At 37.0% G+C, this 144,179-nt stretch overlaps 1 protein-coding gene and 1 pseudogene across 2 annotated transcripts; one reads left to right on the top strand and one right to left on the bottom strand.

Annotated features, from left to right (window-relative positions):
* Positions 1-5,540, bottom strand: part of LOC140502406 (zinc finger CCCH domain-containing protein 15 pseudogene) — a 24,616-nt pseudogene extending 19,076 nt beyond the window's left edge.
* A 51,950-nt stretch (positions 5,541-57,490) lies between these two features.
* GALR1 (galanin receptor 1) lies at positions 57,491-143,712 on the top strand. 2 transcript variants are annotated; one of them, XM_072604060.1, is made up of 4 exons: positions 57,491-59,209; positions 74,023-74,088; positions 136,423-136,508; positions 142,467-143,712. In XM_072604060.1, exons 1-4 carry the CDS (start codon positions 58,523-58,525, stop codon positions 142,471-142,473), a joined length of 846 nt encoding a protein of 281 aa, XP_072460161.1. In that variant the 5' UTR covers positions 57,491-58,522; the 3' UTR covers positions 142,474-143,712. The 2 variants fall into 2 exon arrangements, with proteins under 2 accessions (XP_072460161.1, XP_072460160.1); XM_072604059.1 differs by lacking the exons at positions 136,423-136,508; positions 142,467-143,712 and adding an exon at positions 88,815-96,089 and having other exon boundaries at positions 57,492-59,209.
* Positions 143,713-144,179: the final 467 nt, after the last annotated feature.

Raw genomic sequence — 144,179 nt, 5'->3', positions numbered from 1 at the left:
GTTGCCAGAAGATGACTTGCAGACACAGCTGTTTGGAAGAGATTATATTTATAATAGATGACTTCATTGGGCAGAAGATTTTGTAAGTAATCAGTTTTTCCTTTGTTTTACCACAAATTTTTTATTTAGTTGCTGTGGTGGAATTGACTATCAGAATACAATTATCAACCTCAGTGTCAGTCTTCTTCCAAATGATTTCACCTATTGTGAGTGAGAAACTATAATAGAAAAATCAGAAGGGTGGTCATATTTTTCAATGGATCGCTGTTAGGTCCATGGGTTAAGTATCATCTTTAGTCAGATTATGTATCCATCCATGAGAAACAGCACGATACAGTAAAAGACAGATAGATTTGGAGTCATAGTATTAGGGTTCAAATCCTACCTCTTCCATTTTTTTTACATGTATGACCTTGGACCTAGCTCCCTAGGCCTTAGTTTCATCATCTATCAAGTGAAAGGGCAGGAATAGAGGACCTTTATGAATCTATCATCCTATATTCTGCCCTTGCCTCTTTTGGGAATTTCTGTCTCCTACTGCCAACTCTTTGCCAGAAATCTCTGCCTGGATGAACCATAAGCAAATCAACTCACTATATGCAAAATTAGATTCATTATATTTCTCTGAAAACATATCTGTGAAGAGGAGTTAAGGAAAATTAAAGCAATTCAGAAAAATGGACTCTTCTTGTAGATTTTCCTTTCTTAGAAGAGAGAACAGAGTGCCTCAGAGTGGATCTATGTGTTGGTGGGGGTGGAGGTGAGATGCATGAGGAACGGAGAGACAATCCCATGTGTGCGTGAATATTTTCTATACCTTCCTTGCCCATCTCAGGAACTAAGTATACTCAAAAAAGAGGAAATGATACATATATACAAAAAACATTTATAGCAGTTCTTTTTGTTGGGGGAAAACACTTGAAAACTAAGGGGGGAGGACCTCATCAACTGGGAAATGACTGAATAATTATGGTAGATAAGTAGAATGAAATACTATTGTATTATATAAGAAATAATGAAAAAAAGGATCAGAGAAAACTGGGAAGACTCAGATGAACAGCATGCTTTTTGGAGAAATAAAATCACCACATGGCTCATGGTTGAAAGAGCAGTGAAGGAGATGTGTGAGTTGGGGAAACAAGGGAACTGGACCTAGCCATATCATAAAATTGCCATGAGGTATTTGGAGTGTGAATGCCCAATCAGAAGAGGAGCGCCTGATTAGCCATCCCACCCAATCATTACCTTCTAGGGGAACTTTAGAGGCTATTTGTTTTCTTTAACCAATTTCTGCTTATGGGCTCTATTGACTCCAAGGTGTTGTTTTGCATTTTTGTCAAGCAAAATAAAAGCTATGTTACTTAATTGGCAAGAGTTTCAGATCACTTTCGGCTTCAGTTAATCCATCATTAACCTACTGGGTAAGTGGACTTGGCAGACATCCTCAGCAAGGAACCATTGTGTGGTCCTCCTGTTCCTCTCCTCAGCTTCGAGTGTGGAGCTCTCCACTACCTGCTCCCAAAGCTACATGTCACCAGTTCTTCTCTGGCCCCCTACTCCAATATTGTGTGCTGATTCCTATAACAGAGAGAGTGGGTGGGAAACAGCTACAAATCAAGATGATGTATTGTTCTTCTCTAAATGTCACCATTTTTGTTCATGGTATCACTATCCTTCCAGTCACCTTGGTTCACTGCTGTGAAGTTATCCATGTTCCTCTCCTTTCCCTCACCTTCAATATTCCATCAATTTACAAGTATATTCTAATTAAACTGACTTGCTAACTGCTCCTTATACAAGATAGTCCATATCTGTACCTTTGACCAAGGATTTCCCATGTCTGTAATGCACAACCTCCTTATTTCTGCCTCAGAAAATCCCTAACGTCTTCCAAAACGCAGCTCTTATCTGATGTCACTAGCTGTTTAGCATACTATCGAAATTGCTTTAATGATCTGTATCCATGTTGTGTGCTTTTAAGAAGACTATAAGCTCCCTGAGGGAAAGGACTGCCTTTTTTTTTTTTTTTTGTATCCCCGCACTTAGCGTAATACTTTGCACATAGGAAGGAACAAGAACTATTTATATAGAACCTATTATGTGCCAGGCTCTGGGCTAAGTACATTACAGATATCTCACTTGATTCTCACAACACTGCAAAGTAGGTGATAGTACGATCCCCGTTGTATAGTGCTTCACGTAGTTAACATAGTCCGTTTCACAGTAACATAAGAGCATCCAGACAAATGATGTCACTATTTGTATTATTTATTTCTATTTCTATACATATATTTTATTCTATTTTTATACATATTTTTATTTATATTTCATTTTCTACTTATATACATATATTTTACTTCTATTTATATATATTTTTATTTACTATAATATATTAATACATTGATTATGAATTATAATAACCACACTCAATAAAAAATTATTCTGATTGTTCTTTGTGACTGATTTCTTAAGTACTATGCCAGGAAAACATACGTACTGACAAGTTCTACCAAGGACACGCTGATAACAACAAAAATTTTACAGATACACGCATCATCATGGTGGTATGATAAATTTTTGTTGACTGAGAAAATACATGATGATAAAAAACTCCTATGAATTCAATAATATTTTAAATGAATTTGTATTTGATTAATTACAACTTATACATACATATATGTTTATATATGTACATATATTTGAAAAGTAGTGATGCATATATGTGAAATGGCATTTATTCAGTCTGTACTTGGTAGGTAGTTTATTACCCTGAGTCATTTAAAAAGATGGAATCCTTGCCCCAAATCCAAAGTCCCCTAGTAGGTGTTTGATCCTCCAGGTTGGAAAGCTCTGGTAGAGTGAAAAGTCCACTGAGAACTTGGAAGATTGGAGATCTGGGGTTTTATCATACTAATTAACTGTGTCTTCTTAGGCAAATCATTTACTTCTCTACCTCTATTTTCTCACTTGGAAGTGAGAGATTGGGCTGGAAGAATTCTAATGTCCTTTCCAGTTCCAATCTTCTATGAAATGACTGGAGTATTCACCAGAAATCAGCTTTCTTTCTAAGACATCATATTTTAATTCTTTGAAAAACTCTATAGCTCTCAACACATCTATTGGGCCGTTTGTTAACAATTGGGGATGGCTATTCAAGAGGCAGAAATATAACTGTGACTCTCAGTGGCCCCTTAAATAAAGGGTTTTCTGTAGTTATTAACTATAAAAACTGGGTTTCAGTCAGTGAATATGTGTTTGCCTTGATAGGCGTGAACCATAATAAATTAGATTAATAAAAATTTTATAAAAGAGAGTCCTGAAATTGGAGTAACCTGACCTGATCTTGGGCAAATAGTTTAATTTCTTTTAAAGATATTTCTTTAACAATTTCTTTGACAATTCTTTTTTTAATCTTGAACTTAGCCACCAAAAAAAGAGAATTTCTATGCACTCAACAGAATATAAAAACATTTCTATGTGAAATTACTTAAATCTCCTTTTCACATAATTTGCTTTTTCAGTATATATAATAAATTCTACATGAACTTTCAAAATTATCTTGGCCCTCTTTTTTGGCACCTGTATTGGGTAAGGTTTGTTACTTTCTAAGGTACTTAATCTTCTCATTCTTTCCTCAATACTTTTAATCCATTGAAAAACACTTCTTCATTTCTTTTAGGTATTCGTCTAGTTCTTATGAATTATCTCTTTACCTCCACCAGGATCTTTGAGGTTCAGAATGTTGAGTTTTGCGGGCCTTCTCTGGTATGTCAGGACATACCATTTAGAGACCTGATCTAATAACATTATAACATGATGCTGGTTAGCACCAAGGTAACTTGGTTAGCATGATGCCCACCACCTGACACACTTGATTGGGGTTTCTAAGGTCCTCACCAGGACTTTCCTATTACTTTGGGCCTTTCTCAGTGCAATCCTTTGTTATTACTATTTCCAGACATGGAATCATGCTAGCTACACAAATTCCTCTCTGGTTGTGTTGGCATTTCTCTAGCTGGAGAAGCCCATCTTTCTGTTACTTTTGAGCTTCTGGCTGACTTTTCTGTGCAATTCTTGTGTGGTAGATGACACTATATTTTCTCATAGATTTCTTGATCCTTCTTTGGTCTGATGCAAACCAGCATTTTGTTGGAGTAGATATGAAGGAAAAACTTGGTCTGCTTCATGTTCAGGAGCTGAGCCTCCGTTCCCTCATCTATTAAAAGAGAGTACTAATACCTGACCTGTTTCTCTCATGGGGTTGTTTGGAAGGCCGAATAATATAATAAGCGCAATTACTTTTCTAAGACACGTGTATTTAAATGCATATTTAAATGCAGCATATAGGTGGCATAGATAGATATGAAATAGAACCTGATCCACCTTTATGTAGAGTAGGAGAAGAGTGGTACAGGCATCAGTAGCAGCCTCAGTAGGGGATGGGACAAGAAGGACCCAAGAGCACCAAGGCTGGCAGTTTCCAATGTCTACCAAAGCTGGACCATCACCAACAGCAGGTAAACCCATTTGTCTAAGCAAAACAGTAAACAATTACAGAAGTTTCGCAAGTCAGAATATAACAAAGAATTTGCTGTTTTTCAGTTATTCAGTTGTGTCTAACTCTTTGTGAGCATGTGGATTTGTCAATACTGCCCACAGGGCTTTTTGTATTTGGCAAAGATACTGGAGTGGTTTGCCAATTTTTATAAGGCAAACAGGTTAAGTGACCCTTGTCCAGGGTCTTCCTAACTCTAGACCCAGTTCTTTATTCATTGAGTCATCTAGATGACTCCAAAAAACACACAAGAGAAAAGGAACTTTTCAATGAGGGTAGAGATAAGATCTCGGAAACTACCAAATGAACCATTTTACCAAGAGAAGTCTGCTTTTCAGACCTTCAGGCTGGAGGTGCTGAAAATTCAGGGACATAACAGGAGCTGACTCCCTGACGTATCTGAGGTACCAGGGCTTCAGTTTACTATTCACAAATTTCTTTTTGTCTTTCTCTGGTTCCTTTCCCTCTTTTGTTAAGATTATTTTTTTCACAAGATCTGTTTTCATGGGCATGGGTAACTGCTATATGAGGGTTGGAGTCAGGATGAACTTTGTGAAAATCTGGCCTGAGATACTTACTAGCTGTGTGACCCTGGATAAGTCACTTACTGTCTGTCTCCTTCAGGTTTCTCAACAGTAAAATGGGGATCATAATAGCACTTACTTCGCAGGATCATTGGAGGATCAAATGAGATATTTGTTAAGTCCTTGGTAAGGTGCTCAGTACATAGTTGTTTATCCTTCATTGTTAAAGCTGACCATTGATATTACAGGGTGATATCTTGACTTGTGTGTGAATTGGATTTAAGTGAGGAAGGATTGCACAAAGTCGTCAGTCTCACTCTCTCTTTCAGAATCAGAAATCCAGTGACAAAAGAAGAGTTGAGATTACTGGCAATGGTTTGGGATGCAGTGAATGAGTTTGGAGTCTTTGATGCTTGACCAAACTCTAAGCACTCCACAGCATCTTCTTCGGTCTCCTTCATGGTCATTGGAACAACTTATTCTCATCTGCCCTTTCCTTCATAATCTTGAGGTAGACATCCCCCTAACACACTGACAGGTTTGAGGACTGTCAGTTACCCTCAACTTGGTTTCACTTGTCTGTAGAGATGGTTTTATGCCGGTGTGACTGCTGGGCATGCTAGAGCTTCTTGGGGTCCTAGTTGATAGCTGGACCCTAAAGGTATAGGAGTAACCCTGAAAGGACTCAGTAAGCACTCACACCAGAGCTGCTAGTCTTCCTTGACCATCCCTTACACTTTATAAAAAGCACCTAATAAATACTTATTCCCCTCCTGGTGAGGAATTCTCTATACCAATATAGGGTGAATTACATATCCAGGAAAGACGTGAAACCAGGACTTTCTGATTCTGAAGTCATGTCTATCCACTGTTGTCATGAACGAAATACTATGCACAAATTATCTTTGCATTTGTGTAAACTCTGCTCCCTGGGTCTTTTTCTCTGCATACAACCTTTCCTGTTTCAAGGCTCATAGGACTGTGGCAATTAGAGGTAGAAGGATACTCAGACATCATTAAGTTTAATCTTATTTCTGAAGGCTTCTTTACACCATACTTCAGTAGTCCCTGACTTTGAGTCATATGAAGCACTTAAGACAATTGAATTCGACTTTGCAAGGTTCCCAGAGGCAAATAGGAGGTGTGACATACTTTGAAAAATTTCAGAATTTTGAAGTAAGGAAGGAGCTTGCTCAGGGCCATGTAGACAATAAAGTATCACACTCAGAATTACATGCCAGGCGTACTTTCTCCCTTATTTGCTCTACGAGTCAGCTCCATTAGCTACAAGTTGAGAACAGAGTATGGGTAAGAAATGTTTCAGTTTTTACATTTAAATTTTCCAAAGTACATCATTTTGCATGATGGCAATGTGAAAATCTTCACAAGGCACCCCAAATGGAATTGCATATTGCATGAAAATGAAATGACTAAGGCATTAATAAGACAATTCCTGTAAAGATGCTTTTAAAATGTAAATGAGGCAAAGAAATTATTTGTGAATTTTGTTCTTTTTTATGCCTGAAGAAAATAGGAACTTGGGAAAGCTATATATACAAGTTATAGTCTATAATTTGACTTTGAATAAGACTTTGAAATTGGTAATTTTGTAAAACCTGATTTAAAAAAATAATTTTCACATTCACATCATATTATTTTTAACTTAAGAATATTTGAGGGGCTCATTTTAAATAATTAAAAATATGATAACTCTGTATTGTGGACAAAATTATTTTTTAATATAACATTTTATTTTTCCCCAGTTACATATAAAGACAAATTTTAACATTTATTTTTTTTAAATTTTGAGATCCAAATTTTCTCTCCCCTTATATCATCTCCCTGCTCCCTGAGATGGTAAACAATCAGATACAGGTTGCACATGTTCAATCATGCAAGCCATATTGCCATATTAGTCATATGAAAAAAGACACACACCCAAAGGGAAAAAGAACCCAAAACAAATGCAGAAAGTAAAAAATAGCATGCTTTGATCTGTATTCAGATCGTCAATTCTTCCTCTAGAGATAGATGGCTTTCTTCATCATGAATACTTTGGAATTGTCTTGGCTCATTGTATTGCTGAGAATAGCTAAGTCATTCAAAGTTGGTCATCATAGTGTATAATATCCTTCTGGTTCTGCTAACTTCACTTTGCATTAGTTCAATTAAGTTTCTCCAGGTTTTTCTGAAGTTATCCTGCTCATCATTTCTTATAGCATGGTAATAGTCCATTGCCACTATATACCACAACTTGTTAAACCCTTCCCCTGTTGATGGGCATACCCTCAGTATCCAATTCTTTGTTACTACAAAAAAACTGCTATAAATATTTTTGTACAAATAGGTACTCTCTCCCCCCTCTTTTTTTGCAAACCCTTTTGGATATAGACCTACTAGTGGTATTGCTGGATGAAAAGATATAAACAGTTTTATAGCTTTTTGGGTATAATTCCAAATTGTTTTCCAGAGTGGTTGGATTAGTTCACAACTCCAACAACTATGCATTAATGTCTCAATTTCCCCACATCCCCTCCAACATTTATTATTTTCCTTTTCTGTTATATTAAACAATTTGATAGGGATGAAGTGGTACCCTAGAGTTGTTTTAATTTGCATTTCTCTAATTAATAGTGACTTAGAGCATTTTTTCATATGACTATAACAACTTGATCACACTCTTTTCTTTTTTTTTTGGTATTTAAATTTATTTATTTAAGTTTTCAGCATTCATTTCCACAAAATTTTGAGTTCCAAATTTTCTTCCCATTTCTCCCCTCCCCCCGCCACAAAACATCAAACATTCTAATTACCCCTATCACAAATCTGCCCTCCCTTCTAACATCCCTTCCTTCCCTTATCCCCATCTTCTCTTTTGTCCTGTAGGGCAAGTTAACTTTCTATACCCCATTGCCTTTATTTCTTATTTCCTAGTTGTATGCAAGAACAATACTCAACAGTTGCTCCTAAAACTTTGAGTTCCAACTTCTCTTCCTCCATCCCTCCCCATGCATCCGCACTGGGAAGACAAGCAATTCAATATAGGCCATATTTGTGTAGTTTTGCAAATGACTTCCATAATAGTCGTATTGTGTAAGACTAACTATATTTCCCTCCATCCTATCCTGCCCCCCCATTGCTTCTATTCTCTCTTTTGATCCTGTCCCTCCCCAAGAGTGTTGACTTCAAATTGCTCCCTCCTCCCGCTGCCCTCCCTTCCATCAGTCCCCCAACCCTGCTTATCTCCTTCTCTCCCACTTTCCTGTATTGTAAGATAGGTTTTCATACCAGAATGAGTGTGCATTTTATTCCTTCCTTGAGCTGAATGTGATGAGAGTAAGCTTCATGTTTTCTCTCTCACCTCCCCCCTTTTTCCCTCCACTGAAAAGTCTTTTACTTGCCTCTTTTAAGAGAGATAATTTGCCCCATTCCATTTCTCCTTTTCTCCTCCCAACATATTTCCCTCTCACCCCTTAATTTCATTTTTTAAAGATATGATCCCATCCTATTCAATTCATTTTGTGCTCTCTGTCTTTCTCTCTCCGTGTGTGCGTGTGTGTGTCTGAGTGTGTGTGTAATCCCACCAACTACCCAGATACTGAAAAGTTTCAAGAGTTACAAATATTGTCTTTCCATGTAGGAATGTAAACAGTTCAACTTTAGTAAGTCCCTTATGATTTCTCTTTGCTGTTTATCTTTTCATGCTTCTCTTGACTCTTGTGTTTGAAAGTCAAATTTTCTTTTCAGCTCTGGTCTATAAAGCATTCTTTTCCTCATTAGCTTTTTGAATTCATATATGTGTCTATAGGGAATTTGAAATACAAGATGTTTCAAAAGTCTTAGTTCTATTTTAAGCTATATTATATCTATCTATCTGTCTATCTATCTATCTATCTATCTATCTATCTATCTATCTATCTATCTATCTATCTATCTATAGATTTAATGTTATGATTCTACTGCAGAAAATCCCAATATAATTTCCTCTTAAAGATTATTGTGGAGGGTGAAGCCAAGATGGTGGAGTAATAACATATACTTTCTAGAACACTGCCCAGTAAAATACCTGTAAAAAATGACTCTAAACAAATTCTGGAGCTGCAGAACCCACAGAATGACAGAGTGAAGCAAATGTCCAACTCAAAGAGCCTGAAAGGTCACTGGGAAGTGTCTATCGCAGCCCACAGGAGGCAGGGCACAGTCCAGCACAGGCAGAGCTGGCATAAACAGGACCTGAGCAGGCCTTGGGGAGACTGAATCTCTCACACCTGTGGCAGCTTACAGACTTCAGGACCCCAAAATGCTGAGAACAAATTGGAAAGTCAGTGGAAAAAACCTGTGGGATCAGTGTGAGAGAGTGGAGTGGTCTGGCCCCACTCCCAGGTCAGCAGAGGGGTAAGGGGGCAGAGGAACCCACAGCAGCCACAGCAGCAGCAGGGTCAGGAGCAGCTACTGTTTCTGGAGCTCTAGGCCCACAGACTGTGGGGCAATCTAACAGCTGACAGTACACCCCCCACCCCCACTGAAAGCAGAGATCTACCTTGACAAAGAACTCAAAATGGCTGGGGAAATGAACAAAATCTGGAAAAAAATCGACTATAGAATCTTACTTTGGTGACAAGGAGGACCAAACCATACAAACAGAAGACAACAAAGTCAAAGTTAGTTCATCCCAAATCTCTAAGAAAAATAGGAATTGGTCTCAGGCCATGGAAGAGCTCAAAAAGGATTTCAAAAGCAAGTTAGAGAAGTAGAGCAAAAATTGGGAAAAGAAATGAGAGTGATGCAAAAAAATCATGAAATACAAGTCAACTGCTTGCTAAAAGAGACCTAAAAAATTAGGGAAGAAAATAACACTGCAAAAAATGGACTAACCCAAATGATAAAACAGATTCAAAAATTCGTTGAGAAGTATGCCCTACAAAGTAGAATTAGCCAGATAGAAAAGGAGGTCCAAAAGCTCACTGAAGAAAACAATTCCTTAAAGATTAAAATGGAGCAGATGGAAGCTAATGACTTTATGAAAAAAATCAAGAAATTATAAAACAAAACCAAAGGAATGAAAAAGTAGCAGACAGTAAGAAATATCTCACTGGAAAAACAACTGATTTGGAAAATAGACCCAGGAGAGACAATTTAAAAATTATGCAACTGCCTGAAAGCCATGATCAAAAAAAGAGCCTAGACATCATCTTTCAAGAAATTGTCAAGGAAAACTGACCTAATATTCTAGAACCAGAGGGCAAAATAAGTATTGAAATAATCCACCAATCACTCCCTGAAATAGATCCCAAAAGGAGAACTCCTAGGAATATTGTAGCCCAATTTCAGAGCTCCCAGGTCACGAAGAAAATATTGCAAGCAACCAGAAAGAAACAATTTGAGTATTGTGGAAATACCATCAGAATAACACATGATCTAGCAGCTTCTACATTAAGGGATCACAGGGCTTAGAATATGATATTTCAGAAGTCAAAGGAAATAGGATTAAAACCCAGAATCACCTTCCTAGCAAAACTTCAATGAAACAGAGGACTTTCAAACATTCTTGATGAACCAGAGCTGAATAGAAAATTTGATTTTCAAACACAAGAATAAAGAGAAGCATGAAAAGGTAAACAGGAAAGAAAAATCATAAGAGACTTACTACAGTTGAATTGTTTACATTCCTACATGGAAAGATAATATTTGTAACTCTTGAGACTTTTCTCAGTATTAGGGTATTTGGAGGGATTATATACACATAGACAAAGGGCCCAGGGTGAGCTGAATAAGAAGGGATGATATCTAAAAAATAAAATTACAGGGTGAGAGAGGAATATATTGGGAGGGGAAAGGGAAAAATAGAATAAGGCAAATTATCTCTCACATAAAAGAGGCAAGAAAAAGCTTTTTCAATGAAAGGGAAGAGAGGGGAGGTGAGAGGGAAGAAGTGAACCTTACTCTCATCACAATTGGCTTAAGGAGGGTATAGGATGAATGCTCAATTTGCTGTGAAACTCTATCTTACACTACAGGAAAGTAGGAGAGAAGGGGATAAGAGCCGGGCGGAGGGATGACAGAAGGGAGGACAAATGGGAAGAATTTATAATTAGAAGTAAATACTTTTGAGAAGGGATAGGGTCAAAAGAGAGAATAGAATAAATGGGGGGTGGGATAGGATGGAGGGAAATATAGTTAGTCTTCCACAACATGACTTTTATGGAAATCTTTTGCACAACTCCACATGTATAACATATATCAAATTGCTTGCTTTCTGGAGGGAGGAAGGGAGAGAAGGTGGAACTCAAAGTTTAAAAAACAAATGCTAAAAATTGTTTTTACATGCAATTGAGAAATAAGATATACAGGCAATAGCATGTAGAAATCTATCTTGTCCTCCAAGAAAATAGAGAGGATGGGGATAAGAGAAGGGAGTGGTGTGACAGAAGGGAGAATGGGTAGAGGGAAGGGATAATCAGAATGCATGCTGTGTTGGGGTGGGCAGAAGGGAGAGATAGGGAGAAAATTTGGAACTCAAAATTTTGTGGAAATGAATGTTGAAAACTAAAAATAAATAAATAAATTAGAATTTAAAAAAATTGTTGTGGTATTTGAAGGAGCTGGAACCAAATTTAAGCTCAAACTACACTAAAACTTTTGAGACCCTTGTGTGTGTGTGTGTGTGTGTGTGTGTGTGTGTGTGTGTGTATAAACTCAAAGTCATATTGGAGAAAAAATTAGTGTATAACTAGCTGGTATATGTAACAAATGATTAAAATATCCACATTCATCAGCTTAGATTTTTAAGCATTGCCCCTTTTGAATTCGGCATACTTTGGTTTTTGGTTGTTCTTTGTTTTGTTGTTTTTAGCATTTTAAATTTTTTGTGACTCTACTTTCTGGGTTTTATTTGGGTGATAGATCACACTTATTTTAAATATGTGCTTGGGTTTGTATTACCTTGTTAGTAATGCTGCTAGTTTCCACAATGCTGTATTATGCTGATACAGTATTTCTTTTCATTGTCTAATGATTCCTTCTCTTTCTCCTTCATTGGCTTTTCTAACCCCTAAATACAAGCATTTCCCAAAGATCTATTGGACTTCTTTTCTTCTCATGTGCTTTCCAGGTCACTTCTCTGTTCAAAAACTGTCAGTGGCTTCCCTTTGTCTTCTCAATGGAATAAAAATTCTACCCTGAAATTAAAGACTTTCCAGACTCTGGCCTCAGCCTCCTTTGTTCTCCAATAATATCCTCCATATTACTCTCTGTTTTGGCCTATAGGTGTTCTCTAAGCACACTATGCTTCACTTTATGGATTCTGTGATGGAAAAAGTGAAAAATCCATAGAAAATGACAGGAGAGCATGAGAAAACATGCAGGCTGTCAAAAAATGGGACTTTGTCAATGAGCACATGAGCCTTTTTTATTAACTGAAAAGTTTTCTCATGGTTCTTGACTTAAGGTAGGAATTAATACCCAAATGTGGCTAACTTGGATGAAAAGAAAAACAGCTATTGTTTCCTACACTCAGTTTTTATCTTAACTACCTAGATTCCTCCTGCCTTTCTATTTATACCCACCTCTGACAGTGGCATACTCCCTAACCATCATCTTGCCTATCTGGTCACCAACCTGCTTGTGATACTTGTGAACTTTCATATTGTCTCTTGCTTCTCTAAGTCCTATGGACTACCTGGTGACTCAGGCCATTGTTGGAGTAAAGAACAAAAGATCCCAGAAGGGAGAAAAAAAAGATATAGTATCTTTGAATCTTTTTTCTCACTTTCTTATCTTCCCTTTCACTCAGAAAAGATGGAAATTGACCCACCCTTTTGTGGGGATAATTCTGTGATAGGTACTCTCCCACCACAGAAACTTTATCTGCTATTTTGCCTCATCATTTTGGAAGAACTCAAAATCCTCTTTCTTGACTTTCCTTTTTCTCCTAATTTCTAGTACGCATAAACAATCCTTTGATTTGGGTCTCTTTATAATACTGATTTCCTAACCAGGTTGCTTCAAGCAACAATTTGTTTTTCATACTCAAAACACTTTGTTGACTTCCTTTGAAAATGCTTAACACAATCCAAATTAGTTCATTTACATAAACTTGTTACTAAATTTAAATGTATGACAGAAAAGTGTTTTGCAATGCTGTTTGGTAATATTCTGAGGCAATAGATACTCACTCTTTTAAGAAATCAGCTTAGGGGAGGTTTTCTATCAAAGACCTTGTGTAATATGCATTGATGGATTCAATCCCTTTCTCAATAAGTCAGTTGCAAATGCAAGTTAAATATTCATTGGGAGGGAGCAGAACTGAAATACATCAAGAAGTTTTTTTTTTTAAAGAATGAGATAAAGACATGGCTGTAGAATGTTAAACAAACATGAGTGCATTAGCCATTTTTATTATTTTAATGGCCTCCTGCTATTACACAAATTAATTTCTCTATTCTTTGTCTGCCTTGGAATTGAGAGAGAAGAATCAAAGAAAAACCAAAGGCTAGAAAACAAAGTAAAGCTGTCTCTTTAATTGCCCTTAATAGCCAGAGCAGAGTAAATGGATCATTTCTGGGTGACTGGAATAGAGACAATGCTGCCAGTTGAGGAGAGCTGCTGGAGAGGGTTTTAATGTCAAATTATCCTGATGTATTAGAGATCTGTATCAGCTTTGAAAGGATTCTGTCTATAAAAGAATGATCCAGGGCCAATTAAGAGAAACAACCTGATGGAAATCTGCTTAGATCAGAGTTATTTATCATTGATTATTAATAGTTAAGGATCAATGAGAAAGGTATCAAATTGTACTTTTTATAGTTAGTTTTCCTTTGGATTTTCAGTACAGAGATAAAAGTCCTTATCCTGAGAGTGCTGAAGGGATAAGCAGGGTGGAGCATTTTGACATAAAAGCAGTTGCCTAAAGTGTTAGGTGGCACAGCTAAATGGTGTCTGTGGATAGAGGGCATTGAGCAAAAGTCAGAAAAACTTGAATTTCTGTCTGCTCTCAGACTCTTATCCGTATGACTCTGGGCAAGTCACCTAACCCTGTTTCCTCATCTGTAAAGTGAACTGGAGAAGGAAATGCAAATCACCCTGGTGTCTTTACTAAGAAATCCTCAAGTGGAGTCACAGAGTCCAATATAACTGAAAAAACAATTGAACAACAAAAGTCCTCTGTTACCTTATGGAGGGGTCATTTGAAAGGAGTGAACACAGGCACTGAGCTTACAGCAGGATTTCAGTGGGCAGTTGTTCTTGTGATTTGTTTTAGGGACTACTCTCTTCTGCACCAACCTTGGAGGTTTGCTGGGTGATTCTAGGAGAATCAAACAAGAAAACATGAGAAATCTGTTGGAGAGTTTAGAGAGAAGAGTCCCAAGCAAACAAACATTTTTAAGTGCTTACTCTATGCCAGGCATTGTGCTAGTGCTAGGGGTACAAATGCAATAAAAAAGTCTCTGTCCTCAAGAAACTTACACAAAAGGAAGCCAAAAAGTATGTATGTATGTGGATTGAGGTAAAGAGAGTTGTAAGAAAAGCAGAAAGGTGACTGACTAAAGGATGATTGGGCTGGGTCCCTCTCCAAAATGGAGTTCTCTAGAGGATTTCGTGATGGGAGAAGGGAGCTGTCATGGCAGAGGGATGCTCCAGGGTGAGAAGACTCTAGCTGATGAGGGAATTTCTAAGGTAAGAAGGCAACTGAGGCTTGGTGTCAAAGTCTAGAGCATTAGATGCAGAGGTGGAAGGTGAATGAAATTCTAAAACAGCCCTGGATGACAGGCCCTCCCTGTTGTTACACTGGATTCCAGCTTTTAACTGACAATTGGCCAAGAAGTCAGTACCAGCCACAGAAGAACCAGGTTGGGTCCCAAAGAACCTTGATCATGTAGTGAGACAAGGTGCATAGGGTAATGATGGGACAATGGCTTCTTTCTTCTCTTGTGACTGTGTGACCATGTCTTTGTATAAAGTCCTTTGCGGGGTGTGGACAGAAAGGAATTAAGATTTCAGACAGTTGGAGCAGTAGGAAGACATTGCTTAGAAATACTGAAGTCTAAATTATTGATATTTTTTCATTGCAGTTACTGGGGTGTTGAGACTTTAAATTCACTTGGAGAAGTAGATTCTTGATTGCTTGGAAGTTTTAATATTGTGATGGTTGCCTCTGATTTTATTCAGTAAATGTGGCCTAATCTACATTGTGCTGAGTGATTTGTTATTGACAATGATGAGAAATCTGTAGGATCATAGATCTAGAAATTGAAGGAATGTGAGGGCCATCTAGTCCCACCCCTTTATTTTGCAGATGAGGAAGCTTGGACACAGTGAGGTTAAATTAATAGGTAGCCCAAGGTAACATAAATAGTAAACATTAGTGGTAGATTGGGAAGGAGATGAGAATCTTAAATCTGATGTGGACTATAGAACTAAATAAATGACAAAAAATTGTCTGGTTGTTGTCATAACCTGGACACAAACTTGGACTGAGGTATTAAAAAGAAATACTTTGAACCAGGTCCTACCTGTGCATGCACAGTAGTCCTGAAGGGGTCTATGGCTAGTACTCAGGCTTAGCCATTGCACCCTTTGTAACCCCAGTCCCTATCCGTGGTAGGAACTTGTGCCTTGCTTGTTGCATCACTGTGGAGAGGAGTGTACCCCTTTACAGAGAGTTACTGTGGTTTCATGGAAGGAGCCTTTTTATTTGCAACCACAACACTCCTGAGAGAACCAGATTAAAATATAATTGGGAAATATTTAACAAAATAGAAGAAATATTTAATAAAATAGATAAAAATACAAGAAAACATAGACAACATTACGTTGTAAAACCAAGTCAATATGTGGCTTACAGAGATCCTTATGCATAATTTAGTGATCCATGTTTCTATTTCCTTCCATCTGGAAGACTTGTCTTGCCTGACTTCCCTCATCTGTAAAGTGAGCTAGAAAAGAAAATGGCAAATCACTCTAGTATCTTTGCCAAGAAAATCCCAGATTGGGTCATGAAGAGTTGGACATGACCAAAAAATAATCGAATTCTGATAGTAGCAGACAAATTGTAGACATTCAAAAGATTTTGTGCTGATTGATTTCTTAATCTAGATATATAGCCAAGCAATATTTGCAATCACTCAAATCATGACCAACTTGTCAATCTAAGTCTAACTACTTTTGACACTGGTAATTGTAACTGAATATCAGTCTGTAAGTTTGAATCAATCCCACTCATCACTATTGACTGTACCATTAATCATAATTACCTAGAACCATTAATCATAATTACCTAGATGGAGTTGACAGGTTTGATGTGACTTAATTTTAAATGATAATTACCAGGAGATGTGATTTGAGAACATAAGATTGTGTCATGGTGAAAGGATTATCAATTTCAAGATGCACAAGTTATTTCCAAAGGTGTCTGAACCACTTTTGTGCATTTCATATGAGCAGTTGATTAACCACTAATTGAAATACATTAGGAACAGCATCTTGAAAACACTTGATTTTGAATAGAAATGATGTTCACTGACATTTATATAGAATTTTAAAGTTTTTGAAGCACTTCACATAATTCATTTCAATGAGCAATTATTGAGTACCTACTATGTGCCTGAAAATGTGCTAACTTCTTGAGATAAAAAGGCAAAAAATAAATCAGGATACTGTTCCAGGAGCTTATGTCCCACAGAGGAAAAACAGTTAACATTTACCTGGTGTTTCCTATGTGCCAGGTTTTTTGCTAAATGCTTTACAATTATTATCTCACTTGATTTTCACAACAATTTTGGTAGGTAGGTGCTATTATTACCTCCATTTTACAGATGTAGTAACTGAGGCAAATAGAAATTACATGACTTGCCCAGGGTCACACAGTTAGTAAGTGTTTGAGGCCAGATTTGAATTCAGGTCTTCCTGATTCCTATCGACTATATCATGGAACCACTGTTTAAAAAAAATGCAAAATAAATTCAGAGTAAAGATAAAGTCTTGTCAGGGTAAGAGGGAAAGCACAAATAATTGGTAGGATCAGAGGAGGATTCACTAGGAAAAGACACTTGAGCTAAGCCTTGAATGGGACTGAGGGAGGGTCATATTCCAGGCATGTGGAAAGCCTATACAAATGTATACAGAGTGGTGGGTGACATAGTTTTGTTTGGGCAAGAGAAAGTAGGACAATTATTCTGGAAAGTAGACTTGTGGTGGAATAATGGGAGATAAGTTTGAAGAGATAGGATGGAGACATGTTATGAAGTAATTTAAACTCCCAAATAGAAGTTTTGCATTATCTCTCATTTGAGCCTAACCCTGTGAAGTGTTATTGTTGTCCTTAAAAGGAAACTAAAGCTCAGAGAGGATAACTGACTTGCCTATATACACACAACTGTTGGTGGTCTGAGGCAGGATTCAAACCCAGGTCTTCCAAAGTTTAGCGTGTCATCCATTATACCGTGCCATCAAGCAGCTTTGACTACTTTGAGGTTAGAAAACTTGAGTTTCTTTCTATGTTTGAGACAGATGATAGAGAGACAGACAGACAAACAAATAGTTTATTACTGTGTGCTAGGCATGATGCCAAGCATTGAGGTTACAAATACAAACAAACAAGATTTCTTGACCTCATAAAACTTACATTTTAATGAAGGAAGACAATATATAAAGGAGAACTGGAAATTGGGAGAAGAGAAGAAAGAAGGTGTCAAGATATTGGGAGACACTGTGTTTTGCAGAGCTAAAGCCCAGCAAGCAAGCTGTGCCCTGAGCTTGTCAAAACAGCAATCCTTTGCATTTACCCTCTGGGTGTTCTCAGCCATAGCAAAACCACAAAATTGTTAAGCCCTGCTATGAATCAAGCCTGTCACATAGTTACTGTTACCCATCATTGTCAGGGCTACAGCTCACTGCAGATATAGGTTGTATTGAGATCTGCCTACACTTAAATGTCTCTTCCCTTCCCCCTCTCCAGGAGTGGGGCTGTGGCATACATCCTTGTTTGCAAGCTGGTTCCCTCACTTTAAAATTAAACTTCTGGTTGATTCCTGACTGCTATCTCTATTAGGTTTCAGTCACCTACAGGTTAGAGGCCAGTTCTGTCTGGTTGACAAAGGATAGCAATGTAAAAGAAGCAGTTGAGGTGGGTGATGGGGGAGGAGAAAAATGGCGAAGGAATCAAACTGTGAGTGACTCAGGGTCAGAATCGTATGCAATATTAAAACTACATCATGCATTTGAACATTAACAAGACACATTTCTGTCCAGGCTCCACTCCTGAATCACCAGAGTTTCTTACCATTCTGCAGCAAACTCCTCAGTCTGGAATTTCACTTTTTTTCTGGTTGTCTCACCCTGAAACTATTCTCTGCTCCTGTGGCTCCTTCCTCTCATCAGCCGGTTTCTTCAAGAACCTTCATTTTGAGTAAGTGCCTAGTCCAGTCCCATGCTCACTCCTTCATTCATCTCCAGGCTGTGGTCCTGTGATTCTTCATTTACCTCTGGGCAGTGATCTCTGGACTTCTTCTTGCCAGTGTGGCTTTCTCTTGCCCATTCCTCCTTTTTGGATTCTCTTCGTGTGTTGTCTTTCTCATGTTCCTTGAGGGTAAAAATGGTTTTCCTTCTTGCATTTATTTTCCCAGCACTTAGCACTGTACCTGGCTTCGTAACTGTTTAATAAATGCTTATTGACTTCTTAACAGTGGGCTAGGAAAAGCTGATGTATAATTAGCAATAAAAGACACAAGCCCTATAGGAGATAAAAATCTAGCCATGAAAAACACTTACAAATTCTGGATTCAAGATGTTGTTTGTGGGAAACAAAATGATTAAGAGGTCCAGAGGGTTATCTGACCACTTTTAGTTATAAAGCCAAATGAGAAAGTGATTAATTACTGCCCAAAATCATGATCATCATTGAATACTGAGAATTGTTTAGGTGCTTATAAGTTTGTATGTATGCATATACATATCCACACACACACACACACGCACACACCTCAGACTAGTTTCAAGCTATGTATGTCATGGCCTTGTGCTATTTTAAAAATCATGACTGAGAAGAAGGAGTTAGGATATTTTTATCTGGGAAAGAACTATGGTATATCTCTGGAGAATACAGGCAAGGTTTATTTCATTCCAGTCTCCAATGAGCTGGTATTAAATGTGTTCTTTTCATTATATGCTTTGCTGGATATAAGCTAAAACAGACTTTTATTATATTAATATAGTACCTAGGACCTCAATAAGGTATTCTTTTAGTGGCTTCAATATGGTTCCAGTTAAAAACGAATGAAATTTGATTTTGTAAAATACTTTGATGGGATTATTAATGTGTAAATTGTAAAATGCTCACTTGACAGCTTTGGATAAAATTGTGAAACCCACATATTCATATAGTTATAAGGAGTATTTCATTAAGAGAGTAGAATAAAAATCAGAATTAAATAACTTAATGATGACAATTGATAATAATAACCCCCAAAACATTATGCCTAACTGGGAAGCCTGGTATTGAATTTTCAGCATGGGTCAGACACCTTTCTATCTTCTCTGAAAGCCTGTCTAGTTGTAACCCTAATCTAGGAAGTAAAGCGGGTATTGGCCATCTGAACTTGGTTAGATACGTCTTTGTTTGGAAGACCCACCAGGAAACCTGATGATTGAGATGATGTCCACTTTAGAAAGGAGTCAAGAAATCTGATTCATTAAATCTGCAGACTTTCCCAGCATATTGTAGGGAAAAATTCAAATCAATTCAATATCTGAAGTAGCTACTAGGTACCTAACACTATATAATCACTGCCTTCAAAGAACAAATATTTTTGAGGAGACAGGACTTTTTGGCATAAGAAACATAAGAAAGCTTAAGATTGTGAGAGGCAGCCTGGCAAAATAGATAGAATGCTAAACTTGGATTCAGGAAGACTTCACCTTCTGTATCTGATACTTACTAACTTTGACACTGAGCAAATCACTTAAACTCCCTGAGTCTCAGCCTCCTTATCTGTAAAATAAGAGGTTTAAACTGAATATTTTTTAGTCTCTTCTAGCTCTAAATGATTCTAGAAAGTGTGCATACTGGAGAGATTTTTAATTCTTTGGAAAGTCAAGAAGGGAAGAGGTCAGTCGGAATGGTTATGAAATGCTACATTAATTAAGCACAAGGTGAGCTGGGTCCGGAATGATGGGTATAATTTTGATTAGGTAAGGATTGGGTGGGGGTGATTCATGTTTGAGGGAACTCTCTAAGCATTGTGCTGGGAATGGATTAGTATATGTAGGCAGTGGTGTCAAACTCAAATAGAAAGAGAGTCCACTAAATTGTACATAAGGATTTCTGTTAAAATACAATTGTTGAAGGAAAAATTCTTCATTTGGGCTTTCATCCTGATTAATGAGGCAAAACTCAGGACAAAGAGAATTAAAAAGGATTTTATTATAAGTGCATCAAGGCAGCAACACATTGAGGGCCTGATCACTGAAAATCAGCAATGGCTTTAAAGGGGGGACAGTTTTTATAGGCAACTTTAAGATAATCCAGATAGGTCCACCAGCGGGGCCCTTGGCAGCAAGAAAGTGAGAGTTTGCAGGTAGGGGTGGTGACAAGAGCAGATGATACAAAAATTGCAGACTTCCCCAACAGAGCTTCCACCAACACATGTTGATAAGCAGGGCTGGGGACAATAGGTAACTGAGTCAACAAAACATTCAACTTAATATTACCTGTGTTTTATATATGTGTTGTTTCTATATGTTTATACATATGTATGTTTTATATATATATATATTTTTGTTTATATTCAAAAAATATTTTCCAATTTGACCTGGTCTGGTTAAGATGCCAGAGTGCTGCAGGCAGCAGGTTCGACACCTGTGATGTAGAGGACAATGAAGATGGTTACTTTCCTAGGGCAGAGGCATCTTGGCGGATGTTAGTAGCATAATTTCCAACATCTGTTGCAGACATACCTTGAGAAGAAGGGAATTCATTGGCTTCAGAAATGTCAGAGAGAGTAAGATACTTTGCCTTTGGGCATTCATCTCATCACTGGTCAAATCCCCAATGGCATTTGCATTTACAAAAAAATGCAGACATGGCCAGACAAGACTCATGCAGTGATTAGATGGCACATTGCCTTCAGAATCAAATATAAAAAGCCTGTGCTTGTCTTTTAAAGCCATTCGTAACCTGGTTTTTCCTTGACTGTCTGATATTCTTATACCTTATTCTCCTCCATATGCTCTACAGTCCAGTGACTCTGGCCTCCTTACTGTTACTCACACAAAATATCCATTTCCTGATTCCCTTCATTTTCACCCAGTGTTGCCCAGGCCTTACATGCTCTCTCTCTCTACCTCCTGGATTCTCTAGATTTCTTCAGGTTTTTACTAAATCCTCATGTTCCCCAAGAGGTTTTTCCCACTTCCCATAAGTGCAAGGGCCTCCCTAGGCATGTATGTATCTAGAAGTTTCCACCTTGTCTCTCCCATTAGCTTGTGAGCTCCTTGAGAGCGTAGGCTGTTTTTGTTTTCCTCATCCCCAGCTCTTACTGTAGTGCCTAACACATAGCAATTGGTTCAGAAGTGCTTGTTAACATGATATGTTGAGGATTTTCTAATAGCTCTTGGAAATATGGATTTGATTTTTGAAACGAAGATTTTAGTTTGCCTCTAACTTGCTCTTTAGGGGTTGTAGATCTGTCTTCATGCAGATAAATCAAGTGGCCATCTTTGGATTAGGAGAGGTTTCTTTGTGATACTTTAGGAAAGGAGGATAATTAATGTTGAAAAAGGAGAAAGAATGTATCTGGTTAACCATCTCTGAGAACAATACAGTTAGATGGTAGCCTCTCAGTTCATCATTCTGCTTTCTTTTTGTTGCTGAGCTGTTTCAGTTGTGTTCCATTTATTATTATTATTTTGGCAGATATACTGAAATGGTTTGCCATTTCCTCCTCCAGCTCATTTTACAGATGAGGAAATGGAGGCAAACAGGGTAAAGTGACTTGCCCAGGGCCACTCAACTAGTAAGTGTCTGAGACCAGATTTGAACTCAGGAAGATGAGTCTTCCTGACTCCAGGCCTATCCATTGTGTCACCTAACTGCCCCTAAGAGGTCTTTATTGTACCACTATTTCTTGTTTATTTAACTAAAGACAGTCACAGAGGGGGTGAAAAGATTAGATAGGGACCACATTGGAAGCCATTACTGATAGGATACATAATCTAGGTCATTTTATTCCTCAGTCCAGTAGGCTCATCCACTTAGCCCCAGTGCCACTGCTGTCCAGCTTTGGGAAAATCTTTGTTCCCATCAAGAGGAAAATTATTCTTGAGAAGAATGATCATGAAAAATCTGTGTAATATATTTATTTTCATCTCTGGTAAATGCTGTTATAGAGCGATATAGGACATATTGGCAAAGATGTGTCAACTCTGAATGTATTAGACAAGACACACATCACAGCAGACCACTAGTGATCACACATCTAATAATGATTGAAACAGAAACCTGTATTGCCAGAGGAGATTCCTGCTAAAGTATGTACTAGTTGAACTGGATTCCTCCAAGGTCCTCTGCAACTCTGAGATCGTGTGAGTGTAAGATGCATGGAGAATATTCTTGTGACTTAGTTTATTTTTGTCTCTAAGCAGTTGAACCTACAACTAATGTTTATAATTGACAAGTCAAGATAAAACTCAGGAGTGAGAGAACAAGTACTTCATTTGGGAGGATAAGTTCTCTCTTGTCCAATCTATGAATTTCAGAGTGCAGTAAGTTTAAGGTTTTGGGAAAGGAAAGGGAAGGGAAGGGAAAGGAAGGGAAGGGAAGAGAGGGGAATAGAAGCAAAGGAAAAGACAGGAAAGGAAAAGCCTCTGCCTAAGGGCTGTTTTCTGGACCCTCCTGGCTTAAGAGTGATTATCAGCAATAGCTGTTGCTGTTTTTCTTCCAGCGTGATGTAGTTTTTTTTCTTTGCCTCATTAAAGGGACCATCGCCTGACTACTTCTTAAACAGGCCTATTCACTGAATGGGCGTTACCTCACCCTAAGTAAGTACCTGCATAGACCTTGGCCTAAAGGGGCCAGGGTCTCCCAGTGCATCCTGGGTCATCTCCAGTCATCCTGATGATATCTAGTCACTGGATTCAGATGGCTCTGCAGGAGAAGTGAGGCTGGTGACCTGCACAGCCCTCCCTCACTCAAAACAAGGTCAAGTGCAAGTCATGTCATTATTTCTCTGATGGCATGGTCTTAGGCAACAAAGGACGAATACAACAACAACAACAACAACAACAAAGTTCATGCCTAAATTTTGACCTTCCACATGGGAAAATTCACATCCATGTAACATCACTCAGTTTTTGGTAGGCAATGCTATTAATTTGCTCTAAGTATTATTGTTGTTGCTGTTGTGTTCATCCTTCATTTTTGAGGAAGACTACATTTCCATTCCCAATTTATAAAATTATTGTTGAGCCCCTATCTTTGGGATAAAGAAAAAGTTAGATGTTAAAAGTATTTTTAGCAAGTGAGCTTTGAAAATAGGAAAGGAAAAAAAAGGTGGTGATATCAACCAAAAAATTAAAAGTAAAGCTTTCACCTTTATTTTTTTTAACAATCAAATCTTAAGTGCTTAGCATATTTCACAGTTAAATTAAGAGCTGAATGAATAATTGAGACCTAATCTTAAAGTATAAACTGCAAAAAATTCCACCATTCAACATAAAAAATATTGGCAAGAATTTTACTATTGATATAGAAATTAATACTCCTTTAATAAAAATTCACTTTTCAATAGTAAATAACAGCTTATTCAAACAAAAGTTGAAATCATTTTAGTTTATCTAAGATGGCTAAATGCTGATATAATGAAAGTGAAGTCTTCAGTCTTTTATCATCATCAAAGAACACTGATTTTATAGAATGTATAGGAAATTGTACTAGTTGCTAATGATACAAAGACTCTTGAATACTAAGGATACAATCTCTTGTCCTTGAATGTCACAATGTTGTTATGAATGTTGGTAAGATTTATGAAATAAATAAATGGATGATAAACCATTTATCAAATGCTAACTATGTGCTAAGTACTGAGAATATCAATAAAAGAAAGAAAACCTTTGCTCTTAAGGACTGCACACTCTAAATCAGCAAGGGAAAGATTAGGATGTGACAGAAAATAATGAGACAATACATTGGCTCATATGAAATGAAGGATGTATTTTGTGGAGATAAGGCTGCAAAAGAAAGATAAATTAGGGTCAGATTATGAGAGACCTTGTATGAAAGATGATATAGGATCAGTGGTGAGCCCTTGAAGGGAAGTTAAGAATGTGTAGAGACCTATTATTTGAGGGGAGATTAAATTTTCTACTGGGTACAGAATAGATTAGAAAGTAAAGACTGGAAAGGTACATTGATTAGCAGAATACTGCAATTACACAGTGATGCAGTGAGGGCGTGGACTAGAGTGGCAGTAAAGACAATAAAAAAATCCATTTTCAAACACTGTGTAAGGGACTATTACTGAAGTTACTATTAAAATAGGATCCATTTATCACTCAAGCCTATGAACTTAAGGGGAGTTATCATATTAGTTCATAAACAAAGCAAAACAACATTAATAAATATGACACTATTAGAAAACCATAGTCATAATGGGGCTGGCATATAACCTTATATTTCAGAGAGAGGCAGCATATAAGAAAAGGGATTGGAGACAGAGTGGGGGATTGTTGGACCGAGAATGAGAACAGAATTCTAGTTTTAGTTCTCTTATTGAACTCTTTAGGTCTCCTGTTTCCTTAGCTATAAAATGGAAAAAACAACATCTCAGGTGCTTTCTGCACAGGGATGGTTTAGTAGAAACAAGAAAATATATGTGAAAACACCTTACAAGAATACAATTATTTGTATTCAGAAATATGCAAAATTGACAACAAAAAAATTAACTGATAACTTAACAGATAGGAAATGCCTAATTACTAATGTGACTCAAATCTAATTTACTAAGACTATTTATTATAATAAAAATAAAATCGCTATCAAACTGGAATAAGAGATATGGTACGCAATTAGAACAACTCCAGGAAGACCTATTTAAATGAGATACTGATATCAAAAAATATGGAAAATGGATCAACGAATAAACATTGACAAAAACTATCACAATTTTCTGGATAAATCTAACCACGATAAGTCAATCACAAAAAATAAAGAAACAACAACAAAAGCCCAGACACCATGTAAACCAGATAATTATTTATCTTTAACACAAATGGAGAGCTATGACAATCAAGATAACACTGAAATATTTTTTAAATCTTACAAAGAAGGATGATGAAAAGCTATAACAATATCATCACATGAATAGAAAAGGAGGTGAGTAGATCATGGGAAAAGAGGAAGAATAGTCTAACAATGGCCAGTCTACAGGTTCCACTGTGAAGAGATCTACAGTACTGGACTTGGAGTCAGGAAGGAAGATCTGAGTTCAAACCCTGCCCCAGACACCCAACTAGCTGTGTGACCCTGAGGAAGTCACTTAACCTCTGTCAGCCTCAGTTTTCTCAAGGAAGATTCACTAATGGGTGGCTTACTGAGGGGAGGGGGCCAGAGTCTTTTTGTATGTAAAACGGAAAAATTTGTTCTTGATTGTTGAGTGACTGCTTTAAGAGCTATGGACATTACATGTAATAGAAATTATGTGACTGATTTAAAGTGTACTTTGTTTGGAAATTAAGCATTTTCTTTTCTTTTGTGTCATCATTGATTCCTTCTCATAAAAAGAGTTTGTTTCTGCAAGGAACTTGAGACTTCACTTCAAAGTGCTACAAAAATAAAGCAATTAGATTCCCCACCGAAGGAATTACAAACTTGTGTGAAACACAGCCTTTCTCCCAAATGTCCATCATCATTCCTTCAGAGTAAAAACTCTGAAGGAAGTTCTGTTGTGAAATATCTGAAATTCTCAGTCTGAAAGTGATTATTTAAAAAAAAATTTAAACTTTTACTAACACCTTATAAGTGGAGACTACAGTAGAGAACTCCTTTAAATAGCACTCAAATATTTCAAATATTTTTTGACCCATTTACCACAACAAGAAACCTCTTCCACCAAAACTAAAATGAATTCTGGAGAGTCAGTATAGTGGTGAGAGTCAGGAAGACCTGATTTCAAGTTTCGCTCCTTTTAAAAATTGGTTGTGTGATCTTTGGTGAATTACTTTACTTCTAAGTACCCAGTAAACTCTCTCAGACAAGTTATAGAACAAATGTGAATCTGAGTTGGTAAATGGTTTTTGCTAGAAAATCCATATATGGATGAAAACACATATGGGAAGTGGAAAGGCTAGCATTACCAAGGTATCAGTCAGATGAAAGCACTGAGATATCATTTCTTTGATCTTTTTGATGCTAGGATACAGACCTTATAGTGACATTGCTGGGTCAAAGAGCACAGTTTTACAGCTCTTTTGGCATAGTTCCAAATTGTTCTTTAGAATGTTTAGACTAGCTCATAACTCTATCAACAATACCTTAATATCCTATTTTTCCATATCCCCTTCAACATTTGGTTGTTTTTCTTTTCTGTCATGTAAGCCAGTCTGATAGGTGTGAGGTTTTAATTTGCATTTCTTTAATTAGTAGTGATTTAGAACGTTTTAATGTGACTATTGATAGCTTTGATTTCTTCATTGTCCATGGTACCTTTTAGTAAGATGTAGTTTCCCTGTTTATCTCTTTAATTAAATCTATTGTTGTTATTTCTTTGTCTGAGATCACGATTGTTACCCTTACCTTTTTTAATTTCAGCTGAAGCAGAATACATTCTACTTCAGCTCTTATTTTGACTCTGTGTGTGTCTCTCTGTTTCAAGTGTGTCTCTTGTAAACAACATAAGGTTCAATTCTTATTTCTAATCCATTGTCCTATCCACTTTCATTTTATGATTGAGTTCATCTTATTCCCATTCACCATTATGATTACTATGTATTTCTCTCCAACCTATTTTCTTCAGTTTCTTCATCTCTCTCTCTCTCTCTCTCTTTCTCCTATCCATCCTCTAAAGTCTGTTTTGCTTCTGATCACTGCCTTCTTTATTCTACCTGCCCTTTTATGACTTCTCTTTCTCTTATCCCCTTCCCCTCATACTTCTCTGTTGGGTAAGACAGATTTCTATTACCAATTAATTATGTGTACAAGTATGCATTTTCCCTCTTTGAACCAATTTAGATGTGAATGAGATATTCAAGCCTAGCCTGCCCCTCCCCCTCCCACCATTTTCCTCACCAATTTAAAAGTTCTTCCTTGTATGCCTTTTTTATGTAAGATAATCTTCCCCATTCTTTCTCTCCTTTCCATCCCTCTTTCTTATCTATCCATTTTTTTTACATCATCCCAGGAAAATGGACTCGCTTCTGCATCCTCTTTCTATATGGAATCCTTCTAACTGCTGTAAGAATGATAGAAGTTACATTTATCATCTTCCCATATAGAAAAGTAGTTTAATCTTGAGTCCCTTATGATTTCTCTTTCATGTTTAACTTTTTATGCTTCTCTTGAGTCCTGTATTTGAAAGTCGTTTTCTATTCAGCTCTGATTTTTTCATCAGTGTATTGTGATTTCAAAAGGGGTTCGGATTCGTCCAATTATGTATGATTAAGGAAATTTATGGTTCAGATTCGCACCTACAATAAGACGCATTTGAGAAGAAGAAGCTGGATATTTTATTGATTTACAGAAAAGGCAAATGCATGAACAGTTTAGAGCTACAGCAGAAATAATTAATATAGCCTAATACTAATATAATTATAGCAATATTAATATAGATATAAGAGGAAATAGAAAAACATCACCAATTCGGGGAGCACCAACACCTGAATTTCATCAGCTGGGGAATCCCGGGATACAGCGTTCAGGGTCCGAATTGGGAGCACAGAGGTCCCAGGCAGAGCGTCCTCTCCACGGGTGAGATTCCGAGGACTTGCACTAAGCGAGGGGAGTTTATAGGGACCTAGACAAAGAAGGTTTTTTGCCAACGGCTCCACACACTGTTCCAAGCTGGTCAGGCACATGGCCATGGGAATGCAGGTGTTTGTTCGTCAAGGACATATCATACGGGGGCCACAAGATATAAGCTAATTAATCATATACTGGGAGGACTAGCCAGATCCTCCAAGTATTATCTATGTGTTCCGGGAGTGGCTAGTTCCCAAAACATTAAGGCATGGCCAACTCCCGCATGTTATGTTCCTTGAGAGGTCACCAAAAAGACAGAGTGAACTTACTTTATTCAAGGGATATGAAATATTCCTTCAATCAGGCATGGCTGAAAGTTCTCTTTCATTGAAAAGGAAAGCATAAGTATTTTCAGTCCATCTTACAGATGAAGAAACTGAGGCAGACAGAGATAAAGTAGTTTGCCCAGCATTACACAGCTGGTAAGTCTATGATGATAGTACAATGGAGATGCCTCTCAAAGCTCAGGAGAAGTAAATATAGGAGAAACAAAATGAAGTACTACTTCACACTAAATGATGAGGAGAGACAGAACACTGAACTGGGTATGAAAAAGACCATTTCACATCTTGCCTCTGGTATTTCAAATCACTTGCCTGACTAGTGATTTAAGCTCTCTGAGTTTTAGTTTCCACATCTATAAAATGGGGATAATAATAATAATACCTACTCCACAGTATTATTATGAGGTTAAAATGAGGAATCATATGTAAAATATTTTACAGGCTTTGAAGATCTGTGCTATAAATACACTCATTGATATAATAATAGCCAATATTATAATAACTAGAATTTACATAACAATTTAAGGTTTGTGAGCAGATACAAAAATTATCTCACTTTATCTTCCCAGTAACCCTGGAAAGTAAGTGCTAATATCAGTCTCATTTCACAGATGAGGAAACTGAGAGATCTTAGCAGTTAAGTGACTTGCCTAAGGTCATGTCGCTAATAAATGGCTGAAGTTATATTTGAACTCAGATCTCCCTGACTCTGGGTGCAGTGTTCTATCCACTGTACCATCGGGCTTTTTTCTTATAGCTATAAGAAATTAAAGACATCAATAGATATGAAAAATGTTTAGAAATACTCAGGGATAACAGAGATATTATTGGCTATACAATAAAACTGGGATGTTACAGAATACAGTTTTTTTCTGAAGGAAAATGGAATTCCACAAAATCCCTTGCTATCATTGTTGTTAAAAGAATATTAGACTCAGTGTGAGTAATCAAAGGAGCTAATGAGATGAGTAAATGAAATAGTATAGAGGGAAGAGAAGAAGGCCTAGACCATAGTCTTGTGAGAAGCCTACAATGAGAGGGCATGACCTAGATAAGAATCCAACAAAGGAAAATGAGGAGCAGTCAAGTTGGTAAGGGAGCATGTTGTCCCAACCACCTAGAGAAAAGAGAACATTTGAGAGGAGAGAATGCACAGAAGTTCAGGCAAAGGATAATTGAGAAAAGACCATTGGATTTGGCAATTAAGAGATCAATAAGAAATTTGGAGAAAGTTGTTTTAATATTATGATAAGGTTGGAAGTCAGATTGTGTTTTGTTTTGTTTTTTGGTTATTGTCCTTTGTTCTCAAAAAGGACCAAAAATGGCATCACTAAGCTAGAGTCAAGTATCAATGTGTCGGACTGTTGCTGATCAGACCAATATGAGCTTGGAATGCTTTGCCACAGACTGGCCACAAATAATTGGAGTGAACATTTGGTGTTGATTCTCTAAATTTGTACATCCTGTATTTCCTTTGAGCTGTTTCAATTCTTCTGTACTCATAGAGTGCAGCATCTTCTGTGATGTGGGCATGCCATGCTGATTGGTCCTGTGGCAGTCTCCCACATCATGCAATCAATTCCAAAGTTCTTAAGAGACCTTGAGAGTGTCCTTGTATTGCTTCCTCTGACCACCATGTGAATGCTTGCCCTTTGTGAGTTCTCCATAAAACAGTCTTTTTGGTAAATGTATATTTTGTATTCAGACAACATGGCAAGTCCATTGGAGTTGCACTCGCTGAAGCAGAGTGTGAATGCTTGGCAGTTTAGTTTGAGTAAGGACCTCAGTGTCTAGTACCTTTTCCTGCCAGGTGATCTTCAGAATCTTCCTAAGACAATTCAAATGGAAGTGATTCAGTTTCCTGGCATGGCACTGCTATGTTATCCAAGTTTCAGGCATACAATAATGAGGTTAGCATGCTGGCTTTGTAGACCTTCAGTTTGGTAGTCAGTCTTCCTTTCTCTCTCATACTTTCCTTCAGAGTCTCCCAAGCACTGAGCTAGCTCTGGCAATGTGCATATCAATCTCATTGTCAATGTGTACATCCCTGGAAAATACTACCAAGGTAAATGAATTTGTGCACAACATTCAGATCGTCTCTATTTGCTGTATGGTTCATGTTGTGTAAAACTAACTATATTGCACTCCATCGTACCTTGTCCCCCCCTTTTTTTCTATTCTCTCATTTGACCTTGTCCCTTCCCAAAAGTGTTTACTTCTAGTTACTCCCTTCTCCCATTTACCCTCCCTTCTATCATCCCCCTCACCCCACTTGTCCCCTTCTCCCCTACTTTCCCGTAGCGTAAGATAGATTTTCATACCAAATTTAGTGAGCATGTTATTCCCTCCTTAAGCCATATATGAAGAGAGTAAGCTTCACTTTTCCCCTCTCACCTCCTCTCTTTTCTCCTCCATTGAAAAAGATTTTTCTTATCTCTTTTATGAGTGATAGTCTGCCCCATTCCATTTCTCCCTTTCTCCTCCCAATATTTTCCTCTCTCACCCCTTAATTTTATTTTTTTATGGATATCATGTCTTCTCATTCAACTCAACCTGTACTCGCTGTCTATATGTGTGTATGTGTGTGCGTGCATGTGCGCATGTGTGTGTGTGTGTATGTGTGTGTGTGTGTGTGTGTGTGTGTGTGTATAATCCCTCCACCTACCCAAATACTGAGAAAAATCTCAAGAGTTACAAATATTATTTTTCCATGTAGGGATGTAACACAGTTCAGCTTTAGAAAGTCCTTTATGATTTGTCTTTCCCATTTACCTTTTCATGCTTCTCTTGACTCTTGTGTTTAAAAGTCAAATTTTCTATTCAGTTCTGGTCTTTTCATCATGAATGCTTGAAAGTCCTCTATATCATTGAATGACCATTTATTCATTTGAAGCATTATACTCAGTTTTGCTGGGTAGGTGATTCTTGGTTTTAATCCCAGTTCCTTTGACTTCTAGAATATCCTATTCCAAGCCCTTCAGTCACAGCCAGATCCTGTGTTATCCTCATTGTATTTCCACAATACTTGAATTGTTTCTTTCTAGCTGCTTGCACTATTTTCTCCTTGACCTGGGAACTCTGAAATTTCCCCACGATATTCCTAGGAGTTTCTCTTTTTGGTTCTCTTTCAGGAGATGATTGGTGGATTTTTCAATATTTATTTTGCCCTCTGGGTCTAGAATATCAGGGCAGTTTTCCTTGCTAATTTCATGAAAGATGATGTCTGGGCTCTTTTTTTGATCATGGCTTTCAGGTAGTCCCTTAATTTTAAAATTGTCTCTTCTGGATCTATTTTCCAGGTCAGTTGTTTTTCCAATGAGAAGTTTCACATTATCTTCTATTTTTTCAATCTTTTGGTTTGTTTTGTGACTTCTTGGTTTATCTCATTAGCTTCCCTGAACTGGATTCTCTCTTTTAAAGAACTATTTTTTCAGTGAGCTTTTGAACCTCCTTTTCCATTTAGTTAATTCTGCTTTTTACAGTCTTCTTCTCTTCATTGACTTTTCGGACCTCTTTTGACAATTGAGTTAGCTTGTTTTTAAAGGTGTTATTTTCCTCAGCATTTTTTGGGTTCTCTTTTAGCAGGCTGCTGACTTGCTTTTCAAGCTCTTCTATGATCTGAGCCCATTGCATATTCATTTTGGAGGTGCTGGATGCAGAAGCCTTGACTTCCTCTGATAATATGCATTGCTGTTTCTCATCTGAAAGGATGGAAGGAGATACCTGTTCACCAAGAAAGTAACCTTCTAAGCTCTTATTTTTTTTCCCCTTTTTTGGGTATTTTCCTAGCCAGTTACTTGACTTCTGAATCTTTTGTCAAGAGGAAGCTCCTAGTGCTCCTCTTCCTCCCAGGACTGTGCTCAGGGCTGAGATTCAGATCAGCTGCTCAATTCTCCCAGGGGCTTTAAGCTGAGCTGCTCAGACAGTGGACCCAGGCTGCTTCCCTGGCCATCGTAGCCCACTTTTTCCTGCTGCCGCTGCCTCTGCTGCTGCCTAGGGCCAGTGCTGGGGAGACCTCATTCCCCTCTTGCCCAGCTGAGAAAGCCCTCCCACACTGACCTTTGAAGGTCTCTTTGTTGCTTGTGGGTTGAGGAATCTGGGACCCTCCCTCCTGGAGATTCTTCCTTGGAGGCCTGTTCCAGTCCTATTCCTCCCTGTGCCACATGGCCAGGGCTGGGCTCTGCTCTATTCAGCATCCCATGGGGTAGACCTTTCCTTTTGACCTTCTAGGCTACATTTGTCTGGAAATCTCTTTCACTCTGTCATTCTGTGGCTTCTGTTGCTCTAGAATTTGTTAACAGTGATTTTTTTACAGATATTCTATGGCTGTGAGGGAAGCACTAGAGTATATGTGTCTTTCTACTCCACCATCTTGGCTCAACCTCCCCCTCCCCCCAAGCAGCGGAAAATTGATCCATACTGTGTTGCATCTCAGCTTCAGAGGCTGCATTGAGTGCACAATCATCTCAGAAAATCATGCACCAACATTCCCTCCACTTTGGTCTTGACTTGTAGCTTTTTCAAGCTCAAGAATTTACCATCAGTAAGCTTACCTTGCTGCAGTGTTCATCCTGATTGAAAGCATTTGACAACATGACTGAAAACATCATACTAAAGAGCATGGGAGCAAGCACACAGTCTTGTTTGCTCAAGTCACCCCCAAGTCACCATTGGTGACTGGAAAGGCAGGAGAGCCTTGTCCATTATCCAGAACCCAGGCAAACATGCCATCACGAAACTGATGTACAAGGCTGATGAATGTCTCTGGGCAACCAAATTTTGACATAATTTTCCAAGTTGGATTGTAGGAAATTAAGAAGAAAATGAGAGAAGAGGAAGGGGAGACATCTATTGTAGATGGCCTTCTTAAGGAATTTTGTCACAAAGGGTAGAAAAGGTAGAGTATGAGAATTAGTTGGGATAGAATGACCAGGTGAGGTTTTTTTCTTTTTTTTGAGAATAGGGGAAGACATGGGCATATTTGTAGGTTTTAAGGAAGGAACTAACAGACAGGGGCAAATTGAAGATGTATGATAGTAATGATGATAGCTTCAGAATAGCTAAGGCTCAGAATGAATTGAAGGAAAGTTAAGGACAAAAGAAAAAGGCCTTTTAGGTATCTGTGGGAGATTACTACATCTTAGCGCTGATGGGACAATGATGGCCAACAATGAAGTACAGGTAGATGAGTTCATCTTCCATTTTTATAGTTTTCCCCTACCAAAGATAATGATCTTTGGAAGGTGAAGGATAGAACAACAATGATAGAGGAGTGGGTACCCAAGATGATTGGGTGGATAGTAAGAGAGTGCTAGCAGTCTCTGACCCATTGGAAATACACTCTATCCCCATGTACCTTTCCTCTGATTGATTGGTTTCTCCCAGAACCTCCAGTTTAGGGAAAATACTAAGGCCAGCCATATCTTCACTCTGGACTGAACTTTGCCATGCCCTTGTGTGGGTCCACATCCCTCTCAGAATATCTCCTCTGCCCCTCAACTCTCTTCAAATTCCTATATGTGTGTTTAACTCCTTGAGAGCAGGCACTGTTTTACTTTCTGATTGTATTTCTATTTCCAGCACTTGGCATAATGCCTGGCGCTAAGCCCTTAATCAATGCTTCCTGACTGCACTTGAAGCATTCAAGTTATTAGTCCCAAAAGAACTACATGCTCAGCTAGTGAAGGAAATGGAAGATGTAATTGTTGAGTTGCTGTCAAAGATCTTTGAAAAACCATGGTGAATGAGTGAAATCCTCCCAGGTTAGAGAAGTGCAAATGTTATTCCAATTTTTTAATGGGAAGAAGAAAGCAGTTATTTTTGTGGGGTTAGGGGCATCACGTCCTGTGATCTGAAATATCCATGTAAAATTTTTTGGCTCTCCCTTCCTACCAAAGAAGGAGTCCAATTTTTTTTTCTTTTATGGAGTGGTTACAGTACCTTATTGTAAAATTTGGGTTAAGTATTTGGTCATAGGCTTTGTATCATCTGCTGCTTCTTCAAAGCTTCCAAAAAATTTCCATTTAATTTTTTATGTAAACCTGCAATATATTGAAACTGTAGTGGGAAAAGTTGCAATGTGGAAGAGATAACTGTAGAATTTGCAAATTACAGGTTAGTGAGCTTAACTTCTGTTCCTGAAAAAATTTTAATGTATGTAGTTAAATGGATATTTAGTGATTGTCTAGAAAGCCAAATGGAGGTCTTTCTTTTAAACTGAAAAAAAATTAATTTAATTATTTCGGTTACATTTTATATTCCAAACTGTTTCCCTCCTTTCCTATCCTGCACTAGAGAAAGTCTCTCTCTCTCTCTCTCTCTCTCTCTCTCTCTCTCTCTCTCTCTCTCTCTCTCTCTCACACACACACACACACACACACCATACTGTGCATATTTGTGTTTATGGTTTTTTTGTTTAGAGGTAGATAGCATTTTCCTTCATAGGTCCTTTGTACTTGATTTGACTATTTATAATACTCAGAATAACTTAGCTGTTCACAACTGTCTTTTTTTTCTTTTCTTTTTTTAAAAATTTATTTATTTAACTTTTAACATTCATTTCCACAAAATTTTGGGTTCCAAATTTTCTCCCCATTTGTCCCCTACCTCCACCCCAAAACACCAAGCATCCTAATTGTCCCTATCACCAATCTGCCCTCTCTTCTATCATCCCTCTCTTCCCTTGTCCCCATCTTCTCTTTTGTCCTGTAGGGCAACAAAACTTTCTATACCCCATTACCTGTATTTCTTATTTCCTAGTAGCAAGAACAGTACTCGACAGTTGTTCCTAAAACTTTGAGTTCCAACTTCTCTTCATCCCTCCCTCCCCACCCATTCCCTTTGGGAAGGCAAGCAATTCAATACAGGCCATATCTGTGTAGTTTTGCAAATGACTTCCATAATAGTCGTATTGTGTAAGATGAACTGTATTTCCCTCCATCCTATCCTGCCCCCCATTGCTTCTGTTCTCTCTTTGGATCATGTCCCACTCCAAGAGTGTTGACTTCAAATTGCTCCCTCCTCCCATTGCCCTCCCTTCCATCATCCCCCCCACCCTGCTTATCCCCTTTTCTCCCACTTTCTGGTACTGTAAGACAGGTTTTCATACCAAAATGAGTGTGCATTTTATTCCTTCCTTTAGTTGAATGTGATGAGAGTAAACTTCATGTTTTTCTCTCACCTCCTCTCTTTTTCCCTCCACTAAAAAGTTTTTTCTTGCTTCTTTTATGAGAGATAATTTGCCCCATTCCATTTCTCCCTTTCTCCTCCCAATATATTTCTCTCTTACTGCTTAATTTCATTTTTTAAAGATATGATCCCATCCTATTCAATTCACTCTGTGCTCTCTCTCTCTCTCTCTCTGTGTGTGTGTGTGTATGTGTGTGTGTGTGTAATCCCACCAACTACCCAGATACTGAAAAGTTTCAAGAGTTACAAATATTGTCTTTCCATGTAGGAATGTAAAGAGTTAAACTTTAGTAAGTCCCTTATGACTGCTCTTTGCTGTTTACCTTTTCATGCTTCTCCTGATTCTTGTGTTTGAAAGTCAAATTTTCTTTTCAACTCTGGTCTTTTCATCAAGAATGCTTGAAAGTCCTCTATTTCATTGAAAGACCATTTTTTCCCCTGAAGTATTATACTCAGTTTTGCTGGGTAGGTGATTCTTGGTTTTAGTCCTAGTTCCTTTGACTTCTGGAATATCCTATTCCATGCCCTTCGATCCCTTAATGTAGAAGCTGCTAGATCTTGTGTTATCCTGATTGTATTTCCACAATACTTGAATTGTTTCTTTCTAGCTGCTTGCAATATTTTCTCCTTGTCCAGGGAATTCTGGAATTTGGCCACAATGTTCCTAGGAGTTTCTCCTTTTGGATCTCTTTCAGGAGGGGATCGGTGGATTCTTTCAATATTTATTTTGCCCTCTGGTTCTAGAATCTCAGGGAAGTTTTCCTTGATAATTTCGTGAAAGATGATGTCTAGGCTCTTTTTTTGATCATGGCTTTCAGGTAGTCCCATAATTTTTAAATTGTCTCTCCTGGATCTATTTTCCAGGTCAGTTGTTTTTCCAATGAGATATTTCACATTATCTTCCATTTTTTCATTCTTTTGGTTTTGTTTTGTGATTTCTTGGTTTCTCATAAAGTCATTAGCCTCCATCTGTTCCATTCTAATTTTTAAAGAACTATTTCCTTCAGTGAGCTTTTGAACCTCCTTTTCCATTTGGCTAATTCTACTTTTTAAAGCATTCTTCTCCTCATTGGCTCTTTGAACCTTTTTTGCCAGTTGAGTTAGCCTGTTTTTCAAGGTGTTATTTTCTTCAGCATTTTTGGTGGGGGTCTCCTTTAGCAAGGTGTTGACCTGCTTTTCATGCTTTTCTCACATCTCTCTCATTTCTCTTCCCAGTTTTTCCTCCACCTCTCTAACTTGATTTTCAAAATCCTTTTTGAGCTCTTCCATGGCCTGAGCCCATTGAATATTTATTTTGGATGTTTGGGATACAGAAGCCTTGACTTTTGTGTCTTTCCTTGATGGTAAGCATTGCTCTTCCTCATCTGAAAGTAAGGGAGGAGATATCTGTTCACCAAGAAAGTAACCTTCTGTGATCTTATTTTTTTTCCCCCTTTTCTGGGCATTTTCCCAGACAGTTACTTGACTTCTGAATTTCCTCTCCACACCCACATCGCCTCCAGATCTGCCCAGCCAGCACTTGGGGTCTGAGATTCAAATGCTGCTTCCCAGCCTCAGGGCTTTAGGTGGAGGTGGGGCTGCTATTCAGAGTGAGATTAAGTTCAGCTGCTCAGGTCGGGGCAGGGCAGCCACACAGGGCTTGGTTCCCTCAGGGAGTTTATGCAGAAACCTTCAACAATGGATCTGAGCTCCTGCCTGCTTTGGGAGCTGCTGTCTGCTGCTGCCTCTGCTGCTTCCTCCTGAGGGGACCTGACTTATGGGGACACCCTGCTCCCCTCTCAGCAAGCTGAAAAGACCCTCTCACTGACCTTTGGTGCCTGTGGATGGAGGGACCTGTGTGGCTGCTGGAGATTCTGTCCCTGAAGTCTGCTTGGATCTGCTCCTCTCTGTGCTGGCGGCCAAGGCAGGACTGGGCTCTTCTCTGGGTCTGGTGCACCACGGACCTTTCATGTCAGTTTTTCAGGTCTCTCTGGAACAGAAATCTCCTCCACTCTGTTGTTGTGTGGCTTCTGCTGCTCCAGAATTTGTGGGGAGTTCTTCTTTACAGATATTTTATGGGCTGTGGGTTAGGAGCTAGCATATGTTTATCTTTCTACTCTGCCATCTTGGCTCCTCCCCCCACAACTGTTTTTCAAACAATATTGCTGTCAATAACAGTATTCTTTTGGTCTGCTCATTATACTTCTCATTGCTTCATGAAAGTCTTTTGATGTCTTTCTAAAATCAACCAGCTCATCATTTCATACAGCACAGTAGTATTCCATCATAATCATATGCCACAACTTGTTTAGCCATTCCCCCATTGATGAGCATCTCTTCGATTTCTAGTTCTTTGCCACCACAAAGAAGGCAGCTATAAATATTTTAGAATATAGAGGTTCTTTTCCTTTCCCTCAATCACCTTGGGAAACTCACCTAGTACTAGCATTGCTGGGTCAAAGGGTATATATTGTTTTATAACTTGTTGGGTATAATTCCATATTGGTTTCCAAAATGGCTGAATCAATTCACAGTTCCACCAACAGTGAATCCATATTCCAGTTTTTCCATACCGCCTCCAACATTTGTCATTTTCTTCTATCATTTTAGTCAATCTGATAGGTATAATGTATATGCCTTAAAGAGTCAGTCTGGTATTCGTGACTCCATGGGATCCCAATTGGGGCAAAGTTGTAAAATACAGTAATAAATGAAAAGTCATAAAAACTTGAACTCTGTGGAATGTGGAAGCCTGAAAATGGTAACCTGTTAAAGAATCATAACGCAGATACTGAATCATAACTTAGACAATGAATCAAAACTTCGATACTATGACCTATGAAGGCCATGATAAGGATATTGTGACCCATATGTGGCTGGTACATGACCAATACACAAACTTATGTTTGGATATAACATTGGCTTAATGCCCAAATTCATTACTAAGTATAAAACCAAAAATAGTCACCAATCAGTAGTGGTGCACTCTCTAGCTCCTCCTCCTTTTGTCCGTTTTAATTACCATGGGAATTTTTGGAGTTCTTTGATGGGGATTCACTGATTGGTCTGGCTACTGCTTCAGACTGAGGATGATTAATATCTTGGCAGGAATCTATCCTACTGCCCCAAATGTAAATAACCCAAATTGATTAAACTACTACTTATAAAAAATTTGGACTGCCTTGGCCTCTTCCTTTAGTATCAAACTTGTCCCACTGTTTGGGAGGGAGATGAAGGATTCCCTAGGTGGGGAAATTCTAGACCTTACAAACACTAGATGACCATGTTAATTCGGGCATGAAATCATCCACAAGTATTTTCCCAGAGCATTTCCGTAGAGAACCATTTGTCTCTAAAGATAAGGACTGAAGTTCTCACCTCTATTAAATGTGAAAAGCAGGGAGAGTTTTGCAGTGATCTTCACTGAATGTGAAATATTTATTTCTATCCTGGTCCAGTGCCTAATATTTATGTTCAATTCCCAGAAGAAAAGGTAAAGGGGTTTGAAGAATGTCTTTCCACTCCCTTGTTATCATGGTAAACAGACTGTTCCTTAATATCTGTTTGGAAATCTAAGCCTTATCTAATGAGATGAAACAATAAGGATATATGTTAAATTCAAAACTGAATTTAAAAATTAGCCTTCACAAGTCCAAGAAACAGCAAATGTGAACTGACAGCAACTTTTCTGAAAACAGTCTGGAAGGCTCAGTGAACCACAGGTTCAAAAGGAATAAACAATGTGATATAGTAACCAAGTAAAATAACGTAATCTTAAACTGCATTTATTGAAGCATAGCATGCAAGAATAAGAAGGTGATAATCCTGATCAGACTGCACCTGGAATATTGTGTGTTGTGTTCATTTCTGGATGCTGAATTTTAGGGAAGATATTGATAAGCCAGAGAACATAAAGAAAAAGGCAACTGGGAGGATAGAAGGCCTTTAGATCAAAGAATATATATAATATATACATATTACATATATGCTTTTATGTGTATATATATATATATATATGTATTGGTTGGAAGAATTATAATTACTTCACTTGTAAAAGAGAAAATTTAGGGGAGCATAATTGTTGTCTTTATGTATTTGAAGGGCTGTCACAGAAAAGAGATTAGACTGGTTTGCTTTGTCCCCAAGGGCTGAACTAATGGCCATGGGTGAGATATGCAAAGCAAGCTTAAACTTGGTCTAAAGAAAGAATGGACTGACTCTTAGATATAGTGAAATGCCCTTCACTAGACATCTGCTAGCAATAGCTTGAGGACTTCTTTGTATATAGTATAAGGAATTTTAGTTCAGGTATGGGTTGAACTATTTGAACGGTGAGGTTACTTTTATAGTACCTTTGAGATTCTGTTATTGTATAAGGCAACCTATTTTACCCATCTATGTATTTTCCTTCCCTTCTGTCCTTAAAAAAATCTCAATAATTCTTCCTTAAATACAGGAAGAGAGATTTTTATGCATTAAAAGGAAACAATTAATAGGATACAAATCAGGATACAGGAGTAGATAATCTAATTTCTAATTAGAGGAAAGATTACGGGCTTTCCAAGGTGGGATGGGGATGAGTGAGTTTTGAGAGCTGGGAGTGGGGAGAGTGAACAGGAACAGTAACTGATTCACCAGTACGGAGCCAGTTTTCAGATAAGGCACATAGGATGCTTACGATATAGAACTGTGAGAACACTTAACCAGTTAGATCTTTGGATCTGGTCAGCATAACCTAGGTCTTTAGTTAAGGACCTCTAAGCAGCAGATAGTGGTGGCCCAGTTTCCCAGCCATATAGCATAGGTTCAAGCAATGTAATACAGTTTTCTCCCATTTATCATAATTAAATAACGTTTTTACATAAGAAATTGGACTAGACCTATAATTGAATGGAAAGAGAGCTTAACTAGTTCCAGAATTGAATCACAAGATGGAAACAGGTATTGTTCACTCACTTCCTACAGTTCCCTCCTAGGGACACTGAAGAACCCTGGGATGGGGTGAAAATGTATGTAGCACTTTGCTCCTCTGATCTTTCACTTTTCTGCCAAGAAGTGGGTAGTAGAATTCATCAGCAGCCTTTTGATACTTTGCATTGAACAAATTCTTAAGTCTTTCAAAGAGTTCTTCAGATCTTTCAGACTTTTCCTCATTTCTCACCTGGCAAGATTCGTTAGTTCTTTGTCTTTTTCACCATGCCTCTGTATCAATACCTTCTTTTCTTCCTCCTGCTTTTCAGCTTTCTTTTCTGCTGTGTTCCTCCTACATTAGACTGTAAATTCCTTGTTGGCAACAGGTTTTTTTTTTCATATTTGTATCCCAGTGCTTGACACAGTACCTGACACATAGTGCACATGTTACATACACACACGTGTATACACATACATACACATTTACTATTAGTTTATTGACAGTGGTTTTTCTTAACAATTTTGTTACTGTATAATGTGTTCATTTGGGTCTGCTCACTTCATTCTCTAACAGTTCAATTAAGTATTCTTACATTTTTCAAAATCTCCTTTGTCATTTCTTATGGCATATGGTATTATACCCACATATCATAATTTATTCAGCCAGGAAACCTAGTCTTCAGGCAGTAGGGGCCAGGGAAGTTATTGTTCACTAACTTAGTTGAGTTTCAGCCTGAATGCAATTATTTTTCCTCTTCCTCCTCTTCCTCTCTTTCCTTCTTTTTTTGGGGGTAAATGATCTACCTTTAATCTTTTATCATCCTCTGTAATGTTTTGCAAATGAGTTTATATTCTAAATCACTTTCCTGCCTTCAGCTACCATATCCCTCTACTTGGTGAGGAAATAAAATGTGTGCTGTTGCAGTTCGTTTCTGAGCTCTTTTGGTTCTTTTGTTATAGTAATAACTTCATACTGTTCAAACTTTTCTTTGATCATATTGCTATAATCAGAGTCAACAAATTTTCTTCTAATGACTTCTCACATTCTAAGTCAACCATTAATTTGATAAGGGTAGGTTGGAGTTTATTATTGATCTTCATTTTTTCTTTTACTATGATTGTTTTTTTTTTAAACTTGTTGATACTGTGTTGGACAAAGATAATTTGGAAATTATTTTCATACTGCTAGCAAATTATTTCCTATCAAATAAAGCAAAAAAAATTTTTTAAAGTGGTCTTCAGTTGAATTTATATTCAGTGCCTTCCAACTCTCTTCTCAAAGAAGGCTAGACAATTCCGAGTAGTTTGCAAGTTTTGATCTCTTTGGTTCCTTAGTCGTATACCACATTTTCCAAAATAGTTTTCATCTTTGTGCTGAAACCATTAAGTGTTACTACTTACATTGACTTGGTTTGGATTATTTTGTAAAGTTACTTACAAAGTTTATCTTCTACTTTGTGTGAGTACTAAAAATGTAGCAATCATTTACCTTTTTCTCTAGGTTTTCCTTTTTTGTTTTTGTGGGAAACAGAAAGTATGTTTCCACAGCTTTACGTGATCAAAGTTGGGACCTAGCATGGTCAGATTAAAGGTCAGAAACTTGTGCACAGGTTTGACCAGCTGTTTGAGGGAGAGCCTATCAGAGAGGAGAACGTGCCCAGTGGATGATGTGACGCGGAGTCCAAAATGTGGAACAATATAAATGGCTTACATTGGTCTGAACAAATTGTAGTCTTCCTGTATCCTTACTTGGGAGCTACCCATTCAATCAGGGGGAAGGAACATGGAAGGCACTCTGTCCTCCTGAAGCAGGGTAGTCAGCTTTGGCCGAAGTGTTCAACTCCTCTGAATTCTGCTGTAATAAAATTTCCTTGATACCTTTTTGTGTGTCAAGCATGTTTTTAACAATCGTGAATTAAACACCAACAACATGAACATTTTTATATATAAAGAAAATAAGGATTGTATATAAAAATGTGAATTTCTCTTACATACAATTATTGTTGAAAGTATCAATCAAATTAAACACAGTAGTACTATCACAGTCCTACTTGTCTATATAAATTTCTGAACTTCTCCCTGGTCCTTTTGGCCATTTAAACATATTTAAAAATTTTTCATTTTTGTTCTTCATGTTTCCTTTTTTCTTTTTGCAACATAATCACTAATTCCTTACCCCCTTCTAAATCTCTTTTGCAAACGTAAGCCCATCCTTTTACAAACAAGTATCATTAAGGGAAAAAATCCAGATTTCAATGACTGAAAATATATGTCTCATTCTACATCTCTAGTGTATCTCTTTTCTGCCCAGAAGTGGCAGACTTCTGAAGGCATACTAGTTCTTGGCTGTGAGCAAAGTTCTTAAGTCTTGCAACGTAGCTTTTCTTCTAATGTTGTTGTTGCATAAATTGTTTCCTCCTTGATTTTTTTTTTCACTTCCTGCTGCATCAGTTCAGACAACATACCTAGGTTTTTCTGACTCTTTCCCTTTCCTTATTGCTTATGGTATATTTCACTCCATTAGCATACCATAAATTATTCAGTATTCCTCAATAAATGAGTAGCAACGTTGTATTTCTTTGCTATAACAAAAAAAAAGTGTTGCTAGCATAGTGCCTGACACATAGTAGGTACTTAATAATGTTTATTGATTGATCAAATGATATGTGTGTGCGCACATGTATGAACATGCGTATGTGTGTGTGTGCACAACTATGACCTCTTTGGATATATGCTGAGTGGTCTGCTATTGTCTTCATGATGGTATTTTGACTTATGCTCATCATAAGCACTATTTCTTTCTTTCGTTTTTTGTGCACGATGAAACCATCTTTGTCAACTCCGTTACCTGACCTGCACAGCCTTCCTTCACTCAAAACAAAGTGAAGAGCAAGTCATGTCATTATTTCTCTGATGACATGGTCTTCTTCAGCAATGAAGGACGACCACACACACCTCTCCAAGGACAGTCTGTGATCCATCTCTCTAATTAGTTACAATGGAATCTTTCGTCTCTAGGTTATGTTCCCAATTAGCTGTAATGGATCTCCTCCTCAGAAGATTTTATTTCCAATTAGTTGCAAAGAAATCTTTTATCTTCAGCATTTGTTTCAAGTGAGTTACAATGTAATTCTTTGTCTTTAAGTTTTGTTAATAAAGAGAATGTCAACATGCATATGACCAGTTCTTTCTAAGAGGTCTATTTCTCCCCAAGTTCAGGTCTCTAAGGAATATTTCCTGGTCACTTTTCTTGCCATATCTAGAGTTAGATACTCTGTATCAACACCCTGGAGGGTAGTTACAGTGGTCCTTCAGTTTAAGGACCAATAAATAATGATTCAATTTTCCACATTATTCAACTTTGTACTTCCTTTTCTTCTCTTCATTTGCTATACATGAAAAATATTAATCCAGTTCTATTGTGACCCATATTAAATTTAAGTTCATTTGATCACACTGAGGAATACAAAAACCTGAAGAAAATGTTGGCTGTCTTTGTCTCACTGTGTTTCCTTAAAGCTTTTCACTAAGTTTATGTAAAGTTTCACAGGCGACTCACCTTTTTCTGCATTTAACCTGGAGTCTATAAGACTGACCCTAAGAAATAAGAGGCTAAGAAACTTTTCTACCTCAGAGAATAATGTTGCAATGCTATACTAGTATCTGATTTTTATTTTTATATTTTCTTTCTTTGCTTAGTTAAAACATTTATGTCACAGTTCTTGCTGTCAATGAAAAAGAAAAGTTGTTTTTCTGGAATTAATTAGACCCATGATTTTAAAAACTTGCATGACTCCAAGAAGTACTTCAAGTACACTGTCTTCATTGGTCCCACATAATTTAGCTACTATTGAATTTCATGAACAAATAGATTATTTTGGCATGCTACCTCTAGATTTTGTTTTAAACATACCACATTGTTCCTGAACGTTCAAAGCTTTAAACTAACAATGTTGTGTTGTGTCAGTCTAATGCTCACCTTTACTTTGTGTTTAATGCCTTTCAGTTCCATTAACCAAATTATGTTAAGCTTCTAGGAGGCACTGTTCAAGGTTCTGCCATGATAATAATCTTCCTTAAACTTTTATTACGGTGTACTCTTCTATAGGAGACTGGGAGCTGAAAATGTTAAAAACATGGTTCTTGTCTCTGAAATTAAGATAATAAAAACTGATGTTCTGTTCTTTCACTCATAAGTTCAAGCATAATGTGGTGGCTTTGATTTTCATTTATAATATGATCACTATAGCTACTCTGAACCAGTTAGACTAAGTAAAATGCAAAGTGAAATGTATTTTTCCTTTCACTCCTATTCAAAGTAACCAGAGAATGTTATAATAGACATTTTTTTTAGTGAGTCATCTTGATACAAGAGGCTATGTGACATATTGAAGTGAGTGCTGGGTTTGACATTAGGAAGACTTAAAATTCCCTCTCAGACATTTACTGGATGACTTTAGGCAAGTCACATAATTTCTCTGGGTTTCAGTTTCCTAATCTCTGTAACAAAGAGGTTAGACTCCATATCCTTTAAAGTTGTTTCTGGCTCTAAATTTTACGATATAAAATAAGTTTGCATAATTTACCCATTTTTATACATTTAAATGAATGTACCAGTAGAGTATTAGTATTTAAAAAGATGGACTTTTGTGTTATGGGAAAGTTTGACATCACTATAGGATCTTTGCCTATCCTCAAAGGCAATCCAATCCCATTCTATTCCACCAGCTTAATTATCATCCCAACATCTTGTCCATTATATCCATTTGTCTAAGATAAATATACTGGTGGGTGATCACAAAACTTCATCCATCTAACTGCATGTCATAATCTGAACAATATCTATTCTTCATTCATTTGGTTTTTATTACATGAATGGTTAGACCAAATTCTCTTGAGTAGCTGTTAATCTTATCCAGGATGACCTGCAGTGTTTCAAGGCTTGATAAAATCTGCTTAATGTCATCCACAAATAGAAGTATCTATAAGACCATACTATCTATTTGTACTCCTTTTTCACTTTGACCCTAGTGGAGTTCTAGTGTGCTAGATCTTCTCAATGACCAATCTTTTTGAATTCCAAATGGTCAGCATTTAAAATCATTCTCCATGCTTCACTTCCCAATCCTTCATTTCATTTCCCTCAAGTAAACCCCATAATGTCCTACTCTAAAGCTACCTACCCCTTTCACTGTGCTCTTTGGAATGCCTGTTCCATAGTCAACAAACCTTCTTTCATCTTAAATCTTTTCCTTTCCCACTCCTTAAATCATCTGACTCTCATTCAGTCCTGGCTACCTTCTCATGAGACAGTCTCTTTGTCCTCCCTTTTCACCGCTAGCTGTCCTTTCAATAAAATCCCCTGACTCTGCGTAATGGGAGAGTTGGAGCACTTCTTGCTCCCCATTGCCTCTTCCTAGTTCTCCTTCTACAATCATCACTCAGCAACCTCCCCCTTTAAAGATCATTCAATTCAGATTTGCCATTCAAAGTTTTGGTAGCTGTTGCCTACCCCATATCCAGGACATTCCTCTTCTCTCCTTAAAGAATTCAGTGCCCGGCCTGTAGGCCTTCTCTCCTCCTCAATTCCTGCCCTTATCCTTGAGGACTTTTGATATATAATTTGATACACCATCAACTCCCTCATCTATCACAACTTATTATTATTTCACTTTTCCTTCTGTTTTGTCTCCCTAAACCTTGTTTTTTGTCCTTGCTATGACCTTCAGTCCTTCAACCCCTCAATTTTTTCCTAGGCCACCACTCACCACCACCACTGGCTATAGTCTTCCTTCTCCATCTTGACCCCTTCGTGATTTAGTTCAACTTTAGACTTTTCTCTTGAGTTCCTTGTCCCCTTATCCTAATGCCAATTATGTGCTGCCAAGCCTCAGTCCTGAATTATTCTTGCTACCTTCTAGTTAGCTTCTATTCAGGTGCCAAATGTATGTAAAACATTTAAACATCAGGAATTAAATGCATTCTATTATTAAGGTGGAAGCCTTCTATCCATTACTCTGTTTCTCTTTCTGTTCCTCTTTAAGGCAAGAAAATTAATGAAATTTTTCTAGTTCTAGGTGCTTATTAGAGGCAGCAAAGGTCTATGAAATAAGCTGTAGGACATCTCCCTTGTCACTGAACCTAATGACGTTCATAATATCTTAAACCACCAGATCTTTCTAGGAGACTGTTTCATTGCATCTTCTAAATTTATTTAGCTTTATTTATTTAGCTTTCCTGTTCAAGACAAAAGAAGTTATTTCATCATATAGTTTGAGTCAAAGAGTATGAAAACAAATGATACATATAATTATTAATTTTCCCTTGGTATCAATTTTCATAGCAGCACAGAATCCTTGAGGTGGAAGAGATTATGATTGTCATACCTGAATGAGACTCACCTCTGCAACATAACTGACAGTTGCTTATCTAGTCACTGCTGGAAGAGAATAAATTATACGAAATCCACCAGCTTACATGGCAGATCATTCCATTTCAAAATGGCTCAAAATGAGAAGTAGTTTGATTTTATATCACTTAGGACTAAGGAAAGCATATTTTTTGTAGTTTCAAACAATAACAACTGAATTTTATGCATCATATAGAAAGTACCAATAGAAAGTCATTACTCTAATGTATTGCACAAATAATATAGTAGAAGCTTATTCTCATAATCCAATTAGCCTCTTAGTTGTCACTATTTGCAGTAGCAAACACCCTGACATATCCAGGATGGCCTGCTAGCCATCTTAGATCTGCTTTTCTAAAAGGAAAGCAACTTTTGAGGGGTCAACAATCTTCTTTAATCCCATATTTGAATAGAGAAAATACAAGCAGAGAAATAATGAAAGAAATAAAAACCAGTAGACAGGGCTTCTAACTAAATTGCCAAAAGCAATACATATATCACAGATCAACAGACAGATACAGCTGTCTGGACATTACATACATACATAGTTATCAGAAAGAGAAGCACCAACATCTCAGTTTCTGACACAGGAACCTTCTTCCAAATAGTAAGCCTCAAAGCACAACCTCACCTTAGAGTGTATGTATGTGTATGTATGTATGTATGTATATATGTATATACATGTATGCATGTATATATGTGTATGTATGTATATGTACATGTGTATATATGTATACACACAGACACACACATATATTTTTCAGAGCCAGAGGGCATCTCTCTTGACCTAGTGCCTCATTAGAAATTAGCAAAAGGTGTGTGTCTTCCCTAATCAAGCTTCTCTTAATGGGTTCTATCTGAGGCCTATTAATGGGTGGGGAATATGTTTACCTCTAGTTAACATTATATTGTACTCCAAGTCAAAGCAACTTTAGAAAGCATTCAGGTAGTAAGTGAATCCAGACCATACATGTCATAATCCATAATGACATGGTAGCACAATAGAGAGTCAGGAAGACTGTTTGACCCTGAAAAAGTCAATTGATCTCTATTTGTATCTGTTACCTAATCCATAAAATAGGAATAATAATAGTATCTACATCCAAGCATTGTAAAGAAAAAAAAAATGAGATATATGTGGTGAGCTTTGCAGACCTTAGAGCATAGATAAATGCTAGTTATGTTGACAAAGACAATAATGATGATGGTGGTGGTATTTATGGTGATGATGATGATTATAAACTCGACTGTTAGCTCAAATTCTATTTCATCAAATAGGAAAAAAAATACATTTGTGACTTTCTATTTAAGACTGACTTAGCCTTTTCATTATTTAGCTCCTTTTTTCAGTGATCCGATAACAGAGATGTACAAATTTACTTTATTCTTAACCTTCTTTAAAAGGGTTTTTGAGTTTTTTTCCACAGGAAATATCATTCTCAGCTGCTGAAGAAGAGATAGAGCAATTGCAGTAGCTCCCTGATGCCTGTTAGAAGCAATCTTGATGAGCATGACAGCCTTTCCTATTTCAGTGTTCAAACTAGAATAGGACTGGGTGGGAGTTGAAACTTCAGGGCATTTTGATAAGCATTTCTCTTATTATAAGTGTTTTGGAACGTTCTTTCCTATGTTTGTTAACAGTTTTCAGTTCTTCTTTTGAGAAGTATTTATTCTTATCCTTTCAACACTTATCAGTTGGGGAATTGCTTCCATCTCTAATAACTTATTGTCTATACTTCTCATTTGTTCCTCCTTACACCAGTAACAATCTTTACAAAAGATTGTAAAGCAATCTTTTACATACATAATACCTCTATAGTCAGTTATCCTTTTGTATATATCACCTAGGACACTTGTTGTACAAACATATATTATATATATATATATATATATATATATATAATGTATCAGTTATTGCTTCATATGTAGATCTGTCTATATGAAAAGATAACCAGTACTGTAAGGAGGATCAAAGGAGTAGTGTAGACAGTATGAGAACAAAGAGATGTAGCAGCATAGACCAAGCTGTGACTTAGCAAGTTTATTGTCAACTCCTTCATGACAGCAAACACATCTTATACTTTTTGGTGTCTCCTATAATTCCTAGCATAGTACAAAATCACACTCTGTGTAGATTCCCATCTCTTAAAGCCCAAGCTCCTTAGTGAGACTTTCAAGATCCTTCATAGTCTAGTGCAACCCTCCTTCCAACATTATCTTGTTCACCTCCATGCACTCTGTGATGTCCTCAACTCAGTCAATTTATTAGGCCCTGCAAAAGTACATCATTTTTTTTTGTACTTTTGCTCAAATTTTTCCATATGCCTAGAATTCAACCTTTCTACCTGTTTGATATTTTATCCATATTTTAAGACCAACTCAAATGACATGACCTACATGGAACTTTCCATGATTCCCTCAGTAAATAATTCTCTCTCCTCCACTCACCTTGACCCTCATATAGAACGTTGTTTGTGCCTCTCTTTTATGTCATACAGTATATTATCATATTACATATATTATTAATCTTATCTCATCTCATGTTATCCTATCATCCTATACTAATGTGCCCTGCCTCTGATTCATTTTGACTACTTTACTCTGAACAAGTTAGTTAAATCTCTTTGTGCCCTCAAAAACTAAGACTGTAATTGGCAGGGCAGGTAGAGGCAGTTTCTGACTAGATACTTCCTACCAAGGGTGGGTAACTTGTAGCCTCAAGGCCACATGTGGCCTTCTAGATCCTTGGGTGCTGACTTTTGACTGAGTCCAAGTTTTATAGAACAAATCCTTTTATTAACAGGATTTGTTTTGTCAAGTTTGGAGTCAGTCAAAGGGCTTCAAGGTGACAGGTTCCCTGCTACACTGATCAAATAACAGGCCTAATTCAAAAACGTTGTATGATATCATGCCAAACTGTATTGTATTATGTCATATTGTAGCATTATCTTGAATTAATTTTTGTGTTTATTATATCCTTCTGCTAGGTGGTTAAACCACATGAGGAAAAGTCTCTGTCTGTTGAACTTTCTATCTCCTCCAGCGCTCAGGCACATTTGCATGCATATAATAGGTGACAAAAATTGACAATGACTGCCTTTAAAGGTAGAATAGATGTGCCCAGATAAGGCTGCTTGTGATTTTTGAGTCTATTTTGCAGGATGGAGACGTGTTATTGTTAGAGACACAATGATGGAAACTAGCTAAATGGCATTTGTTTCATAAGAAAGAAAAGTGAAGAAAGGAAAGACTGAGTAGAGGAGAAGATTCATCTGTCTTAAGAGAAGCAGAGGAATGCTCTGTGCCTCCGAAGAGTTAGATACCACCAGTTCAACTTTGGGCTACCTGATAGGGGCTATGAGAGTGGCAGTTGCTTGAATCTCCATTGGATTGGTGTAAATGACAGTAAAAGGGGTCTTGTTCTCTGAGTACTCCTCCTTCACCAAAAAAAAAAAGCTTTAATAACAGTATTGAGGAAAGTGATGAAGAATATCTGATCTAATTCAGTGTCTCACATTATATCTGAATGACTACTCTCTGAGCTACTTGTAACCTCCAGGAGGAAAGGGAGAGTTTAGTGCTGTAATGGGGGAGGGTTGTGGTGGCAAGGGAATAGGGCACAATGGAACCCAGAGCTCTGGGCAAATGAACCCATGAGCTTATATAAGTGTTCATTGAACTGAATATGTATTAACAGATCTTCATGACTTGACTGATTTATTTAGAAATAATACTGGGTCATTTACAAGGGAACATTAAATTTTCTCATAGCATTGAGTATGGTACTGGACACAGACAATAAATAACTTCTCATGAGGACAGAGTAGGAGATAATAGCCATTATTTGTAGTCACGATAATGATATATAAGAAGAAAGGTAAAGGATATTACTGAATATAGAAAATATAGAAAAGAGGATGAGTTTGTCATACATTGAGAACAATGGATAACAGGAGCCTGGATGTTTCACTGTTATAAACAAAATAGTGAAAGACCCAGAGAAAGAGTTCAGTGTATTTAGTGGATACTCTTTGGGTATGCATGGAAGGAGGTGAACAAAAATCACATGAGACAAGAAGACATAGATAAATTACATTTCGTAGCACTAGGAGGATTATTCACACTGATGAGATCAAGGATCAGTTAAAATTTTGGAGAATAATCAATTTCCATGAACTACGCTGCCACATCTAGATTAGTCCCGAGGAAGTTTTTAGTGACAAAAGAGACTGACAAATAAACAATGTAAATACAAATATAGTTTCTTTGGCGATATTTCAGAACTAAAGGAGAGAGCCAGTTGGATATATAGATGGTACTTCAGTACAGCAGAAAGAATACTAGATGAGAAGGTGTGAGACTTAAATTCTGGTTCTAGTATTGTCATTAATTAAAATGTTTCCTTGGGCAATTTTCTAAACTCTTCTGGGTCTCATTTTTCTCATGTATACGATGAAGAGATCAGACTAATTTTATTCTCTAACTTTGTAATCCTATGTTTTTGGAAATTAGATTATTATGTTGGGTCCCTTCTTGCTAAAGGGTTTTGTGATCCTATGAATACACACATGAGGATCCCTACGGTCTTTTTAGTTTTAAATCTTTGTTTCTACAATCTGATGAATGTAGGCACATAGAAAGATGAGGCAGAGATGATGTGGGTGGTGGTGAAATTTTTGCTGACCATTTCTCCCCTCCTCCCTTTACTCCTCTTCTCGAGAACAGTAAGGACCCCAGCATACAGAGGAAGGCCTAAGAACCTAAACAGGTTCTTAGATCTGCTTTTCTAAAAGAAAAGCAGCTTTTGAGGGGTCAACAATCTACTTCAATCAAGCATATATATCATTCACTTAGTTCGGGGGAAAAGTCAGCACCTTCAGAGTGCTTCAGAGAACTTCAGAGAAAATACAAACAGAAAAATAAAGACCAATGTACAAGGCTTCCAACTGTCTGACCATAAGCAATACATATCAACAAACAGATCCAACTGTCTGACCAGAGAGAGAAGCACCAACATCTGGGTTTTCAAAGCTGGGGGCTCCTCAGCAGCTACCCAGAGTCTCTTCTGGCCAAACAAACACTTCCAATGAATAAGCCCCAAAGTAAAACCTCACCTCAGAGTATTTATACACTTTTCAGAGCCATAGGGCATCATGACCCTTGTGACCCAGTGCCTCATTAGAAATTAACAAAAGGTGTGGGCCTTTCTGCAAAACAAATCTTCACTAATCAAACTTCCCTTAATGGGCAGGCCCATTGATGGGTGGAGAAGATCTTTAACTCTCATTAGCATTACTCCCCTTCCCTCCGCCACTGTCTTTAAGTTTTCATTCTCCTTTAACAAATATGTTGCTCTCTGAGATGAAGTGGCCTAGGTCAAAGTCAAGCAACTATGCCCTATATCTATCATTGTCATGATCTTTCTCCCTCATATACCACTTTCCCTGCAATGCCATTATGTACATGGCAGCTAGGTGGCACAGTGGGTAGACCACTAAGCCTAGAGTCACAAGGATGTGAATTAAAATCTGGCTTCAAACACTTAATACCTTTGTCACCTTGGGCAAGTCACTTAACTTCTATCTGCCTCGGTTACTTCAACTGTAGGGACAGCAAGAGAACCAATTTCACAGCATTGTTGTAATGGTCAAATGAGATAATATTTGTAAATGTTTAGCATAGTCCATCACAGAATGGGTGTTTAAGAAATGCTTGTTCCCTTCTTTCCTACATCCCCCATCTGAGTGGCTAGTGCTTAAAAAGCCCCTTGGAAATATAGTGTAGAGCTTTCAAAAAAAAAATCTGAATACGCCTAGGGGCATAAAGGTGAATGAATTAAGGGGTAATACAGGTGGGCTCTGGGCTTGAAGAGGTTGTAAGAATAGTCTGAAGTATAGGGGAGCTATACAGACCAGTACAAAGGCCTGGCTCTCATCCTTCCTTTTACCTTAAAACAAAACAAAACAAAACAATCAAAGCTACACTTTTTTTTAAAAAATTTAATTAATTTATTTATTTAACTTTTAACATTCATTTTAACAAAATTTTGGGTTCCAAATTTTCACCCCTTTTGTCCCCCCCCCCCCCAAACAGCGAGCATTCTAATTGCCCCTATCACCAATCTGCTCTCTCTTCTATCATCCCTCTCTGCCCTTGTCTCCATCTTCTCTTTTGTCCTGTAGGGCCAGATAACTTTCTATACCCCTTTACCTGTATTTCTTATTTCCTAGTGGCAAGAACGTTACTCGACAGTTGTTCCTAACACTTTGAGTTTCAACTTCTTTACCTCCCTCCCTCCCCACCCCTTCCCTTTGGAGGGCAAGCAATTCAATATAGGCCAAATCTGTGTAGTTTTGCAAATGACTTCCATAATAGTTGTGTTGTATAAGACTAACTATATTTCCCTCCATCCTATCCTGTCCCCCATTACTTCTATTCTCTTTTGATCCTGTCCCTCCCCATGAGTGTCGACCTCAAATTGCTCCCTCCTCCCCATGTCCTCCCTTCCATCATCCCCCCCACCCTGCTTATCCCCTTATCCCCCACTCTCCTGTATTGTAAGATAGGTTTTCATACCAAAATGAGTGTGCATTTTATTCCTTCCTTTAGTGGAATGTGATGAGAGTAAGCTTCATGTTTTTCTCTCACCTCCCCTCTTTATCCCTCCACTAATAAGTCTTTTGCTTGCCTCTTTTATGAGAGATAATTTGCCCCATTCCATTTCTCCCTTTCTCCTCCCAATATATTTCTCTCTCATTGCTTGATTTCATTTTTTTAAGATATGATCCCATCCTCTTCAATTCACTCTGTGCACTCTGTCTCTATGTGTGTGTGCGTGTATGCATGTGTGTGTGTGTAATCCCACCCAGTACCCAGATACTGAAAAGTTTCAAGAGTTACAAATATTGTCTTTCCATGTAGGAATATAAACAGTTCAACTTTAGTAAGTCCCTTATGACTTCTCTTTGCTGTTCACGTTTTCATGCTTCTCTTCATTCTTGTGTTTGAAAGTCAAATTTTCTTTTCAGCTCTGGTCTTTTTATCAAGAATGCTTGAAAGTCCTCTATTTCATTGAAAGACCAATTTTCCCCCTGAAGTATTATACTCAGTTTTGCTGGGTAGGTGATTCTTGGTTTTAGTCCTAGTTCCTTTGACTTCTGGAATATCCTATTCCATGCCCTTCGATCCCTTAATGTAGAAGCTGCTAGATCTTGTGTTATCCTGATTGTATTTCCACAATACTTGAATTGCTTCTTTCTAACTGCTTGCAATATTTTCTCCTTGACGAAAGCTACACTTTCAAAGAAGAGTAATGCACCAAAGTGAAATACCAAATGTTGGATAATTATTACTTCAACTCAATAGCATTCCTCCTAGACCCCCTTCTTAGAGATTTTCACTTTGCTTCTTTTCAAAGCTTGACATTTCTTAATCACCTAGCTGAATGACCAGCATCACAAAAGATTTTGTGCAGATATTAAATTTTTTTTTAAAGAAATCATTACTTAGAAGATCAGGTATGACAATTTGCTGGTCCTTAGCAATGCTTTGGGAATACTGCTAACTCAAATAGGTTACTCAATAGATATTAATGCAGAGTGTATGGCTTTTTAACTACTTATTTGAACAGGGAAGGAAAAGAATGTAACCTTACTGATTTCAGACACCTATGAATTAAAATCTAATAGATCTCTATATATCTTCTCTAAAGTTTTGTTAGGATAGAATACATAGAGATCTATCTAATTTTAATAATCCTAATTACTATAGAACATGGTCACATGGCCATATTCTACAGCAATTAAATTTTTTTAGTATAATAACTTTTGCTGTCTTACTGTGCTATAGGAGTCATTCAATAACTAGTAATTAAAAATAACAAATGAGTATTTGAGAAAGAAAATAAGAATAAGCCTGTTAAAAGCACAAAATTTGAACTAGCAGAGCTTCTGGGCTAGTTAAACATTTTAGAAGGACAAAGAAGTTGCTCATACATGATATCAAATATTGAGATATAGTCAGTTCTCCGGATGTTTCTAAATATCGGATGGTTTGGTATCTTATAGAACAAAAAAAGGGAAAAAATGTTAAGGATCTGTTAAACATAGGTTGTAGTACAATAGTAGGACTACTGGATTTTGGAGCTACAAGATCTAAGTTTACATTTTAGTTCTGCTACTTACTCCCTGTGTGACTGTGGACAAGTTGCTTAATATCTTTTGGGCTCAGTTTGTCATCTGTAAAATGTCAGAACAGATAGAGTGTCCGGCTTGGAGTCAGGAAGTCCTGAGTTCATATGGGCCTCTGACACTTATTAGCTGTGAGACCCAGGGCAAATAAACTGTTTACCTCAGTTTCCTCATCAGTAAAATGGGGATAATAATAGAACCTACCTTACAGGATTGTTATGAGGATCAAATTGTAACTTGCTTAGCTCTATGCCTGGCTCATAGTAAGTTCTACATAAATGTTAGCTATTATTACTAAAATAAAGTTGATTAGGTGGCCTCTAAGGCCCTTTCTAGCTCTATTAGAAATCATTTTGAAAGTTATCATTTATAGAAGCTATACTTTGTAATCAATCAAAGTTTGCTATAGAATCAGTGAAAGACAAGCTTTAGTAGGTCCTTCATTACTTAGTCATTTCAGAGGTATCTGACTCTTCATTACCCCTTTTTGGGGTTTTCTTGGCAGAGATATTGGAGTGGTTTGCCATTTTCTTCTCCAACTCATTTTATAGATGAGGAATTTGAGGCAAACACAGTTAAGTGAACAACTAGTAAGTGTATGTGGCCAGATTTAAACTCATAAAGAGGACTCTTCCTGATTCTAAGCCTATTGCTAAGTCCATGGCACCACCTCACTGCCCAAGCAAGTCCCAACAAGTTGTAAGTACATCAGATGCAGTTACATAGGGGTTGAGAGTCTGATCAGTAGAAGATCAATCACCAAGTGAATCAATTTTTGGCCATGACAATTCTCTTAAGATTGTCTATTAAGGCATGGGAGAGGGGAGATTTTAGAGATAAGGGTAGAAAGATGGGGGAAGCTGGGAAGTTTGTAGTGTGAATTCATATTGTTTAATGCATATATTTGAAGGCACTAAAGAAGTTACTTTGTGTGTCAATTCTGCAAGAAAGTACATTAGTTCATTTAAAAATATTTGCCCAAAATTTAGTGACTATATAGAAGATGATCGTAAGCTTTTGCATGTCTTATTATCCATTAATTTAAAACATTTTGGTAAGGATGGTGATTAAGCAGTGAGATTAGTATAAAATGTGTTATTTGAGGATTAGCTGAAAGAACTAAGTATATTTATCCCGAAGAGAAGATTTAAGAGGAATATGAAAGTTGTCTTTAAATAATTGAATGGTTTCCAAATGGAAAAGTGGCAAGACCCTGCTTATGCCATTCCTCTGAGATAATTCTAAATCTTTCCAATATATAGCTTGTTTTTACATAGTTTGCATAATGTTTCACCTATTAGGGAACCCCTTGAGAGAAGCAACGAGTTTTGTCTGTTTATTTTTTGCTTTTGCCTTTGTATCTCCAGTGCTTCCTGAGCTCAGTGCCTGGCACAAAACAGGTACTTAATAAATCCTTGTTGACTTGACTTGACAAGTGGGTAGAAGCTGCAAGGAAGCAGATTTTGACTTTCATAAGGAAGATCTCCCTATAATTAGAGCTGTCCAAAATGTAATTCCAGGCCTTGGAAGTTTCTGAATTCCTTGAAACTGAACTTCTTTAAATGGGGAACCTTCTGTTAGGCTTGTCATAGCTGGCATATGTACTTCAGATATAGATTGTAACTAGATGAACTCTAGTCTAATACAATTCTAATATTGTCACTTTGGAGATATAGGCTTAAATTACATTTTAGTTAAAATTTCATATGTGAGATATAGTAAGCCTTGTATTTTTAAAATGTAGTACTGTAATAAAATCAAATATAGTATAATATTTGAAAATAAAACAATGAATATAGTCATGCAAATTCACTCATACCCACGTGCTGAGGTTTAGTAGAAAGCAGTATATGCTAAAGAAAATCAGGAAGGAGTCCTGAGAAGAATTCAATATTTTGCTTTTTTCCTTTCAGATTTTTGTTTTGTTTTTTTTTAAAATCGAAGGGCATTTGTGAATATGTTTTAACAGTCAATTAAGGAGTTATCTTGTCTATGAAGTAGTAAGGCATGAATACCGGGGTGGGAGTGGGAGGAATCAGTTCAAATTTTCTGGCAATGGAAGAAATTTCACGGGCAAAGTTTTTTTTTTTTTTTTTAACAGAAGAGACAGGGTGATGTAAATGAGAAAAGTATAGAGACTATAAATTAGTAGACCTAGGTTCCACTCCGAGGATTGTCACTAAATAATAATCTGCATTTGCACGGTACCATAAGGTTTGCAAATTGATTCTTTAAGTACATTATCTCATTAGAGCCTCTCAGTAACTAAGTGAGGTCAGTGCCTCAGGTGTTATCCTCATTTTACAGACGAAATTGAAGCTGAGAACCCAAAAGAAAAAAGGGCAGCCGTGAGAAAGGAGAGAGGGAGCCTAGGACTCCGCTGGTGCTATTTGCCTTTCATTGGGTGTGGGAGGTATAAAGGGGGAGGGGGGAAGGGAGAGAGGAAGGAAGGAAGGAGGGGAGGGAAAATAGTGGGTTCGTTGGCTGCTTCCTCTGGCTGGAACTGAGACATTCATGTCCCCCACATCACTTGCAGTGGGGAAAGGGGAGTGGAGAGAGTCCATTTTAGCTGACCGTTCACCCTCCTATTAGTCTCTTAAACCAGGAGGGGGAAAAAGAGGGAAAGAGCCCAGTTTGGGGGAGCAGCAAGCTGGAATCTCAGAGAGCTCCCGGGATTCGGGGGCTGCTACTGGGCAGCTCCCAGAGTCGGTGTGCAGCCGCTGCTCAAGCAGCGCCATCTCTCCGCCTGTCCTCCGCCTGCGGCTGCTGCAGCTCCTGAGGGCAAAGCGGGACCGAACAGAAAGAAGCAACAGGTTCACCTTCGCGCAACCTCTATTCAGGGAGAAGAAAAAGACAAAGCTTTGCAGGACCCTGAAAAAAGAATGAGACAGAGCCTGGACCTCAGCTGCAGGACCCGGTAGAGTGGCACGGAGTCACCCGAGGAATTCCTCGCTATCAGATCCCTCCAACTCCACACTAAGTGGCTGCCCGAGCACCAGACAGCGGATAGGATACATCTCAGTCCCTAGAATCCTTCCTCCTCTGCCGGCTTTTTCCACTCTAGTCCACGTCTAGCTTTTGGATCGCTTCAACTCTATTAGGGGCAAAGTTCTTATTTTTAGAAGTGCAGAAACTGTCGCTGCTGCTGTCAGGAGTTCGTCAGTAGGAAAAAATGTCATCCTATTAGCCTGCCTCTGCGTACTCATTCAGTCAGTCGACAAGCATTTCTTAAACTCCTAATATGTGGTTGGCACTGGGCTGATCTCTGGGGAAAGAAAAGAAAGGCAAATACAGCCTAGGTACTACCGTCAGTTCTCTCCACGTTGGAGGGACTCAACCTTCCTAGAAAGAACTTCCTACTGTTTCCGAGGCTTAGCCAAGCCCCTCCACGTCCTTCACCCTCTCCTCCAGCCAAGGTCTCTTCTCCTCGTTTCCAGCCGAGGTGCTCCCTTCTGTTCTCTGGGCTCAAACTTAGACCATGGAGCCCCACCTCGCTATGGAAAATCAGAGTGAAGGAGCTGAGGAGGGCTGGAATGGGACTCAACCGGAGCTGACAGATCGGGATCTCAGACCCCTTTTCGGTCTTGGCATCGAGAATTTCATCACACTGGTGGTGTTCGGGATGATTTTTGCCATGGGAGTGTTGGGCAACACTCTGGTGATCACAGTTTTGGCGCGTAGTAAGCCAGGAAAACCCCGCAGCACCACAAACTTATTCATCCTTAACCTGAGCGTAGCTGACCTGGCATATCTGCTTTTCTGCATTCCTTTCCAGGCCACCGTGTACGCGCTGCCCACCTGGGTACTGGGCGCCTTCATCTGCAAGTTCACCCACTACTTCTTCACCGTGTCCATGCTGGTCAGCATCTTCACCCTCTCTGCCATGTCCGTGGACCGCTACGTTGCTATTGTCCACTCGAGGCGCTCTTCCTCCTTGCGGGTCTCCCGTAACGCTCTGGTGGGCATGGGGGTCATCTGGGCTCTCTCGATCATTATGGCCTCTCCCGTGGCTTACCACCAGCGCCTTTTCCACCGAGAAATCAGCAACCAGACCTTCTGTTGGGAACAGTGGCCCAACAAGCAGCACAAGAAGATCTACGTGGTCTGCACCTTCGTCTTCGGGTACCTGCTCCCCTTGCTGCTGATCTCCTTCTGCTACGCTAAGGTGGGAGGTGGAGCGTGGTGGGGCCAGGACCGGAGTGGGGTGAAGGGAAGTACAGGAAAAGAGGGAAGAAGAAGCTGGGGTGGAGGGAGAGGAGACGGTAGGAAGCTTGACTGGATAGCATGGGTTTGCTTTTATTCTGTGTTCTTTCCCATTATCACTTTGTCCACAGATCCTGTCTCTCATCTCTGTCCTACTTGACCGTTGTTTTCCTTGCCCAAGAATTCTCTAAGCTAGAGGTACCACCTTTGTATGAGCTTTGATGAATATTTTAGTACTTAAATCTTAGCCTAGACTGAGGAAACTATACCAGAGTCCTCCTACAAAAGTTTGCTTTCTGCTGCTGCAAAGGTTTCTATTCTATAAAACCTTTCATTGCTTTGATAAGTGAGCGGTGCAAGAGTCCCAAACGTGCTCAATATGCAGATCTCTCCTCTCCTTCCCTCACTCAAAACTCCTTCGCGTTTTGTAATGCTTTAAAACGTTCTTTCCCCTAGTTTCAGTGTCTGATTATCACTAGCTTCACTTTGGGGGAACGTGTGTGGTGTGAGATACACATCAAACAAGCTGGAGAGCTGAAAACTATTTTCCATCAAATGCAAACACAGAGCGTCGGAAACGTTAAAACTGCTTGCTGCAGAGATTTTTGAAGGCAGGATCGACATTTTTTTTTCGTATTTCTTTGTTTTGTTTCTTTTGCAGTCCCAGAGCAAAAGCCCAATTAGTGTTTCCATCATGAAACAATTGTGCTGTTGACAGACAACGGCATAATCAAAACAAGTGGTAGGACGGAGACTGATCTCTGTTAACCGTATTGAAACGACAAGAATGTCTCTTGAGTCACCGGAAAATCCTGTCTTGCCTTGCTTGCTCCCTCACTGAGAGGATTCAGTGACAAAAGAATTCGGCCCCTGTTGGGGTCTATAGAAAGGGTGCATAATTGTATTGGTCGCCAGCCCACCATCTTCTGCTGTGGGAACTGGATTCAGATTCCATCGGGCTTCTAGATTGAAAGAAGCCAAGGGGGACTTAGGAGAGTTTATAGGCTTTATTTCGTTCACAGATTGAGAATGAGAACCAAGGAGGTAAAGTGTTTCTTTTCAGAACTCTAAACGGAGTCAGAGATTCCAGAGAACTGTCTTCTGCCCTCTAAGGGTCATTCCAACTCTCAATCACACTGTAATCCTACTGGTGAACTACTTATGGACTCTTCCTTTGCTGTCCAGTAATCCATACTCTGAGCACCCAACCACCTAAAAGGCCTGGCTAGGAGAAGAGTACAGATTTGAGATTTCTCTTAGACCTTGAGGCCACATACATCTGTTGTCTATAGATATTTATTGTTTTGCCAAATTGCCAGGTCTTAGTAGTTACTGTCTTCGATATTTGCTCGATTGTTTTTCAATTATTGTCAGACTCTTCCTGACCCCATTTGAGGTTTTCTTGGTAAGATATTGGAGTGGTTTCTCATCAGTTTCTCCAGTTCATTTTACAGAGGAAGACAGCTGAAGCAAACAGGGTTAAGTGACTTGCCTAGGATCATACAGCTAGAAAGTGTCTGAGGCCAGATTTGAACTCAAGAAGACGTCTTCCTGGCCCCAGGCTTGACACTTACTCACTGTGCCACTTAGCTGCCCTAGCTGATCTTTGTTTACCAATTATTAATCTTTAATACAACTTTTTTATGTTTGAGAAAATAAGATTATACTTCAAATAAAGCTCATAGGATGAATTACTATTTCTATCATAATATGCTTATCATTTTCAAATCAGAATACCAATAATTCATTATAAAAATAGCTGCCATGAGTTTCTAAAATTTCTATCATATTGTTTTGAATTGTTTTGGAGGTAGTCACTAGTGTAAACAAACAGAAAGTTGCTTGATAATCGTAGAGTTGGTGTTGGTTATTTATTGTTACACTTACAAAATGGCTTTATTCTGGGAAAAAAAATGCCTCTTAGTATGTATAAGGTAGGAGATCACAATATTCCTGCAAAGTTTGTGTGTTGGTGTGTGTAATTTGTATGAACATATACTTTGATATTACCTGGAAGGATGATCTGAACAAAAGTGTGCTGCCATAAAGATATACATTTCTCAAATTACTAGTTCCATGTAATTGATGATTTTGTAGTCCTAAATTCTATTAAGGACTGAAAACTGAACCACATTCACTGGGGTTATTGAAAAAGTCCAGAGGTTTAGAAAGGTATTATAATGGAGGAAAAGACATCTAAAAAGCACAATGAAAAGAGAATTAGGAATTAAATGGTTCTGAGACAAAGTTTAAATAATTTATCTGGATAATTCTGGTCCTTAAGTTTTATTTTCACTTATTTGGGCAAAAGGAGGATCATTAAAAAGAAACCCCAACAATAACCTAGATTATTCTGATAGTTGTACCAATGTAAATCTAGTTTTCATGAGTTTGTAATATTAGACAAACTATTCAGTATAAGTATTCAGGTCAGATTTGTACAGCACAGGGATCCATTTCAGGTACCATGTAGGTGGCTTTCTGTTTTATTTTGGATGAGTGGACATTGTGTATCTAAGAAAAAAACCCCCGCTTTTAGGAATGTGAGGAGTTAATAAAAAAGGAAGGAAGAATACAAACTTTAAAAATGCAAATGTAGTAGAATAATAGCAGAAACAACATATATATGTATGTGAACATATGTATATCTATCTATATATCTATCTATTCATCTGTCTAGTGTTTTAAAATGTGGAAAACATTTTCCTCAAAATGACTATATGAAGTTGTGTTTTTTAATACTTCAAGTTTACTCAAAGTCTTTTCAGACTGGGAGGACTGGAGCTTTTACTGAAAGGTGACTAAATTGAAGATCAGTGAAGGAGCAGAGGATAGTGGATAGAGAGAGCTGGCTTCAGAATCTAAAATAGGTAGATCACAGGATCATAATTTTAGAGATGGAAGGGACCCTAGAGGACCCATCTCTATTACATACCGGATGTGTTTCATTGGTCAAGTCATTTAACTTAATGCTCAAGGCAACTCTAAATCTATTGTTTTTAGAAGAGTTCACTACAATAATAAAATCACAGTTACAAAGGGGAAAAAGGATGGGTGAGACTTTATGTTTCACTATAATAGTATTTGATGAGAAGCTATTTAGAATCATGTAATCAAAAATTAATTTGGTATAATAACAGCTGGCTAAAAAGGTGGTATCTGAGAATGGGAATTAGTTTTCTGTAATATAGCTTAAATATGGATATGACAGATTTCTGGTCAGAGAGGGAGTACATCTAACAAAGTCTAATAAGAATATATTTGTCAGATGTGTTACAAATCTATTTGAAAAGTCTATAAAGTCCAAAAGGAGAGGGAAAGTAAACTAATTATGCTTATCTCCTGAGTTAGATACCTCTGAAAGAAACTATAAAGAATGAAGATTAACGATTGAGACATCCAGAAAAAAAATCCAAGAAAAGAGTCAAAAGTGTAAGCCACTGAGGCAAATATCTACTCACAAATGCTCAAAGTAAATTTAGATGACAAATGAGGAATTTGAAGTTTCAATATAAGGAGACAAGTTTGTCCTCATAGGTATCCCTGAGACTTGGTATCATGAAACTTATGACTGAACCATGGCTCGGAATAGCATTGTGTCAAAAAAAAAAAAAAGCATTATGTATTAGAAATGTATAATGAGAGGGAATCTGGGAACCAGAAATGGTCAGCATGGCAGAGAGCATATGTGTGCATAGATCAATGCGGGAAGGTGGGGGGCGCAGAAGTGATTTTTTATCTTTGTAGTATATTACAAACCACCTGGACAAAAGGAAAATTGATGAGGTGCTTGGGAAACGTGTCACAAGTCAAGAATATGTATAATATAGTAGTACTGGGGGACTTCAGTTGTCCAGACATTTGCTAGAACTCTCTTCTTGCCAAAAGCAGAACATGACTTGTCTTAACAATAATTTCATTTCTCTCAAAGGTGGAGGAAACAACAAGGGGAAATTCTCTTTTAAATCTTATTCACACAAGTTTTCAAAAAAGGAAAGAAAACAGAATCTGTAAACTGTAGACCACTGAGCTTGGTTTTGATTCTCTGGGAAATTCTAGAATGGATCATTAAATATGTAATTGACAAATTTTAAGAAGGTTTTCATTGACTTAAAAGTCATAATGATTTCATCAAGAACAGGTCATGCTAGATTAATCTTATTTTGTGTTTTTTTTGACAGTGTTACTATTAAGTAGCAGACAAGGGAAATGATGTATTGTTATAGTTTACCTAGATTTTAACAAAGCTTTTTGATAGTCTCCCATACTTATTCTTTTGGAGGAGAAGGAGGAATATGGACTAGACGATAATATAATTAGACAGATTTTGAACTGATCAGCTGGACTGACTAAATAAATATTTGTTGATGGGGGAAGGGGTAGAGGGGGAAATTAACGTTTATATAGTGCCCACTATGTCTTAAGTACTGTACTCAGCACTGTACAAATATCATCTCATTTGATCCTCACAACACCACTATGAATTGGTACTGTTATTATTCTTTTTTTCAAGCTCAGGAAACTAAACTGAGTAAACAGTGGTTAAGTAACTTGCCCAGGGTCCCATACCTAGTAAGTATCTGAGACTGGATTTGAACTCGGGTCTTCCTGACTCTAGGCCCAGCACTCTATCTGCTGTGCCACCTAGTTACATCCTGCATTGACAAAGACAACTTGACAGAAAGTTTCTAGTGGAGTGCCCCAATTATCTACGCTTGATCCTGTACTGTTTAACACTTTTATCTGCAGAATTTACAGATGGAACAAAACCTGCAAGTATAGGTGACTACCAAAAAATTTTGGTGGTCTTGAGAACTGGGTAGCATTTCAAATTCACCATATCTAAAACAAAACTCATTCTCTTTCACCAGACCCTCCCCTCTTCTAGATTACTCTATATCTATTAAGTGTATTATCTATCATGCTTCCAATCAGCAGGTTTGCACCCCTAGTGTTATATTCAGCTTCTCCCTCTCACCCCTCCTATCCAATCACTTAAGTCTTCTTTCTCCATGTCATATTTATGATTTCATTGTGAGCAGAGACTCAGAAAATAATCACCATCAGTCAAGCCTTTGTCATTTCTCATATAAATTATTATGACACCTCCTGACTGGCCTTCCAGCCTCTAGTCTCTTCAGTCCAATCTTTCCACTATGTCACTATCAAAACGATTTTCCTAAAGTGCAGGTCTGACTACATTCTCTTTAATTAAATTAATTATTTGGAAAGTGTACAAAAGAGGGCAGGGAAGGGCATTGAGTCTAAGTAATAAAATGGGTAGTTGAAGGATTGGGGGTGTTTAACTTAGATAAGAGATGATTTGGGATGGGATAATAAACTGTCCTCATTTATTTGGATGGGTGTCATATAAGAGGCTTTAGATTTGTTTTTGTTGGCCTCGTAAACCACATAGAACCATAAGAAATGAGTTGAATTTTTAAAAAGGCAATTCAGGTTTCCTAGCTATACAAAAGTAAAAAGTGCTGCCTAAGGAAGTTCTCCCTCTTTGGAGGACTTCAAGCAGAAGCTGCATCACCTCTTGTTGGATATGTTATGATGGGAATTCCTTTAGTGGATGGTTTTAACTAGATGGCCCATTAGGATTCCTTTCAACTCTCCAATTCCATGATTCTATGACTTTTCACTCTCCTTCACCATCCATACCTAATCAGTTCTCAACACTGATTGATATATCTCCTTAACATCTCTAACATCTATCCCTTCTCTACTCATACAGCTACCATTCTAGTTCACTTCCTCATCAATTATACCAAAATCTTTCTGATTATTCTCTATGAATGCAGTGTCTCCACTCTCAAATTCATCCTTTAGTAGCTACTAAGTTGATATCAGAATGCAAAAGTGTACCCTTGTCAAAAAGACTATTTTATGGAGGACTCCCACAGGTAAGAGCTCACCTGGTGGTCAGAAGAAGTGATACAAGGACACTCTCAAGGTCTCTCTTAGGAACTTTGGAATTGATTGTGTGACATGGGAGACACTGGCACAGAACTACTCAGCATGGCATGCTCTCATCAGAGAAGGTTCTGTGCCCTATGAGGAAAGCAGAATTAAAGTAGCTCTAAAGAAAGGTGAGATGCACAAATTTAGAGAATCCACCACAAATGTTCACATGGAGCATTTGTCCTTGACCTGTGTGGTAGCACATTCCAAGCTTGTATTGGTCTGATCAGCCATAGTCAGATGCACTGCAACTTGACTCTTACATAGTCAGGTCATTTGGGTCCTCTTCTAGAATGAAGGACAACAGCCATCATAATTTGCAATCTGACTTTCGCTTCACTGCTCAGAAGACTTCATAGGTTTCTATTTTCTCTAGTATAAAATACAGTCTCCTCCGTTTGGCTTTTAAATCTTTTCACAATCCAGATCCAGTGTACCTTTCCAGGATTGTTACACATTATTCCCCTTTACATGTACTTTTGACTAACCAAACTTGCAATCCTCACATCACATATGATGTGATTTCTCATTCTCCATCTTTGAGCAGTCATATAAGTTGTGACCTCTGCTTGGAATGCTATGCTTTCTTGCCTCAACCTTAACAGTTCTTAGTTTCCTTCAAATCTCACTCAAGTACATTCATTACTTAAGCCTTTCACCTTTCTATCTTTATCGATCCTCCTGAAATGACGTCTTATATGTATATGTGTATGTATATATATATATATATATATATACATACACACACATGCTGACTCCTACTTTAAAAGGTTAGCTCCATAATAAGAAGGACTCATTCATTTTTGGTTCTGTATCTACAGTGCCTAAGATAGTATCTGACAAATAGTAAGTATTTAATATATATTTATTGATTGTTGTGAGAGATTCTACAGGCATGGAATAAGCCATATTCATCCAGATGCAACCAAAGTACTGATTTGTTTTGCTTCTTTATTACAAGGTAGGATTCACAAAAAACATGAGATATTTTACCCATGAATTGCTCCATGTTTCCCCTTTTACTTGTGAACATGATTTTTTAAACCTGGTATGAGACTAAATTTGTCTGTAATAAATTCCATCTTATTGAATTTGCCTCAGTCTTCTATGCCGATAAGATCTTCTGAATACTTGTCAATTAATGTGTTAAATATCCCTTGAAAATTTTATTAGCAACCTACCTACAACATCATCCAGGTCACTGATAAAAATATTAAATGGCACAGACATAGATCTCTGGATGAGTGATCTCTTTCTGAGTTGATATCAAACTGTTAGAGACTACCCTTTGGGACTGACTAGTTAATCAGTTCTGAATTTGCTTATTTGTGCTGTCACCTAGACCATCTTGTCCACAAGATTATGCTAACTACGTATAAAATGCTTTGCTGCACTCTAGGTAACTCCACAACATTGTATGTATCTACCACACTAGTGACCCCAAGTGGGGAATGGGGCAGAGGTTATTTTGTCATGGCCTGTTCTTGATTTTTATGACCACTAATTCCTTTTCTAGATGTTCACCAACTCTTCTCTTTATAATATGTTCTAGAGATTTGCTAAATCTGTAAGTCAGCCCCCCTAGTGTACTGTTTTAGGTGCCATTCTGTTTCCTCAATATAGATCTTTCTCTCCCTCTCTCTCCTCTCTCTTTCTCTGTACACACACACAAACATACACACACACATACACACACATACACATGATATACATATATATACATACATAGAATAGATAAATATATACAAATCTAGCTATAGATATCTACATAGGTATAGATATCTATATCTACACCTACATCTATATTTATATCTATCTCTAATGTATATATATCTCTCTCTATATCAGTATCTATCCATCCATCCATCCATCCATCCATCCATCCATCCATCCATCCATCCATCCATCCATCCATCTATCTATCTATCTATCTATCTATCTATCTATCTATCTATCTATCTATCTATCTATCTATCTATCTATCTATCTCATCCATATCTATATATACACGCTCATATAGTGGATTTTCCCAAAGTCTTAGAGAAGATTTAAGCTTTAATAGCCCTAAGACCTTTAGGACACCTTATAAATATACACAAACACAAACATACATGTACATTTTCAAAATTTCCATACACTAACATTATTTACACTCATGACTTTTGCGTGGGAAGAATGCTTCTGAAATGCTTTTTGTTTAAGACATCTATTTCTATTTTAATCTTTTGGGCCTTGAAAACATTTAGTTCTCTGCACAGATACGTTAGAAACTTACAAAAATGTAATTATAGAGTACTTAGGTATGTTTTTCAAGTACTAATCTAATTTACTGTGGAAGTGGTGTGAGGAAAAGGCACACTTGTGAGGATCTTACTGTAGACTACATTTTGGTCTGGGAATTACAAATTGACCTTTCATAGCTTTAGTTCTCATAGGCTTAGTTGTCATAATAATATTTTACCTTGGGCAACATTTGCTTCTGTCCCTCCCTCCCTCCGTTCCTCTCTCTCTCTCTCTCTCTCTCTTTCTCTCTCTCTCTCTCTCTCTCTCATCTATCTCTCTCTATATTGTTAATTAATATAATATGTCCTCATACTAACTATCAGCTGTAAATCAGACCTGAGGTGAACCTGGTGAGGACTACTCATGTGACCCTCCCTGATCGTTGTATATAACCATATTTGTCCTCTCTAGCCCTTCCCATTCATGGAACTTTTCCACTCTATCAAAAGTATACACATACATTATCGTAGATTGGGGTTCTTAACTCAAGGATTCTATGGATAGATTTCAAGTGATCCCTATACTTGGAGTAGGAAAAAAACCCACATTTTTATTCTCACTAAGCTCTAACTGATATTTAGCATTTTCTTCAATTATTTAAAAAGATTATTCTGAGAAGAGGTCGAAAGCCCTCACCTTCAGATTGCCAATGAAGTACAAGACACTAAAATTGTTTAAGTGCCTCAGTCCTGGATTACTGTTTGGGAATTACTTCATGGGATCATAGATCTAGAGGTAGAAAGGATCTCATTGCTAATACGTTACAAATAAAAGCCCACAGTACAGTGAAAGCCCCCAGAATGATGCTGTAAGCCAATTGCCCATTTAATGGTTCTTATGAAACTTGCTTCTCCTGTAATACTCTGTTCCAGTTGTTTGTAATGTCTGTATTTGGGATTTGTCCCTGGCTACTTCATTGAAGCTTTTTTTAATTTTATGTTTTTATTTTTTCCCCTTAGGGTCTTTATCTTTGCTATGAGTCCCATAGAGGTCAGGGTGGGACAGGCTTATGCCACTCATTATTACAGTCACCAGAACTTGGGGTGGTGGGGTGAAACCTCAAATGAGATAAGATTTGTAGAGAGCTCAGTACAATATCTAGGCCATAGTAGGCACTTACTAAATCCTTGTTTCTTTGCCCCCCATCCCTACCTCTCACTTCTCATGGAAAGAGGCAGGTTTAGTATAGGCTTGCCAGAGGGTGGGTTGGTGAGCTATTTATATAAATCAAATTATTTCTTTTTAAAAAACTGGCTTATTGTTATTGTTTTTAATGAACAAACTTAAAAATAATCTGTCTCTTCCCCATCACCTTAATTAGCAAATTAAGAAAACAAAAACAGAAAAATAAAGCCTCGATGACATATTTCCATAAAATTTTGTCTATTTATGGTCTCTTTGAATTCCATGCCTCTGCTTTGTGCTATTTTGTGCTATTGTGGTCATAGGTAGGATAATTATATTCTCTCTCTATTCAGCTGTGTCAGGATTGGTATGAGCTTGGACAGTCTTTTCTATTTAATTAATATAGTAATTCCAGGTTAATAATGACTACTAATTCATTTACTATCCAGGCCGCATTTGAGTAATAACACGTTATAGATGATAACCCAAGTAAATTTGGGGTAGGTTTATGGGGGAGCCATTTTTGGCCAGGCAGACAGTTCTGAATTCCACGGATATTACAAACAAGGTGACTATACTTGTAGGACAGGTCCTGTAAATTGATGAATGCTCATTGCTCAAAACAACTTAAAATGTTTTGTGGTTATTCTCTTGGAGAATAATTTTTTATCTTAAAGCCAATGTATTTTTCTAATCTATTCTCTGTGACAGAAGGAATGTAATCAGTCCAGTCTAATTCCATCAATTTCCTCTTGCAGTGGTTAAGGGTAAAACACAGAAGTTGGACACTGGTATCATAAAGGGTTTCTGATGCCATTATTTTAATCAGCAGGTTGGAAATAATTGTGTGAAGCCTGATAATTTTCCTCTGGACTTCTTCTCAGCCGGAGGACTGGAAATCAAGGATAGATAATTTTTTGCAGGGACAACCTCATTATAAGACAGAGTTCATTTTGGAGATTGTTATATTTTTAGCCAATACTTTTATATGCAACACGGAATTGAATTATACACCTGGGCATCAATGAAGTGTTGATAGTTAAAAGAACATATCATTTAGTTAACAAAGTCACAAATTGAGCAAATAAGTGAAAGTACTTCATGTGAAAAGTGCCTAGTGATTCTTATGAACAACAAACTCCATGTGAATCAGCAATATAATGTGGTAGCCAAAAAAGCTAATAAGATATTAGCCTTTATGAAAAATACACAGTGTCCAGAGAAAAGAAGGTGATGGTCCCACTCTTTTCTACCCTGATCAAACCACTTCTGGTTTAGCACATCTAATTCTAAGTGCCAAATTTTAGAAGCTTAATAGACCAGGATGGATACACTGGAGTGGAATGTTTACAGAGCAGGGTGAGCAGAATGATGAAATTACTTAAAATAATTCTGTGTGAGGATTGAATGAAGAAACTAGGGATGCAATCTGAAGAAGGTGACAGGGGTGATATGACAGTAGTCCTCAAATATTTGAGAAGTCATCATGCAGAAATGATCAAACCTGTCCTGCTTGAATTCAAAGGGTACAAGTAGGATAGATGGGTGGAACTTAACACAGGAGCAAACCTGTGCTTAGCATAAAAAAATAGCAACAAATGAACCCAGTGATCCTAGTAGTTAGAGCTAGACAAAAACAGAATAGTTGCCTCAGAGGAGTGGTGAGTTATACCTCCCTGGAGGTGAAAATACAAGATGAGCCCTCCTCTGTTTCATTGTAGAGATGATTCATGATTCGGTTTGAGATGGAATGAGGTAACCTTCTAACTCTAAGAATCTAGGAATTTAACTGAGATTGGCATCAACCTATCATCAATAAAAAATGATATGTCCCCGAGTAGATTTTATACATAAGCCGAGAAATGGCAATGAGATATATGTTAGGGCTACAGAAAGGAGTTTGCACCAAGGACTGGCGGTTATGTGGAGGCAAATTTTAAGCTTACTTAGAGGAATAACTTTTTAACCATTCAGGTTGTTCCAAAATGCAGCAAACTAACTTACAAGGTAGAGAGCTCAATCCTACTTGAAGTATTTAAGCAGAGACTGGATGATCACCTGTCAGAGATATTCTGTGAAGGACTTTCTCCTTTGGTTAGAGGTTCAAATAAATGATGACTTAAGATGATTTCATCGATATCTATCAATTGATCTATTTATCCATCTATCATTCTGAGCACAATTTCATAAAATATGCTTCAAGTAGGAAGACCATGCACAGAAAATAACTGCATCAAAATGTACAGTAATATGCTGTTTGGTGACTTACTGTAGGATAGTCATAAACAAAGTGCACAGAAGAAACAGGGAAGCACAATTTCAGCAATTTAGTAGTGTTATTGTGTAATGCCAAGAAAACTAGCTGTAGACAGACTAACCTGGCATGCAACACTAGGATGTAGATCAATCCATTGGCAAGAATTTATTAAATGACTACTACGCTCCAGATGTGGTGTTCAGACAAGAGTCATTGCCAGGGGATTGAGTTATGCTACTCCTATTACACCTTCCGTGGTGAAAAATCTTTTGGAAAATGATGACACTTTAACTTGTGAGGCACTGATGGAATCTATTACAGCAGAGCATGCTGCTTACATCACACTGATAGACAGCAACATTATTCTAATCAGTCCAACAGATGAGACAATATTCTGAGGAATAAATAGAGAAGTGGAAGAATTACAAACTTAAAAATGGATAGATGGCAAAACATCCAAGTTTAATGTCTATCTCTTAATATAAGTGAACAATTATATTCTAAATGAAAATAGGAGATGTAAAAAATGGAAGAATTGGAAACTTCAGTATTGATGCATCTGATCACCAGTTGCATTAGAAATGCTTGACACACTAATCACAGGATTTTTTGGCAATAAATTTTGCCAGAGTGATGTCACAGTGCTAATAATTGCATTGCTTAGAACATGTCCAAATGACCATGAACTTTGCAATAAATGTCATCTTCTTTGTGAAAAAGTTAAGATAATAATGTAATTCAAGGTGATGGTTACTCTTTGTCATGATGACAACTTTGGAACAGTAAAATACAACTGAATAATATATACTCTTTTTTTTTAAAAAAAAAGCATGACTTTTTTTTGGTCAGAAGCATTATAACATAGGGCTGCGAGGTGGGCAGTGGATAGAATGCTTGGCCTGGAGTCAGGAAGACTCATCTTTCTGAGTTCATATCTGCCCTCAGATATTTACTAGCTGTGTGACCCTGGGCAAGTCACTTAACCCTATTTGTCTACATTTCCTCATCTGTAAAGTGACCTGGAGAAGGAAATTGCAAACTACTCCGGTATCTTTACTAAGAAAACACCAAATTGGATCACACAGAGTGGGACACAATTAAAACAGCTAAATAAAAAGAAAAAAAACCAATTAACTGTCTGATTCTGGGGAAGTAACTTAATCTCTTTTATTTTAATTTTGTTCTTTCTAAAGTGAAGAGAGCGGCAATGCTTACTTACTGGGAGGGTATAAGGATCCAGAGAGATAATGTACATGAAACACTTTATATAATGCTAAGGGATTATGTGTGGACATTAATTTTTAAAGACACATTTTTATCCATGCATAACACTATAATCTTTAATTCTTGAAAAATAATGGTATATATTGGAATTGTTCCAATGCTTAAGAATTACAACAACCCAAAATGTTCTTTTCTGTATAAATATTTAAAAGTAATGAATTCAAAACTAATAAAACTCATTTCAAATTTATATTTTGTTTTTTTCCTCAGTTACATGTAGAAACAATTTGTAACATTTTTTAAAATTTGAGTTCCAAATTCTCTCTCTACCTCCATTCCCTTCTCCTTGAGATGTTAAGCAATCTGATATGTTATACATGTGCAATCATATAAAATATATTTCTATCTTAGTTATTTTATTAAAGAAAAACTTGAACTGAAAAAGAAAGAATGAAAGAAAGGAAGGAAGAAATGAAAAATAGAATTGCTTTTAGTTGCATTCAGGCTCCATCAGGTTTTTCTCTGGAGGTGAAATAACATTTCTCATCATGAGTCTTTTGGGATTATATTGGATCACTATATTGCTAAGAATAGTTGTCACTCACAGTTGTTTACTGTATAATATTGCTGGTACTGTGTACAATATCCTCCTGGTTCTGCTCACTTTACTCTGCATCAGTTCATGTACTTTCCAAGTTTTTCTGAAATCATTCTGCTTGTCTTTTCTTATAGCATAATGGTTTTCCATCATATTCATGTACCACAACTTGTTCAGTCATTTCTCAATTGATGGACATCCCTTCAATTTCCAATACTTAGACACCACAAAAAGAGCTGCTATAAACATTTGTGTACAAATAGGTCCTTTTCATTTTTTAAAAAAATCTAGACCTAGCAGTGGTATTTATTACTGAATCAAAGGGTATGCACAGTTTCACAGCATAGTTGCAAATTGCTTTCCAGGTTGGATTAAATCACAACTCTCCTAATAATGCATTAGTTTCCCAATTTCCCCACATTCCCTCCAGCAAATATAATTTTCTTTTTTTTGTCATATTAGCCAGTCTAACAGATATGAGGTAGTATCTCTAGTTGTTTTAATTTGCATTTCTCTAATTAATAGTAATTTAGAGCATTTTTAAAATGTAATTGTTGAGAGCTTTGATTTCTTCACCTAAAAAGACGCGTTCATATCCTTTGATCATTTATCAATTGTGGAATGATTTGTGTTCTTATAAATTTGATTCAGTTGTTTATATATTTGAGAAATGGCCTTTATCAGAGATGCTTGCTATAAAATTTTTCCTTCCAATTTTCTGCTTTTCTTCTAATCTTGATTGTGTTGATTTTGCTTGGGCAAAACCTTTTAAATTTAATATAATCAAAATTATCTGTTTTACATCTGTAATGCTCTTTATCTCTTCTTTGCTCTTAAATTCTACCCTTATTCATATATCTGACAAATAAACTATTTTATGCTTCCCTAATTTGCTTATGATATCACCCTTTATGTATATGGTATATGGTGTAAGATGTTGGTCTATACCTTGTTTCTGCTATAATATTTTCCAGTTTTCTCAGCAATTTTTGTCTTATCCCCAAATCTTGGATCTTTGGGTTTACCAAACCCTGAATTACTATAGTCATTTACTACAATGTATTTTGTACCTAATCTATTCTACTGATCCACCACTCTATTTCATAGCCAGAGCCAGTTGGTTTTGATGATTACCACTTTGCAATACAGTTTAATATTTGGTATCACTTGGCCACTTACCTTCACATTTTATTTTCGTTGATTTCCTTGATATTTCTAACCTTTTCAATTAAAATTTTTAATGATTGTCTTTGAATTAGAAACAATAAGCTATAAAAAAGCTTCACTAAATAATTAAAAATTATTTTATGCTTTTTTTCAGGTCCTTAACCATTTACACAAAAAACTGAAAAATATGTCAAAGAAGTCAGAGGCATCAAAGAAAAAGGTGAAGTTTCACATATTCACAATATTTCATCCCTAAGCATCCTTTCCATTTTGACTGCAAATCTTACAGTATATTTATTCTTAATTAACATTCCAATAATTTGATATCCTAACATAAACTTTTAACTTAAATATCTTCATTAGACATTAGGGCAGTAAGTTCACATAAAGAGAAGGAAAACACAAATAAATGTATAATAGAGTTAACCCTGGGAGGAGTTAAATGTATTTTTTTTTTAGAGGATATTGGCCCTTAAAGGAGAAGTGGGTAGGAGTGATTACAATCAGAATAGAGAGAGTCATTCCCCAATTAACTTGTGATAAATTCTTTCCCTTCTACATTATTCCCATTGTACCATTTCAAACTCTTCCAGAAAGGCATTGCTTTATTTCTTGGCATGTGAGTATTTGAGTACTATGATGCCCTCACTCCTCTGCAAAAAAGACTTCAGGCTATCTTTGATTTTTGCAGTCTCATGTGTGTGCATGGTCAGAGAAGAGACTATGGATGGGTGTACAAACAATTGCAGAGGAAATTATCTCTTTGCTATTGTCTTTCCTGCTAAATGAATTCTAGTCTAAACAAGTCTCCTTTGATTAATGTTAAAACATACAGCTGACCAATTTTTATTTATTTTGCAAGGCTTTATATTTTCAAGAAACACTGCATTCTCTGGAATTAAACCATCTTGACTCTTGCTTTGACAGTATTTATCTGATTTCTCTTTGGCACAGAATAACCAGGATTTCAGGCAGTATAATCGTGATGATGGAGGGGGACATATGTCTAATTATTTTTACCTGTAAGGGTAGTCATACTTTCTTACAGATTTTCTATTCTATTTTTCTCAAATTGAATATTTTAGGTAAAAGATTTCATTAGTGGGAGAAATAGGATTGTGCTACACAAAATTATCTTTCATACAAAATAGTAGTGTAAAAGAACAATTTATAGAACTAGAGCATCTTAGCATCGGCAGGAAACCTAGAAATTATAAGTACTTCAACTTGTTAATGAATGTAGAAAATTCTGATACCATACAGTATCTCAGAGGGATGAAACTTCTGTTATAATGTTTAGTGATGGTGAACTTATTACATCAATTATGTTCTATTCTAGTTTTGAAAATTGTTTTTCATGTCTTCTGTATTTTCATCCTATTTGGTTCAAGATATAACTGATCCTTCCTCCATTTAGAAGGCTACTCCTTATAACAAAGAATGAAAAAAATGCATCTCAGCAAGATTAATCAGGTTAGATAATATATATGTGGTTCCTTACTTATAATCTCCACCTCTTCACAAACGAGAAGGAAGTACATCCTCATATTTCTTCTTCATGAACAAGATTGGTCGTTATAGTTACATATATATCAGTTTCCATCTTTTCTTTCTATTTATATTAGTCTAATCAATGTGCATGTTGTTTTTCCTTGTTATACTTACTTTATTTTGCATCAGTTCATATGTCTTCATTTTCTTCCCTTTGTTCTTTATATTTAATATTTTTAATGACATGCAATATTCCATAGCATTCAGGTGCTATAACTTTTTTAGCCATTACCCAGTAGATGACCATGTATTTTGTTTCCATTTTAAGCTATGAAAAATAGTTACAAAGTTTTTGGTGTATATTGGACCTTTTCTCTCCTTTGTATCTTTGACCTCCTAGGAGCATTTGCTCAGTGTTGTGGATTCTGGGTCAAAGGATATGTAACTGTACATTTTGCTCACTTATGATAATTCCAAATGGCTTTCCAAAATGTTTGGATCAATTCACAAGCCAGACATCAAGTTGTTAATATTTTTGCTTGTCTACTGTCCCTTTAATATTGATTATTTATGTCTTTTCCGTCCTTGTCAACCCATTATATTTTTAAACAATTCCAATTTCTAGAAAGTTCTTCTTTTGATTAAATGAAAAATTGCTTCCAGATTGCTAGATAATTTAAATATCCTTTAGCCCATCAAGTATTCTTTCCGGGACACAGCGTCCTGATCTCTTGACCTGGACTTGTCACTTTTTTTTGATACACCTCTTAAAATACTGTCACTCGCATTGAATGTAATGTTCCCCCATAGTTTGGTCAGTTTATGCTATGGCTGACCTATTACCTCTTTGATTCTGAACATTGTATTTCTGTTAATGCAGCCTAAGTTTTCATTACTTTTTGACCAACACCTCTTAAAAGTGACTCATAATGAGTTTTCAATCAGTAAATGATCCTTTTTTAAAAACACAAACAATCGTAAAGTCACTTTGAAGAAACTAATATTTCAAAACCTTTTATTCCATTGTAGTTGATATTTAACCCCAAGTGGAAGATTATATATTTTATTCCTGTTAAATTTCATAGTGTTAATTTGGGCTCATTGTTGCTGAAGCTCCTCTAAATCCTTTTGGATCCTGATTTGTGCCATTCAGTACAGAAGTTTTCACACTGAAAGTCAACTAGGAAATTTATGAGGTATGCTCCAAGCTTAAAAACTTAACGGGATATTCCTTTAGATATTCCATTAGTAAGATATTACTGTTAGATGAGAATACACAGGGGATTCAGTGTCATATCCAATGAATAGTTATAGAAACTGAACAGCAATTTGAGAAATACATCAGACTTGGAGAGAATATACCATGAAAGAAAAGTATTCTAGCATTTTAGCACTCAAGACATATAATAAGGAAAAATTTGGGTGAAGTATCATATGCATTATAATTTTGAAAACATAGACTTCAAAGAGCTCAGAGAAAGAATAGATAAGATCCAATGGGTCTAAAATTCTACAGTGTTGTCATAAGAGGTGAGGGAAGTAATCAGTGACGAAATGGTAACATAAGAAAACCACATGATTCTAATGAAGAAATGGAATGACTGACTAAAGTAACTGATTTAGATGTAGAAGGAATTCATCAGACAACTTAAATGTTAAAAAGACCACTTAGAAAATGGATTCTCCACAGTTTTGACTTCTATAAACCTTTCTGTACCAGCTATTCAGCCTGAAAGAAAATAAGTCTAGGCTTCACCATGCATATATACAAAAGTAATGAGATTAATAACTTCTAAAATGGTCATAATTTTATTCATTATTTAATCACATTTTCCACTCACTTTTACTTTTGGAATGCTTTAATATAATTTTATGTTGATTTACCAAATAGTTGCCATATTTCAAGATTTTTATGCCCTCTGGGGGATATATGTATTCCCAGGTGGTTGAATCCCTGCCATCAAAGATAGAAACAAGGACTGGGAACTGAGGATGAATAAAAAATGAGTGACATGGTTCTATTAAAATAATGAAAAAATTGAAACTAGTAATAAGTATAAAGAACAAAGGAAATAACTCTTTTAGCCATTTTGGAAGCAAGTTTGGGAGGACAGGAAGATGATAACTGATAACTCACACTTAAGAGAAAATAGAACTACTCGATTCTAATTTTATTTCTATTTCTTCTGCCAAAAAGAATCTTTGAAATAGGAAATAGAGATTAAAAATGATAAGCAGTAAATGAGACAATAGCCTTAAGGGCTCTCAATGAGAATTAGAATGAGACAATCAAATATAATATTATAGTAGCTGATAAATCTAAATATACCAAATCTATGGTGAGACCTATGTTTGGTAAAATCTGAGAGAAACAGAAAACGAATGGTAAGAAATTAGGTTTAGAGCAACAACTTACAACTTATAGTAGGTCAATAAGCAAGCCCTTTATTAAGTGTCTACTATATTCCAGTCATCGTGGAAAGTGATGGGGATACAAAGTAAATGCAGAAGACAGTCCTTTCTTTCAAGAAGCTCCTAGTTTAATGGGTTAGAAAGCATTCACACAACTAAGTACAAATGAGCTATATACAAGATAAAGAAGATCATCAACACAGAGAAATCTGAAAAGACTTATTGTACAAAGTAAGATTTTAGTTGGTACTTGAGGGAATGTGAAGAAGAGAGGAGGAAGGACAGATTTCCATGCATAGGGACAACCTGTGAAAATGTGCGGAGCTGAGAAACAGAATGTCTTATTTAAGGACCAGCAAGGAGACTGGGGTTCTTGGATCAAAGAGTACAGAAAGTAAATCAGATGTAAGAATATTGGAAATATAGGAGGGAGCCCAGTTATTAAGGACTTTGAGCCCCAGAGGATTTTATGTTCCATCTTGGAGGTGATAAGGAGCTATTGGAGTTTATTAAATAGGGGTATATGTAACATGGTCAAACCTGCATTTTTTGACAGCTGAATGGATGAGGGACTGGAATGGAAAGTGCAGCAGCACTATAAGGCAAAACAATTGTGACAGTTGTGAGAACTGTGATCAGTACAATGACTATTCATGATTCCAGATGACTGATGATGGAACATACAATCCACCTCCTGAAAGAGATGGGAGAAATTTGCTTGACTATATATATATTATAAAGGATTTGTTTTTCTTTTCTCCTTTGTCAGTGGGGTGAGAAATAAGACTTCTTTTAATTTAAAAAATTAACAATAGGGAGATTAGGTGTGCTACAGAGGTGAGATGTTGCATGTACTTTCAGATAGAGTCACTCTATGTTTAGTTTTACTTTGTTCCAAGAGATCTCTCATAGAGTTGAGGTATAATCTGTACATGTTTGTAATATGAAAATAAAGCATATCAACAAAATTTTAAAAACAGAAAGAAAAACAGTTAGTCTAATCAGTATGGAAAACAATTTGGAATTGTATCCCAAATGCCACTAAATGATACAGTATTTGATTCAGCAAAACTGTATTATGTATATGTAAATACACACACACACACACATATATATCATTTCAAAGAGAGTGAAAATAAAGGGAAAGGAATCATGCACACAAATATTTCTTGCAGAACCTTTTGTGTTAGCAAAGAACTAGAAACATATAGATGCCCATCTAATGGGAATGTCTGGTCAAACTATGGTATACAGAATGGATTATTATTTTATCACCAGAACTGATGAAAATGAAGAATTCAGAGATTTTGAAAATACTTGTGTAAATAATTGAATTGTTTTTCAGTGGCAAGGACAGCAGTTAGGTAATATAAATTTATATGTGACTCAATCATTTAGCACGTAAATCAAAATGGTGATCTTCGAAGATCAGTTTATACTTTAAAGGAACCTTCAATCTCAATGGTGTTCTGGGTATTCAATTTAAGAAACTGGATTGGGGGTTAATAACAGTACTTGCCTCATCGATTTGTTGTGAGCATTAGATATTTGTAAAGTGATTAGCACAGTCCTTGCTATGTAGTAGGTGCTACATAAATACTTATCCTTTCTCTTTCCCCTTTTAGCTACCATTAATGATCATACCTTCAAGATCCTAGACTAGCATTTGTACTACATAAAAAATTAGAGATAGAATTAAGGAGGTAGACAGCCCTTGCCAGTAACAAGATCTATAGGTATGACAGAGTGAAGGAGAAGAAAGGAGGAATATAAACAGAATTCCAGTGGCTACCAGACAGAGGTGAAAATTTCTCATGTTCATATTTGATACAATTAAAATTAAACACATTAAATATTCACTATATGTAAGACACAGTATTAGGTACTAGGAAGTTAAAGAAAAATAAAACAAATTATAAAAAAAAGCCCCAGTAAGATCTTAAGGAATTTGCATTGTTTTTGTGGCATGTAACATATGCATAGATAACATAGGTAAATACAAAGTATGTATAAAGTTATTTCAAGAGAGACAATTCTAGCAATTGGAGGTATTGTGGAAAGTCTTCAGCAGAAAGCAGCAAGTAAGCTTTATTTTGAAGGAACATAGATGTTCTGTAAGGTGGAAATGAAGAGAAATGGGAGACAGTTATGAGTATGGAGCCAAGAGATGACTCTGCCTTTGATCTTGACTTCATAATGTCAGTTAGGTGACACAGAGCATATAGTGCTAGACCTGCATTCAAGAAAAACTAAATTTAAATCCGGTCACGTCCACTTACTATCTGTGTGACCCTGGCAAGTCACTTAAACCTCTGTCTGCCCTCATTTGTCAAGTGGGAAAGATAATAATGCCTATACCCCAGAACTGTGTGAGGATCAAGAGACAATATTTGTAAAACTATTTGTAAACTTTAAGGTGCCATACAAATATTGTTCAGTTGCTATATAAATGTTAGCTGTTACTGTAAGTTTTGAGAAAGAGTAATCTATTATACTTATCTTTTCTCTCTCATCAGCTGTTTATTCCTCATCCTACTGCAGTCATTTCCTTTCCTGTAATTCCGCTGAAAGTACTATCTTTAAATTCACCAATAATTTAAAAAAAATTAAGTTGTTAGTTTTATATGCCTGACGTCTCTTGAATTTTTTTCTTCTAACATCATGTTTACACTTCTATTGACAAAGAAGGAGCTTTGAAGTGTAATATGATACATGAGACTGCACTGTGCTTGAAGAGTGTCTGTAGCTGAACATATTAGGCACTTCATGAGTGCTTATTGATTGACTGACTGTCCTTATATTTAGTTGTTTGCAGTTGGGCCCAGGATTTTGAGACAGCCACATGTATCATAATAGAAATATAAGGCTTATTACCAACATAGAAAACATTAATACAACGCACTCAATCATGTAAAAATCATGCAAGAAAACATGTACTTCTACTTCATTACCACCCTTAGGGTTAACTCAGGGGGAATTAGACTGCATGGACTCTGGCTATGGTCAAAAGACAAGAATTCAAATACCACTTCTGATGACTATTACCTGTGTGACCCTGGACAAATTGATTCCCATCCAATTGGGACCAAATCTGTGGTCCCAAGTTTCTTCATTTTAAAATGATGTAGTTGGACTAGGTGGCCTCTGAGCTCCCTTCCAGCTCTAATTATGAAATTGTGATCCTGAATTGTACTTGGATAGGCACAGTAGCTGTTTGATTTTTATGCTGAAGGAGCTTGACTCTTTTGAAAATTCATGAATATTAGGTAAGTAAATACTTTACTTTTGGTCTTGGAGACTTCATGCATGGATATATCAGTCCTTCTATCTATTTTGAACTTCATTTTCCCCTCTGACTTGATCGTTCTCCCTTCTGCAATGAAAGAGCACAGTTTAAACAGACTGAATTCATGAGTTGAATTTATTCCTAACTTTTTTTCTCATTGCAATACTTTGAAATTGGCTTATAGGCTTTGCATAAACATAATGTGCTTGCCCTTCCCTCTGCCCCCATCTCATGATGTACATATCTGTGAAAAAATTTTCAATCTCTCTTTATAATATCCTGACATATGCTAAAGAAGATGGAAAATTGGACTTATTCTGAGGAAGAGGATCACTGAAAATTTTATAATTGTCTCCTACAGGATGAAATAAAAGGAAATGAGCTTTTGTTGAAGCAAGAAAGTTGGGCGAGGGATAGACAAGGTTCCTTCTTAAGATCCTTCCAAGTTTTACATACTAGAACAGTCATTAATTCTTTTGGTCTAAGTTACTTGATAAATTATTTTGCTTAATACAAAATTCCAGAGAAATTGAATTGTTCCCATCTGTCAGATAGATCTTTGAATATCTGCTTATCTTTTGAGCAAAGTTTCATCAGATCTTTTGCTAGCAACATTTTTTGTTACCAGCATCTTCACATGCCTTGAACAAAGCTCATCTCCAAAGAAGAAAAGTAATAGAATTTAATGCATCAGACATTTACAGTAAAGAAATAAAAGGGAGAAAAGAGACAAGCTTAGAAAGAATCCACTACCAAGTTTAATAAGAATCCATGTAGAGATTTAATGCACTTCCCATATCAGCATTTTCCTCCATCAAATGATTTTCTCTAATACACTGAATGGAAAAAAATGGTGTAAGTGAGGAGCAAACATAACAGGTATAACTATGGCTCTAATACAACAAGAACAACAAAACCCCAACCCTGTAAGAAGTAGTAAAAAATCATCAAAGAAAACAAGCTCCTTCTTTACCAGAGGTGAGCTTTCTAAGTCACATTCTGATTTTTCAAAGGAGAAAAAAACACAGGAAAATAGAAGGTAAATTTTCCCATCAATATCTGTGGAAAACAATTCATAATTGGAGGTTAACATTAGGATTGAGTGAAGTATCTTTTGAATAGTTTATGTGTTCTAGCTTTTGTGCCAACTTCCACTTATTTCTTAGATTTGAGATCATAATTAATCTTTTTCAGAAGCAAAATGTAGTAGATGCTTAACAGATATTGAGCCAAGTAGGCACCTGTTTGTTGAAATGGAACAAAAATGCACTGCAATGACTAGGTCATCAACTTAATGTGTGAAGAAGTCTCTTGTACCTTAGTTGGATGGTAAATGTCTTTTTTCTCCCTGAATCTAACAGCCAAGAAGCATTGATAAACTAAAAGAAATCTGTATATAAGTTTTCTATTACATGGACCTTGGGTAAAAACAATCATTTCTATTATTGCTCTTTATCTATTAGAAATTTCTTGCTTTTTATCATATATCTTTTGTGAGCAAAATGCATCTGTCAGGGACCAGCATTCAGTGGTATCAGGTGACCTTGCTACTGATTTTTTTTTTCCTGACAGCTGAGTCAAAGAGACCATACAAATACCATTGACTGTTGATTTGCCATTTTCCTAACAGTCCTCCTTTGCACCATTATATTCTTGATCCCTGGAAGCAAAGTTTAGCAGAGAATAACAGAAAATGTTAGTACTTGGTATTTTCCAATGACTTATGTCACTATGCTGATGCATATTAATCTTGTTAATACTGAGTTTGAAACAGTTCAAGTTTATCCCAGGGTTATTTCACATAGACCATGGTAAGCTATGGAAACTGCTAAGTACACAAAGCACATGTATGAATCTGATTCACATTCTGGTCAGAAAAATGTTATGCCTGAAAGCTTCAGCTGAGCAGAACAGGCAATTTTTCAACCCTTGGAATATCTCTAGCTGTGAGTATTTAATAGAATGTATAGTTTCTATACCACTTTCATGAACTGTCATATATAATATAAAAAATGCTCTTATCTATCTGAGTTACATAAATCATTAGTAACAAGTCGGAGACTAGTCACACTTCAGAGTAACTGACAGGCAAAGGTCTGGGTCTTGTCCATGATTCTGAGGTTTCTGGCAAAATTTAAAAAATGTGAAGTTAAAAGAGGTTAAAGGTTAAAAGATTTCCTGTAATGAATAAATGAATGAATGGAAAAACATTTGTTAAGTACTTATTATATGCTAATCACTGGAGATACAAATAGAAAAATATAGTTCTTTTTCTCAAGGAAAGCAATAGTTAGGGGAGAAAATATGTAAAAAAATCAAACACAAGGTGAGTGGAAAGATCTAGAAATCATAATCCAGGTGAAAGGAAAGCATCCAGATGAATGGCAAGGACCAGGAGTTCTTAAGGTGAATTATTATGCTAGATAATAGTTCCTGGAGATCTGTAGGGCATAGAGAAAGGACAAATGGTGTGACCCAGAATATCTTAGGAAACAGTAGCAAGGCAGATGGTAGGGCATTGTGGTCCTCCATCTTACTAGAAGGATTAGAGTTGTTTACTTCCATCTCATCCAAGTGGTATGAGCAGGTTTGCAGCTCTTCCTAACTGGAAGCCCTGATTGGACCTGGCAGCCTGGGGGTTAGGGAAGGGGTGAAAAGATGGCAAATGGGGAGCGTTCACCTGTTGATGAATCTAACCACTGCCAAACCATCCCAGAAACCTCTGTTTTCTCAAAGAAGTATGTTCTTTGCAAAGAACCTGCTCTTTTGAAATATTTGTGGTTATAATTGGATCTTATTGCTTATCTAATTGCCAATAAACTGATGGATTTAATTCTTTATAAGATCTGTAGAAAGATAGCTAAAAAAATTTCCAAAGAGTAGGATTGAATAAGTAGAGGGAAGCATTTATTTTGCAAAGAAGTATTCATTGATGTATTGGGAAATTATAATTCTTAATTTATATCTTTTTGGCTAAATCCATTGTAAGCAAGTAAAATAATTGGATTGATAAAGGACATATATCTATAGCTATCTCTGTCTATTTATCTGTTTATCTATCATCTATCTATCTATCTATGCATCTATGTAAAGATCTATTTGTTATAGATATATCTAAATTGAACCATTTTTTCAGCTATCACAGTAGTAAAATATAAACATTTCTCAATCTGGAGTAAGAGAATTTGGATTTATAGACTAGCTCTGCTCCATATTACCTTCTTGATGTTGATGAAATTACTTCATCTCTTTGGGCCTTACTTTCCTTAGCTAAATGATAGTCTATTGCTTTAAAATCTATGGTCTTATGAAACTACTATTGTGGGTGGTCACATTGCAGAAACGTCATAGAATTCAATCCCTGGGTTGTTTTGCTGTATTTTAGACACCATTGGGTTAGAATGTGCCAGTTGTCATAATCTGCATGTAAGTCAGCAACTTTTGCACTTTTAAGCTGAGTTTTTTCTATTAATTATGAATAAATCCAAAGTTAGGAATGCCAACTACCAGCTGCCATGGCATCTAGGTGGTGTAGTGGATGGAGTGCTGGGCCTGAAATCAGGAAGACCTGAATTCAAATCAAGTCTTAGACACCTACTAGCTGTGTGACTCTGGGCAGGGTTGTTGTGGGGATCAAATGAGATAATACTTGAAAAGTGCCCACCATAGTGCCTGGCATATGGCAAGCACCATACAAATATTAACTAGTACACAGGACATGTTAAGCATGTTCTGTGGTGCCTTGTCTCCACTTCATGCTGAGCCTTATCTCAACCTTGGACCAACCCTGCTAGCTCCCCAACTATCATCTATATGAAAGATGGAGACACAACAGTAATTGTGACTTATAGTATTGAGGATTTATAAATCAATAAGTTAAAATGGCTTACAATTTTGCACACCTTTCATAAGAAAATAGGATTTGGGCTAATAGTCAGAAACCATATTTGATACAGACCCTTGTGTCATACACAATAATAATAATAATACCCAACATGACATGAACAAAGTGGCACAAGCCTTTGGTTCCTTTCCTAATTGGAGGAGTATAAGAGACTACACTTGCCATCACTTTAGGGTCTTTTTGTCTCTACTGATTCATATTTGCTTTTGCTTTTCTCACTATCTATGTCTCCGACCTTCTGCTCTGTAACTTTGGCCAAGATAAAATCCTTCGTTCCCAATATTAATCTGCACTTCATTTTTATCTCTATCCTAGATCTACTGATTCTGATTTCTAGTTCTACTTCCTTAAATACCATATAGGTATTCAATTTGAAAAGTCACTCTGATAGTAATGGCAAAAAAGAGGAAAATCTGTATCAATGACTTTGGTTCTTTATTAAAATGTCAAGAAAATATCTAGCAGAACTGAATCTGATGACATTTTAATACTCCAGTGCATCTGTGATCTCCTCTGTATTGGTATTCTGTCCAGTGACTGAGATTACACATCAATCATGTCTTCCCAGTGTATATGAAACTTATCCATATGCACCTATGAAGTAACAACAGGGGGTCCAACCAATGTCCAAGAGACTTTCTTCACATTCTCTTGAAATTGCAAGGATAGCCGTGGAGATAATGGGCCATCCCTTCCTTTCATTATGCTATGATCCATCTTTTTTTCTGGTTATACAATTCTCAAATGTCCTCGATGATGATGGCTTAATAATCAGGACTGACATTTAAGAAAATATCCTGATGACTCATCATTGATACTGTAAGCTTTCTGATAAAATCTCCATGTGTACTGGGGTAGTAATTTATCTTATTTTCTTTTAAGTTAGGTTATTCCATTTTTTGCTCAGTTTAGTTAGACAAAGAGTGATTTACCACTCTATGCAAGGCATTGTAGTTGGTGCTGTTGAGGAAGCAAAAATAAGATATGATGTCTATAAAAACAGCTTATCATTTAGTAGCAGAGATAAAATATGTGCACAGATTATGGAAATATTAAAAGAGCTATGTGCCCAAAGATAGGTAAAATTAAAAATTCCATGAGAGTCATGGGAAGGATGGAAGAACAAACATTTTTCTTGGATTCCTGCTTTGTCCCCATCACCACTTAACTTACCATACTTGTGGATGAATGAATAAAAATATTTATCAATAAAAAGAAATAGCTTTTTTATAGAATTTTGAAATTTACAAAAAAACCTTTATGTATGTTATTTCACTTGACCTTTCCAATAACTCTTTGAAGTAGATACTATTATTATCCCCATTTTATATATTAGGAAAATGAGACTGAGAAAGGACAAGTGATTTGCCCAGAGATTTGCCCTTACACAATTAGTAAGCATCAGAGTCAGATTTTGAACTCAGGTCTTCCTGACTCCTAAATCCAATATTTTACTATACAAGTAGCTACCTATAGGAAGTGCTCACCATTTGTCAATTAACATGGTAATCACTGGAGATACAAATAGGAGAAGTGAGATAGTCCCTACGCTTACAGAGCTCATATCCTAATCAGGAGAGACAAGAAATAAAACAAGATTTAGCTTCTTGGAAGATAAAAAGGTCTAGAAATACTAAAGATAAAGTAGCAGGGGCTGATGGCAAGGACTACAGGTCCTTAGGTCATATCAGTAGATCAGAAGACAACGCCAGAGATCTACAGGGCACAGAAGCAAGGTAGATGGTAAGGGCTGAGGGACTTTAGGAGTAAGTAACATTGCAGGAAACTAGACGGTACAGTGAAGAGAGTACTGGATCTAGAGTCAGAAGATTTGAGTTACAATTCTGACTCAGAAACTTATGCTGTGTGACCCTGAGCTGGTCACTTAACTCTGTCTGCCTCAGTTTCTTTATTCGTCAAGTGGGGGGATAATAATAACAACACCTCCTTCCCAGGGGAGATGTATGACAAAATGAGATAATATTTATAATGTCCATTTCAAAAATTAAAGCACTATATAAAATGCTAACTGTCATCATCATCATCATCATCATCATCATCATCATCATCATCATCATCTGATGAGGTCTAGCTGTCCTTTGTCTTATACAAAGGGATATTTTTGGTGACTTCCATATGATCCAGACTATATGAGTAGAAAAGCATAGACTTTGAGTGGACTGGGCTAAAGCAGGAGCTGAGGAGGGAAGTCAAAGGAGAAAGGAGCCTCTGGAGTTGTTGGGATTCATTTGGTTCTATGAGAATGTAAAGACTTGGAGGATGGGAAATGGATCATTTTTTAAATCCTTGCATCCCCTCCCCCCAGTATCTTTCAGAATGTAAGTGCTTAGTAAATATTTGTTAACTGAGGAGGTAATAAGCAGGATATGTTTGGAAAATGTCAAATATTCAAAGGCACAGTGTAAGAAGACTAAAAGAAGAGCTATCCAAAAATTCATAGGAGACAGAAATCTAAGAAAGGGATGAGAGATAGGATCGATGTCATCAGATATCTATATAAAAATGAACAAAATATGAACAACAAGCAAGGTAAATACAGAATCTTATGTAATTAAGCAGAATTTAACACAATATTTTCACCACTTTTGCAAAGATATTTTGGTTGAAAAAAAATTTCACAAATGCAGTATGGAGGCATGGCTGGGTAGTAGTTTATCTCGAAAAGGTCTAGGGATCTTAGTGGACTGCAAGCTCAATACAAGTTATCAGCATGCTGTTACACTCAAAAGGCAATGTTATCTTAGGCTGCATTGAGTTGTGTCCTAAGCCATGGAGGTGATCGTTTCATTGTATAATGGACTAATCAGACTACATTTGCAAAGTTGTGTTCCATCTTGAATGCCATATTTTATGAAGGGAATTGATAAGGTTGGTTGTTGGTTGTTGTCCTTCATTTTTGAAAAGGACTAAAATTACAAAGTAAGTGTGTCTGATTGTGGCTGATCAGACCAATAGGAGCTTAGAAGGCTCTTCCACAGCTTGGGCACAAATAATCCATATCAACATTTGGAATGGAGATGGCTCTAAATTTGTGCATCTCACATTTCTTTTGATCTACTGCATTTCTGCTTTGCTCCTCCAGAGGAAAGCAATTATGATAGTGAAGGATCTTGAGATCAGATCATATGAGAAGTGATTAAAGTACTATGAATAATTATCCCGTAGAAAGGAATACTTAGTGGGGATATGATAGCTGTCTTCAGATATCTGAAGGGGTACAAGAAGGGTGATGTATTTTATTCACACCTGAATCTAAGGGGGAGAAACTAGAAACAATAAACAGAAATTGTTGAGAGAGAAATTGAAGTTTAGTAATCCACAAGCATGTGGTTTGTCCCTACTGCATACCCGGCATGATACAAGGTGTTGTGGATACAAATACAAAATATGAGTCAAAGAAAAAAAAGAAAACTTCTTGGCATTTAAAGTTATTTCAAAGTGGAATGCTCTGTCTTTGGAGGTAGTGGGCTCCTCATTCCTGGAGACCTTCAAGCAAAGTCTAGATAAACACTTGTTAGGCATGTTGAGGTGGGTATTCTTGTTTTCATGTATGTTAGACTAGACGCCTTATGAGATCTCACCTCTGATATTTTATGATTCTGAGTTGTTGCAATCTAGGTGTACTACTTGTTAATATCCATGTAAATGATTATTGGGAAGCGTAGTAAATATATCTCAAGGCAATAATGAATAAAAACATCAAGAAAGAAGACAATTAAATTTTCACATCTTCTCTAGTTTATTGGTGTTTAAAAACCTAAAAGTTAATAGTTTAAATGAATAAATTATCTTCCCATTGATGCAACTGACATTTTTTTCTTTCTTGCTCTAGACAGCACAGACAGTCCTCGTGGTAGTAGTTGTATTTGGCATATCCTGGTTGCCACATCATGTGATTCACCTCTGGGCTGAATTCGGAGTCTTTCCATTGACCACAGCCTCCTTCTTATTCAGAATCACAGCACACTGCCTGGCTTACAGCAATTCTTCTGTTAATCCTATAATATATGGGTTCCTTTCTGAAAATTTTAGGAAGGCTTACAAGCAAGTTTTTAAGTGTCAGATTGGCAGCGAATCACCGCAGAATGATGCTAAAGAAAATAAAAGTCGGATAGAGACCCCTCCATCAACCAACTGTACCCATGTGTGAGTCAAACAAATGATGTATTCAGGTATTGTTGGATTTCATGCAAGTGGACCAGAATTACAGAAAACAAAGCACAATCACCTCCTGGAGAAATCTGCAACTAAATCTTGATTTAAAAATTGGCTTCATTACTGACATTCTGTATGTACTAGTTTGTAAATTCTATTACCTTGCATTCGTAAGGTTTCTTAGATCATGAGAAAAACTTTTGGAAGATTCAATTTCAGAAAAGCAGCTTCTTTCTCTTCGAAAAAGACATCCTATGGAAATGAGAAAAGAAATGGTTTTTGTTGTATTTCTCTATAGGGAAAGTTAAATAGCAGTCCCATGGATTCTTTCAATTTTCTATTAACTAACTTACCAGTTCCACCAACATAAAATGAGGTGTTTGTGAGGTAGATTTGACAACAAAACTATGTCACAGAAATAATGTTTAATTTCTTTGACTTCAAGAGAAGTACTTACCTTTTAGAGGTTATGCATCAAGACATTTTCGTAGTGATGGAAAGAACTTGGATTTGGAGAGAGGGGATCTAAGATCACGTTATAGTCATTTACTTCCTTTGTGATCCTAGGCAAACCATTTCATTTCTAAGCACCTCAAGTCTTCAAATATAAGATGAAGGTGGTGGTGGACAAGAGAATGTCTAAGCCCTAAATTCTATGAACCTTTCTTAATCTTGGATATGCCATCAAGTTTGGATTTGAATTTATGATGTCTTGGCTTTTAAAAGCAAACTTGGCACTTAACTTGAGTGAGACTAAGGAATTATACCTTTATCTCCAATGGTCAGATTTATACAATATACAAAGCGTTCACATGAGTGCTGGAGCATCTGTATTATCCGTGGTGTGAGAGTTCTTGACCTTATTCGACAGTGATGCAGAAAATTAATGTGATTTCAACAGGATGAGTAAAACTTTAAACTTTAGCTTGTTAATATCTAAAGGACTTGGCATCAGTAGGCACTTTAAATTAATCAGTGCCCATGAAGTCAATGATGCAGAATAGGCCAAATCTCAACATAAGACTACAAATCATGTTTACCTTGCTGTTAATAGAAAGTATACATGAATTTGGAGAGCTAAAGTGAGGATTCAGGGCTTTGTCCAGGTACTTACTGAAGTATGGAAATTTTTAACAGTGCATGTCTCCTCTTATGTCTGAGAAGATGTGTGTGGAGATATAGCTATGTGGCAAAGAACTGGGTCAAGCATAGTCCTGTGCAATAATATTTGTTCCTAGAGGAGATAATGCTTTTTAAAGCTCACTAAAAATCTGGCTCAAGTTGTGCCAAGCCTAGAGGCCTGTATTGGGCTACCCGAGTCTTTCTTACCTGTCCAGGTCTTCGGCTGGCCACGCCGGATGCACATATGAGAGAAAGGACGTTCCAGAGTCAAACAGGGGTTGAGCTTTATTACAGGGTTTCGGTTACAAGTGCAGGGGGTCTTCTTTCTTAGGACGAAGAGGGGGAGATTTCCTAAGAAGGCTAAGCTTAAGGGATTGGAAGTAGAAGTACAAGCGGGGAGAGAGGGGGAGGGGAGAGAGGAAAGAAAAGAAGCAGAGCCCTACTTTTCTCTTTGGCTCCACACGTGCTAAGAGAGCTTTTAGGCTTCCTCAATCCTACTTAATCTTCAGCCACACAGTTTGCATCTCAATACCATGCTGTTAGGTAACTAGGTGTGCTCCAATCCGGGACGACCTCGAGGGCAGGGAGACTCCACCCATCAGGTATCTCCGGGGGAGAGGCGGAAATATCCGAGCTGGCCGAGCTAGCTCGGTCTGACCTTCTCGAACCCCCGCTGTTCATGGAGGGCCTCGTAAGACTCTAAGATTTAGAAGTCCCTCTTTTACCTGCCCGAGACTGTCCACACGGAATTGAGCTTCCAGTCCCAACAAAGTTGCATTAGTTTGGAAAAAAGACTAATCTTTGGAGTGAATTTATCTTTGTTCTGTGCTGTCTAAGCAGAGCAGATGTATTAGCATTTTATTATGATGATCTTTCCCAATGATTTCCCTTTTGCAACTTTCAGCTGGATATAAAAGTATGGATGTTAGTGTTTGGAATATAATATTCATGGTAATTTAAATATGTATTGACATTTACCCTAGAAAATAGTGTGAAAAAATATAAAATTACTCCCAGACTGTGAGAATTCAGTGTATTCTTGGCACAGGAAACTTAAGACCAAATGAGTCTTTTTTTTCCTTTGAAGTATTTTTGTGCATTATCTAAGTCCATCAAAGCATACCAGTCCAATAAAATAGCAGCATGTAAATATGAATTAATCTTAAACCTGTCATTGCTGCCTCATCATATGCTTCACCAACTGATTAGCTTCTTTTCAATAACATATTTTCAGTGAATGGATTGAACTGTTTTTTTTCCCCTTAACTATTCTGACAATAAGCAGTGTTTCTTTATGATATATCATGAATTATGTCTCTGAGCAGTATATAAATTGTTAGCAAGATCAATAAAATGTGAGTTGGGATATATTCATGGACCCAAGGTAGAAGTGTTATGTATGGGTCTTTCGCAAAGTAATTTTGTGTATTTTATTAGACATGCCATAAAAAGTATATTATCCTGAAAGTGATACTGAGAATACTTTTCAGGGCTTTAAAATCTCCTTTCAAAATGTCAAAGCAGCTTCACCTTACATATATATTTGTGAGTAAACTTTGACAGCAGTGTAGAGTGGTACCTGGGTAGGAATACAGACTTGGCTGATCAGATGGGATCCTTAACCATTCTCTCTGTCAAGCCGTAGAGGGGAGAACACGATGATTATAATTCTCTGAGCTGTTATTTGCTGAGTTATGTTGAGCATCAGTTTTTTCTTGCTTTTCTACTTCCATATTCCTACCCAGCTGCTTTTGCTCTAGGATGAGCTGTAGCCTGAGTGTAATATTTTAATACAAACAATCATAAATGATATTTATAAATCTCTGAGCCCTGGACTAGTTGCTTTATGTTCAAACACAAATTCAAGTAATTTCATGTTATAGCCAGAGAGAATATCCATATCTGTATCTACTTTGTCTTGGCAGTTTCTCTTGTCAATATTTTATAGTATAACATACTTACAATAAATCCTTTTAAAAATAATTGTAATCCATACTCTTAGACCCTGGATCTGTGGTTCAGATGAAAATTTCCAGATATTAATAAATATTAGCGAGCAAGAGGATGGTTGTAGATTTAAGATATAAAGGAACATCTTCCCCATCCCCCGGAATGCTTCACTAGCCTTTTGCCATTAGATATTTTCTGATTAATTTCTAAACTAGAATTAATCTGATAATTGTTGAAGCACTTGCTCTTTAGGCATTAAATAAACCCCCCAACCCCCAATGCATTCCTTTTCTTCCAGCAAATCTGAAAGAGAAATATAGTATTTGTCTTTAATGTCTGGTTGCCTGAGAAGCATGTTTACAGCCTAACTTCAAAGATGATGGATACTTTCCTCTTCAATTGAACCTTCTCTGTGCTCCAAGGCAGCTGCTCTTTAGTGTGTGTATTTTTTTTTTAAACTTACACTGAGGGATATAGAATCTGCAGCATTTAAAATAACTCTGAGATGCTTTTTTATGTGTGAAAGTAAACTTTTGCAACTTCCCCTGATGAATATAAGGGTAAGAAAGACTTTCCCACAACCAGATATGCAAGAGAAATCTTAGAACTGTCCGTTCCCCTTACTTCTGGATAGGTTTCTACAACCAAAGCAGAGGGAGGAGTTGGGATATTTTTCAGATAATTTAATTAACACATCTACCTTTCCCCTGGATTAGCTGCATTCTGTACATTGTAAGTGTACTATAGCATACTTACGTTTATCCTCTTTTCTCTTTTATTTTTAGCAGGCAAATTCTTCTCTTTTTGCAGTTCTAATTGTTTTTCACAACAGATACACACTAACCTTAAATTTTCATCTTAAACCAAAGAAAAATCTTGTTCTCTCTCTCTCTCTCTCTCTCTCTCTCTCTCTCTCTCTCTCTCTCCCCCCCCGTCTCTCTCTCTCTCTCTCTCTCTCTCTCTCTCTCTCTCTCTCTCTCTCTCTCTCTCTCTCTCTCTCTCTCTCTCTCTCTCTCCCTCCCTCTCTTTCTCTCTGTCTGTCTCCCTCTGTCTCTCACACACGCACACTTGTACATATACATATACATATATATATAATATATATGAAATAGGAAAGCACATTTTCGAATTAAATGACTTTGTGGAACATTCAATAGAAAAAAAAACTTCTTTGCTGTTTTATACCGTAATATTGTAGAAAATCATGTTTGCTGAATTCCTTCAAAAGCAAAGAGAAGGGAGCAATGTTAATTATAGAAAATTCACCAATTTCTTGGGTCAGGTTACTTTTTATGTAAAAGATGTCATTTATGTAGTTTTCTATTTCCCCTTTCCCTAGAGTAACATGAAGCACAACTTTTGCTCATATATTTTTTAAACATCAATTTTAGGGATCCTTCATAAAATGACATTCTATATCTTTGTCAATATCCATCACAGGAAGTATTTATTATATGGGAATTATATGGGAATTTCCTTTTTTTTTTTTTAGCACTGTGAAATAGATAGATGGAATTTATTTCTGCCCTCTTAAGAGTTTACAGTTGAAATCTATTAGATTATACATATGTATACATACATATATATAGAATCTGCAAGATTCTACATATGTATATGTACTGCATGTATATATTCTCTGCTATTTTTGTTAAGCTTAGTCACACTTGTCATTACCATTTTGAAGGGATTTAAAGATGACTAGAAACTGACCCTTTCTCATACATTCCAGTGGACTAAATCTTCTAGCTCTTCTCTCATTCCAGTGTAAAAAGAAACAAAATAAAAGCAAAAGATACATATGAACATATATGTACATACATGTATAATAAGGTGTATTGTTAATGTATTTTTGCTTAATTTCAAAATCTTTCCCACCTATTAATACATCCATGTGACCTGCTTAAATCACATGGAAGTCTAAGTCACATGTGGTGGGAAGAGATTGCTGAATGGGTAGAACAGGAAGAGTGGAGCAAAACTGGGAGGAAGTTTGTAAGAGCAGTTAGAGCAGAGGGAGAGAGAGAGGACAGAGGCAGGCAGACAGTTAGTGTGAGTGTTTGCTTGTGGGAAGGCCTCATCAGGGGTGGAGGTGGGGGTGGGGGAAGGCATTGTCCCCTGAAGTGCTAATGTGTATTGACTTCTTGGTTACTATGACAGATTTGACTTTCTGGTGTTGGGATTTGGTTTTCTGGTGTCTCAATAAATGTTTTTCTTTTGCTTTCAATATAGAGAGTCTGTTATACTTTGTAATTCAGAACTATGCTGGCATAGTCATAGTCCCCATTGGTGTTGTGAATATTACCTTGGAAATACACATGGTAAAAATGAAAAATTCTATATTTTAGATCAAGGGCTCTTAACTTCCTTTGTATTATGGACCCCCTGGCAGTCTGGTAAAACTTTTTCCCCTCTTCTCATACTAATATTTTTAGATAATTGAAGGAAATGCTAAATTTAAGTTAGAGGCTAGTGAAAATAAAAATATAATTTTTTTTCCCATCCAAGTTTCCAGACCTCTTGAAGTTGACCCATATACTCTCTTATGTTAGAGGCACATGAGGCCTCGAGGCCACAGGTTCTCTACCCCTGATTCTAGTAATTTTTTGGATGGGCAATATTCTATGAGTTTCTTTAAGGAAGCAGTGGAAAAAAATGACTTCCCCAGTTCACCTACCTACCCATAGTACTTCAGGTTTGGACATAGTGACAAATTCTTTACATTGGGTTTATTTTGGTGTACTGGACAAATGAAGTTCCTGAGGGATTTAGATAGGCCTGTTTGCAAAAGGATTTTCCTGACAAAGATTTCCAAATAATTGCCCCAAGGGGAGTAAGGAGATAGGCCTCTGAAAACATGATTCTTACTAAAGGTGAAAGGGAAACCTTGATCATTGTCAGAGAAACATTTAGTCCTTAAATTAGTAAGCAAAATCTTTCCATGTTTTGGAGCTATGAAATTGTGAAGGTAATTCAAGTATGTTTGTAAAATAAAAAGCAACCATTTATTTTGTGATTATCTTATTCCGTTTCCTTCCTTAACCTTTACCTCTTGGCAATGAAAGCTTTGAACGAATACTAATTTATGTACTCATGCCACCAAGAAACAGAGATTTGCTCTTTTCCCAGTGGATGCCACTAAGATTTTTGTTTACCTGGTTGGGACCAGCTTTCATGGTAGTACTTGATCTTGCCCTGTGCCACAGTAGCTACCATAGCCATGTTCATGAGCTCAAAAAAATAGGGAAACCTATGAAAAAATTAAAATGTAGATTGAAAAAAGAAAGTTCACCTATATGGTCACTTTTTTTTTCTATTTTTAAAAGAAGTATTAAGGAAAAGGTATTCAAAATCTGTTACATTTGATTTTAAATGCTGTTTAATTTGAATGTGTACGTGTCTTTTGTGATCTTTGAATTTTTTGTTTATTCAGCTTTCAAGTAAAACAACTTTATTATCTCTGAGAGATAAGTGCTATTTGCATTGTCCTAAATGTTTTTTCAATAAAGAAATATTTCCTGTAGGCAAAAATTGTGTGAATTATGGAAAAAAATCTATATTTATTCTGTTTTTAAACTATAAATTGTTTAGTGCGTACTCTGTGTATGACTGCTGAGCATGGTTATATTTATACCTGAAAACATTTATACATTATCTAAAGAACTGGTAATGGAACTCTTTTGTACAGATATAACTGTAGCATGCACACAAATTCATTGAAAGCAGCTAAAATTATGAGTCTATATTTAGTCAACCTAGGGTAGTGTTCAGTCATTCTGAATTATTGTACTACTGTGTTCTGCATGATTCCCAGTGGGTTTTTATCATGTGATATTGCATATAATTGTAATGCATTGAAAAATAAAAAATCCCTGCTTCTCAATGTGTCCTAATATGAAAATCCCCACTCCTCCAATCGACAAGAATAAACTACCTACAAAATATAGTGTGTTGGCATAGAACAGGTGTTCATTTTTTACTTGTTGAATTGCATTGTGCCCCACTACTACCTTTATTAGTTGAGAACCTATAAGCTAGCAGTATATGATCTATTATGCCTACAAATTTTGATCTCTTCCACTTTAGATTGTGTCAAGGTGATGTCAAAGTATACAAATTAGAAATGTTAGTTTGGTGGTTTGGTGTCTTGAAAATAAGGTATCCAAAGGAGTTGAATGAAATGTTTATTTTTTGGAAAAAGACAATCTTTACTCAGTGCTGATATATAATCAGTTCAGCCTCAAATTAAATGGATTTAGTGAAACCATTCAAGTCAAGTATATGTTGTAATGTACACAGAACTGTCTTTGGTGAACTAATTTTTCCCTCCACTTTTCATTTAGTTCTTTTAATCTGACATAAATATAACTGTAGCCCTTCCAAAGTTGACATAGATCGATCTTATAAAGGCTTTCAATCAATTTAAGCACAGTCTTCATTAGGTGAGATGTTTCCTTATTCAAGTCCAAATTGGCAGTATCCAAGGGAGGAGGAGAACATTTTATAACACAATGCTGTCTTATAAGAATCATTAAAAAATTTGGAATAATATTGAGGTTTTTTGTTTCTTCAAAGGTGAGAAACTATATACTTCAAAACTGCTAAGAAGTTGGATAATAGTAGCTACAATCAGGATCCAAAGAGTTCTTAGACTAGAAAAATGGGTTGAACTTGAAGAAAGTAAATTTAATAAGAATTATGATTGAATCATGTACCTATATGAGTATGAGAAGGATTTGTGACTTTCTTAGCCTTGAGTAACTCCCTCCTCCCATGATAACTATAACCCATTTTTAAGTTATTTGACAAGTCCTACAGAGTTGCTTGAGACACATAGAGGTTAATGGAGCCACTTTGTTAGTAAGCAGTGGTGGAATTTGAATCCAGATCTTCTTGAATTCAAGTCTAACTCTAGATCCACAAGACCTTGCTAAGTCCTCACTCCTCCACCCCCATACTGTTTTTGAACAGACTAATAATTTCATTGGTCTGAAAATTCTCCATATTGCAACTCCCTCTGCCAACATCTATAACTCATTTGCAACTTATTTTAGGAACCTAACGGGCCACTGAGAGGTGACATATATTGCCCTTGGTCATATAGGTAGTTTCTGTTGTTTTGTTTGTCCTTCATTCTCCAAGAGGACCATGACATCAAGATGATGACATGACTTGCAGTTGACTTTGAGTAAGGTAGGACTGTGTAGAAAGGTAGGATGTGAGACCAGCTTTTCTTGTTTCTTAGACCTGCTCTCTACCCACTACTTCAAGTTATCTAAGTCTTACACCTTGCTTCCCCATATCAAATAAATACATCATGGAAAAATGTGGCTAGAGAGAAGATCATATAGCAAAAAAGACTTGAGGAGAATGAGTTCTGTTTGATATTGTATTCCAGAAGCTGATTTCAATCTTCACATCTCCTTCAGAGCGGATTCATGTGTAGAATAAGGAGTTAGACAAGTTTAGTTTAACTGACTAACTTTAACATTTCTTTCAACTCCATATTCCTTGATAATTGTGAGTGGAACTGTCTTGAGAGGTTATCTTCCACTTTTTCTAAGAGTTTTTTGGGAAAAAACCTAATAATCTACAATGGAACTCACAGTAAAACTGATTTATTTTGAAATTGATAATGATGACTTCTTTATACTTTTTGTGAGCTGCAAATAATTTTGAAGCCAAAAGTCAGACTTGTTATTTGCTAAACATCTAACAGGAAAACTATTTTATTATAAATTCATGGTCTGCTAATTTTTTTATTTCTTTCTAATCCATACACATCATTGACAAGATTTTCACGCTGGAAACAAAATATGCTCTCCCAATCTTGATTCCCTTTGGTGGTTATTCTGGATCACTTTTAACTGGTGAACTAATCAGATCTGCCTTTCTTGGCAGTATTCCATGTTGCCCCCCCTGGACATCTAGGATTTCTTGCTACCATTCAGGTCTTTTCTTTCCAGGTTCTAACCTCTCTCTCTTTCAGTTATGGAATAGTAGGAGAAAAAAAAATATTTTCATGTCCTGTCATTGTACTCAAGACTTCAGAAACTTTAAAGGAAACAATTAGCCAGCCTGAGCCATGCTAATGTGATAAGAAAAGAGAAAGCAATCTATGTATATTTTAACAGTGCTTCCTGGAAATAATGACTTCTCTTCTGGAGTCAAAGACATTAATGAGTAAAATGGTGAAAATTCAGGGCAAGAGAAAGGAGAGAGCATGCCAAGTGAAGTGAGTGGGGTTGAAGGTCAGCAGAATCATGCTGTTTCCCTAAAGTCAAATTACCTACTCTGTAGGTATTATCTTCTGTTTGGAAAGACTTATTTTGGGAAGTAAAAAATTTGCATCCTAATTGCTTTATATATTCTTTTATGGAAATGTGTGAACTGTGATTTGAGGATTTTGAAGTCTAGCGATCTGTGAAGACGTTGCCCAATAAAATGCTTGGAGACACTGAGTCAAGGTATTAATGCAAAGAATTATGCTCTCCTCTCTAGAGCCAAAATTGACTATGGCATTTATATCATGGACAGATCCTTGTGAATTTCTTTGTATAAGAATTACCACTATTGTTCCTCTACCATATGCATAGGTTGAATGCATACGTCTTAGAAATCTCTTTCAGAAAGGAAGATTATAGAAACATAAAGAATGCAGATTACATGTACACAAATCACAGGATGCATGGCCTGAAATAACTGCCCAACAAATAAGCTAAAATGTCTCCTACTGAATGCATAATTTCTTAAGATTTGTCTGTTTATTCTAGAAATTAAGTTTTATACATGAAAATGCTGAATGATTGGCATTGTAAACACTCTTGGTCAAAGTCAGATAATTTCTGAAACTATGCATTAGTGTCAGCGAGGTTTAGTACTGAAAGAAACCATAGAGATCCTTGGTGTGATTTGTTTTCTCATTAACCAAGAAAGTATCTACTGTTTATTTCTGTGAAATTGAAAATTGATTTTAATCTTATTTTGTTAAGACTTAAACAAGTTAGCATGGATTTAGTATTCTCCTTTGCTGTATGTGCCTAAATTCCTTGCTCTTGCAAATTCACTCAGGTAACCTTAGATTACTTGAGTCCCTTGGGTGGGTACCTGTATTCTTCTAATTTCCCTCATCATGTACTTTCTAGAGAAATTTGATTATCCTAAAGGTCAATCTCATAAATTTAAAACTGTTGTAGCAACTCCATGGCCTGCAGCATATCTCAGAAATGCTGCAATAAAGCCACTGAAGTGAGTCACACAATTTTTTTGGCTTCCCAGTGCATACAAAAGTTATGTTTATACTATCCTGCAATCTATTAAGTGTGCATTAGTATTGTATCTACAATGTACATACTTTAAAAATACTTTATTGCTAAAAATGCTAACCATCACCTGAACGTTTAGTCAAGTCATAACCTTTACTGGTGGTGGAGGGACTTGCTTAATTGTCGATGGCTGCTGACTGATTAGGGGGGTGGTTTTTGAACGTTGGGATGACTGTGCCAATTTCTTAAACTAAGATAATGAAGTTTGCCACATTAAATGATTCATTTTACTTGATCCTTTAGAGGCCATTGTAAGGTTATTAATTGGCCCGATTTCAATATTTTGGTGTTTCAGGGGGTGGGGGGGCTGAGGAGAGGGAGTGAGACAGGGGAACTACCTATTGGTGGAGCAGTCAGAACACACACAGCATTTATCAGTTAAGTTCCTTGTCTTACATGGGCATGGTTACAATTATGATATAAATATAAATAAAATATAATCAAAAATCACTCATCACCATAACCAATATAGCAATAATGAAAAAATTTGAAATATTGCAAGATTACCAAAATGTGACTTAGAGACATGATGTTAGCACCTGCTTATGGAAAAATGGTGCTGATAGATTTGCTTCATATCTTCAAATATGCTGCTAATATTCAATTTGTAAAAAATCTGCGAAGTGCAATAAAGCCAGGATCAATAAAATGAGGTATGTCTGTAATCCTAGCACCTGAGGACTATTCTCATCATCTGAGAACCGACCTTATCTCCCAATGATGTAATGAGGAGGAGCTGAGATGACATTCATCCCCATCTCCTCATAAAACATTTAGCCATTCAGTAGAGGAAACACTTTCTCAAGGTGTTTCTCTAGATTTTGCTCTGTCATCTTGTTAATCAGTATAAAAGATTCTTTCATACCTAACCTGCGGTCTTGCCCAAGGTGACTTGCCCAAGGTCACACGAGTAGTAAGTAGCAGAGCTAGGGGTTGAACCCTGGCCTTTTGATTACAAATTCAGTGCTCTTTCCTTAGAATCACACTCTCTCTCTAAAATGTAATTCAGTTCTCAACTGGGGAATCATTTGAAGAAAATGATAAGCATAAATCCTGGATGAGTTCGTAAAATAATGATGTAAGTAAACTGCATACTATGTCACCAAAAATGAGCATTTGGCTTTGTTCTAGAGAGCTAATGTCTTCGGGATAGCACCAACCTTTCACCTCATGTTTTGATCCTATGCTTGCCCCTTGGATAACACCCCAAAGGTCCAGTGACCATAATAGGTCTCTCCCAGGACTCACCTATCTTTAATGTCTCCCTCTCCCTTCCAGTACCTTCTGGAGAAGTATTGATTTTTACTGCTGTTTCTTCAAAAACTCATCATCTACTTGATTTTCCGCAGCTGCTGTCTCTGGGGTATTATGTCCTCTGTGATGTTAGGAAATTGAACGGGGCCTCAAAGGGGAAAGAATTTTCATTTATGATTCCATCTCTTGACATTCACTTTATACAGAATCATTAGAAAGTTTTTCTTGTCATCATGCCTGTACCTGCCTTTTCAGGTTTTCCAACAGTTGCTTCTACTTCTATTTTCTGAGGCCAAGTAGAACAAGTTGAATCTCTCACCCATATGATAGCCTTTCAAGTATTTGAGGCCAGTTCTCATGTCTCCTTTCAGTCTTCTTTTCTCTGAACTGAGTTTCTCTAATTTATTTAGCTAAGGCTTATGTGATATAGTCTTCAGTCTTCTCAAGATCCTTGTTCCTGTCTTGTGGATATGCTCTGGCTTACCTATGTCTTCCCCAAAATTGAGTGTCCTGAACTAACAAGGGTACTCTAGATGGGATCTGACTAGGTTAGACCATAATACAACTTTTACCTCCTTTGTTATGGATATGATATAGAGGGTTTTAACTTGCAAATCTGATGTTAAGGCAAGCTCCCCAAAACATTCCAGGAGCAAGTGCTTAAGGCATCCTCAAGTCAACAATTTAAGATAAATTCAGTTGAGAGAGTTGAGGGAGAATTAGGGGATAGATTTCAAGAGAATCTTCAAATCCTAGAACACAAGGTGTTGTGAAGGGAGAAATACTGGGATATCATGAAGCAAGTTTCAGAACCTGAGGGATGGAGTAGGTCAGCACTGGTCCAGGGAGAAACTTCATTACTTGTAAGAAGGCCTGGGGTTTCCACTTTGGCCGGTGGGTAGAGCTGACTCTTATCTTTATTACATTATGGGTTGTCATCATCTGAACCCCTTTTTCATGTTTGTTTTTACTACTTTATCAAAGAGATTGAATGGGGGGAGCTGACATTGCTGCTGGTGAGATATGGCCATATGTATTGAGGATAATCCTTCCTGTGGAGGGAAAAGTTGCATATCCCTCAAAGAGGCTATCTCATGTCCCCAAAATGTAGCTAACAACCACAGAAGCAGCATGGGTAGGGCATTATATTTGAAGTTGGGATCATCTGGGTTCAAGTCTCAGCTTCAGATGCTTGACAGTTGTGGGACTCTGGGCAAGGCACTTTCTTTTTGCCTTAGTTTCCTCATTTGTGAAATGAGAGGATTGTAATTTATGGACTCCAAGGTCCTTTCTATTTCTCAATTTATGACCTTATGATTCTACAAGTTCCTCTTCCTATACCCTTCACAAATCCTTGGGAGGAAATTAGGGATGAAGCAGGGTGTGGGAAAAGGCACAGCATAGTAACCTTAATTGTCCTGGGTAGGGAAAAGAAAAGAAATACAGAGTTGAGTATGTCTCCCATCTTTCCTTTGTCTTTTATCTTCACCTCATACACTTTGAACATCAGTCCTATCCCTTTTTTAAATCTTCTTGTGCTTAATATAGCTAAAAATATTTTTTTTAGTTCTTAGAGGACTATACTATTCTTTTGTATTCCTCCTTAGGGACCAAAACTTCCTCCCATCTATCTCTTTTATATGCCTTTTTTAAAAAATAAATTTTTATTTTATTTCCAGATATGAATTCTCTTACTCCCCTCTCCTTCCCTTTCCCCACTCCTTGAAAAGTTAAGAACAGCAAAACTGAGTATATAAATACATATATATGTGTATATATGTACATATATATGAATGCAAAACAAAATCCCTTATTATCTATGTCCAAAAAAGTTAAAGAAAAAGAAAAAAGAGAAGAAAATAAGCTTCAATGTGCACTCTGCTCTCTATCTGGAAGTGAATAGGATGTTTCATCATCAGTTCTGTGGAACTGTGGTTAGTCACTGTGTTGATCAGAATCACTAGTCCTTCAAAGTTGATTATCTTTACAGTATTGTTATTATTGTATAAATTACTTCCCTGGTTCTGCTCACTTCACTTTGCATCAATCCATACGTGTCTTCTCAGTTTCTGTGAAATCCTCCTCCTCTTCATTTCCTACAGTGTAATAGTATTCCATAACATTCATATCCCATAACTTCTTCAGCCATTTCTGAATTATTGAGCAGGACCTCAATTTGCATTTCTTTGCCACCACAAAAAGATCAATTTGTTTTGAACATATGAACCCTTTCTTTCTTTCTTGGATGTTTCTTGGGAATAGATCTAGTAGTGGTATTGCTGGGCCAAAAGATATGCATAATTTATTGCTGGGCCAAAAGATATGCATAATTTAATAGCTTTTGGATGTAGTTCAAATTACCTTCCAGAATGGTTGGACTAGTCTTCTTTAAACATCAGTAGGCTGATCAGTTTTATTCCCCTGCTCTCTGTTTAAAGCAAAATGACTTTTCCTTTGGTGCCCTTTGCCTTTCCTGTTCCCTACACCTTGTATATATTCCCTTCTCACAACAGATTCTTAGAATCCATGTTTTTCTTCAAAGATCAACTAAAATGCCGCTTCCTGCCCAATATTTTTATCTGATTCTTTCAGTTTACCAGATTCTAGTGTCTTCTCCCATGAAATTATTTTACATTTACTCCCTTGAAATATTGTACTTGTTTATGCAATATACATGCATACATGTATATGTGTGTATTGTTTTCCCTGATCAAGTGTAAATTTCTTGGGGATAGGGACTCATTTGTTTTTATCTTTGCATCCACAGAACATCACCCAGTCCATAATTCTTAGTACATATTAAATAAATGCTTATTAATTGATCTACATTGTTTCCTGTTGACAATTCCCCATTTTCTTCCTCATTGGAATATCTTGTGAGTTCCTTTTATATCATTAGAATTTCATTCTTGACAGCATATTATCACATTGGTTCTCTCTCCAATGGACCTTCCCTATCTTTCCAGCAGAAACAGTAATGATTACGGTCAACCATGAGGGAACTTAGGGTGTTGCTGAGAGTTCCATGACTGGCTGCCAAGTTGGAGTTTAGAAGATCTCCCAAAGAGAGAGCTTGCTGACATGGCTCACCTAGAACTGAACCTGCAACAGAACTGCCTGGATAATGACAGAAAAGGGCAGGACAGGGATCTTGTCCCTGTGAACCCCAGCAGTCACACCTCTATACTAAACAGTTTTCTTCTGTATTTAAAAGATATTATTTTGTGGCATAGTATCCTACTGACGTTTAGAATTTTTTAACTCTATATTACCAAAATCTAGGAAGACTATCAGACCACACTGTGATTCCCTGTCTGTCTGTCTGTCTGTCTGTCTGTCTGTCTGTCTGTCTATCTATCTGTCTGTCTGTCTGTCTGTCTGTCTGTCTGTCTGTCTGTCTATCTATCTATCTATCTGTCTGTCTGTCTGTCTGTCTGTCTATCTATCTATCTATCTAGTTGTTATTTAATCACTTTCAAGTGTATCCGACACTTTATGACCCCTTTTGGTGTTTTCTTGGCAAAGACACTGGAGTGGTTTGCTATTTCCTTCTCCAGCTCATTTTCCAGATGAGAAAACTGAGGCAAAAAGGGTTAAGTAACTTGCCCAAGGTCACATTGCTAGTAAGCATCTGAGTCTTCCTGACTCCAGGCCCAGTGCTCTATCCACTGCACCATTAAGCTGCTCTTCCTAGCTATCTCTCTTTTTCTGTCTCTTTGTGTCTTTGTTTCTCTGTCTGTCTCTTTCTCTCTCTCTTTCTCTGTCTTTGTCTCTGTCTCCCTCCCTCCCTCCCAACCCCCCTCCCTCTCTCTCTCTCTCTCTCTCTCTCTCTCTCTCTCTCTCTCTCTGTCTCTCTCACACACACACACGCACACACACACACACATACACACACTAATTCTAGGATGATGTCACTCCTTGCCAAGACTTGTGCCATTTCTACTTTAGCACCTGAATTAGAATTAGAGGCAGTGTGGAATAAGGGGTAAAGTGGTGGTCTTAGAGTCAGTAAGACCTTGGTTCAAAGCTCACTTCATATACTTACTAGCTGTGCGACTCTGGGTCTGTAACTAAATCTCTTCCTCTCTCAGTTTCCCCACCTGCAACATGAAAGAGCTGAACTTGATGGTCTGTAAGATATTTTCCTTTGCTAAGTTTGTGATCTCTTCATTGATCACAATCTATTCCAAAATAGTGAATCTCCTACTGTCTGCCTCTACATCTTTTTTTTTATTATTTTTTATTTTTTAATGTTTAACAATCACTCCCATACAATTGCGATTTTATCCCTCCCACCTATCCCCCACTACCCCCCTCCCTCCCCACGACTGCATACAATTCTGTATAGATTCTACATATACTTTCCTATTGAGTATATTTTCACTATAGTCATGCTATGTAGTCAGACTAAGATAAATGAAAGAAATCGTATAGCAAATCAGAACATGATACACAAACGCATACACATACACAGACATGATCTGCTACATTATGTGAGTGACTTCCATATTTCTCTCTCTGAGTGTGGAAGGCATTTTGCCTTGAGAACCACCATTGGGATTTTTTTTTTTTTTGTAAAAAGTTCTTGTGTTATTACAAAATTCTAAGTCTACCAGAAAAAACTCTCACACACTGTGGTCGTTGCTGTGCATAAAGTTCTCCCGGTTCTGCTCCTTTCACTCAGCATCAGGTCATATAAGTCCCTCCAGGCCTCTCTGAAGTCTTCTTGTTCAACATTTCTTATGGCTGCCTCTACATCTTGAAGAATGAAATTATTAATAAGAAAAGGCAGGAGTCTCGTAGGAAATTTGCTTTTAGCATAATAACAGCTGTAGCAGATTTCTGGATAGTTGAAGTGCCTACCTTTAATTGACAGCAGTGGAAAGACTATCGCTTGTGCTTCCATTTGCCCAGGCATTAATAGTTCCTTGAAATGATTTTTAGATCCCTTCTGGTGGAAGCCTTATGTGAATCACCATAGGGGGTCATCGTAAGGGCTGACAAGTCTTAGGAAACTTTGTCTGACATTAGAAATAGAAAGACAACACGCTTCCTGATTATTCTTGCCCATTTGGCAAATGGCTACCTCAATACTTCTCATCAGAAATTTGCCAGCCAACAGTTTAAATCTTCTTTTGACCAGCACTGGATGCCTCTGCTACTGGTAGCATCTGGGGTCCTCAACATAATTTCCTGGAACACGTAAATTGTCCTTCCTTACCCAGTGTAGCAAGAGCTTTATATTCCTGACATAAATCCAAAGTTTTTTATGGGCTTTCTTTCCTATCTCCTCTGGGGCGAGGTTTTGTACCCTTGTAATTCTTCAAACAGCAAAAAAAAAAAAAAAAAAAAAAAAAAAAAAAATTTAGGTTTTCATATTGTTTTATCAATTTTTTTCCCAAAATGTTCAGATGCAAAAATACTTAAAGGGAATTCAAATGCAGAGAGATAGCAAATGAGGGCAACTCCACAAATTATATTTCTTCTCTCTCTGTTTCTTTCCTTCTCTCTCTCTCTCTCTCTCACACACACACACACACACACACACACACACACACACACATACACACAAACGTATTTCTTTTGGAGAAGGAAATATAACAAGACACAGTGCATAGTAACCTCACTATTCTCTGTCTCTCATTTTAATTTTACTGATGAAATGTGATCAAAACACAAGTCAAAAACATTTATCCCACTCATTGTCTCCATTGTCCTGTCTATTTTTCTAGTATTTCCTCACAGGATCATTTAAATGAATATGGCAAGAACTCTGAACTGAGCACGATTGAACAGAGATAGAAACCTTGCTGTGCACCAGCTAAGCAGATGAGGAATTTACTTACACAATTCGAATGAGTCCTTTGAAATAAGCATTTAACGCATGTGCCAGCTGAGATGAATTACATACAGTGGGTGGGAAAATTGGAATGGAGTTATTAGACACTTTTGGTGAGCACCAGGGACCTATTTCACTGCTCAGAGCCTTTCTAGTGAATGAATTTATCCAGAACGTAATTGCTTGGTCGTTTCAGTTTGCTGAGGTTCAGAACTGAAGCTTTGCTTAAAATCTGCTTACACGAGTGACTTACATAATATTCCGTTCTACCTCTTCATCTCCTTTTTCCTTTTTATTTTTCCTTAGTGTTTTTCCTCCTTTCTGAAAAATGCTCCGAGATTCACCTCGATAACCAAGAGTAGAGGAGCCTTCCACAAGAGCTTTTGTTTTCTGCCGTAGGAAGGGTAATATACCATTTGATTAGCATAATTCATTTTTAAACATTTCAATTTATTATTTACTTTTAACATTCTTTTAAAAATTTGAGTTCCAAATTCTCTCTCATCCTCCCTCCCACTGAAAAGGCAAGCAATAAATCAATTATACAAAACATTTCCATATTAGCCACATTTTTTAGTAAGCCAGGAAAATAAAGAAAGTGAAAAAATACACTTCATTCTGCACTTAGAGTTCATCAGTTGTCTCTCTGGAGGTGTAAAGCCTTTTTTTGTCATGAGTCCTTTGGAACTGTCTTGGATCATGTTGTAGATCAGAGTAGCCAAGTCTTTTATAGGTGATCATTATTACAACATCGCTGTTATTGTGCACAATGCTTTTCCTGTTCTCACTTCACTTTGCATCAGTTTAAAGGAGTCTTGCCATGTTCTTCTGAAACCACTTCCCTTGTCATTTCTTATAGCATAATAGTACTCCATTATGTTACAACTTTGAAAAGTATTAAGCCTTAGATGGCCCTGGACAAAGAGGAGCTCTTAGAATAATGGAACTAGAGCTAGAAGGGAATCCACAGGTCATCTATTCCAATCTTTTAATTTTGTAGATTAGGAAACTGAAGCCCAGTTTTGGCCAAGTGATTTGTCTAAGGTCATATGGGTAGTGTTGAGTCAGGATTCAAACTCAGATTCCATGATTACAAACTCAGTAGGATAGTGTGGTACGTTGTGTCACTAAACTATGCAAATTTTCCCAGAATATGAAGGGTACCAAATATCTAAACTGTTTAATGTGGTATAGGTAAGGTTTTTACAAGCTGTATAACCCTATTGTATAACCATCATCTTGTATAACCCTATTTCCACCAGTACCTGGGAAAATTTTATAAAGGCATAATCTTGTGCTGTATAGTCAGTGAGATGTGGCTGCTGAACATAATACTGCCTACCTGCATAAATGTTTGCAGAGGCTTCAGAAACACAAGATTCAAAAAGAGATCGGGGCAAGCAGGCAAGAGAGATGGTGTTTTGAATGGTGAACTTTTGAATGAAGCCTTTTGTGCCACAGATATATGTGTGAGTTAGAGCCTTGTATTCCTCAGTGTCCAGGGATTTCAACTTTAGAGACTACTTAGAGGGGACTTCATCTCTGGGAAATCATTCCCTCCCTTTTGCTTTAAGCTTAAATTTTATCAAACTCCCAGTGGAAAAACTCATTTAATATTATGCATTACTTTGCATATTCTAATCTATAGAACTGTTATTTCTGTTTACTTTTTTCCTTGGATAAATAGGTTTACTTCTTCACTATTTGTGGTGATATTTTTGTATATCCAGAATTTTGTTGGATGAGCCAAAGCTGGTGAATATAAGCTAAACTACCCTCTCCTGGAGAGTAAAAGGCAATGTGGCTTTCTCTCTGAACATATATTTGTATCCCTAGACCAGAAGATTTGAAGAATAATATATGATTCTAGCCTAATGCCCTTCTTGGAGATAGGAAGTATAGCCAGAACTCTGGTAGCTCTTGATTTTGCGTACCCCTCTCCCAGACATGTAGCTGGGATTACTTAAATGACTATCCCACATTTTTTCCATTAAAAAATTTAATTTATTTTTAGTTTTCAATATTTCATTTCTACAAGATTTTGATTTCCAAATTTTCTTTCCTTCCTTCCCCACTTGAAGACTGTGCAATCTGATATAGGCTCTACATATACATTCATATTAAACACATTTTCAAATTAATCAAGTTGTAAAGAAGAATTGGAACCAATGGAAGGGATGATGAGAAAGAAGAAACAAACCAAAAAAGAGCACATAGAATGCTTTGATCTGCATTCAGGCACCATAGTTCTTTTTCTGGATGTGGATAGCATTTACCATGAGTCTTTTGGAATTGTCTTTGGTCCTTGCATTGCTAAGAAGAGGTATGTCCATCAAAGTTAGTAATCACAGAATATTGTTCTTATTGTGTACAGTATTCTCCTGGTTCTGCTCACTTCACTCAACATCAGTTCATATAAATCTTTCCAGGTTTTTCTGAAGTCTGCCTGCTCGTCATTTCTTATAACACAATAGTATTCCATTATATTCATATACCACAAATTGTTCATCCATTCCCCAATTGATGGGCATCCCCTCAATTTCCAGTTCTTGGTCACCACAAAAAGAGATGCTATAAATATTTTCATAGATGTGGATCCTCCCATTTTTGTGATCTCTTTGGGATACAGCCCTAGATGTGGTATTACTGGGTCACTTTTATAGCCCTTTGGGCATAGTTCCAAATTGATTTCAAAAGTGGTTGGATTGGTTCACAACTCCACCAATAATGCATTAATGTTCCAATTTTCCCATATCTCCAACAAAAGCAATTTACTGTGGGATGGGTTAGGCCAGATCAGTCTCACATAATTTTTATCTATATTAACCATAGGCTATGTCAATATATTTAGACACACATATATCACTCATCTGTACCTCTATCTCTATTTATCATGACTCTTTTGCATAAAGCATTGTGAAAATGATAAAAACTAGCTTAACCTCTCTCCTAGTATGCTCTGTCTATTCTAGCTTCTGTATACCTTTTCTTGTCATTCTATTCCAGTATGCTACTTTAACCCCCAAGCTTATTCAAACTTTACCGAAATTCTTAAGACCCAACTTAAACTCTTATTCATTCTTTCTCCCTTCCTTCTCCACAAAACCTTTCCAAATTTCTCCTGTCTCTAGTGGTCTCTTTTTTCTCAATTCCTATAGTACTTATTGAACATACCATTCACTGGATACATGACTACATATTATAGACAGCATGGCATAATGGATTCTGGATCTGGATTCAGGAAGATGAGGTTACAGATCTACTTCTTATACTTAATAGTTGGGTAATCAAAAGCAAATCATTTAATCTCTCAATCTAAATTTTCTTATCTGTGAAATGGAAATAAAATGCCAGTGGTATATAAATCATATGATCATTGTGAGGTCAATTGAGTAAGTGTATATAAAAGTGCTATGTAAAACTAAAATGTTATATAATTTTTATTATTATTTTGCATTGAAATTTTGCATTCAGATTTTCATGCCTATCGCAAAGATATTAAGCTTGTCATCTAGCAAGACAGTAGAAAAGTATTGGCTCTGATATCACAAAACCTGGCTTCAATTCCTTCCTCCAATGACACCTATGTAATCCTGGGCAAATTATCTTTCTGTGATGTCAATTTCTTCCTCTGTCAAATGAGAGAGAGTTGGATTAGATGATCTCTGAGATACTTCTCAGGTTCTAGATCTGCAATTTTGTAATCTCTATTTAAAGGGGCAAATGGAGTCCTGTATGTATTTTTTATTTTCCATTATGCATAATACAGTGTCTTGGTACATAGTAGATATATACTATGAATTTGTTTAATGATTAATTGACTACAAGAAATTAGAAGCCTTTTTTTTTGGAAGAGAAATGGCTGAAAAAAATCATACCTTAAGCCAAGTAAACTAATTTTTGTGACAATGTGTAGGATGAGTGAGAAGATTGAAGCTGGACACCCATTTGAAGGCTCTTGTAATATTCCAGACAGAGGTAATAAGGTCCTGAATTGCCAAGATTCTTTCAAAGCACTTTAATGCTTCTGAAAGCATGTTGAAAAGCATAAAGTGGCATTAAAAGGGATGGTAGTTTAGAAAAGTGCCAGAGTTTTGACTTGAGTTATTCTACTGACTGCTTATCCTGCCCTCATTTTTTCAGACAAATAGCCAGATTGTCAATATATCTGCCACAAAGAGGGAGCTTTTTATGGCAGAAAAAACATTAGACCAGAAGTAAGGCCCTTGGTGCCATTTGCATTCTTCCTCCTTGTTAGCTGTGTAGCTGTGACCAAGTCAGTAACTTTTTCCTCATTTGTATCACATGGGTAATAGAAATGTTCGGCTATGTAGCACTGAAGGTTTATAAAGCCCTTCTTCATAGCAATCTTGTGATGCAGGCAATGCAAGTAACTATTTTTTAATTACATAGATGAGGAAACTGAGGTTCAGGGGATTGAATGATCAAGCCAAAGCCATATGGCCAGTATTCATAAAAGCTGGGATTCCATCTTAGTTCTTCTATCTTCAACATTAGTGTTCTTTCTACTAAACCACACTGCCTCTTCTATTACCTTCTAGTGTTGTCAGAGGAAAAGGCCATGTAAGTAAATGTGAACTCCTACACTTCATTTTAGCCTTGGAGACTTGATCGTGAAAGATATTCAAATGCTTCTATATAAAGAAGTGAACATGGCTAAAGCAGTGCTGGGCATCCTGCCTCCAGTTTAAAAACAATAAACTTTTCTGGAACAGAGTGCTTCAAAAACTTGACCTTTGTCCTCAGATCAATTATACAGCATGTACTCCAGTCTAACATGTCCCCAATGTGCACCCCTCCATTTTTTCTGATAGTATCTTTCCATTTGTAAAAGGTCTTCAACATTTCAGAATCAAAGTTCCCATATCAGAAATTTTTTTAAAGAGATGACCAGATTTTTTTTTAATCTTGAACATCACATCACAGGATATTTTTAGCTGTTTCTGAAAATATGATAGTTTGAAAGCCAGTTATTAGCCTTATGTAACTCATTCCTCATATGTATTTTCAGTCTGCTTAGCACATATCTAATGTCCATTTCCTGCTCTTTCTATGGTTTATTGAAGGCATTAAAATGTGCTCATATCGAATATTATCCAAAGGAGAACGAGCATATTTGTTTAAGTCTCTGGCAGTCACTGGAGGACTGGAGGAGTAAAGGGCAAAGGTAATTTTGGATCAAGTTTCCTTTAGAGAATGTATTGTGCACACAGAACAAATCTAATATATGTTTGATGATTGTAAGGAACAAGAAAAGTACCTTGGAGGTGGTTCTAGAAATTACTTACTCAAAAGACTTCTTTGTTCTTTGAATATTAGTCACTAAAAACTACCAGTGGAAATATGATTCCTAAAAGATAATTTATGAGCATTAGTCTAGTGGACACTAACATTCACCAAGGGCACTTATACTTTTCAGCAAACGGTCAATCACACTTATGACGAATTGTGCCTATTTTATGTGCCCCAGGATATTAATCATTTGAAAAAAAAATGCTTTCTTTTTATGTCTGTCACTATCTACTAACTCACTCTCCCCTCCAAATAGATCCCTTCCTTTTTAACAATTATATGTGTGTGTATAAATACATACATACATATACAGGTTAAACAAATACACACATATGTACACACACAGACATATGTTATGCAAGAAACATCAATAACATTTTAAATGTACAGAAGAAAACGAAAAAGAGGTGCAAAAAGGTATCCAATCAAATAGAACAATTTTATTGCTACCTTGTTAAATTAGGTGTCTCTGTATATTTCTTTATAAAATCAATGTTAAAAAAGTCTTAGGTTCTTACAATGTATAAAAGTTCATAAATTCACTCTTTTTTGTTCTCCTTATCTTGAAATGTTTGTATTTATTGATAAATTTAAATAATAAAAAGACATTTACTATAAAATAATCAGGAACTCAATGTACTCATTCAATAAATTCTTATTAATCATCTGCCATTTATAAAGCATTATTCTAGGAGTAAAAAATAAAAAAAAGTAGACACTATAAGTCTCTCTCTCTCTCTCTTTCTTTCTTTCTTTCTCTCTTTCTCTCTCTCTCTCTCTCTCTCTCTCTCTCTCTCTCTCTCTCTCTCTCTCTCTCTCTCTCTCTCTCTCTCTCTCTCTCTCTTTTCTCTTTCTCTCTCCTCCCCTAAAACCTTACACCCACTATGCTCTGAAGCCCAGGGATTCAACAAGGGGTTTCTGCCCAACCTCCACTCAAGGGCTGTTTTTGGACCCTCTTGACTTACAGTGAATGATTAGTAATAGTAACAGTTTCTCTTCAGAACAATAACCCTGAGGTTCCTGCCCCTCCGAGTGTGATTTATCTATTTTTTTCTATTAAAGTGACCATCTCCCTGACTACTTTTTAAAGAGGTCTATTCAATGAAAGGGCATTATCTCACTATAAGTGAGTACCTGAAAAGGCCTTAGCCTAAATGGCCAAGGTCTCCCGTAACATCCTGGCCTATCTCCAGTCATCCTGATGAATATCTGGTCATTGGATCCAGATGGCTCAGAAGGAGAAAGTGAGGCTGGTGACCTTGCACAGCCTTCTCTCACTCAAAGCAAAGTCAAGTGCAAGTCATATCATCATTTCTCTGATGTCATGGTCCTCTTTGAAAAGGATGGACAAAGGCAACCTTTGAGTAGACTGAGATACCTGAATGGGTATCCAGCTAGGTGGGTAACTCAGCTCATCCTCCCTCTCAACCTAGCCCTGTCTCCTTCCCTTCCTTCTTTCCTTCCTTCCTTCCTTCCTTCCTTCCTTCCTTCCTTCCTTCCTTCCTTCCTTCCTTCCTTCCTTCCTTTCTTTTTCTTTCTTTCTTTTCTCCCCTGAAACCTTAGACTCAGTAAGCTGTGAAGTCAATAGATTTAACAATGGGTACTGCCGAACTTCCATTGAATGGCTGTTTTTGGACTCTCCTGACTTACAGTGAATGACAATAGTAACAGCTCCTCTTTAAAATAACAACTCTGATGCTCCTGCTTCTCCCAGTGTGCTTTATCTATTTTTTTTCTATTAAAGGGGCCATTCCCCTGACTACTTTTTAAAGAGGCCTATTCACTGAATGGGTGTTATGGCAAGTAAAATAAGATCTTTTTGGTTTTGGTATAATCAAGAAGTATAATGCCTCTATTTGAATGTGACTGAGGAAGCTCTCTCCCACCCACTGATGGGGATGCCCTTATGGGAAGCTTGATTAGGGGAGTTGTCTTATAGAAGAGTCCCAAGTATCTTTTTCTTTTTCTATTGAGGCAGTGAGTCAGAGGATTATGCCCTCTGGCTCTTAAAAAAAAGTATATAGATACTCTGAGGGTGAGGTTTTACTTGAGGGCTTACTGACTAGAAGTATTTGACCAGAAGAGGACTCTGGGAAGCTGCCAAGGAGCCCCCCCTCCTGCTTTGAGAAACCCAGATGTTCCTCTATGGTAAAGATGTATGTATGTTAATGGTCAGACATTTTGGAAGTATGTCTTTTGACTTTTAATTTCTTAAAATTTAAATTAAATTAAAAAAAATTAGAAGCTTAAAATTTCAAAATTTTCTTTGACATTCAGGGTGCTGACACCCCTGAAATAGGTGAATTTTATATATATATGATATGCTTGGTTATAGTATTGATATACGTGTGCTTGATTTTATGAATGCGGATCTAACAACCTGTGATAGCATGTCCTCCTGTGCATGTTGGGGTGCTTACTGTTACAATGAGCGCTACCTCACTTTAAGTGAGTACCTGAAAAGGCCTTAGCCTAAAAGGTCAAGATCTCCCATTACATCCTGGGCCATCTCCAGTCATCCTGATGAACATCTATCTGGTCACTGGATCCAGATGGCTCCAAAGGAGAAAGTGAGGCTGGTGACCTTGCACAGCCCTCCCTCGCTCAAAACAATGTCAAGTGCAAGTCATGTCATCATTTTTCTGATGTCATGGTACTCTTTAAAAATGAACGACGAACACATTCTTTATGGAACCAATTTTCTGGACAAGCACCAGATTATTTGGGATCAAGTGCAATGAATGTGTAACAGGCATGAGGCTTTATTGAGGTGAAACCATACATTTTCTGAACCAAAGATCTTAGCCCTACTGTCTGTATAATCTGGAGAACAGGGCTTAAGCATCTTCCAGACCTGGTAAACACCTAGATAAAAGGATTTTTTTTTATATTACCGACTCTCAAAGACACTTCTTTTTATAGGCATCTGAGATACAATGTGGTATTGTGTAGTGGTGTAAATCTCAAATAGAAATGGGGACCAGTACATCCTGTGTAAGGATCTCTGTGGGCTGCATATTGACTTTGTTTTAAAATGTAATGTTATCTATGTTTTTGTTGCATTTTTACTTATTTTGTTAAAGAGTTCCCAATTATATTTTAATCTGGTTTAGGTCACACTCTAGAGCCTGGTAGTTCTGTATTTAACACATCTGGTAGTGGAGAGGGAATTTACTTAGGGCCAGGAGGACTGGCATTCAAAATATGCCTCTGATATATACTGCCTCTGTGACATTTCAGTTGCTATAGGCAATTCTCTAAGATTATAAATTGGAGAGAGGGATCCTACCTACAGTGGTGAAGGAATTTTCCTCAATGAGATTTCCAAATATCAATGAAATAATAGGGTAAGTCTTCAGTCCTATTCCTATTGCTGTGTACTTAGAAATCAGATGAAACTGAACAACCAAAAGACCCTCAGGTGTTCCATTGCAAATGAGAGTTCAGGTCGAGTCATGCCAAATGGAGACATCCTGAAAGCTCCTGTGATTTATTCAGAATTTCTTAGGGAAATCTAACTGGCTGGTTGTTATTCTTCATTCTTGAAGAAGACCAAAATGACATCACTATGTTGGAGTCAAGGTACAGTGTGTCCAACTGTGACTGATCAGGTCAGTACAAGTTTAGAAGGCTTTCCCCAGACTGGGCACAAATAGTCCACATGAACATCTGGAGTAGAGATGTCTCTAAATTTGCACATCTCGTATTTGTTTTGAACTGCTGCAATTCTGTTTCACTAATAGAGCACATCAAATTCTTTGATGTGGACATGCCTTTCTTGGTGGTCCTTTGCCAGTATCTTCAATGTCATACAATCAATTCCAAAGTTCTTCAGAGAGACCTTGAAAGTTCCCTTGTATTTCTTCTTCTGATCTCTGTGGGAGCTCTTGCTTTGTGTGAGTTCTCTGTAAAATAACTTTTTCTGGTAAATGTACATTTGGCATTTAAACAGCATGACCAGCCTATTGGAAAATCTATTCACTCAGGGACACTACAAATTGGCCAGTTCAAATCCAAAGTTTTCCTCCCAGTGTGACTATATATCAGGGTCAGTTCATCAGACGTCTCCTTGGAGAACCCTCAACTCCGGATTGGTCTTGGTGGCCATCCCAGAAATGAACCTCATAAACTCTTAAAAGAACCTAATAAAATCTCAAAGTCACCAAATTGCCTTGAGTTTGCCTTGATTTCTAAGAATATCATAAAAGAAGTTATAAAAGTCATAAAGTCATAAAAGCAAGAGATAAGTAGAAAAATGTCTGAGAATTAAAGAGAGAAAAGCAGAATGATCAATTCATCAACTGTAATACCTGTGACAATGGGAGTATTCTTTGTGGTGTGTGTGTGTGTGTGTGTGTGTGTGTGTGTGTGTGTGTTGAAACTGCTAAACACTCTGCTCTCTTACTGTTTGGGTAGCCAGAAGCTTAAATTTCATGCTGAATCATGTTTCATTTCCAGTTTTCTAGGCAATTCTCTGCTTGGAGTAATAAATGTAAATCATTCCACAAGTGTTTGATAGGCTTGTAGATTCTCTGTTTCCATGATATTTTTTTATTCCCTCAATTTTCTGACTGTAAAATCTGTTCAGTCTTCTCAACAGTAGCAGCCATAATTTGAGTGGCTGTTTAAGCTTTAGGAATTGAAAAATCAATTGTGATGTTATTAATTTGCTGCTGTGTGCAGTTCATTTGACCATTTTGTACTGAAAACTTGATTCCATTCCTAACTTGTCATTACACAGTTTTAGAAGACAGATTGACACCTTTAGTAAGCCTTAATTTTCATGTCTGGCTGTGGAGCTAAATGTTGAACAGCCAACAACTTGCATGGTGACCCTTTGCATCACTAAGAAGCAACAATGCAATTCAAAATAAAATGTGATTTGGAGGGATCTGGGCTCAAATCTCAGCTCTGTTGCTTTCTAGAGAATGAGTCAATCTCTCTGGGTCTCATTTTCCTTATCTATGAAGTATTTAGATGATCTCTCAGGTCTCATCTAGCTCTAAATTTTTATCCTATGTGTTAGCATTTTGTTGAGTAGATTTGAAACAGGCTTCACCTAACATCTCACTCTGTACGAATGAGTAACTGATCAAAAGAGAAATTAGTATTGATCAATAGAATAAGGTTGACGTTAGTATACATGTATGTCAGTATTTTGTCATATATATGTATAAACGATATCTATTTATGACACATACACAAGGGTTAACCTTATCCTTGTTGCACATTTTTTGTCTTTGTATACCAACTGTATACTATGTATTTTTTAATGCTTGTTGAATGAATTAATAGTATAATATCATATATTATATATCATATTATATATCATATATTATGCCTTTCAAAGAGTCATTGTTATTTTTCATATTTTTTTATTCTCATTCTGAGACAGGTTTCCCAGGATTACAGATGAGGAACTGAGTCCAAGGGAAGTGAAGTGATGCTTAAAATTACAAAAACAGTTGTGCTAGAAGGAAACTTGGAAGTCATCTAGTTCAACTAACAGGAAACAACTGTGGAAGAGGTTGGAAAGCCTGATTATGGATAGTAATGATAACGTAACAGAAGTGCCTTGGAGACATTTGGAACATATGTAGAAATTTTGTAACTGATTCTGGCCCATTAGTCATGTGATAAAGAGGATATGTTTTGATTGGATATATTCCTGGAATGGGCTGCATTCCAAAGGCACTAGTGAGCCATAGCCATTTCCCTTGGTCTAAATCCTTCCAACCTGGCTGCATTCTGGTTACAGGCAATTCTCTTAGGGGAAAAGTGTCCAGCTGACACTCCTCATATGAGGTTAACATGTGGTCCAGAAAAAAAGTCTCTGCTCCTTGATTCTTTGCATTTATTATTTATTTTAGATGAAGAACATTGGAGATGGCTACAACCTTGCGAATTTTGAAAGGCCAGGAGAGAGAGGCACCAGGAGGTCTGGGAACAATGCTCATGCTAGGTTTAGAGATGCTCTGCATCAAGACTTTGAGGTGCAATGACTGGGACCCAGATCATTGGCTACTAAGATGTGGACTAATCTAATGGATATGACTCATTTCAAAATGAACAAGATGGGACCAAAACTATGTGGAAAGTATTTTTAGTCTCAGTCCACTCTCCCTAGGGAATAAGGTGGAATAAGAAAGAGTGTGCCTTCTTTCAGTTGGAGGAAAATATTTACTTCTATGATTGTTCTAACTTCAAAGCAATATTCCTTTGGAAAAGTTAATTGGTGTTAACTTATTACATTGAAATGGTGGTTAACAATAGGGAGGTCACAATAGAATGGGAACTTGAGGCAACAGTATAAAAGATACATCCAACCACTCAGGGCTGCCTGTAGAACTCTTGGGGAAAGATGTAGCCAACCTTGATCTTGGAGAATAACAGTAGAGCCACTCACTACACCAGAGCAAAATGCTTGATGCCACATGTGTGGAACTTGGTGTGTTTTGCCTGGGATCCTAATGAAGGCTCAACCTTATCCTTGTTGCACATTTTTTGTCTTTGTATACCAACTGTATGCTACATATTTTTTAATTCCTGTTGAATGAATTAAATATTATGGTATAAATGGAGAAGCAAATGAAGAAAAAGATGAACTCCAGTAAGGGAATTTTATTATCCATTTGAATTGTTTACCTTTAAAAAACCTACTCTATATTTTGTTATAAAGACTCCATTCTATGGCTAGGGATATTATTTTTTAAATAAGAGAATAATTGTCCTCTCTTTATAGTTAAATGATCATAAAAATAGTAGCAGCAGAATCTTTTTAGTAACCCACTGGGATATATTTCTAAGGGCAAAAAACTGGAGAAGGAAATTCCGAATGAATTCTCAGTGGAAGATGCTCTCTACTTGTAGGTCATAGCAGGACCATTTGAACATATTTCTACTGAATCATTCAAATGAAAGACACCCCATGAAGTCATTTAGTGTCTTCCACTGCCTTCAGACAGACCTACATCCAAACAGTCTTCGGCATATGAGAACAAATTTATCCTATTCTTTTAAGACCACCATGCTAAAAATCATATTTATGAATAATTTCAGTGAAATAATGCTTACCAAATTGGTAGAAGATGAAAAACGGAGGGAGGGAGGGAGGGAGGGAGAGGGAGGGAGAGAGAGAGAGAGAGAGAGAGAGAGAGAGAGAGAGAGAGAGAGAGAGAGAGAGAGAGGGAGAGGGAGAGAGCAAGCTAGTTATAGTGAATGACTGAATCACAATTGGATTTAATAGCAATATAGATAGATAATACACATATATACATATATACATACATATATAATCTTCTAATAGTTGAGTGCATATACATATTCATATATAATATATATACATATATATATACATATATAATCATCTAATAGTTTGGTACTTAGATATATCTCTCATATTATCAAGATAGATGCTCCCTAAAATGATAGAAGTTATAACTCATGCTCTTTCACACTGGATAACTCTTTTCCATGTCATTTCATAAATTCTCATGGGGTACACGCATCTTGCTGGGACCTTTCTCTAGAGGTCTTTTGACATAAATCTCTGTGATGACACAACATAAGCCACTTCCTTTTGTGCAATTCTTGGTAGGCAATGTATTGGAGGCTGTTTTTAACAGTTATGTGCTTCTTCATTGCCCTCTGTGGGATTCTCAGCTATAATTCTTTTAGGTTTATGATATTCTATCCCTTGCAGTCTTACAACATCCCTGGAAGAACATCGGTTGTTTTATAGCAGAGGTAATTAAGAGGTCCTTTCTGGAATGATAAAATGAATTCTTGATTGGTTCCCAAAGACTAGGGCTGCGCTAGCTATAATTCTTTTTTTTTTAAAATTTATTTTTAACACAGTTTGTAACAGATAAAGCAATTCACACTTTTGGTCAGGTGATACATCTTTTTAAAGCATTTACAATATGGACCATAAAAGAATTTTTTTTTTAAACATAAGCCAACTGAGACACAGATAATATTTATGTTGCTAACTTCACATTTCTTGACCTAATTGTCTCTACCGTATTACTAAGAATAAAAGGACCCTAACTTAATGTTGTTGGTCTAAAGTCCTATGCTTAATAGCTTAATTTTAGACAGCCTTGGATGTTCCTCTACCCAAACTAAATAGATCTGGTATTAAGCTTACAAACCTTTTGACTATAGGAAATTGCCACCAAGAGTAGGGACATTGCAGGGATACAATATCTCCCCAACTTCATGTCTATTCCAGGCAGGAGTAAATTGTCCACTTGCATTCAGTCAGGCTTAAAGTCTGCCAGGTGTCAGTGGGGAAACTGAGTCCAGAGAATCCCACCTCAGCCCATGCTGAACAGCTGCTCTCCTACTCTTCCCTTGAGATCACGTATGCAGTTCATACTAGCATCTCATGAGCATACTGGCATCATGTAATGGAGGCTCGGATCACCTTTCTTGCTTCCCATACCTGGAGTTAGACTCAGAAGAACAGTCACTTAGTAGTCCCATAGCATCTCAAAATGGCAAGTTCCTATAACCAGGTTTAAAATATGATTATAGTTTCACTTTGGCTAAGGAACATTTTTTAGGCAAGTCTTAAGTGGCTTACATGTCTTTCTATACATGTTCTAGTTCCTGATTAAATGGCAATCATAAAATCAAATTTGTCATTAAAACCTTGACTTTTCCATCAATGCCAAATTTTATCAGAGGTGACCTTCCTCTTCGAAAGTTAGACTGAAATTCTTTTCTCCAAACTGAAGATGTCATTGATTTATTCTCAGTAATTAATTCAGTCTATTGTTTTAACACTAATTGCTTTTACTTCATTTTGTAACTTGACCAATTTTTCTCCCCATCACCCCCCTCCCCCCACTTCCTAGTATCTTGCATTCTGGTAGCTCCTTCCCTCAATGTACCCTCCCCTCCATCACACCCCACCCCTGTCCTATCCCCATCTTCCTTCTTTTCTTGCAGGGCAAGATAAATTTCCATACCCCTATCCCTGTAATTCTTATTTCCCGATTATATGCAGTAAAAATTCTCAACATTCATTTCTACTACTTTGAATTCCAACTTCTCTCCCTCCCCCCTTCCCTCCCCAGCCCCACTAAGAAGGGAAGCAATTCAATATAGATTAAACATGTGTTGTTTTGCAAAAGACTTCCATAGCAATCATGTTGTGTAATACTAATTATATTGCCCTCTGACTTACCCTATCCCCCTTATTTTTCCTCCTACAATTGACCTTGTCCCTTCTCGAAAGTGTTTATTTCTAGTGACTCCCTTCTCCCATTTGCCCTCCCTTTTAACATTCCATTTGCTCCACTTGTTGCCTCCTCTCCTACTTTTCTGTGGTGTGATATAAATTTTCATATCAAATTTAGTGAGCATGTTATTCCTTCCTTCAGCCACGTGTGGGGAGAGTAGCTTTATTCCCCCCCCCCTCCCGTTCTCCCTTATCTCTTCTATTGAACAAGATTTTTCTTATCTCTTTTATGAGTTATAGCCTGCCCCATTTCATTACTCCCTTTCTCACCCCTTAATTTCTATCTTATTTATTTATTTATTGTGTGTGTGTGTATGTGGATATCATCTCTTCTGATATAACGCACCCTGTACTCTCTATCTATCTATGTGTATGTGCGTGAGTGTATGTGTACAATCTCTCCAACTACCCAAATACTGAAAAAAGATTCAAGAGTTAAAAATATTTTCTTTCCATGTAGTAATGTACACAGTTCAGCTTTAGAGAGTCTTTTATGATTCTTCTTTTTTTTTTTTTCCTGTTTACCTTTTCATGCTTCTCTTCATTCTTGTCTTGGGAAGTCAAAATTCTAAATACAGATCTGGTCTTTTCCTCAACATGAAATCTTTAAAATTGTCTCTATCACTGAATGTCCATTTTTTTCCTTGAAGTATTAAATTCAAATATGCTGGGTAGGTGATTCTTGGCTTCAATCGTAGTTCCTTTGACTTCTGAAATATCCTACTCCAAGCCCTTTGTTCATTTGATGTTGAAGCTGCCAGATCCTGTGTTATCCTGATTGTACTTCCACAGTACTCAAATTGTTTCTTTCTAGCTGCTTGCAGTATTTTCTTCTTGATCTGGGAACCCTGAAATTGGGCCACAATATTCCTAGGAGTTTCTATGTTTAGGTTTCTTTCAGGAGGTGACTGGTGAATTCTTTCAATATCCATTTTGCCCTCTGATTCCCAAGGGTGCCTGAGTTATGGAGACACCCTGCTCCCCTCTAGGCAAGCTGAAAAGACCCTCTCACTGACTTTTGATACCTGTGGGTGGAGGGACCTGTGCTGTTGCTGGAGATTCTGTCCCTGAAACCTGCTCAGATCTGCTTCTCTCGGTGCTGCACAGCCAAGGCAGGGCTGGGCTCTGCTCCGGGTCTGGTGTGTGACAGACCTTTAATGTTGGATTTTCAGATCTCCTCCACTCCATTGTTCTGTGGCTTCTGCTGCTCCAGAATTTTTTGGGAGTTCTTCTTTACAGGTAATTTATGGGCTGTGGGTTAGGAGCTAGCCTATGTGTGTCTTCCTATTCCACCATCTTGGCTCCTTTCCCCTTAGCAATAATTCTTAACTGAATTGGGACGTGGCTTCTTTTAGGGACAGGCCACCACTTTTATGATTGATGAAAATGACCCATCTGCCTGGAGACTCTTTTCTAGTTCTTTCTCTCCTTTGCAATTCTAGCCTAAAGTGCAACAAAGGGTTGGTAGTAGTGGTGAATTTCTCCTCTGCCCCTTGGAGCAGCAATGATAATATAGAGGCACAATGACCTGTTGAATAGAGAGCTGGATTGGAGTCAGAAAGATTTGGGTTCAGACCCTCAGACACCCTCTAGCTGCAAGGTGATGGCCAAATCTTAGTTTATTCTTCTAGATAATGAAGACCTTGGATTTGATAACCTCTAATGTCCCTTTCAGTTCTCAATTTATGATTCTATGGTCCTTCTAGTTCTAAATCTATGATGCTACAAGACTATGATTTGTAGGAGAAGCATATGACATGTGTTTGCTGACAGTGAGCCTGACATTTGATCTCAAGTCCCTGTTTGCCTTCCTCCTGTCTATTTCATTTTATAAACATAGGTCAGTAAGTAACGATGCAGAGCAATGAACTTTTCTAGTCTCAGTAGTTATCTTGTGGGTCAAGCATTCTTGCAATTAGAATTTGGACATCATCAGATTAACAGATTTCCATTTCCACAACATCATTCTTCTCTGAGAAGGAGGTCACTGTCAGGGTCAACAGATAACTGGATTAATAGTAAAATGATAACAAAAAGGTAAACAAAACCATGTCTTTTGCTGTCTTTCCATGAGACTTTCTGTAAGTTGCTTGGACTGTATGTTTGAAGTTAAGTGAAATATCAACTCAACAGTTCTATTAAATATTTTTACATAGCAGGTAAATTCTAAGGAGTGTAATGGACTGAGTGTGTTATCTTTCCTGCGTTTGCTCATGATGTCTTCAAGTCCTTTTCTTTTTCACTATTTTCTGTGGTGGAGGAAATAAAAGGGGCTATTTCCTAAATCATATTGAATATTGTATAAGTATTTGGAAGTGGATTCTAAAGGCCACTTTTGCAAAGACTGTAGACAAGAGCCATGTCTAAAATTTGTTTTAAAGGTTCCAAGGTAAAGAGAACACCAGAGAAAGACCAGACCCTTTTTGGGGACAGAACTTGCAGAATGAAACTGGGTGTATATGAGTTGAGAAAGACCCTTTTCTAAATTCCTTGGACTGGGAGATCATTTATTATACCATAGTAATATTTCATTTACATTCATGTACCACAATTTAGTAATTCTTTTCTCAGTTGACTATCACTTGCTGTTTCCCCAGTTCTTTGCTAACACAAAAGTGATATAAGCTAGCTTTAATATAGTGCTTTATAAATATTATCTAATTTTATTTCCATTTGCCAGATGACAGATGGAGGTTAAAAGACTTGGTCAAGGGTCATGTAGTTAGTAAATATCTGAGACTGGCTTTGAACTAGGATCCTCTTTATTTCAGATCCCATACTTCAGCCATTGTACCACCCAGCTTTTTCTAAAAAGGTATTTCTATAAATATATTAGTACATAAGGGAAGATTCTTTTTTCATCAATGACTTCCTTGGAGAGTGTACCTAATGTACCTAATAGTGAACTCTCTGGGTCAAATTGCATCATCAGGTTTCCTTCCTTTTCCCTCCTTTTCTACTTCTCACTGTTTAAAACTTCTCATCTTTAAAAACAAAATTTTATATAGGTATGCATATATATATGTACACTGGGGTGGGGGGGGGAACCTCTGACCTTGAAGTCACATGTGGCCTTCTAGGTCCTTGAGTATAGCCTTTTGACTGAGTCCAAGTTTTATAGAACAAATCTTTTTATTAAGGGGATTTGTTTTCTGAAGTTTGGATTCAGACAAAGGGCCACACTGAGGATTTAGGGGCTATATGAGACCTTGAGGCTGCAAGTTCCCTACCTCTGATATACATACACACACACACACACACACACACACACACACACACACACACACACACACATATATATTTTCCTACATAGCTTCCTCATACTATGACTATGTAAAATAGCAAAAAGAGATAGAGGGAGAAAAAGAAAGGAAAGGAGAGAGAGAGAATGAATTAAACCAATATAAAATTTCAGGAAAAATGGTGAATTGTAACAACTTGAGATTAAATCCTACCTCTGCTTGTGTGACATCACTTAAACCACTTAACTTCTTAGCAAGTTACTGGAGTCATGGAGAACTTAAGTGAATTGAGCCTGGTCACACATACTGGTCAGTATGTTGCACAACAAGTGCCAATTTGCATTGGTTCCAGGACATCCTCAATGGTGGGAGAAAGGGAGCTCCTTATAATGTTGATCTCTTAGATCTGTACAAAAAATATGGTAATAGTATTTTATTTTTAAATAGCAGCTTACTAGGATATACTCTTAAGGACAAATAACTGAATAAAGAAAATTTAAATATTCAGTGGGGAAAAAATGTTCCAATTAGGTAAAAAAAAATACCAACCACCAAATTTTAGAGTGGAGAAAGGGGAGACCAGCTGAACAGCAGTTCATGGGAACAAGACTAGAGTATTAGTAGATTGTAAATGTAATTGAAGTTGATTGTAATGTAATTGAAGTGAAAAAAAGGAGAAAAATGTTGATGTAATTTTAGGTCTCATTAAGAATGATATCTGAAATAAAGAAATGGGTCTGGTTAGCTCATACTTTGAGCATTTTATTCAGTTCTGTTCCTTCCGTTATGAGAGAAACTATGACTAATTGCAAAACATTTGAAGAAGACAGACAAAGATGCTGGAGTGTATGGAAAACACATCACATAAAGAGCATTGAAGGAAATGTGGATGTTTGTCATGGAAAAGAGAAGAAATGGGGAAATATGATGTTATTCAAAAAATTATTGAGAAGGATTATACTCATCCTGTGCAGTTTTAAAGGACAGATCTTAGAATAATAGGCAAAAGCCACAAAGTCAAATTTCAGCTCAGAATAAAATATAACTAGAATAACGGCAAAATACCTAAGAGGGACACATAAATGACAGTGTGCCCTCTGTTATGAAAGATTTTCAAGTATAGAATGCAGGACTGCTCTGATATGAGAGATAGGATAGAGGGAATTTCTGCAAAAAAAAATTAACTGAATGATCTGTAAATTTTTTTTTCAACCTTGATTCAATGATTCTTCAACTCTGTGTAAACTTTGGTATCATCTTCTGGTGTTTAAATTAGTGAGCCAAAAGAAAAGGGCGTTGGGTGTCAATGACTGAAAGGATTAAATTTTTACCAAAGCAATAACTTTCCTTTAAAGTTGGATGGCACAGAATATGACTATAGTACACAATGCAGTCTCAGACATAGGCACATTTTGAATGCTGTAGGACTTTTAAAATCAATACCACTTATTCATTGATTCATTACTCTTGAAGGATGTTATGAGGATTGAGATTTTCAACACATGCAAATAAGTATATTTCATGTTAACCAACTGGTAATGATTAATTATAAAATCAGAGTGAGTAGATCATTTTAAGACTTTAAGACTACCACATTATATGATATTTTTAAGCCTATGGATTTTTAAATGATAATTCATACACTATACTCATGGGCAAAGAAATTTTCATTTTAATGTTCCTTTTAACAGAAATTATCTCAAACTGCATAAATCTGTCAGCTAGTTTCAACTATGTTGATGTAAAAGCTTAGTTTAAGTTGATATAATTAGAGATTCTAATTTGAGAAGTGGCAACCATAATTTTAATCACATTGTGACTATTGGTGTCCATTGGCACTGGAATAGGTCACTCTGAGCAACATGGCACTGTATCCTTAATTTGTGTTTATTTTTTTTTCTCTTGATGTTCCATTTATCTCAGTCACTTTCTTTTGCCACAAATATTTTTCACCACCTTTTATCAGTATCTGTGTTTTAGAAGGCCAACAGTATCCACAAATATTGTGTAATCTATATTTACTTGGTTAAAGAGATTTCTGCCTAATGTGTGAGCATGTTAAATATACATTGCATTTGATGCAGTTATTGACCAGCAATAGTTTCTGCATGTCTTCTTGCCATGAATTTCTAGTTCCCTGACATAGGTTTGAAATTCTGTCCAAATAAATATCTTGAGACCTTTACTCTATAAAAGTCTTCCATGTATCCATTATCTAGATTTGGTGGTACAGAGGATAGAGCACCAGTGGAGGAGTCAGGAGTACCTGAGTTCAAGTCTCATCTCAGACACTTGACACTCACTCTCTGTGTGAGTCACTTGGGCAAGTCACTTAACCCCAATTGACTCATCCTGGGTCATCTCCAGTCATCCTGATGAACATCTGGTCACTGGATTCAGATGGCTCTGGAGGAGAAGAGAGGCTGGTGACCTGCACAGGCCTCCCTCACTCAAAACAAAGTCAAGTGCAAGTCATATCATTGTTTCTCTGATGGCATGGTCTTCTTCAGCAACAAAGGATGAACACACACAAAGGAACGGTTAATGAACAGTTGCTATGTACAAGATATTATGCTAGATGCTGAAGACAAGAATTTAGGAAATTTCTCCTAAACTCAACATCATCTTTAGGAGACTGCCTAAAGCTGCTGTGGTGTGAACTAAGGAGCAGTAAGCAAATTTTGTAGTCCTTGACATGTGACTCCAAGATCATTACAGAAACTTGAAATTTCTCTATACTCCAAGTATAAAATCTTTCACTCCACTATTAGAAATGAGGCTTACAATACACCTCTGTACATTGATAAGATTTACATTACTAATATTTTTACCCTTTTTTTGAGAACAAATTTTAATTGGAAAGTGGTACATTGGTTACCGTAATAATAGAGGGGACACAATGGTGGTAGAAAAATATGTAGAAAGGGAGGGGATTGTAGGTATACCTTAAAGGATAAATTTCCCTTTTTCCTCTAGAGGTATTCCTATTTAGTGCATAAAAATGTGTAAACTACTGGTTTCCAACTTGCTGTTGCAAATCAAATTGTTTGCAGAAGATCCATGGAATATCTCCAACAATTAAAGGGTATTACTCTCCATTCATAAACACCTACTATATGCCAACATTAGCATACATTACTTAGGTAAGGGTTCGATTATATGGCATCTAGAGATCTTTCCAATTTTATAATTCTTTGATTCTGACTTTTTTTTTTGTTAGAAGGGAATGATCAGGGAGAAGTGAGCTCTGTTGACTGTTAATAGTGAATGAATGACCAAAATGGTGATGATACTTTCTATTGAACCAGTTTGCAGAGGTTACTATCTCTGCTCCTACCTGGACTCTAAGGTAGTGTGTGTGTATGTGTGTGTGTGTGTGTGTGTGTGTGTGTGTGTGTGTGTTTGTGTCTTTGGAGGGGTAAGGGGTAGATCTAGTATCTAGTGATTTGAGGTGCAAATTTTATGGGCTTTTAGAGTTTCAGTGAGACAAGGCTAATAATCAAAAAGCAAAATATGGCTGGCTATGCATGAGGCAGTGTATGGGTCAGAGCTATTCGAATATAGTGGCTGAGAGCAGTCATTGGATGGACCATTCTCTCATCATTTATTTTTGACTCCAGAGAGGTTGTGGGAAGTAGAGATATATTTTTTCCTTGCTGAATTTCAGTTTAGCAGACCCATACTGAGATCTATTTTGAACTCCCTAAGGAAAATAGCAAGGCATAAAGTTCCAGAAATTTTATTACTATTCTTATGAAAATAATTTGAAAAAAGGAATTTGCAAAAGGTCTAAGAACAAATGACAGGAAAATAATCATAGCAAGAATATTTAATAAAGACTTGTCATCAATTTTCACTTTATTCTCAGATGTTCAAATTTGAGAATCCTTTAAAAATTCAAATATTACTAGAAGGTGAACCAAACTTCATCTTTGTAAATAATAGGTTTTATAGAATTGTTGGAACCTTAAATTAGTGATAGACTGTACTTGCAGTTTTTAAAACAACAAGTACATTTATCATTTCTCCAACCACTTCATTCAAAGCAAGAACTAATTTTTTTCATGAATTAGAGTCTCCAAGTTTGTTGGAGGAGAAAAACTATAGATTTGGGGTCAGTAAATGTAGGCTAATATCTGAGTTTGCTTCTAACTAGGATTATAATTAGAAGAAAGACATAATGCTTCTATTGCCCTACTTTTTCTTGTCCATTGTATTTGTCCTTTGTTCTAGAAGAGGACCATGACATCAAGATAATGACATGACTTGCAGTTGACTTTGATTTGAGTGAGGGAAGGCTGTGCAAGGTCAGCAACTTCGCTTTGTCCTCCAGAGCCATCTGGATCCAGTGGCAGGATATTCATCAGGATGACTGGAGATGGTCCAAGAAACAGTGGGAGACCCTGGCAATTTTAGGCTAAGATCTCATCAGATTCTCACTTTGAGTGAGATACACCCATTCAATGAATAGGCCTCTTTAAGCAGTTACTCAAGGGATGGTACCTTTAATTAAAACAATCAAATTGGGAGGGGAAGACCCTTCAGATTCCATTAATAAAGATATTGTGCTAGTCTACTTCTAATATCCTTTCCAGTTCTTCTGTATACAATTAGTTATGTCTCATTTTCTTACCCAGAAAATTAGATTAACTTGCAAAATTGCAAATATCGAATCTCAGCTTTACCTCTGGATCCTTAATTGTAATATAATGGATGGGGGGGTAGTCTTGGAAATAGAAAGAGCTGGGTTCAAGGCCCTCATCTTCCACATATTAGCTATCCCTGGGCAAAGCATTTAACCATCTCCTAACTCTCTAACATTGTATATTCCAGAACAATTGTTTATCTTCATTGTCTCTCCAATTGCTGCCCCAAACAAATCCTCAATCCCAAAGTAAATTAGATTTATTTTAAATGAAATTAAACATCAAACTCATCTTTGATCATAAAAGTCCTTCTAACATCCTGATTCTGAATTATTTATTTTTCAAAGTATCTATTTTTAAATCCTAGTTCTACTACATATTACCTATGCCATCTTGAGAATGTTTTTAACCTTCTGGGCCTCTGGAAGTGTTGTACTAGATCACATCTAAGGTCTCTTCCAGTTCTAAATCTATGATCCTTTAACCTGCAATATTGTAATACTTCCCTAATAAGTCTAATAGATGTTTCTCTCTGTTGTCATTCCTATAGACTACAGCTGAATTGATCTTTACCCCACCCTCCAAAAGTACTACTTTCATTAAAGTATGTCCCTGCTCAAAAAACATTCAGTGTTTTCCCATCACTTACTTGCATAGCCTGACATTCAATGCCTTCTACAATCTTGTTCCATGCGACCTTTCCAGTTTACCCTCTGCTATTATGTTGCATAAAACTTTTGTTTTGGCCACTCCGATCTACTTTTTCTTTCTTTTACTTCAACCTGTCATTTTGAACTCTGAAATGTTCCTGAATTTTCCTCTTGCTTTCCCACCCTCTGCTCATTATTCCTGGAATGCCCAATCCCTATTCTCTGTGCCTACTCAAAGTCCACTTTACTTAAAATGTTCAGTCAACACTCATTCATAAACCTATATACCACCTCTTCAATCCATAGTGATCTGTCCCTCATTTGGTGCTTACCATTTATCACATTTTATTCTATGTAACTTTTCACTTCCATAAGAATTTGTTAAATACCTATGTGCTATACCTTTCAGAAGCTTCAAATACTGATTGATTCATGAAATAAATGAATGATTTCCTTCAAACGAATACTTTCCTTGATTCTTTGCTTCACTTCTGTATGGAAGCCTGACTTGATGGAGGGCAGCACCAACCACAGTATGAAATGAGTGGTGGAATTATGATTATCATTTGAACTTTTTTGTGTTCACCGTAATTTTGAAGTAAACTGGATATTTCAGCTCAATATGAAACTCTTCAACTGGCTTAAAAGTTTTTTGCCATCAGGTGTGATGTCTCCCGTGGTGGAATATGCACTCAATAAGTTACAGCAATGTAGCTTTGTGATAGGTTGGCTGATACCCAGATATCACCTTCACATTCTTAGCTGGTAGACTTTCCCAAATACTGATTATGCTACCTCTGTGTGGTTAGACCTCATTGGTTTTGGGTTACAGATAGTTGTGAATTATATTTTATTACTCAAGGGTTCTTCATTACATTTGGATTGAGTAAGCACTGAATTGTGCGGAAGGTTTTTCAGGTTTCTATATAATTTAAGTAAACCATTTTTTTTTGGAGATATTCTCTCAAATGAGAAGTTAATTCTTATAATTAACTGTGGCTCATCTGGGTTGCATGCCAAGCTTTCTGTAGATTTGTTTTTGCTCTTTTGAGGTGATGCTACTCATAATTTCCTGCCATGCTCTGTTGTGCCATAAAAATGAGTTTATATTCTAAAATGATGTTGCCCTTGGATACCACCTCTCTCTGGTTGGCAAGGAGTCATTTACTGGAAGAAGTTTTTACTGGATCTTTTAGGTTTCCTACTTGTGTCAGCTACTTTATATAAGTAAGGCTTACATGGGGAATGATGGTACTGAAGGTTAGTATTTTTCCCTTTTTTTCTATTTTTGAAGCTTTGGCATTGCCAGCTCATTTGAATAGTTCCAGTTGAAACTATATTACTCTGCAAAATTTACTGAATTTCAAAATTATAAATCTCAGAAGCTGTTTAGTCCAACTTTTAATTAATCGAGAACTCACTATGCAATATTCCACCTAAATGGTAGATCAGCCTTCATTTAATGATCTCAAGGTAGGAGAAGGAAATAGTGGATATCAGGCACAAGATAGCTATTTATTTCCTTTAACACAAATGAAATCCCTAAAACACAAAAGATTCATGAGTTTGCATCAACAAATACTTAAAACTTGAAGCTGTAACCTATCACTTCTAATACACTATCCAACGATGTATGGAAGATTGGTACTCAAGGATGCAAAGAACTTGTAGGAACCCATAAATTGATACAGAAAACACATCAAGTACTCTAAGGACTCATAGAAACCCCCAAATAGCCAATCACATGTTTCCCATGACTACCCAATACAAGGATATTTCCATAGAGTTGTAGCCAGATAATTGCTGTTATAGGCATTACAGGAAAAGATATTGAGAACCAGGAAGCAGAGTTCTTGACTCCAGAGTCCTTGGCACTGTCAAATGGCTCAACATGAGAAATGGATTCATTTTTATCTGTAGAAATTACATTAAAGAAAATGAATTACCATCCATTTTGCCACTGTACCTTAAAGATCCCCTACTAAGAGCGGCCAGAACTCTAGTATTTCATGTAGATTCTTATATGAAATTTGTAAATTCCTATGAATATACTTATGTATGTATGTATATACATACACAAGGAGTTAAGAATCACCATGCTGTGCTATATAGGGGATAAAAATGTGAATGTCATAGTTTTGTCCATCAAGAGCTATAGATGGATGGATGGATGGATAGACAGATGACAGATAAACCTGTATTAAGAATACATAATAAATAAAATATATAAGAATATGCACATACATGTAGGTGTATCTGTCATATAGCTAGCTATCTGTGTATCTATCCATCCATCTATCTATAGCTCTTGATGGCTGAAACCATGATTTATTCATCTTTGTATCCCTTATATAGTATAGCATAATGATTCTTAAATTTTTTTAAAAAAGTAATCAGTAAATATTTGTTGAACTGAAAGTTTACCATACTATGTAATTGCTCAAATATCATAGATATAGATTTTTAAGTGAATTTGTACCAACCTAAATATTGTTTTTGTGTAGTTAGAGAGACAACATGATGTAGTATGTAGAAGGCCAGCCTTAGAGTTAAGATTCTTCCTTGCTTCCTTTTTTCTTTTTTTGTAGTTTCATATGCAAACATTATTTTATTGTACTATGTTGTGGAAATATTTGTTTTATTCCATAAGTTAAGATTAAAAAAAAATCATGGAAAAATTTGGTTGCCTGGAGAATTTCATCAGTATTTTGCGTCAGTTTCATGATGGCATGCTTGCATGGGTTTTGGATAATGGGTGATGCTCTCATACTTTCCCAGTTACCAATGGAGTGAAGTAGGGCTATGTGCTTGCTCCCATGTTTTTTAGCATAATGTTTTTAATGATGCTGGATACCTTGGCAGTATACTTTCCAGGGATGTACACATGGATGGTAAGGCTGGCTCATAATACCAGAACTAGTTTAGTGTTTGGAAGGCTCAGCACAGGAGAAAAGGTCTATCTCACTGAAGTGGGAGGGGAATGAGATCCAAGAGCAGCAGTCGTAGCAACCAGCCTCACAGGAGTGGGGAGGGGGGGCTGTAGAAGATCTCAGAGCTTGGGACAATCTACCCTCCTGCCAAAATTTAAATTCAAGGCCTGCCTCTAACATATAGTAACTTTGGGAACCTGAGAAAATCACCTAATGTTTTAGGGCCCCCAAAGAGCTCTTCAAGGCTATGAGTAATTGACTGTGTGCTATTCTACATTTGGGAAAAGACTTCATAAGTCATCTTTCCACTGATAAAATCACAGATCCAGACCAAAATAGAAGTAAGAAATGTAATAAATACTTTTGTGATCTGATTTCTGCAGATGACATGGTTGATTTAATTAAAACTGAAGTAACTGACATTTGTCTTATATAATGCATAGCACCATGACAGAATGGAAAGAGTCCAGTATGTAGATTATCTCTGGCAGTGCATGCATCAACCTTGTTATCAATGTGTACATCCCTAGAAAGTGTGATGCTGAGGTAAGGGAACTTATCTACAGCATTCAAAACTTCTCCATTTGCTGTAACTGAGGTTTCCATGTATGGATGCTGTGGTGGTGGCTGATGGAGCACCTGTGTTTTCTTGTTGTTAATTGTTAGACCAAAGTAGCATAAGCAGCAGAGAATTGATTCACACTTTGCTGCATTTCAGCTGTAGAGGCTGCACTGAGTGCACAACTATCTGCAAACAAAAAGTCATGCACCAACCCATCCTGCACTTTAGTCTTAGCCTTTTCAAGTTGAAGAATTTGCAATTCATCAGTGCAGCAGGTGACATTGATGTCACTTTTGTCCTCATTAAAGGCTTTTGACAACATGACTGAAAACATCATGTTAAAAAGCATGGGAGCAAGTACACAGCTTTGTTTCACTACACTGGAGACTGGAAAAGCTCCATTGTCCATCTCTATAAAAGTAAAGGAAATAGATTGTTCCTGTGAGAATCACAGGAAGGACAATCTCTTAGTCATTGTTGGTAAGATTCTTGCCAGAATCCTCCTCAATAGGTTGATTTCTCACCTGGAAGATGGTCATCTACCTGAGAGCCAGTGTGGCTTCAGAACCAGAGGAATGGTTGATATTGTATTTGCTGCCAGATAACTCCAGGAGAAATGCCAGGAGCAGAGTAGAGGTCTGTACATAACATTTATAGATTTGACCAAGGCCTCTGATACTGTCTGTTCAGAGGGCTTATGGAAAATTATATCAAAATTTGGTTCCCTCTAGAAGTTCATCAGCATTGCATATCGAGTTCATGATGGCATGTTTGCAGAGGTTCTGGATAATGAATGATGCTCTTGTGGCTTCCCAGAGATCTTGTATTCAAATGATGAATATCCTGGCACTATCTGTGTGACCTTAGGCAATTAATTCACTTGACCTTTCTGGAATTCAGTTTCCCTATTTGTAAAATACAGGTTGGGATAGGAGATGTCTTTTTAATTTTTTTTTGGAGGGTGGAAGGCAAGGCAATTAGGGTAGGTGATTTCTAAGGTCCTTTCTACTTCTATATCTTTGATCTTGTCTCTTTTTTTGACCCCTCCCATTCAGTGTTCTTCTTTCCTTTCCTCATCTAAGGCATCTGATCTTTTCATCGTAAAGAAATCCCACTTGAATAACTGATTTGTACTAACATGCTAATGATTTTACTGTTATTCTATACGGGAATATTTTCATTTTAAAATGTCAGCTTGGAGAAGGCACTGAGGAAAGCAGAGGAATGAAATGTTAAAGATGAAATGTCAAATATCATTGCTAGACAAATAGGGATTTTATGTAGATTAGACCTCATCAGCTTCCCAGATTAACTACTGATATTATTTCAAAGGAACCATTTCTCTTCAAAATTTCACAGGGCATTTATATGTGACATTTCTAGTCCAAATATTTTTTAACCTGCTCTCTAGCCTCTATGTTTATGTTAAGCAGACCCTTCCAGCCTGCCCTTAATTCAGCTTCCAGAGAATCACCATCTCAACAGAAAGAAGACAATCTGTCTCCTTGAGAAAGAAATTAATTTTCTTAAAAATATCAGTTCAGTTTCTAGCAGCTGGGAGGTTTGGTGAGCTGTGCAAAACATACACAGCACTAAAAATATATTTTGAGAATCTTTCACAATCCAAATAATTATTTTTATCCTTGGAATGCCACTTTAAAAATGACCCTAGACTATCTGGCTGCCAGAATCTGACCAGAATCATAATATATATTTCTCAAATTCTATTCCAGTGCTCAATGGATGTGGGAGACTTTCTCTTTGTATCCAGTAAAGTCTTAGAATGCCCAGAATGATTCCAAACACATACAGTTCAATCCATATCTCTTCTGGTGGACTAGAGAATACCTGGGAAAGTATGGTTTGTTTAAACTTCACCTCTCTGTACCCCAAAATATACCTTTAATGAAGATATGTAAAAACTATCTCCATTGTGATGGCCTGTGACAAAATTTCTGACTTAGAAAACATGATTGTCATCTTTCTGGACCACTAGCCTCATTTAATAAATGAGACTCCAGAAAGGTCCCAACCTAAATAATGGTAGGCCGATGACCCAAAGGAGGCTGATTTGGTAGCTGAGTGGTCAGAGAAAAGAGAAATGCTTCAAAATGAGGAGATTTTCATTTCCTTTTTCATTAGAGGGGAAAACAGTCCCTGGAGAAGTTTTGTTTTAAAAATTGGCTTACTAGCTTATTCATTGCTTTGGGGAATGCTATTTTGCATTTAATTTAGCTTGAATAACATGTAATAGCTGTCAAAATGGCTGAAGTAAAAATGCAAGGCATATTTATTACAAAGGAAGGAGACCAACTGTGTGGAGGCCTCTAATTTGTCTTCCCTACAGCACTCACTGTTAATGCTTTTTTTCCCCTTTAGCTGATACTATCCTCTTGTTGAGCTTCTCTCTTTTTCAGGAGTCATTCATTTACTTATGTTTGGTTGTCTATAAGGCAGAGTCCCACTTACTTAATGAATAACAAGTAAATTAAATTGCAAATGGTCGGTTGTTGTCCTTCCTCTATGAAAATGGCCAAAATGACATCACCATTGTAAAGTGAAATTTCAGTGTGTCCACCTGTGACTGATCAGACCAATATGAGCTCGGAATGCTCTACCACAAGTTGGGCACAGATAGTCTGTTTGAATATTTGGGGTGGATATCCCAAATTTGTGCATCCTGCCTTTACTTTGTGCTGTTTCAATTCTGCTTGGCTCAAAGAGCACAGCACCTTTTCTTATGTGGGCATGCCATGCTGAGCGGTCCTGTACCAGTGTCTCCCATGTTGCACAGTCAAATCCAAAGTTCTTGAGAGAGACCTTGAGAGTGTCCTTGTATTGTTTCTTCTGGCCACCATGTAATCGCCTGCCCCATGCAAGTTTTCCATAAAATAGTCTTTTTGGCAAGTGTACATTTTGCATTCGAACAATGTGGCCGGCCCATCAGAGTTGTGCTCTCTGAAGCATAGTTTGAATACTTGTTAGTTCAGCTTGAGCAAGGACTTTAGTGTTTAGTACCTTATCATGCCGGGTGATCCTCAGAATCTTACTAAGACAATTCAAATGGAAGCGATTCAGTTTCCTAGCATGTTGCTGGTAGACTGTCCATGTTTCACAAGCATATAACAATGAGTTTAGCACAATGTCTCCGTAGACCTTCAGTCTGGTAGTCAGTCTAATACCTCTTCTCTCCCAAATCTTTCTTCAGAAACTTCCAAACACTGAGCTTGCTCTGGCAATATGTGCATCAACCCCATTGTCAATGTGTACATCCCTGGAAAGTACACTACTACGGTAAGTGAACTTATCTACAGCATTCAAAACTTCTCCATTTGTTGTAACTGATGGTTCCATGTATGGATAGTGTGGTGGTGGCTGATGGAGCATCTGTGTTTTTTGGTGTTAATTATTAGGCCAAAATTAGCACAGGCAGCAGAGAATTGATCCATACTTTGTTGCATCTCAGCTTCAGAGGCTGCATTGAGTGCATAATCATCTGCAAACAGAAAATCACACACCAACACTCCCTCCACCTTGGTATTGGCTTGTAGCCCTTTCAAGCTGAAGAATTTACCATCAGTGCAATAGATGACCTTGATGCAGTGTTCATACTCATTGAAAGCATTTGACAAAATGGCTGAAACCATCATGCTAAAAAGCATGGGAGCAAGCACACAGCCCTGTTTCATTCCATTAGTGACTGGGAAGGCACGAGAGCTTAGTCCATTATCCAGAACCCGAGCAAACATGCCATAATGAAATTGACATACAATATTGATGAACTTCTCTGGGCAACCAGAGTTTGACATAATTTTCCATAAGCCCTCATGACTAACAGTGTCAAAGGCCTTGGTCAGATCAACAAACGTTGTGTACAGACCTCTGTTCTGCTCCTGGCATTTCTGCTGGAGTTGTTGGGCAGCAAACACCATAGTGACTGTTCTTCGGCCCTTTCTGAAGCCACACTGGCTCTCAGGTATATGACCATCTTCCAGGTGAAGGATCAGCTTATTAAGGAGGACTCTAGCAAGAATTTTGCCAGCAATGACTATGATAGAGATCCCTTTGTGATTGTCACAGGACAACCTATTCCCTTTACCCTTATAGACATGGACAATGGAAGCATAATTGAACTCTTGGGGAATAACCTCCTCTTGCCATATAACCTGGAATATTTAATTCAGCTTTTGTATGAGCAATGGTCTCCCTTCCTTGTAAATCTCAGCTGTAATAGAATCAGCACCAGGTGCTTTGCCACATGAGAGGAGCCTAATGGCCTCAAAACCTCTTCTTCAGTTGGAAGTTCAGCTAAGGAGGGATTGACTTCAACATGAGCTAAACAGTCAATGACCTCAGCATTGACTGATGATGGTCTGTTGAGAACACTATGGACGTGTTCAGTCCATCTTTCTAGGATCATGTCCTTATCGCTAATCAATGTGGCTCCACCATCAGCACAGCTGTGATGCACTATAAATTTTTGGTCCATAAGTAGCTTTCAGGGAATCATAAAAGCACTTTGGATTTTTACTATCAGCATAAAACTGAATTTCATTGGCTTTCTTACTGAGCCAGGAATCCTGCATCTCTCTAAACTTTGCTTGTATTTTGCTTTTGATGGAATTAAATGCTGCCTTCTTAGAGGTGGATGAACTATCCTGCTGGTAAATCCTGTGGAGTCCTTTTTTTCATTTAGCAGCTTCTGGTTTTCCCCATTATTTTTATCAAACCAGTCTTGGTGTTTGTGAGTATTCTGACCCAGATGAGCAAATGCAGTGCTGTACATCAACTCTCTGAGAGCTGCCCACTGCTTTTCTGCTCCACTGTTGCCAACTGTATGCTGGCTCAACTTTCCCTTCAAGTCAGCAGCAAAGTGTTCATGCCCTGAGAAGAGCTCTAATTTTTTGACATTAATTCTTCTGGTAGTCATTTTGCTTTGGGCGCGGTGCTTTTGATGAATGTGAATATTTAGCTTGGAAAGGATACATCTACGATCAGTCCAGCACTCTGCACCACACATTGCCTTTGTCACTCTCACATCTTGTCTGTCTCTTCTCTTTACAATCACATAATCTATTTGATGCCCATGTTTGCTGCGAGGGTGCATCTATGAAGTTTTATTGCGTTTAGGTAAAGGAAAGACAGTGTTGGTGATGAGAAGGTCATGAGATGCATAAGTCTTCAGCAGTAAATGACCATTGCTGTTGCTATTTCCAACTCCATTCCTGTCTAGGACTCCCTGCCAAGTCTGGTAGTCTGAGCTTACTCTAGCATTAAAGTAGCCCAGAATTATAAGCTTGTCCTCTTTTGGCATATTGATGATAACAGTATCTTCAAATTGCAAATAGGAAACAGTTGAACCCCCTTCACAAAAATATTAGCTAAAGTTCCAACCTGATTGGTAGATCTTTCAATGAGGATGTGAGATTAGTGTCTCCTTAGTTCCTCTCCTTCTTCAGAAGATAGGATTAGCCCTCAGGTGATGCCAGTAGTCTGCAGGAGATGGGATTAGTCCTAAGGGGAACCAGCCCTTTCTTGCAGGCTGGCCCAGTACCATATTGAGAGGTCCAGCAAGGTTAAAACATGGGGGATACTCAGACTGACTCTGACTTGATGAATGACTTTGTATAGTGTCATAGATCTAGAGCTAGAAAAACCTCCAAGGACATCTAATACAATCCCCTCATTCTGGAGTAAAGGAAGCTGAGATCTCCTGTGCCGTTGTTGTCATTCAATCTTTCAGTTGTGTCTGACTCTCCATGACTCCATGGACCAGAATAGAAGCATCCTTTACTATCACTTAAAGTCTGTACTACTTCATATTCATCATTTCCTTGACACTATCCATCTCATCCTCTGCGGTCCCCTTTTCATTTTATCTTCAGTCTATCCCAACATCAGGATCTTTTCCAGTGAATCCCATCTTCTCATTCTGTAGTCAAAATATTTAAGCTTCAGCTTCAGTATTTGATCTTCCACCAAATAGTCTGAATTAATTTCTTTAAGGATTAACTGACTTGACCTTTTTGTTATGCAAGAGACTCTCAAAAGTCTTCTCCAGCACCACAATTTGAAAGTGTCAATTCTGTGGTGCTTAGTTTTCTTTATGGTTCAACTCTCAGTCATACTTTGTTACTGGAAAAACCACAGTGACCATATGAACCTTTGTTGACAAGGTGATATCTTTGCTTTTTAGTATGCTGTCCATATTTGCCATAGCTTTCCTTCCAAGGAGCAAGTATTTTTTAAATTTCATGGCTGCAGCAGCTGTCTGCAGTGATCTTTGAGCCCAAGTATAGAAAATCTGAGACGGCTTCCATTTCTTCTCCCTCTAGTTACCAGAAAGTTATGGGACCATTTACCAAGACCTTTTTTTTTTATGTTAAGGTTCAAGGCAGCTTTTACACTTTCCTCTTTTACCCTCATCAACAGGCTTTTTATTTCTTCTTCACTCTCTGTTATCAGAGTGGTATTGTCTGTACACATATGCTTGTTAATATTTCTCCTGGCAACTTTAATTCTAGCTTTTGATTCATCCATCCTGGCATTTCACATGATGTACTCTGCATATAAGTTAAATAAACAAGTTGACAATATACAAGTCTATCATTCTCCTTTTCTTATGTTAAACCAATCATTTGCTCCATGTTCAGTCCTAATTCTTGCTTCTTGATCGGCATACAGGTTCCTCAGGAGACAAATAAGGTGATCTGGTACTCCCATCTCTGAGAACTTGCCACATTTTTGTGGGATCCACATAGTCAAAGCCTTTGGTGTAGTCAATGAATCAGAAGTAGATATTTTCCTGGAACTCCCTTGCTTTCTCCATAACCCAGTGAATGTTGGCAATTTGGTCTCTAGTTCCTCTACCTCTTCAAAAACCAGCCTGCTGTTCTGGTAATCCTTGGTTCACATTTTGCTGATGTTTAGCTTATAGAATTTTAAGCATAACCTTGACAAGATGTGAAATGAGCGCAATTGTTTGGTAATTTAAATTTCACTTGGCATTACTGTTCTTTAGGATGGGAATGTAAACTCATCTTTTCTAATCCACTGGCCACTGTTGAACTTTCCAAATCTGCATATTGAGTGTATCAATTTAATAGTATTCTATTTTAGGATTTTTAATTTATTAATTAAATTAAAATTAAATTTTAATTAAATTAAAACATTTAAAAAAATAATTAATTCCTTTTTGGCTGTAATTCTATCACCTCCATTAGCCTTACTGTTAGTAATGCTTCCTAAGGCCTACTTGACTTATTCTCTAGGACAGGGATGAGGAATCTGCAGCCTTGAGGCCACATTGTATCCTCTAGATTCTCAAGTGTAGGCCTTTGAGTAAATCTAAACTTCATAGAACAAATCCAAGTTTGGATTCAGTCAAAGGGCTGCACTTGAGAACCTAGGGGCCACATGTGGCCTCAGGGTTGTAGGTTTCCCAACCTTGAAGGATGTCTGACTCTAGATTAATAACCAAACCATAGTGGTTATCCTTGATGTTGAGATCTTCCTTCTTTAGTTCTTCTGTGTATTCTTGTCTCCTCTTCTGAATCTATTCTTTGTCTGTTAAGTTTCTACCATTTGTCTTTTATCATATCCATTTTTGTATGAAACGTTCCCTTGATACCTCTAATTTTCTTGAACAGATAAATCTCTTGTCTTTCCCAATTTATTGTTTTCTTCTATTTCTCTGCATTGCTCATTTGAGAGAAACTTCTCATATTCCCTTGCTCTTCTCTGATATTCTACACAAATTTGGGGATGTCTTTCCCTTTCTCCTTTCCCTTTTGTTTTCTTCCTTTCCTCAGCTATTTGTAAAATAGCTCATCAAACAGCCATTTTGCTTTATTGCTCTTCTTTTTCTTGGGAAAATGTTTTGTTGTTGCCTCCTGCGCAATATTGTGAACATCTGTCCATGGTTCTTTAGGCACTTTGTCTACTGATATAATTGCTTAAATCTGACCATCATTTCTATTTCATATTCATAAGGGACATTATTTAGGTCATACCTATATGAGCTGATGATTTTCCCTACTTTCTTCCAGTCTGATTTTTGTAATAAGAAGCTCATGATGTGATCCACAGTCAGCTCCAGGTCTTGTTTTAACTAACCATATAGAGGTTGTCCACTTTTGGCTGCAAAGTATATAATCATTGTGATTTCTGTGTTGACCCTCTGGTGATGTCCATGTATAGAGTCACCTTTTGAGTTGTTAAAAAAAAGAGTGTTTTCTATTACCAGTGAAAACTTGACAAAACTCTACATTCATTATCACAGTAATACAAGTCTATGCTCCAGTCACAGATGCCAAAGAGGCCAATGTTGATCAGCTCTAAGAAGACCTACTACATCTTTTAGAAATATCATAAAAAATGTTGTCATTCATCATAGGGGATTAGAATGGTAACAGAGGAAATCAAAAGATAGTTAGAGTGATAGGCAAGTTTGACTTTCCAGTACAAAATGAAGCTGAGACCTAGAACAATTGAATGGCTTACTCAAGGTCACAATGTAATAAAAGCTAGACACAGTATTTCAATCCAGGTCCTCAGATTATACAATGAACATTCTTTCTGCTATGCTGCTGTTTTGCTGTATGAAGTTAAAGAACACTGAGAGAAGATACTAGCATATACCTTCCTAAAAGATGTCAGCAGGGTCTTAGATATATTGGTTTCCTAGGGAGGTTTTCTACTTATAGTTTAATAAAAAATTCAGGTCTTCTTACAAAAGAAGAATGTTCACAAAAAATTTTCCAAAGAGTGAAAGGTGGAATACAAATCTTTGCCTTGGGACACTTGGCTCATGTATTTCAGTGGTTTATGTGAACTTTACTTATATTCCTAACTAGGTTGATGTTCATGAAATTCCTTGTTTTGGATACAGAATGAAATTACTCTTTAACTTAGACCTATAACCCAGATTTATTCTTATTATTCTAGAAAATACAATAAATAAAAAAAGTAAAAAAGAAAAGAAATTTGAATACGTGTCTTCATCTCATCTCTAAAATACTTTGTCCTAGTAAATCTTCTCCAGCATGTATTACAAAAACCATTCCATTTACTCAGAACTGAATATTATAATAAGGGAAGATAGTTATAATTGTTCAATGAAGACTGTGTAATGACTTCTGGAGACCACTTTCACTCATCTCATTATAGCAACAATAATTCTAATAATGTGTATGTAGCACTTGAAGGTTTGTACAATGCTTTACTTACGTTAATTCCTTTTATCCTCAACAGGCCTTAAAAGATCCGTTCTATTGTTGTGGTTTCATGATGTGCTGTGGTGTAACCATCTCAAAGAATTCAGAGTCAGACCACCTCTAATCCAAGGATAAGCATTTGCTGAGATTGCCTCTCATGAAGCAGGTTAAGTTCTGAGAGGAACCAGCAACTTCAGAGAAAGCAAGATGGATTTTTACTGGGTAAAGGATGTAATTATATAACAGAAATTATGAATATTAAAAAGACAGGAGGGATTATGTAATAGGGGAGGGGTCCCAGCCACGGTGGAACTGTGCATGTGATTACCCACAATGCATGCAAAAAAATTCATTTGGGGGGACATATATGTATTATAATGATATTTTAATAAGCCTCTCTGTCATAAGTTCACCTAAAGGACAGTTTTTATTATTACTGTGCAAGTAAGGGCAAGCAAAGCAGGATCTTTTGCTGTTTTTGTTTTAGTATAATCGAGAAGTATAAAGCCTCTGTTTGTTCCAGCATTCATGGCCCTTTAGATTGTAAGACCAAGGATCCTGGAAGGGTACAGTGTAATGGCAAGCAAAATAGGATATTTTGCTGTTTTTGCTTTAGTATAATTAAGTTGAATCTTGCCTTTGTCAATCAAAAGTCTTCACTAGGAGTAAAGTATAGAAACAAGAGTTTCTTTGACTAGAAACAGTATATGTATTTGTATTGTTAATGTGATTAAAGACCTTCCCCACCCATTAATAGGCCTGCCCATTAAGGGGAGTTTGATTAGGGAAGATTTGTAGGAAGGCACACACTTTTTGTTAATGAGACATTAGTTCTCAAGGGTTGTAATGCCCTCTGGCTCTTAAAAAAAGTATAAATACTCTGAGGGTGAGGTTTTACTTTTGGGCTTACTGGAAGTGTGGGTTGTGACTATGTGAAGCCACTAACAGCCCCTCCCCCTCAGAAAACCCAGATGTTGGTGCTTCCCTCTCTGGTAACTATGGTCAGAGAGTTGGACTTGTCTGTTGAATGTCAGGGAGAGGAAGCCATGTCTGTTGATCTTTGACTTCTCTGTATTTTCTTTGAAGTTCAGGGTGCTGACTACCCTGAACTAGGTAAATGATAAATGTACTTGGTTAAAGGAATGATACACGTGCTTGATTAAAGTGATTGTTAACCCCTCAAAAGTTGCCTTTCCTTTTATGAATTCAGATCTAAGAATCTGTGGTAGCAGGCCTTCCCTGTATATGTTTGGGTACTTACTGACACAGAGCCCACTTATGGAAAGTCCCTTCTATTGTTTTGGGGTTCACATCCTGCTTGGACATCCTGTGGTGATACTTTCTGATGGGGTGAATTGTTATTCTGTCTGAGACTAGATAGATGTGATTGTGGTTGAGTGCATGGACATACCTGTTGTTTCTGTGGGAAATATGAGCTCATGCACATACCTGTTCTTCTAGAGAGCAGTGAGGCATATATAAAGAAGTTAAGATATTGAGTATGGGGTGGTGGTGGTGGAGGTGAGTGGTTAGGTAGGGGCAATGGGCCTGCTGCTCAGTGCAGCCTATAAGGAAGTTAGAATATTGGGACTGGGGGCAGCTTTATTAAGATTCCATCAACTATTATTGCCCCTTTTTTACAATCAAGGAAACTAAAGTTTACAGAAGATAAGTGACTTGCCCAGGGTCACACAGAAATTAAGTAGGAGGAGAAATACAGTTGCACTTACTCCACTATGCCATATTTCTT

The sequence above is a fragment of the Notamacropus eugenii genome, chromosome 4 (genome assembly GCF_028372415.1).
Source record: "Notamacropus eugenii isolate mMacEug1 chromosome 4, mMacEug1.pri_v2, whole genome shotgun sequence".
Classification (NCBI taxonomy): domain Eukaryota; kingdom Metazoa; phylum Chordata; class Mammalia; order Diprotodontia; family Macropodidae; genus Notamacropus; species Notamacropus eugenii.
This window is presented reverse-complemented; position numbering and strand designations above follow the sequence as displayed.

Excerpts from the sequence above, each read along its gene's own strand:
- GALR1 (XM_072604059.1), top strand. The coding sequence starts at position 58,523 with ATGGAGCCCCACCTCGCTATGGAAAATCAGAGTGAAGGAGCTGAGGAG. Across the intron at positions 59,210-74,022 it reads TCTCCTTCTGCTACGCTAAG|GTCCTTAACCATTTACACAA; the intron begins GTGGGAGGTGGA and ends GCTTTTTTTCAG. Across the intron at positions 74,089-88,814 it reads CAGAGGCATCAAAGAAAAAG|ACAGCACAGACAGTCCTCGT; the intron begins GTGAAGTTTCAC and ends TTCTTGCTCTAG.